The 142,712-nt window shown below is 42.1% G+C and overlaps 1 protein-coding gene across 1 annotated transcript; it reads right to left on the bottom strand.

Moving 5' to 3' along the window:
* Positions 1 to 21,801: 21,801 nt before the first annotated feature.
* LOC137341479 (mucin-2-like) lies at positions 21,802 to 134,356 on the bottom strand. Its single transcript, XM_068004584.1, has 55 exons — positions 134,308 to 134,356; positions 130,120 to 130,173; positions 128,758 to 128,832; positions 128,397 to 128,625; positions 124,913 to 125,030; positions 117,689 to 117,779; positions 114,501 to 114,592; positions 111,103 to 111,295; positions 110,816 to 110,941; positions 107,451 to 107,571; positions 107,225 to 107,363; positions 107,021 to 107,113; positions 106,857 to 106,929; positions 106,632 to 106,769; positions 104,978 to 105,136; positions 100,120 to 100,214; positions 98,532 to 98,658; positions 92,163 to 92,397; positions 92,021 to 92,079; positions 91,831 to 91,928; positions 89,797 to 89,945; positions 89,553 to 89,691; positions 87,337 to 87,441; positions 86,934 to 87,122; positions 83,061 to 83,306; positions 80,602 to 80,758; positions 79,965 to 80,090; positions 75,437 to 75,575; positions 73,711 to 73,739; positions 71,949 to 71,999; positions 70,676 to 70,726; positions 64,634 to 64,672; positions 63,359 to 63,409; positions 61,861 to 61,923; positions 60,591 to 60,641; positions 59,186 to 59,260; positions 57,926 to 57,976; positions 56,368 to 56,490; positions 55,098 to 55,148; positions 53,693 to 53,767; positions 52,423 to 52,473; positions 51,009 to 51,095; positions 45,343 to 46,715; positions 41,740 to 41,899; positions 41,385 to 41,617; positions 40,547 to 40,733; positions 40,204 to 40,417; positions 37,950 to 38,119; positions 33,199 to 33,268; positions 31,175 to 31,275; positions 31,010 to 31,041; positions 29,268 to 29,378; positions 28,207 to 28,252; positions 22,904 to 23,027; positions 21,802 to 22,237 (listed from the first exon to the last, which is right to left on the bottom strand). The coding sequence occupies exons 1-55, from the start codon at positions 134,354 to 134,356 to the stop codon at positions 22,066 to 22,068; spliced, it is 7,455 nt and encodes a 2,484-aa protein (XP_067860685.1). The 3' UTR covers positions 21,802 to 22,065.
* Positions 134,357 to 142,712: the final 8,356 nt, after the last annotated feature.

Genomic DNA, 142,712 nt, shown 5'->3' with positions numbered 1-142,712 from the left:
TGGAGTATAATGTGGGGAAATGTGAGGTTATTCACTTTGGTCGGAAGAATAGAAAAACAGAATACTTTTTTAATGGTGAGAAACTGTTAAATGTTGGTATTCAGAGACAATTGGGTGTCCTCGTACAAGAAACACAAAAAGTTAGTATGCAGGCACAGCAAGAAATTAGGAAGGCAAATGGCATGTTGGCCTTTATTGGAAGGGGGTTGGAGTACAAGAGTAAGGAAGTCTTACCATAGTTGTACAGGATATTGGTGAGACTTCACCTGGAGTACTGCGTATAGTTTTGGTCTCCTTATCTATGGAAGGATATATTTGCCTTCAAGGCAGTGCAATGAAGGTTCACTAGATTAATTTCTGGGATGAGAGGGTTGTCCTATGAGGAGAGGTTGAGTAGACTGGGCCTATACTCTCTGGCGTTTAGAAGAATGAGATTTCATTGAAACATATAGGATTGTGAGGGGGCTTGACAGGTAGATGCTGAGAGATTGTTTCCCCGGGCTAGAGAGTCTGAACTAGGGGGCATAGTAGCAGGATACGGGGTCGGCCATTCAAGACTGAGATGAGGAGGAATTTCTTCATGCAGAGGGTTGTGAATCTTTGGAATTCTTTACTCCAGAGGGCTGTAGATGCTGAGTCATTGAATATATTCAAGGCTGAGATGGATAGATTTTTGGATATGGGTATCGGGTGAGAAAGTGGAGTTGAGGTCGAAGATCAGCCAGGATCTGATTGAATGATGGAGCAGGCTTGACGAGCCATATGGCCTACTCCTGCTCCTATTTCTTATGCTCTTATGTTCTTATGTAACTCTATCCTGATTGTTTCATTAATTAGTTGGTTTCTCTATGGAGCATGTGTCAGTGCCTTGGTTAAAAAGTTTTCTCACTCTCCTGAGCCACGTTAACCATTTCATGTTGTGCTGTTGTCAAGTAACTGAGCATGTCTGAGATCCGTTCTTCAGTGCATCTTCATCGTGCATTTCCGCTTGCTGGTTGCCTCACGTGCAACATATCACATTTGCACACACACCAGTATCCCAAGATCATGCCTCATGTGACGTCAGATAAAAAGCCATACTTGGGCTTTCAGCAATCAAACAGGGTGTTGAGGTTGTGTCCCACTCCATCACTTGCCCACAGACTTTGGAAAAGATGAGAAATAAATTTTAAATAGGCTCCAATGATTTTTTTGCTCCCACACATACGGCCATTTACTTTTTAGTGGATCAATCCTTTAAATTTTAGTAAGGAGTCATACAACACCAGGTTATAGTCCAACAGCTTTATTTGAAATCACAAGCTTTCAGAGCTTTGCTCCTTCGTCAGGTGATGAAGGAGCAAAGCTCCGAAAGCTTGTGATTTCAAATAAAGCTGTTGGACTATAACCTGGTGTTGTGCGACTCCTTACATTTGTCCACCCCAGTCCATCACCGGCATCTCCACATCTTAAATTTTAGTAACAGCTCTTTAAGGATCTTTTGACAAGCAATTTCCTGCCCCACGTTTGGAAATCTCCCAGTTCCAGATGCAATGTGGACCAAGAGTTCAGCATGCATAGTAAATCAGTGCCAACTGTGGAAAATCTCAATGGGAAGTTGGCACTGATTTACTATGCATGTACTATGTAAAGCTCACCATACTCCAGTCCTCATGATTTGGTTCCAGGCTGGAAAATTTACGCTTTGGCCTTGAAGTTTCCATGCAAGCAGCTGAAAAATGGAATGTGTGATACAACATCAGCTAGGTGACAACCTTAAAGTGCACACATAGTGAAGATAGCTTACTGTATGAGTCGTCATATAAAAGTATGGAAGGAAGCTCACTTTCATATTACTGAAGTATAATGTAAGTACAACTGGATTAAAAACTTAGAACCATACCAGAGGAAATAGGTATCAGAAAGGATCCAAATACAATCAATAATTACCAAGAATAAATCAGTGCTGACAGAATTCGAAAGGTGTGGTGTGAAGTTGCCTAAAACATTTGCCAGATTTACATTTTAGTGTTCACTCCCAATAATTTCTTTACTTCAACAGGAGTGTTTAACTATAATTTAGTGACTAATAGATTGCAGAATTTAAATGCTACCATAGCACCAACGGTTTGGATATATCCCTGCGCCAATAGAATAATAATGGAAGAGCCGTAATAATGGCTCAGTGAGAAAATCACATGGTGTGAGGCTGAGCCACACAGGCCAGGAAAGTATAAGGGAGCAGAAATTCCGCTCCTGCTGCATTGGCTATGCTGGCCCATTTTCCCCAGCAGATTGGTGAACAGAGGGAATTTACCCAGGTTTTTCACTGTCTCTTCATTTAAATGCAGCTGGAGTGTTCCCAGTGAGATTCACATCATGCTGAAAGGGCAGATGATTGAGACTTCCTGGGCAGGAGCAGAAATATGCTGGTGCAGCTTCTTGAAGTGGCACCTGCGCTTCCTGTTGGCAGCAAAATTTGGAATTGGCCATTTTTTTGTGCTGGGATGAAGGCAGGAGGCAGCTAACGGCCAGGGACCAGGGAGAACGGCCTACGTCAAGCAAAATATTTTCAACAGTGGAATCTAGCAGTAAAGGTGTAACCAAACATAAAGGAACAACTAAACATCGAATAAGGACAGAGTTGGGCCTACTTTGATGACCTCTAGTATTGAACAGCTCGTTGGCATTCACACAGGAAGATTCCCCATTTGGGTAAAGCACTGAAAGGTTGCTGGTGCCCTTTGAACTGTATGCCAGCATGAGCCATTCTTTTTGATAGGGTAAAGGAAGAAAGCAGAGTTTAAACTATATTTTTATTCATTTGTTTTGGAAGTTTTCATCCTCTTCTCACGACAATGTTTTCTGCCATTTCTTTCTGAACTCCCCTCTTTGTTTGAAGGTGGTGCCCAACAGTACTTTGTCCATGTTGTCATTTTTCACATGTGAGCATCGACTTCCATCATTGGAAGGCTATTTCCCCATTGGGCGAAGGAGCATCACAGGTAGCCTGAACCTGTCCACATTTGGCATTTTGATACAGCACCAGGAACAATGCACTGGTAAGTCAACAAATAAAGAAAAATACAGAAATCTGAAGACGTTGTGGATCCCCTGAGCCCTCTAGTCAAATATAACCAAATAGTCTCTAGCTACAAGGAGACTGCTTTGCTTTGGTGTTTTTGAAAGAGTGCAAACAACTTAGTGAGGGAACGGACCCATATTATGAAGGTAGTGAGGTATATAAGTTAGCCATGATGGACATGGTTCAGTCTACCGCAGCGCCATGCAAATCTAATACTGGTGCTCTCAAAACCGTCACAGACCTCTGTGCTCCAGATTACTGGGGTGAAGAATGTAGCAACAACACACTCAGCGAGGACAAGGTTTAACTTCTCGGGTCTCTTTCATGTCAAGTCAGTTCTTCTAACTTTTAATAAATGGGCCTATCCAGAGACTGACCATATGGCAGTCTTACAAAGTAATTATGGGGATTTTGCTATTTGAGCCATGACAATAGGGCATCAATCATTATCTCAATCTTTCTCAATGGTTTCTCATAGCTAATGTACTTCCCAAGATCCAAGCAGAAGAAACCGTAATCATTATCATCCTCCCCTACTGGCTGAGGAAAGCGAGATTCTAGGACCTCCTGTTTCTCAGTATCAACCAGTTCCTTTAAGATTCTATGCAGACATGAGCTACCAATTCAAATGGATGGCCAGTTGTAACACATTGACTTGCAGAGCCTACAGTAGACAGTATGGCTTTCAAGGGAATTGGCTGAGCGAAGCAGGGCTTTTAGCAGCACTGATATCCAGAAGAACCTTACCCTTGAAAGATTATAATATTAAAATCAAGGTGTTTGTCCAGTGCTGCTGAGACCATAATGACAAGTTATCATCTGCCTTTGGCAAGAATTTCAATTGACAATTATCCTCTATTGTTCAGATCAAAGAGAGGTTCTTGAAAGGTCAATACTATTGTTCAGCTCCAGCTTTACAGTAGTTTCTTACAGTAGGGTCCTCACATTTTAGTGGACCATCATATCTCTGTAATTCATACAGGGCAGTTTTTAGATCCCATCCATCGTTTAGGCAAAAAAACTACTTGAGTTTACACTTGTCATAACAGTTCATTGCACCAACGTTTCCCCTTATGTTTCTTCACTTCTGCTCACTGTGTTCTGGTTGCAGAATTAATGGTAAAGACTGATTAAAGTGAAATGTGTTAAGAAGGGGTATTTGTGACAGAAGTAGGGATTTCTGCTTTTATTTTATGTGGTATTAGATAGGATTAATCCAAATGAGAAAATTACCTTGTGGAGGACTCTTTGTTCTGTGGCTGCGTTACAAATAATCTGACTCACAGCTAGACAACTCTCTTAGATCTAATGGGAACTCTTGCTTGCATCCTTCCTGGGCTCACGTAAAAAAGGTAATTTACACTTTGATCAGTATTAAAAACCATTACAACTATTTATTACTTCATTGACTTGCATCATGTCATTTTTTTTTAGTCTAATTGCCTCAGGTTGCTAAGGATCACAAGGATCATGTCTGTTTGCTGTTATGTCCCTTATGCCTCATTACAATCTGGTTTACTTTGCTCCTAAAAGTAGAAACAATAGTATGCAGTAATTAGTTAATTCAATTTTTAAAAATCTCTCAAGAGTAAATAGTAGGGTCCCAATCTCAAATTTGTTTTTTCCATTAAATTTTAAAACATTTTTTTCTCGGTAACAAAAGATGGAAAAATATATTTTTATTAAAAATGCTTATATAGAAAATAGGGGAGTTGAGCCTTCATTTTTGTATCCATGAATGTGTCTCTCATATTTTGTTCTCTGCTGCAAGTTTGATATGTCAAGCTGTTAAGGCTTTTTCCTCTCTCACTAACCATTCTCCCCTCGTGAAGCCATTGATCCCATACTGGGTTTCAGTTACACTTGTACTGGTTGCCCTCAGGTATTTTGTCCAAATATGAGCCTCAACAGTGAGTTTCAGCAAGATGTTTAACTGTAGGAGGCATCACAAAAAAGGTTGACGTTGCCCTCACCTCACACCAACACACACACAAACTTCCAGGAGATGCAGCCGGGTGGTATGATTAGGAGCAGGGACCCTGGGAAATGTTTCCCTCCTTAGTTTCATGGCGCTCGGGACAATTACATTGTCCCATATCACGGCAGCTTAAATCAACTAATTCAATGCAGATTGGTAATGGAACTTGGGAACTTCCTGTTCAATATTACTCAGATTCTGTAAGTAAATTCATTGAGCTGTTGAGAGAGATGTTGTCAGTGTTCTGATCTAGATCTACATTTTGACCATACAGGATAAATAAAGTGTACCATAGAGATGCTGGCCATTTATTCTGAAACAACTAAATTTACTTTGTTTATAGCTGTAATTAGGTTTGAATCCCATATTTTTGTGCTAATTCTAAACTGAAACAAACAACACAATAAAAAGCAGAATATATATTTAAAAACAAAATATTGGTATAAAGTAAAAAATTAGTCATCCGCCCATGCAAGCACTGTGATTTATTATCTGTTTTTATATTATAACCAAACAAAATCTAATGGATTGAAGAGTTAAGACTTGAAAAATTCTCACTGAATCAAGGGCTGTGTTTCTTTAAGTTGGATAAGTGAATTTGCAAGCCATATTCTTGGTTGATCTCTTTAATAAAATGCTTATTAATGATAAACAGTGATTAAAATTGTTACCTACAAAGTAACAATCTATACTGTATCTCCTTGGCCACAAGGCAGTAAGCTCTTTTGTGCATTGACATTTACTGTAAGCCCTTGTGGCAATTTGACGTTTGTCCAAAAATAAAAGGCACAATGCAAATGCGGTGCTTTCAACAGGCCCAGAGCAGTATTGAGAAATAAAATTAATTTTGCCTTCCTTACTAAACCTTTAAAACAAATAGTTACCTGTCATTATGTGGGATGGGAAACTTAGGGAAATTGTTTCCTTAAGAAATTTGCATTACGAAGGTCGAGTGACCTTTCCCTACTTTGTAACACCATTTTAAGGGAAGTGGAAAAATATCTTAGAATCATAGAATGGCTACAGCGCAGAAGAAGGTTATTCGGCCCATCAACCCCTTGCTGGCTCTTTGTAAGAGCAAGTTAGTCCCATTCCCCCGATCTTTCCCCGCAGCCCTGCAAATTTTTTCCCTTCAAGTATTTATGCAATTCCTTTTCAAAAGCCACGATTGAATCTGCTTCCCCCTTCCTTTCAGGCAGTACATTCCAGATCATAACTACTCACTGCGTAAAAACGTTTTTCCTCATGTCACCCTTGGTTCTTTTGTCAATCACCTTAAATCTGTGTCCTCTGGTTCTCAACCCTTCCGCCAATGGGAACAGTTTCTCTTTATTTACTTTATCTAAACCCTTCATGATTTTGAACACTTCAATCAAATCTCCTCTTAACCTTCTCTGCTCTAAGGAAAACAACCCCAGCTTCTCCAGTCTATTCACGTAACTAAAGTCCCTCATCCCTGGAACCATTCCATTAAATCTTTTCTGCACCCTCTCTAAGGTCTTCACATCTTTCCTAAAGTGCGGTGCCCAGAATTGGACACAACGCTCCAGTTGTGACCGAACCAATGTTTTATAAAGTTTCAACATAATTTCCTTGCTTTTGTACTCTATGCCTCTATTTATAAAACCCAGGATCCTGTATGCTTTTTTAACCGCTTTCTCAACCTGTCCTGCCACCTTCAAAGATTTGTGCACATATACCCCCAGGTCTCTCTGTTCCTGCACCCCCATTAGAATTGTGCCATTTAGTTTATATTGCCTCTCCTCATTCTTCCTGCCAAAATGTATCACTTCGCACTTCTCTGCATTAAATTTAATCTGCCATGTGTCCGCCCATTCCACCATCCTGTCTATATCCACTTGAAGTCTATAACTTGCCTCCTCACTGTTTACTACACTTCCAAGTATTGTGGCATTTGCAAATTTTGGAATTGTGCCCTGTGCACCCAAGTCCAAGTCATTAATATATATAAAAAAAAGCAGTGGTCCTAGTACCGACCCCTGGGGAACACCACTGTATACCTTCCTCCAGTCCGAAAAACAACTGTTCACCACTACTCTCTGTTTCCTGTCACTTAGCCAATTTTGTATCCATGCTGCCACTGCCCCTTTTTGGCAAAATTGAATCATGGGATTCAATTTTGCTGACAAGCCTATTATGTGGCATTTTATCAAACGCCTTTTGATACACATTATCCGCATTTCTCTCACCAACCCTCTCTGTTACCTCACCAAAAAACTCGATCAAGTTAGTTAAACACGATTTGCCTTTAACAAATCCGTGCTGGCTTTTCTTTATTAATCCACACTTGTCCAAGTGGCTGTTAATTTTGTCCCGGATTATTGTTTCTAAAAGCTTCCCTACCACCGAGGTTAAACTGACTGGCCTGTAGTTGTCTGGTTTATCCTTACACCCTTTTTTGAACAAGGGTGTAACATTTGCAATTCTCCAGTCCTCTGGCACCTCCATATCTAAGGAGGATTGGAAGATTATGGCCAGCACCTCTGCAATTTCCACCCTTACTTCTCTCAGCAATCTAGAATACATCCCATCCGGACCAGATGACTTATCTACTTTAAGTAAAGCCAGCCTTTCTAGTAGTTCCTCTTTATCAACTTTCAACCCATCCAGTATCTCAACTACCTCCTCATTTACTGTGACTTTGGCAGCATCTTCTTCCTTGGTAAAGAAAGATGCAAATTACTCACTTAGTACCTCAGCTATGCCCTCTGTCTCCATGCGTAGATCTCCTTTTTGGTCCCTAATCAGCCCCATCCCTCCTCTTACTACCCGTTTCTTATTTTATGTTGGCTGCCAGTATATTCTCACACTCTCTCTTCAACTCTCTTATTTCCTTTTTCACTTCTCTGTATTTTCTATGTTCAACCTGGTTCTCACTTTTATTAACCTGACATCTGTCATACGCCCCCTTTTTTCTGCTTCATCTTACTCTCTATCTTTTTCGTCATCCAGGGAGCTCTGGCTTTGGTTGCCCTACCTCTCCCCCTTGTGGGAATGTACGTAGACTGTACCTGAACCATCTCCTCTTTAAAGGCCACCCATTGTTCGATTACAGTTTTGCCTGCCAATCTTTGATTCCAATTTACCCGGACCAGATCAGTTCTCAACTCATTGAAATTGACCCTTCTCCAATTAAATATTTTTACTCTAGATTGTTCCTTGTCCTTTTCCATAACTAATCTAAACCTTATGATACTATGATCACTGTTCCCTAAATGTTCCCCCGCTAACACTTGCTCCACTTGACCCACCTCATTCCCCAGAACCAGATCCAGCAACGCCTCCTTCCTCATTGGGCCGGAAACATACTGGTCAAGAAAGTTCTCCTGAACACACTTCAGAAATTCTTTGCCCTTTACACTATTACAATCCCAATCTATATTAAGGTAGTTGAAGTCCCCCATTATCACTACTCTATAGTTCTTGCACCTCTCTGTAATTTCCCTGCAAATTTGCTCCTCTATATCCTTCCCACTAGTTGGTGACCTATAGAATACACCCAATAGTGTGATGGCGCCTCTATTGTTTCTTAACTCTAACCAAATAGATTCTGTCCTTGACCCTTCAAGGACATCCTCTCTCTCCAGCACTGCAATATTCTCCTTAATCAATACTGTGACCTTTCTTTCCTTCCCTATCTTTCCTGCACATCTTGTATCCAGAAATATTCAGTACTCAATCCTGCCCTTTTTTGAGCCAGATCTCTGTTATCGCCACTATATCATATTCCCATGTGGCTATTTGCGCCTGCCGCTCACCAACCTTATTTACCATGCTTCGTCCGTTTACACACATGTACTCTAAACCTACCTTAGTCCTTCTTGTAATCTCTCTTAATCTGATCCCACCTATTACCGTACTATTTCTTACTCTAGTGCTATCTGTCTCTCCCAAACCTTTATGCACCTTGTTTTTCCTTTCCAATGCTACCTCTCTTTGAGTAAAATATCGATCTCTTTGAGTAAAAAAACACATAACTAAGGATGAAATGAGGAAATTAATGTTAAAATTGGATAGCCATGTGGTGAAGGATAGAATCCTAGATCCTGGTCTTTAGTTGCTTCCAAGCCTTTATTCACAGAGATTTCCCTTACACACACGCCACACCCCAGCTAATTTATCCTATAAAAAGGATACAAGAGAGTCTCCAAATGATACCCACCCCCTGAATACAATTAACACTCATTGATATAAATTATACAACTAACAATTAATTCCCCCAAAGACTATTTGTAATTCATTCTATTTTGTATTGCACCTAGGTCACCTTTCAAGGCTAAGTTCTGCAAGGTTTTTCTCTGCTCCAGAATTAAATCAGACAATACTCGAGGATACCTGTTGGATTTATATCATGTTCTATACATCCTATACTGATTTTCTTGGCATGACACTTAAGGGTATATGAAGTGCAAAAGGGACACATAAGGGAGGTTAAGTTAATTGAGCCAGCGTGGTGCGAAATTCACTGCTTAGAGATGTTTGAGAAAAGGCCTGAGACAACTTTTGCTGTTTGCCACAGATTGGCAGGTCAATAAAAGGAAAACAACCCATCAAGTATTAGAAGGCTAAGTGAGAAAAGGAAGATTGTATTGGTGGTGAACTTGAACCAGTCAAACATAAAATAGGGATGCCCCAGTGACAAGGAGAATAATGGGTATGATAGTGTAGTGGTAATGTTACTGGACTAGCAATCCAGAGGCCTGGACTAATAATCTAAAGAACATGAGTTCATAATCCCACCTTGGCAGTTTGAGGACTTGAATTCAGTTCTGAGGGGGAGACCAGAACTAAGGGCCGTAAATATAAGATAGTCACTAATAAATCCAATAGGGAATTCAGGAGAAACTTCTTTACCCAGCAAGTGGTTAGAATGTGGAACTCACTATCACAATGAGGCAACAAGCAAAGGTGCATTGAAGGAATTGCTAGATAAACACATGAGGGAGAAAGGAATAGAAGGATATACTGATAGGGTTAGATAATGAAGGGTGGGAGGAGGCTCATGTGGAGCATAAATATCAGCATGCAGCTGTTGGGCTGACTGGCTTGTTTCTTTGCTGTAAATTCTAAGTAATTAGTAAAGAATCTGGTATCATGAAGTTGTTGGATTGTCATAAAAACCTAACTAGTTCATCAATATGCTTTAGCAAAGGAAACCTGGCATCCTTACCTAGTCTGGTCTATATGTAACACCAATATCAGGAAGGTGGATTTCAACTACCACCATTCCACTAGGCCCTGTATCAACTGGCATGATTGGTCTAGTTGGCAGCTATCAGATCCTGAAAGCTCAGAGACACTGCACTTGCCACGGTCTGGAAGCCACGATTCGTGCTGCGCTCCATTCTGTCCTCTATTGCCTCCAGAGCTGTAGTCTGTGCTTCCTTGGAGGTGGACACTCTGCTGGTCCATGGCTGCTTCTTGGCTGAGGATCTGGTGCGGATTCCAATGAAGCTTCCACATGCTTCATTGGTGCCTGCAAGGAAGAGAAAGCTTCCACGATGTTGCCACAAAGGACAACTGTAGATTCGAGAGTCACGCCTGACAGTTGATCCACATACTCAGAGATTGACCTCAGAACCTGCACGTAGGTACGATGTTCCTCAGACATCCTTCTTTTCAGTCGAGTACCCATGAGTTCTGGGTCCCATGACTCTCAAGCCCTTGGCAGCCTTCTACTTAGCCTTCAGTGGGAAGCTGGGACGTCCTCACCAACTCAGGGTTCCTTGTGCTCTGTGAATCAGCTGATGCCACTTCGTCACGACCACCACCTATTCCCCTGGGTAAAAGTCTCTGAGCTGGTGCCTGGGAGAGAGGAAACAAATGCTTCAGGTGGTGTGTTGGAAGGGATTAGGACAAAGGAAGACGGGGCAGAATCACACAGCTGTATGTGGAAGGTGTCCCGGTTCTCATACTCTTCTTCCTCTTCATCATTATTGTTATATGGTGCAAAGGAGAAATACCTCCCCAGCTCCTCCTCTTCCTCCTCCTGTGCCCTATTGCTGTGATGCATCAGCAGGAAAAGAGTGTAGAAGCTAAGGATGGGTGAACATTGCCCCAGTAAGTTTGAGACAGAGAAAGAGGATGGAAGGTTATGTCTGTGTAGTGCTACCTGGTTGTCCCCCAGTCTGCTGCTGAAGAGTGCAGACTGAACTGTCTTTTGAAAGGCTGCACAGAAGTTTCCTTGTAGTTCAGCTGCTTACACCTGATTTATACAGGCTTTATGGCCTGTGACTGCACCAACGGGTATGAAAATGAGAAGACCCAGGAAACCCGCGTGTAATGCCCTTGCAGCTACCGATGCTGCAATTTTGCTTTTAAAGAGGTAACAGCGGCGTAGCTCACTTTGAAGAAAAGCCAGGCCAGTGTGTGCCAACTTGCTCTTATACACTGTTCAGTCCCTCCCCAGGTGCGGTGGTAGATTTTGTTTATAATGAAGTAACAAGAGTGCCTACTTGAACAATGAGAATCAACTATCTGAACCTAAGGTCGTGGGAATTGCACAACTATGGCATTCTTGGAAAAGACCCCAAAAGTGGCAAAATTTGAATGACTTTGAGTTCGGTTCAGTGCATATCCCTATCAGTAGAATCCAAGAATTGGATGGCACAGGAAAGTGAAAAGCACCTAACTATGTAGAATTGTACAGTATGTTAAACTCAATCTATGTGCTTGAGTAATTTAATTACAATGGAGCTACTAATCTTTGAAGATTAAATCTAATTTGGAATTTAAAATGTTCCAAAGTATTTCCACACACATAACTATTTCTTCACACTGCAGTATTAAATGGCCTGAGAGCTCATTTAGAGAGGGTCAAATCTGATCTGAGTGACTGAAGATCCTTCTTTTACTGATTAATAGTGTTAATCATACAGTCAGTGTGAAATAGGTTTTCATTGTTCAAATAACGTCATTAATATGTTGTAAAAGTTATCATTAATAACAGAAAAAAGCATTTGGGTTGTTTTGGTTTCAATGGAAACAATGGCTAGTATTTTTTTTAAATTTAGGTTGCTTGGAACTCCTATGAATAGAATGACAACAGTTGTTACATTGCACCTACCAATCAATATACTTGGGAATATTTAGATACAGTAGATAAAATTAATGAAATTTGAAGTATGGACCATACTATGACCACAACATTAAAGGAATACTCCATGGTAAAAAGTCTGACACTGGCCATATCTGTCAGTACTGCTATAAAACACTGTGGGCACTAAATTGGGCCGGGTGGCTACACAGACTCATATATAGGACTCTCTATATGTATTATATATATATATATATGCCCCTCCTCTGTCCACCTCTTGCACCAAGGCCTCTAGTGCATCTTCAGCGAACCTTGGTGCATGCTTTCTCGCAGGCCACTGTATAAACTCAGATTTAAGCAATCTTACAACACCAGGTTATAGTCCAACAGTTTTATTTGAAAATCACAAGCTTTCGGAGCTTACCTCCTTCGTCAGGTGAATGAGGTTCTAAAATTGCATAGCATATATTAGGCTGGGAGACGGTCACAGCAATCAAAGGTGTCGTTGGTGTTCAGACAGGTTAGCCACGGAAAACATTACATCCCAGTATACTGAACACACAATGGGTCAGATTACACAGACAAAGAGAGAAAGAGACCTGAAAGGCAGAGGGAGAGAGAGAGAATGTCCAGTTGTATTAAAAACAGATAACTTTTTTTTTCCGCTGGTGGGGTTACGTGTATAAACTCAGATTGGCACATTGGTGAGGTCTGGTGTGCAGATTGGAGGATGTGGGATTTAGTAATATGCCACCTTTATTCAGTGTTTTAAAATAACTCAACAGCTTGTAAACATAGGGATGGGACCTGATCTGTGTTTTACGTGTGCGATGTCTGATCTCCGTTCAGACTCCGCGCGGACCCGTATCTTGTATTTTGCAAATGTCAGAAAACTTTGAGCAGCCCAGTTGTTGCTCATTAAAAATTCCAGAGGTCCCATCATCACTATATTGCAGCACAGATTCACTTCCCAATTGACTTCCACCACTTTCTGCAGCCACACTGCACTTCCCCTTTAAGAGGTGCAGGCTGCCTTTAAGTGGTACTAGCCACACGGGATAGCGGAGCCCCCTGCTGGTGAGCAGTCACTCAACGGCGCAGGTAGCGCTGGCTGGACGCAGCAATTAGGTAAATCACCAGGCAGCACAAATGTTACATGCTGCCTGCATCTCAACGACCGGGCGTGGGTTATTCGTGGATCCAATTGGATGCAGGTTATCCAATTTAACCCCCATTTTTTAAAGATCTTGGTTATTTTGAAGTTGAACTCTGATCTTTTTAACCTGCATCTGCATTCTTTCCTTTTTTTAGGTAAAGTGGAATAAATCCTCTTTTTCTATTATTATTTACAATCCAGAGACTTGCTATTTGCTTTTACCTGTTTAGTTCTGCCATAGAACTGCATATGTTTGCATTTATCTACGTTTTAAAAATATACTTTCTTTTCTGGACTATAAAATAATAAATTCCAAATGTCGTCATTTTACTTAGAGAGTGACTGCATGTAATGTTAAAGTACATGTGGGCTGAGTCCTCAATGTGTTTTCAATTGTGTTTTGGGTGCATTTTCACTACAATGCAGTTATAGAATAAATGCAACTTAAATCTAAAACCTAACTGGCTACCCTGATAATTCATTCCATCTAAAAATGAATTCACAGAAGTTAATGAAAAGTGCGAGAAGTAAATTAATGGAAGCAGATTTATGGATAAATTATCTGCCTCTCCACCTATTGGATTCACTGATACATGTTTCACTTTCCGTTCAAGAGCATGATGGTGCTGCCTATCCTATTGGCCTTGAAGCTGCTTGTCACTCTTTTCTTCTTTGGGCTCGATTTTGCAATGGTGGCGGGTTGGCAGTGGGGGAGGGGTGAAGGTGCGCCTGGCAAACCCGCAAGAACAAAACTTACCGTGTCCGACGTGATCGCATGTTGATTGCTGATCATTAATGTCCTCTCCAGGTTTCACACCCGGCAGCCAGCCTGATTGACAGGTTGGCAGCCGTCAGGAGCTGCAACGCGAGGGAGGGGGGTGAGAAAGAGAGAGAGCGAGACGTCATCCTGCACTGGAACGGAAGGCCGGGAGAAGGGAGAGTGGAAGATCCGGGGGGAGAATGGAAGATCGGGGGGGGAGAGGGGAAGATCCGGGGGGGAGAATGGAAGATCGGGGGGGAGAGGGGAAGATCCGGGGGGAGAATGGAAGATCGGGGGGGGAGAGGGGAAGATCCGGGGGGAGAATGGAAGATCGGGGGGGAGAATGGAAGATCGGGGGGGAGGGGAAAGAGAGGAAGATCGGGGGGGGGGGAGAATGGAAGATCGGGGGGGGGAGAATGGAAGATCGGGGGGGGAAGATCGGGGGAAGATCAGGAGGATATCGGAGGGGGGTGAAGAGGGGGACATCGGAGCGGGAGACATCGGGGCATCGGAGCAGGGTGCGAAAGCAGGTTTATTTTGTGTTTCCACTTCCATCTATGGTTTTTTATTTAATTTATTTAGTTTCTTGTTTCCTGATCCAGCCCGTCATTCCTGGTTTTATCAGGCGTGAATCAGAAGCGGTGGGCAAGCCGCCCAGGTAAGTTAAAAATCGTTCTAATCCCTTCATCTGTCACAGGTGAAGTGCCTTATGTACCTACATGAGGTACATTTGGCTCTTTAACAGTCATCCCACCGGCTTTAATTGCTAGCCGGACTTCCGTTTACGGGTCGCCCGCGCGCACACAGGTGGGTCCCTGGGAAACTCGGAAGTCGGCGGGTTGGAGCCAGCTTCCGAACCCGAACGGGATTTCCGCGATTTTCGGACCCACCTGCCCCCAACTCACTTGCAATTGCCTCCTTAAATCACCCACTTTGTGTCTCGGTGACACTAGTTCCAATTCTTGTTCTTTTGCTTTCTCTTCAGCCATTACACCAGGTAACTCTAACACTTTGTCTATCTCTTTCTGAAATCTTGTTTGAATTACTTCTCCTTTTTGTTTAGTACTGTAATATTCTGCTTGTTTCTAAATTTCGCCTTGGATTTGTGTGCGCTCAATGTATCTACCACAAGCTGGCACCACTGGTACATTTTTGGATCATTTTAACCTTCTTACTCTGGATTATTTCTGGTCTCATACCTTAGATCATTCTTATGGGCGAGTCCTCACTCCCCAAGATTTCAAGGTTGTCTATCCTAGCCTTGAGATCCAGGTAAGCTTTCAGTAATGTTCTCAGGAATTAAACAGTAAACCTTATCTGGTAATTGCTTTTAGCTAATGAGCTTATCGCACTCCTGTCTTCAAAAGTGGTACGTCATCACATAAGATCTCGTTTTAAGTTTGAAATAGTGAAGAAATTTATTTCACAAAAGATTAACAACTAAATAAGTAACAGTCATACAATCTAATTATGTATTCCATCTAACTCCTTGAGTGGACAAAATAATAAAAGATCACAATTCCAAAAACTAAGTTAGCCCTTTGTCAATAACTTATAAATAAAACAGTATGGCCTAGAAATTCGGCCACGCAGCACCCGTTTCTCCGGTGCTAAATAGCCTCCGATGTGGCGACAGGAAACGTACGCTCATTACAAACCAGAAGTGCGCCGCCTGCCATATTGGTAAAGGCCAAAAAACCAACTTGCAATGCCTACACCTGAAACAGGCGTTAGTCCCTTCGCATAGTCAAATAAGGGTCCCGATATTACCAGGGAGGTGGGATGGCAGTGGAGGGACGACTGGGCATGTGGGTAACCCGCCCAGTGAAACCCGTCCATTCCCCACCCAATCGCGGGTAAATTGAAGCCACTTAACGTGGCTTCCGGGTAGGAAACCTACACAGCGGGCGGATTGTGCACCCGCATCACAGGCTGTCAACTGGAGGAGCTCTACTTAAAGGGGCAGTCCTCCAATGGCTGCTCCTGCAGCAAAGAACCAAAATTATAGAATGGAGCAGACCAGGGGAAAGGCTGCTCCCAGATTTAGCGATGCCTCACTCCAGGTCTTACTGGATGGGGTGAGAAGGAGGAGGGATATTTTCTACCCGGCGGACGGGAGGAAGTGGCCTGTCTCTGCCACCAAGAAGGCCTGGCTCGAGGTGGCAGAGGAGGTCACCAGCAGCAGCAACAGATCCCGCACCTGGATCCAGTGCAGGAAGCACTTCAATGATCTAACTAGGTTAGCCAAACTGAGTACACTTACTCATTCTCCTACACTACGCCTTCCACATTACCGCCCCCACCCCACAACTCCTTCTGCACTGCTAACATTACTCTATCACATCACTCCTCACACCCACTCAATGCTCATCCTCAACTTACCTGCACTTACTCACCTGCCCAGTACTCATCCCACCACTACCACTCAACCCAATCCTCATACAATGTCATGGCTCTGTCTCATACTCACCCTCTGATGCATGTCTTTCATGGTCAGCCTCACTCAAACCAATGCATTCAGTGGTTGGCCATGTCACCATCGCTCACTCACACCTCTCTACTGATGTTGCGCCCCTTATAGGAGAAGAGAGCCCAGAATGCACGGGAGAGGGCGAAGACCGGAGGGGGGCCGCAACATCAGGTCATCCTCACGGACGCAGAACGGGAGGCTCTTGAAGTGAGCCACACCCTCGAGTGCCTGTCCGTCGGGGATGCCGAGACTGCCACCCGACAAATGGCTGGTGACAGAACTTTAACATTCAACACTCACAATAACAATTGATGTTAACATGCCTTGCCATCTTCAGCACCTCAACATCTGTCATCATGCTTAATATTTCTATCTGTTCTCTTACAGGGCCTTCAGCGATTGCCATGACGGCGGAGGGCAATTCCTCAGAGGACCTGCCAGCCTCTGAGGGGCACCGTCACATCTGAGCAAGCCATCCACCAGCGCAGATACACACACCTCGGTGGAACCCCGTCCTCACTTAGTTGGGGTCGCACATGATGAGTTACCACACACATGTGAGCACGAGCAGACACTGGTGGCAGGGGCAGCTGTGGAGAGTCACGAGTAAATGCGGGAATGTCTGCGATGGAGGGAAGGCTAGCCTCCATCGAGCTTCAAGCACGGCTCACCAATCAGTCCACTGAGGCCCTGACAACGGCCCTTCGGACTCAGGGTGAGCAACTTTCTGCCACCTTAAACAGGCAGGTAGATACACTAGCACTGGCCTTACAAGGCTTCACACATGCCCTCCAAACTGTCGTCCAGTAGGGTGGTAGGAGTGATGTGGGCCTGGCCCATGAGAGGGATGATGGCAAAAGGGGACATGGAAGTGGGGACGCCACTCAAAGCGCTCCCATGTCTCACCCGGTACCCCCCTCTCGACCAGTACCCGCAATGCTGCCTCATCTCCAGGTGGTCGAGTCTGGCCCTGCACAGGTGCAGGTGGAGCAGTCTTTGGAGGGGCCCTCTAGGGAACCAAAACCTGGAGGGCGTAGGACCAAAGCAGCTAAGCAGTCAGGGCATGAATATGAGCAACCTGCCACCACCTCTGCTGCAGCCACAGGGGAAGCACCACATAGGAATAGTTGGAAGCGTAAGGCAAAGATTTTGATGGTTTGTCATGTTTTTTATTTATATTTGATTTTTGTTAATGGCACATTAAATATTATATTGTCACCACTACTACCACGTCTTGGCCATTCTTGACTGGCTTGGGTAATAGGTCCCTTTCATGAGGTTCTACATGAACACCCAACACTTGATGCCACCCATTGGGTCACCCTACAGTGGGTGTATGTGTAGTTGCGCGACTGTTTTGTGCAGGTGCCTGTGGCGCAGCACTGTGTTGTGTAGCTCCACGTGGCGGAGGTGGACGGCATGCCTGGCGAGGCTGGTGATGTTGCTCGTCCTTGGATAAAGTGATGAATGCAGCCATGGCGCCCCCAATTCTGACGGTGTGAGTTTGAGGGGGTCCGCAAAGTAGGTAAATGTGTTTGCACAGCAGAGTTTAGGGTATAAGTTAATAATTTTGAGTGGAAAGACAAAGGTGTTGCAGACATAACTTTGTCTGAAGTGACAGAATGCCCTGCTGCAATAAACGAGGTTTTCCCCCCACCTGCCACATAATCCTTTGAATCTCCCACTGGCTGCTGACTGAAACACGTCTGCTCCAACAGGCAGTGTTTCCCACAGCACGAGAAACACGCTGAGGATCCTTGAAAATTGCACCCCTGCCAAAATCTCCAGTTAATGAGGTCTGTCAAGGACCTCAACTACCTAAATAACCATCTAAATGATCATCCCGCCGGCTTTAATTGCCGGTGGGAGTCCCGCATGCGGGAGCTGCGTGCACACTCGAACGCGTCACTGGGGAACCAGGAAGTGAGCGGTTTGGAGCCGGGCTCCGAACCTGCTCCAGGATTCCGCCATTTTCGGAGCCCTCCCGCCCCCAACGCACCCGCTTGGCCATCCGAAAATCGGCCTCTTTGTGTCCTCCTCACAGCTTACTTTCCCACCTAGCTTTGTATCTTCAGCAAACTTGGACACGTTATACTCAATCCCTTCATCTAAGTCATTAATATAGATTGTAAATAACTGATTTTGTGGCACCCCACTGGTTACAGCCTGCCAGCCTGAAAATGACCCGCTTATCCCTACTCTGTTTTCTGTCCGATAACCAATCCTCTATCCATGCTAATATGTTACCGCTAACCCCATGAGCAGTTGCATAACAACCTTTTGTGTGGCACCTTATCGAATGCCTTTTGAAAATTCAAATATACTACATCCACTGGTTCCCCTTTATCTACCCTGCTAGTTACATCCTCAAAAATCTCTAATAAATTTGTCAAACACGATTTCCCTTTCATAAAACCATATTGACTCTACCTAATCATATTGTGATTTGCCAAGTGCCCTGTTACCACTTCCTTAGTAATAGATTCCAGCACTTTCCAAAGACTAACTGGCCTGTAGTTCCCTATTTTCCCTCTCCCTCCTTTCTTGAATAGCAGTGTTACATTTGCTACCTTCCAATCTGCTGGGACCGTTCTAGAATCTAGGGAATTTTGGAAGATCACAACCAATGCATCCACTATCTCTACAGCCACCTCTTTTAGAACCCTAGGATGTAGACCATCAGGTCCAGGGGATTTATTTTCACCCCATTAGTTTCTTCCCATTAACTTCTCCAGTACTTTTTCTCTACTGATATTAATTACTTTAATTCCTGACTCTCATTAGACCCTTGGTTCCCCATTATTTCTGGTGTGCTTTTTGTGTCTTCTACTGTGAAAACAGATACAAAATATTTGTTTAACATCGTTGCCATTTCCTATTCCCTATTATAATTTCTCCTTTCTCAGCCTCTGGGGGACCAATGTTTACTTATGCTACTCTCTTCCTTTTTACATATAGATGCTCTTATAATCCGTTTTTATATTTCTTGCTAGTTTACTTTCATATTCTATTATTTCCCTTTTTATCAATTTTTTGGTCATCCTTTGCTGGTTTCTCAAACTTTCCCAATCCTCAGGCTTACTACTCTTCTTGGCAACATTACAGGCCTCTTCTTTTAATCTAATGCTACCCTTAACTTCTTTAGTTAGCCACGGATGGATCACTTTTCCCGTGGAGTTTTTATTTCTCAATGGAATGTATATTGATTGAGAATACTGAAATTTTTCTTTAAATGTTTGCCATTGTTTATCTACCATCATACCTTTTAATCTAATTTCCTAATCTACCTTAGCCAACTCGCCTCTCATACCTATGTAATTGGCTTTATTTAAGTTTAAGACTCTAGTTTTGGACTTAAGTATGTTACTCTCAAACTCAATGTGAAATTCTATCATATTATGATCACTCTTCCCCAGAGGATACTTTACCAGGAGACACCCACTAGGCTCACACCTAAAATTGGATACTTAGTCGAGGTACAAGAGGCTGCCAGTGCTCTTGGGACCCTTTCTCAGTTCAAGATGAGGAAAGAAAGAGAAAAACAGGAAAACAGCTGGATTCTCTTCCAACTGACGGGTTAGTGGTAGAGTGGGCCTACTGCCCGCCCACATGACTCCGCCAGTAACTTGCCAGTCTTTCCTCCCAGGGCCTTCATTAGCTACGCGAACCAGGTTTGGAGTGGCAATACCACCCCTTCATTGGTTTACTGCCACTGGGGAGGAGGCAAATTCAGTGCTTTTGCATTTAAAATGCTGTCGGCAATTAAAGAGGCACATGCGTTTTTGGAGAGCAGGAGACAAGAGTGATTAATATGTCACAGAGAGAGCAGTAGCCGTAGGTTTGTGAGCAGCTGGATGGGCCCCAGATTTTCAGATGCATCTGTGGAGCTTCTTTCACAGAAATGGGGGCCAGAAGGATAAGACTGTTAGGGACTGAGGACAGGGCACCTGATAAGAGGTGTTTCAGGCAGTAAGGAGGGAGATAGCTGAAGTAGTCAATGCAGTTTTCATCACCCCATAACTGCCCTACAGTGTCAGAAGCGGTTCAATGACCTCATGATGGTAGCCAAGGTAAGTTAAGGCACTGTTGTCAGTCCACATCCTATACCACTGGTAGAGCCTTCACTCATCTCCTTAACTATCATAACCTTCCTCTGTCAGTACCTGGGCAACAGAGATACTCACTTATGAAAAAAGGTAGCATCTCCAAACATCCAAGCACCATTTTTACTCAAAATCACTCTGTCAACTCAAATTGCCTGCCACAGGGGGCTCTGCTAGCCCTTTAGGCCACTTCATTTAAAGTGATACTGCATCTACACCTCTCATTATTATGGGATGCATGCGCTCTTGTAGGGGAAGTGTCCATGCCACTTGCATGCCTGTAACATTATGTTTGATCCTTCCTAAGGAAAAGTTCTCCTATATTCAGGTTATACTTGCTGGGAGTTTCTTTGAGGTTTCTCCTGATCAGCAGCGATAAATTTAACGGAACATCAGGGAAAACCCCGATACAAGCAGAAACAAGGTTTCCTCTGATCTTCCAACAGAGTTTCAGGATATTGCCTGGAAGAATCCAGTGGCAAATAAATTTAATGAGCGACCTTGACGAACAGGCAGTAGTATAGTTCCCCAATTGCCCCAAGGGGAAGCACAGCCTTTTTGGGCTATAAACCTTATTGAGTGGATATCTACGTGTAGGAAACAAACATCTTCTGTGATGCCTCATTCCAATCTAGCCTCTTACATATTCTCACCCTACTCTTTATAACATAGAATAGAGGATTTCCGATTGGGAAATCATGTCTCCAGTCCAAAAACTGTACTTTTTTGCAGAACTGACTAAAATGACCAGAATCTCCACAGTACCAAATCGTTTACTATGCAAGCAAAGTAACACCAACCTTCAGCTGCAGTAAACAAAATGGCCTCCTCAACTCAGCATTCGCTTCAGGAATGACTTAGTTTGGTGCTCATGCCAATACTTATATATTGGCAGTGATAATTTGGGGTGGGCACTGGGGAAAATGAGTCAAAGGGGTTAACCACACCCACATGACACTATTTAAATGCAGTCTACTGGCAGCTCTTAAAGGGGACTGGCAAATATTTCTGGTGCAATGTAAATTAGAAGTTTTGAGACAGTAGACATTTCTGCCCCATTTCAGTTCATTTATTGCCACAAAACTGGCAGAAAACAAGTGGTAATTTAGAGGAAATTTTAGGGTCTAAAGGTGAATAAACTGTTTATTTTTTGCTTCAGCATTTTACAAATTAAAAAATTCTAACAGATAGTAATGGACTGTAGAGATTTCAGTTGCTTGCAGTTATTTATTGATATTCATTTGTGATTATGAAAAAGTTGACAAGTTTATATAGCAAAGTGAAAATGTTGCAAAGATTGTTTTATCCCATTTTGAAAAGCAGTTGAAAGTAACATATTTCTAATGACATTTAGTTTGGTTTTGTATAACATTTGGCTAAAAGCAATGAATTGGAAATTACTTTTTAAAGATAATTGTAAATTGAATTTAACCTTAGGTTTCAAGATCAATTTAGATAATAGAAATTAATGTCTTAGCTAAGCAGATACATTACAGACAACACTAGTGCAAGCGCATAACTTGATGTTAGTGTAGTTGTACGATAGATCGTTTCCATCGCTACAAGTAAGGGTCTCTGTCTTAGCTTCAATCTCTTCTTCTCGGCAGCATTCACAATTATGCTCCATGGTGTTTGAGTTGGTGTTAAATCTGGAAAATAAAAGATTGCAAGTTGTAGTGGTATAAACGTAGGAACTATTTGGCAAAATTATATAGTTTTGTTAACAGGTTACAACAAAGATAGACTTTGGTTTTATACAGTGCCCGATTCTGTCTGAAATGTCTCAAAATGCTTCACATATAATTAATTGTTGTGAAATGCAATGACTGTTATGTTGGATTAAATAACATCTTACCACATTCAGAATACAGTCAGATATCAAACGACATTAGAATAACTTAGAGATACATACAGAAAGAGAAATTTTAAAGGAGATAAGATGCGGAGTGAACTACAAACACGCAAAATAAATAAACTCCATCAGTTTGGTTGTGTTAGTTATCTGGAAGCTGTCAGCATAGAAGGGACACTGAAACAATTAATGAAGATTTAGGATATAAGCAAAGCAACAGAAGTATTAGTGAGCAACTACACAAAGTCCAATGTACATTCAGCAGCAACTTTTCTCAAACACTACCACCGTAGTCACCACTTGGTTGATTGATTATTCACTCAAAAATCAATCATAAATGATTTCTAAATGTGGAAACAATTTTTCTAGTTCTAATCTCAGTAAACACTTTCTCTTCGTCATGAGACACTGTTAATGATACTTATTTTAATCACAATTAAAAACATAAAGGAAAAATACTTACTGAGTAGATCCAGGACAATTGCCTTCACACCTGTTCAATTCAATTTCTGCTGAACATGTTACATTCCCGGATACTTTTGTGACATTTTGTTTACTGGTAAGCATCTTACATGTCCTTCCTCGTGCTAAATTGAACAACACAGATTAAAATGTCAGCCACAATTGAATATAAAAAACATTTTTTAAATGTACATTATTAAGAACTTGGCTGGCTTCGGCACCAGATGGTCATAGATTTTTAGCAGATTTATCCCTACTGAGTTATTTTTAACGCATATTCAAAAGTTATTTCCCCAGAATGCTTGTTTCTGCACAATAAATAATAATACCAAACATCTCCAGATAAAACAAAAACAAAGTATTCAAAAGAACTTTACTAATTCGATGATTTGAACAAGAAAGATTCCACACATCCGCAGCTCACCACAACTTGAATTTTTAAGGTGAATTTTTGTGCTCTAAGTGAGAGTCGTTAAGGCTAGGGAACATCGAGCACACCCAGGTCAGGTATAGGATGGATAGATGCAGAGTGAAGCTGCTAATACTCTGTTCCAACAATGACCCTCAACTCCTGCTCAGAAAGCACTGCCTGCTACACAAGTGTGGTATTTTTTATTTTATCCCTTTCCCATTCCAGCATCTTAAGTAAGATTGGCAATTTAATGCCAAGTAGTGTTGAATAAGAGCAGCCCACGTTCTCAAAAACTAGGTTGAGATTGCCCAAACTCATTTCAGATTGAACTCCTACAGTCGTTAAAGTTCCCATGGCATTATTCGAAGAAGACCAGTGTCCTGGTCAATGTTTATCCTTCAACCAATATCTAAAACAGATGATCTGGTTATTTATTTCATTGCTGTTTGCAGGACCTTGCTGTGTGCAAATTGGCTGCCATGTTTCCTACATTACAACAGTGACTTCATTGGTTGTAAAGCGTCCTGAGGTTGTGAAAGGCGCTATATAAATGCAAGTTCTTTCTTCACAGTCAGATGACAGGGGAGATTTTGATTCCTTCATTCTGGTTTGGATCTGAACCCAAGTCACAGAGGTGAAAGTTCAATGTCTAATCAACTACATCACATGGTTTATCACTCACTGCACCACCCAGTGTGAAGTTTTTGTGGGGGGAGAATGAATAATTTGGATCTAGCAGTGAGTAATCCCTGAATAAAGATTGATTTAGAAATTGGAATTTCTAATAAATTGGGGTCCATGAATACTACCCCATAATAAGCAAATTGGTTAGGACAAATTGTAACACATTTTCAAAACTGGATGGCAGTTTCACATTGTAGAAATCCCTAAAACCAACACAGTGGGAAATCTGTAGATGAAAAGCAAACTAAGTGATTTGGAGAAGTAAATGCAACAGAAAATTATCTGCACAATTGGAGCACCAAAAAGGCTTAAAACCAAATTTTAACAAAAAAAAAGCATGTGGTACTGAGCCATACAGACCAGGGTGGTAGTAGAACTGCTACATAGATAAAGTTACATGGAGTCTACAGCACAGAAACAGGCCATTCGGCCCAACTTGTCTATGCCGGCGTTTATGCTCCACATGAGCCTCCTCCCACCCCTCTTCATCTAACCCTATCACTATCCCTTCTATTCCTTTCTCCCTCATGTGTTTATCTAGCTTCCCCTTAAATACATCTATGCTGTTTGCCTCAACTACTCCTTGCAGTAGCATGTTCCACATTATTACCACTCTTTGGGTAAAGAAGTTACCTCAAGGTAACTTAGAGGCTATAGCTGGCCTTGTAACATCGGAGCTAGGAAGGGGAAAAGTCAACTGTGTTTCTTGCTTCTGATTGCTATTTAGCGACCCTTAGTGGAAATGCGGATGTTAGGTAGGAACAAAATCAGGATGGACTGTGATGCACAACATGACTAAATAGCTAACTGGCACGCAGCAGGGAATGCTGTAAAGTATGGCCGGTGAATCACATGATTCATCTGTGATGCTAAATAAAGTTTAATCTTTTAACTATTGTTTACTTTCTTTTTCTAAATGCCTTCCTCTTTACTTTTTCGAAGTTTTAGTTCTCTTCACTTTCCCATTTTCCGGTCTTTCTGCAGGCTCATTTCTTTGATATACTGAACCTCTACATGACATCATTCCACTCCACCCAATGGTTGTGACGTGGCTGTCGCCAGATTGCATGAACACCTTCTCAGCTCATCTGAATGGAGAAATGCGACAGTGCCCAACTGTAATGGGCTGAACATGAAGGGTTTTCACACCTGTTGTTAGAGTGACTGTTGTCTGTATGAGTTATTTGGGACAGTCAGCAGTGTGCACAAAATATTTCTCTTTTTTTTGTATCTATATAAAAAGCGCCGCCTCCAAAATCCTGGAGATTTTTTTGGATGGAGCCAGCAATTTCCCCACCATACTGTGCACCACAGTTTGACGAGAGATAACCAGCAGGGATACAGGGAGGGAGGTAATACATAACTAACTTGGTGGAGTTTTTCCAAAGACATAACTCCCCTGGCAGACAAGTCAAAACATTAAGGGCGCTAAATTGGGCCGTGTAGCACCCGTTGTTTCAGCGCTACACGGCCTCTCCGACATCCAAGATGGCGTCTTGGATGCGCATGCACGTTTCCTGCGTGATGTGCGCCAGATGCCATCTTGGTATAGGTGTTTGCGCAGGCGCAGATAACGAACGCTGGAATCATGTAAAGTAGGGAGAAAATGGCTTCAATCAGTGTGCACCGCTGATTTAAAGTGATAGACACCATTTTGGGACTTAACGCTCGACTCAACGCACAGTCTTAACCCCAACCATCTGAGCGTGTCTTAGAATGCCTGGAGGACCCCCCACCGGTGCTATTTAAAGGGACCATGCAGGATTTACAGGTTAGTGGCTGGATTATTGCCTCTGGCTGCCGAGACATTTGTAACTGTTTTTGGAGGTCTTCTAGACTTCAATACTAGGACGCGAGGACATAGCCTAACATTTAGAGCCAGGACGTGCAGGAGTGAAGTTAGGAAATGCTTCTACACGCAAAGGGTGGGAGATGTTTGGAACGCTCTTCTGCAGACGGCAGTTGATGCTAGCTCACATGTTAAATCTGATTTCTGTGAACCAAGGGTATTAAGGGATATGGGGCTAAGGTGGGTATATGGAGTTAGGTCACAGGTCCATCATGATCACATTGAATGGTGGAACAGGCTCGAGGGGCTAAATGCCACGACCACTTGCTGCCTCTTGATATGCCTTCTCCTGCAAGAAAGCAAGGCATGTGCCTGGGTGATGTGCCTTTCATGGTTGAATAGCTGCCAGTGTGTGTGGCCTGTGAGTTGTGAGTGGGTGGCTTGAAACAGTAGTAATGTGTAAGCGTGAGAGAAAGCATGTGATTGGAAGAGTTGAGTACTGATGGAAAGAGTTTGTTGGTATGTGGGTAATGGGGGGTGTAGTGCGTGGTGCAATTGATAGGAGACGCCACTTGACTGTTGACCTCACTCACCTTGCCCACTCATGTCAAAGCATTGAACTTCTTCCTGCACTGCATCCACGTTCATGATGCTGTGCGCCTGGCATTGACTTCATCCCCTGCAGCCTCCCACTGCCTTTTGAGTATATGTCTGGAGGGCCTCTTGCTCCCCCTACGGATATAGGCTGTCTTTCCTTCTGTCCACCTCTTGCACCTAAGGTCTCTAGTGCAACAGCAGAGAACCTTGGTGCATGCACTCTCGCAGGCCTGGTACCAACTCAGATCAGCAGATTGGTGAGGTCTGGCGTGCATTGGAGGATGTGGGATTTAGTAGTGCGCAATCTTTATTCAATGTTTTAACATAACTCATCAGTGTGTAAACATAGGGATGGGACCTGCACCTGTGTTTTACGTGTGCGATGTCTGATCTCCGTTCAGACTCCATGCAGACAGTAGACTGTTATTTTCAGCAAATAACAGGAACCGGCTACCTTTAAGAGATTTCCAAGAAACATCCTCCAATTTAAGAGATGGAGCTCCCTCTGGTGGTGGAAAGTGCAAATTGCATTGATTCCACGTGCAAGGCCTGGAATGGAACACTGATTGCAGGTAAGTGCTCCCTTGGGTCCAAACTTGCGTCTTGCCTGCCCAGGGTCCGTCGGGCGCGGGGTGTTAGCGCATTGCACTACCATCACCCAGAACGGACCCTTATCCAATTTTTCCCCCTCAATTTCTACTTTCCTCAATTACACTTTGAACTGTTATGGACGTCTATTGAAAGATTGTTTTTCCCTACTTGGCTGAGACACAAGCCTCACAGCAAAAATATATCAGAATGTCATAGCAATGAGCCCTTCTATTTTTCTCCTCACTAGCCTAGAGACACTGAAACCAATTGTACCCTGCATTATCCTGACTGAGATCAGCAAGCTCCTCACAGACCAAGAATAGAACCTGGGACCTTCTTGATCTGTATAGATCAGTACCACACCACATGATGCACTTATCTCATTATTTTTATTTAAATACTAACTCAATATTGCTTTAAGGAAGAATCGCCATCTATTTACATATTACAAATAGTCGCTAGGTCACAACATTTCATTTCAAAATACATTGGAAAACCCACTGTCCATCTGGTCCAATGGAAAAGTCCATTTCTAAAAATGTCCACAGTTATCTGCAATATTTGTTACATCTGTAGGTGATGCTGTCATCAGGATTTACAGTGTTAAGGGTTACTAACATTACTAATGCCGGAATGCCTGACACCACTGCACTTTATCTCAGGAACAAACCTGGAGAAATCGATGCCTGTTCAGAAATTAAGGCTGGCATCTCTGCTTTTAAAAAAAAATCTAGGCCTTTTCAAAACTGAAGTCTAGGAATCCCTTCAATGTTTGAAAATCTAGACCTATTCATTAAAAGAAACAGTGCCTATTAAAAGCAAAAAATTGGGCCATATTGTTTTTAAAATATCAGATTCCCTTCAATGTTATAAAAAACTTGAGGCCTCCTCATTTGGTGAAAAGTCAGAAACTCGTTTACTTTTTGGAAAATCAGGGCAACCCTCTCCACTAAGGCACTTCTCCCACCCTTGAGATACTTTTCCAACACCCCTGCTGCGATATTTTTCTAACCCCCACCTCCTCTTCACTGAGGTACTTTTCATACTCGCAGTCTCCCCCCCCCACGCATTGCGGCAGTTTCTCCGAGCCCCACCCCCTCTCCTCTCCCCTCATGCCCCTCTCTTCCATCCCCTCCATCCCTACCTCCTTGGTTCAATCATCCCTGTGCCTTCCAGCCCTGCACTTGGTCTTGACAGAGATCGACTAGTATATAAATAATTAAATGGTTACCTTCACATGTATAGCAGCAATGATTATCATCCCATCTTCTTTCAGACTAAACAAAGGGAATTAACATTAAAGAGTTAATCTCGCACATGCTCTTTGAATCTATATCAATAAGAGTTTTGTGCTTGTAAGAATGTAGAGATGAAATTATGTGTTAATGGACGATTGAAAGAGAAAAGAAATTAAGACTTCTATTTATAGTCTAGTCATATCTTTCAGAAATGCCTGTGAGAGACAAACAGAAACAACAATGAAATTGTGTGACAGTCACATAGAAACAGAAAAACAGTGAAATTGTTGGGGGGGGAGGGGGAGCCATAGAAAGATGGAGACGAGGAAAAGAGAATTAGAGAAGGGGATAAGCAAAGAGGCAAATACAGGGAGAGAAAGAGATATTTTCTTTTATTTTTGTCTGTGAGTGTTGATCAACTAGTGTCAATAACCTGAAGATGTAATACATGTAATAAGTGTAACAATTCAAAGTCTGCAAACCACATGGATAATTTCGGTAATATTCATAAACCTCATGCAGGTATTTAATTTTCTACTGAAATGTACTATTACCTTGACCTGAACTACAGAATTGCATGATGAACATTTAAGTTCCGCATCATCATAAACTGAGCAGAAAAATCAATTCTGCGTCCTATAGTAATATTAATCCTGACATGGAGGCAACAGCAAAGTAACAGTTTCCTATTCTAGTTATCTAATAGATAATTAAACCATACTGACTAGGTTTAATAGTTGGTGATATAAAAAAACCTACATTTTTTAAAAACTCTATATATATATCTTTAAAATAGAGTATTGTGGTACATATTTTGTTTCAGATGTTCAAAAATAAAATAAAGTGTCTCAGTTCATGCTAGATTATCTTCTAAAGTTAAAATTCTTTTGCAATTTATATGCTCTAAAATGTCATGTTTATTCATCAAGTAATAATGTTTTTAATAATTTCATTTAAACAATGCTAGTTTTCATTCAACCATTTATCTGGACTTGATTAAGATCCCTCAAGATGAAGAAACATCTGGTAAATATAAACAATGTGCTTTACAAACCTCAGGACAACGGGGCAGAGTAGAGCATGTTGTTTGTTGTACTATAATCACGGAACCAGAACATCTGTAGGAAGTACAGTTATTGTTGGGATCAAGCCACCTTTCACCTTCCTAGGAATGAAAGATACAAAGTTATAAATAATTTAACTGATGTTTTCCAAACAAATAAAACAAACTATTTAATGTCACCAGTTCTTGTGGTATGGGACAGTTTCCACAATTAAGACAGTAAATAATCCTAATATACTTGTTAAATATAATGGTCCTGAAGATCCACAGAGAGCGTGCATCTCAGTGGGATTACGGTTGCTGACCCTATCAAAGTTTGCGAGGTTATGGATGGGTCGCCTCAGTTCCGCATCCGTGTCTCTAGAGGTGCATCGTGGACGCCCATTCACTGAAGAGGCTGGAAAGTCTTTGTAACGGAACCGTGTATAAAAACTGGACCCTTTTTAGGGTTCCAGGTCATGCTCTTGGCCCCACTTCCACCGTTTAGTGTGCCTGGTCTCACCAGGCATGTTGGCTGCCGATCCTGCCCCAAGTGAATGAGAGCTGCTGACATGGGAACTCTGATGTCCAGAGTCTCTGCCCCAGCCCTGCCTTTTCTTACATCTTGTAAAAGGTGGGCTGAGGGTCCACCCCTGTACAAGGCCCAGCGGGAATTTTCACACAAGGCCGGGAGTTGCCGTATCAGAGTGCCAGCCTAATTTCGAAACCTTCTCATGGACTCCAGCTGAAGTTACAGTGGGAGTACAGTATATTGGAAGGGCTGCGGACTTTCAGGACCAATGTCCTGGTTGCACATAAAATAAACATTAGCAACTATTTCGGAAGAATAGGAATTTATTAACCTCAAAGTTGTAAACCAGAGTTACAACTGTAGTTGCATAGAAATATCTGCCGGGAATTCCTGCGAGGGTCGTCCAGCGGGAGATCAGTGAAACCCCTGGAGAAATGATGTAAACGACCATTTACGCATTCTCTCTGGGGTTTCTGCTGAAGTTATGACAGAAGATGGGGAGAAACCCACAGAAATTCTCTTCTGTCACATTTAGGTTCTTGTTTGTTAACAGCTAGAAATTACAGCTGTTGCAGAAAACTAAGTGTATTTTTTTATTTGGTTGTACTCAAACCTGGACGCATTGAAACTTCCAGCAATGTAAAGCCTTAAAGCAGCAGCAACTGGGCAGTTGGAAGCAGCAATATCCAAGAGTTCTGACTCTTGTGCACTTCCCATCTGCTGCATGCCAGTCTTCAAATAACTGCAGGTCTTTCCACTTTCTCAACAAAACTGCGGGAATAACGTTACCAATCTGGGCAATATTGGCACTTAAAGAAGGAGCACATGTAATCACCACGTTAATGCGTTGTTTTTGCGATGCGCAAATCTCAGTCAGGTTCTTGCACTTCGGGAATCAAGGCAACTGCATTTGATTTATTGAACGTATTAGATGTACCTTATTTGGTGATGAACCATCTTACATGTTAATGGAAGGCAACACTGGTGCAATTTTATAACATGACATGATCGCAAAAGGCAGGTGATTGCTTCAAGCCTATTTTCTTTTCCAAATATACCCTCCATAACTGAACAAAGGTCCCAATGTCATTGTTCCAGTGGGAGCATTGGAATGAAGAAAAAGATTGTAACCTCTAATATCAAAAGAGTATCACAGTTAATAAAAAACTGTGTTTACAAATATATTTTGGGTAAAGGAAATAGCAAATTCTGAATCACTTACCGCTCTTCGTTTTCCTGCATCATCCAGGCAACCTGGTTTTAAAGAAAACTTCATCAGTTCTGTGATTTTAACTGATACAGTGATCAAAACTGTTCATAAGTACTTAATTTTCATTGACTAAAAAACTATCAAGAGGATTCCTTATTTCAAGGTAAATAAACTTACACGTAGAAACACACGTGGTCTTGTCTTCAGATAGCTTCATTCCACTTGGGCAATAACAGCCTTCTTCAAAAGAGTTTAACTTCGTCCCCATTATCATTGTACTGAAAATGAGAATGCAACAGTTAGTGTTTTCAAGAGTAACCGATAATGGCCCCAAATATCTGTAGGCCCTTAGCCCTGTGTAATCACATCTGCAGGGACCCTCCAGCACTGACCCTGCCAGATGTTAGAAAGAAAGAAGAAAGACTTGCATTTCTGTAGCGTCTTTCATGTCCTCAGGATGTCCCAAACCACTTCACAGCCAATGAAGTACTTTTGAAGTGTAGTCACTGTTGTAATGTAGGAAACATGGCAGCCAAATTGCGCACAGCAAGATCCCACAAACAGCAATGTGATAATGACCAGATAATCTGCTTTTACTGGTGTTGGTTGAGGGAAGAACTCTGCTGCTCTTATTCAAAGTAGTGCCATGGGATCTTTTACATCCACCTGAGAGGGCAGACAGGGCCTTGGTTTAAGGTGTCATCTGAAAGACGGCAGTGCAGCACTCCCTCAGTACTGCACTGAAGTGTCAGTCTAGATTTTGTGCTCAAGTCCCTGGAGTGGGACTTGACCCACGACCTTCTGACTCAGAGACGAGAGTGTCTAACTGAGCCACAGCTGACACGGTTGTGGGTTCAGTGGGAAAGCACGGGACTGGAGGGCCACTGCGACACATCTCTGGCACCTGCCTGCCAACGTGGGGGGGTGGGGAGGGGAACAAGATTTCACAAGCTCTGCCCACCCTCCCAAGACTCCATAATATCCCCATTCATCCCATGTACAAGGGGACCAATTGATTTTTTTTTAAAATTAGGCCTTTCCTTCAGGTGACCTGGCCACTCCCCTCATCTGGATCCCTCCAGTGGGGCCCACTTGTACTCATCTGAAAGCCAGCATGCCTCATCTCACTCAGCATGCCAGCATCCAGTAATATGCAGGATCCTTACTGAGCTGGGGTAGCAGGAATTCCCAGCATAGGGGCTCCCGGTCCCGTGGGCCACTCCTTGCTGCCTTGCTGTCATTTATCCTGTAACTAGGTGGTAGAAGTTCTGGCCTTAAAAGGTCGACCAGGAAATCTCAGGATTGGTGGGGACCCAGCGCAGCCTGGAGTTACAGCTAGAGTCCTACAGAACCCCTAGGAAATTCAAGGCTATTATAGTATTTAGTATACTAAAGATAAAATTTACAAAAGTCGATCTTAAAGCCAGTTGGGTTGCATTGTTGGTACAAGGCAATGAATGTTTGAATGTCAACCATTATTTCTAACATAACTACTTTCTAAGTTTACGCCCTAGTTATACTGCCTGCCTGATATGACTTTTTGCATTTGGAAGAATTGGCATTGTACCGATGGGTTACAGTGTAACTTCAGAGTTTTAGTCTAATCATTCAAAAGAGATAGCCAGCTTCTCAGATGTTTCTACTCAATAGATATTTTACTGGTAGTCAGTGATCACCAATCCGGATTTGATGTATGCACGCAGGGGGCTTTGCCTTCTCTACTCAAGTGATGACAGCAGACATTTTACCTGTGGCTTCACATCCACTTCACTGTTATAACATAGGACTTACAGGTGCAGTATGAGGGCATTAGCTATGCTGTCTGGGCAAGCAGCCAAGCATGAAGTCAGTGAGTCATTTTGTGAATTTGAATAACTGCAGAGCAGAGCTTCGTGAGTCAGGAGCGCAGCGGAGAATTTGGGTGCGTTAGTCAGCTCAGCATCCCCACAGGATTCTCCATTCAATGCTCTTAAAGGGCAGACAATCCTATGGATGCACTGACCTCTACATTTGAACTGAAGTGCGATTCTGGTGCACAAAGTTCTGAGGCAGGAATTGGTAAATTCCACTCCTCAGCTTCTTTGCCTGTTGTGCCCAAACTGATGAGGAGAAAAATAGTTTTTAAATGCTAATTGTTTACTATAAGCATAATTTAATATACAGGCTGAAATTGTGTAAAAAAAATACCGCACCATACTTACTTGTTTATACAATAATCATCCCTCTTTGTTTCACAAGGCTTATAAATAAAATTTTGCTCGCAGGTATAATCTTTAAGAAAATTTAAAGAATTAGTTGTTAAATACACAAAACACTGTTTTTAAGTATACAGATAAACCATTGATCGGAAACTAAAGAAATCATTGCCTAATTTGAAATGAAATGAAACTAGCAATGCCAATGTTCAGACACAATTACCAGCGTGCACTCCAACCATGACATTTTTAAACTCTGAAATTAAGATCATTAGTATTATCAGTGAATGTTCTGAAATATGTTCACAGAGTTTTCCTAGTCCTTGAATGTGATTTGTTCTCTGTGTCTGTTGTTCAACAGGAGACAAATCACGGAGAAGCATGTCCCTTTAAGAAGTTTTGATCATGGTAACCTTGTAAATGAAAACTAATATTCCACACTCTCAAAAGATGTACGAGCCATGAAGACCGATTTTGGTCACCCAGTGTAGAATGGATGGGAGGTGGACCGGGCGAATTTAACCACCACTGTTGGAGTCAGTGGGGTGGGGGGCAATAAAGAGTTCCATGCCCTTGCCCAGGGCGCATGTTTATCCATTTCTACTCTTCTTGCAGGAGGGAGGCATCCAGCACTAGGAATCACCTGCTATTCGACAGACAATATAGAAGAGGCTGCCATTGACATCTTGGGATCAGATACAACAGTCAGCACTAGAGAAGGTGAATCTTCTCTTCCTGCTCTCTCATTCACCTTCTGAACATAACAACCACCAGTGATCTGACAAGTGCTTGGCATCAATACTACATCCTAATCCTTGTCTCTCTCTCTCTCTCTCTCTAATTTAACTAGGTCCAAGATGCTGTGGTATTGGTTGCATACCAGCTGCACACTGAGTGACTGGAAGCCCTTTCTATTTAGATGATGAAGGGGATTGATAGCTCGTGCCCAGAAAGCCATGTGTGCTATCTACAAACCCCTTGCACCATGAGGAAGTCATCCACTCTGTAAAATTTGATTGTCCCATCTTTCTGATGCTGGGAGATCATTCCAAATGAAACAAGCTGGTCTGCCTTGGTGGAAAAGGCATCAGTTACTGTCGTATGCTGGTATAAGCTGCGTACTGACTAAAGTTCCCCTGTAGCACCCTGGAAAGGGCCAATCGTGAAATCCTGACTATTATGGGTACTGTCAGAGTGGAGGAGGCGGGGTGGAGGTCTGGTCACAGCAGGAAGCACAACTCATCCGAGACTTCTGTGCTGAAGCATGACATTCTCAGACAGAGCTCATGGTACCACAGAACCAAAGAAGCTTACAGCTTGGAAGGAGCCCTGAAACTGGTAAAATCTAGCAACTGGGTACCAGTGGGAGGGTCTCAGCCTCCTCCGATGACCACTGCATCATTGCATTCCTCCTCTTCCTCCACATGTATCGTAAACAAAGGGATTCACAGAGGGAAATCTATACTGCTGCCTAGTCCATAACTTTATAACAAAAACAAATCAAGTTCGAGCAGAGATAAAGAAGTTATAACCAAAAGTTCCAATACAATGATTGTCCCTTTAAGAAACCACTTCTGTCTTGATCAACTGGTAAGTACACCTGATTTATACAGGCATAATTTACACTTAGGGCAAGGCAGCTGCAAATGCTGGAATTACATCACTCTGTCATCATCCTGTCATTATTCTGTGACTGCACAGAAGGAGTATGCCCTTCTTCCATCGGCCCACGCTTTCAGCAGAAATGACCATGTACATAAAATGGGGCAGAGACCAGCCTTAATGAGGTCCCAAATTCTGCTCCCACCAGAAGAGATGATACAAATTATGCACTTCTAGGTCCAACTCCAAGTACCAAGTTAACCCAAGTGCCAAGTTAACCCAAATACCAGGTTAACCCAAGTGCCAAGTTAACCCAAGTGCCAAGTTAACCCAAATACCAGGTTAACCCAAGTGCCAAGTTAACCCAAGTGCCCAGTTAACCCAAATACCAAGTTAACTCAAGTACCAAGTTGTGGATAACTTCTAAATAATAGTGTTTCCTGTCCCTTGAATTTCTTACTACTGTGGCAGTCTAATTAATTCGAATGGTTTCTTGGAAATTAAAACCAATTTTTCTCTCTTTAAGAAGTTCCTTCTCTGAAAATTTTAAGTAGCTTCCTTGATTTGAATAGAGTAGCTTTTTTCATGTCCCAGAAAAGTTACCTGAGACTTACTGAATTTTGAATATTCCAGCAGTCAATGATACATAAACTGAAATCATCACACAGTATTGTTTAAGTTTGAATTATTCCTCTCAGCAAAACTTATAGATTGTACTGAAATAAGCTTGGGTAAGGGATCTGAACAGCAGTCTTTTTAAAAATTGCTTATATTTTATGATTGTATTTGAAAAGGCTGCCCCTAAATCAAAACCAGACAAAAATCTACATTATATTTTATTTACTATAACTTCGTAGTCAATTTTAATGTAAGGAGTCGTACAACACCAGGTTATAGTCCAACAGCTTTATTTGAAATCACAAGCTTTCGGAGCTTTGCTCTTTCGTCAGGTGCACAGACATAGGGGTCAATTTTAATCCCGCACATCTCTCCCGACTTTTATTTCCAATGGGAGAGATGTAAAACAAGCTGCCGACTCGTTATCACCTGTTTTACACTATGGCACAAAATCAAGATCTAGGCCCTCATCTAGGCAAATGTCTCCGCACTTTTAACTCTGAAACACAGCCCCTTGTGGATTTTACACACATATATATATAAAAGCAAGAAGAGAAAGAACTTGAATTTATATAGTACCTTTCACTTCCTCAGATATCCAAATTGCTTTCGAGCCAAATTGTACATTCAATGTTGTTTTGTAGACAAATACAACAGGCAATTTGCACACAGGAAGGTCTCACAAACAACAGTGAGATAAATTGTTCGATAATCTATGTGTTTGTGGTGGCATTAGTTGAGGGATGAATTTCGGCCAGATCATGACCTGAATAGTGCCTGAATCGGGATCGTTTATCTCCACTTGAACAGGCAGACGGGGCCTTGTTAGAATTTGCTTTGCGTTCCATCAAAGTTAATCACATCTCGATATGATTATCAGATAAGGATATGTGTTAATATCAGAGGTTAGCTGGAACAATGGAGGCCAGCCAGTCATCACATTATCCATCTGGGATGCTCAGGGCATCTCCTGTCCCTTTGTATTGCCAAGCAGGAGACTTCAGGTTAAACCGATTAGCAATTAAACTATCAACATGGCCATTATGTCGAGGTCTGGAGGAACCTCCCTTCAATATACATTCTGGGCATCATGTGAAGTGACTCACATTAAAGGGAAAGGTTCTGGACATGTAAGGGGAAGATATAAGAACAAGCAGCGGGCTTTTTGGAGTTAAGCTGACAGGGCGGTCGGAAGTCCAACCTACAGAAGCCGAGTCTGATCACCTTGGGTCTGCAGGAAATCAGGCTGTATGAGTTTATTGTATAACCGTAATAGTTATTATATTATTGGCGTCTGAGTAATAAACTTGCATTTGGACAATACGCTCGAGCCTGAACCACGAGGAATCATTTAATTGAGTTTAAGAGGTTTCCTTATAGGCCTCGGTTCAACACCCCAGCTGAAAGACAAAACCTCCAACAATGCAGCATTCCTGCAGTGCTACTCTGATGTCTCACCCTAAATTATGTAACAAGTCCAGTAGTGGGCCTTAAACCCAAAACCTCTGAGCTGAGCCAACACAAGAAATTGGTTAGCTTACAGTTGAGTATTGCATATAGTTCTGGTCATTCATTATGAGAAAGGAAAGGGGACAATGAAGATTCAAGAGGCTGATAGAAGGAATGAAAGCTTGTGAAAAAGGTTTGAAAAATTGGGTCTTTTTTCACTGAGAAGGTTAAGGTGGGGGTGGGGGGGTCTATTCCTAATAGACTTTGTCAAAATGATGGTGTGAATTTTAACCCAACACATCCAGCTGCAACAGAGCGGAGAAGGGACCTTTAAAATGGAGCATTCAGCTTTCCACCCCATTCCCGCTGGCCACCATTTTAACTGCTTACTGCAGTTCAGGAGCTGAGGCGCTTGCTGGAAGCAGGCAGCCGCCTCATAAATTTATGCTAATCATGGTCCCGTTACATCATTGAGACCCCAATTGGATTTTAAGTTGAGCCTGAGCGGGGAAGTCACCGCAAATTTCCTGCCAGGCTGTAGCAGCTGTCAGAAGGAGGAAGAGGCCTTTCCATGGTAAGGTGAAATCTTTCCTTTGTCAGGCCAGGAGCAGCAAGAATGCCCCTCCAGGCCCCACAAGGAAAGTTGCAGCCTCCCCTGCCCCAGACTCCAACCCCTACCCCTTCCCTCCCACGAGACCGTCCTGAAACCCCCTCCCTGCAACTTACCTGATTGTCGGCACTCTTTCCTTTGCTTTAAGACAGCTGTCTCTGGCCGCCCGAACTTCTCTCACCCGCCGGCCAGTTGCCGCTTTCCACCCATTTCAGGCTGATCGGCAATGGCATACAGTTAAGGCCCAGGAGTTAAAATATTCCCGGGCCTGAAATCTGGGCCAGCAACTTGCTCCGCCGCGCCACGCCCGAAACCTGGGCGGGATTAAAAATCGACCCCGTGTCTGTGCATATATTAAAATAATCTATAGGCTGTCACAAAATCATAGTGCAAATCAAAATAGAATATAATGTAGAGTCTTTACATGAAATATGCAATAGAGTAAGATTTGACTGTTTCCTTGATGCAGAGTACTTACTACATCCATCTACTGAAGATCTCCAGTCAACACATGTATGATCTCTACAGCTGGCAGCAGCAGCAACTATGCTGGTACAATCAAGTGATATGGAATTGGCCAGACAGTGGTCCATTACACAGCTCTTATGGTAATTATTAAGCTGAGTACTGCTACAGTTTTCAAATGGCCTGTATGGTGGGAGAAAACACCAATATCACTAAAGGAAAGCCTCACTACCTTATCCAACACCTTATTAAATTTCAAACTATATTTTTGGTAAATTATAAACATTATGTATGTGATACCTATGGCAGCAATTTATTTGGTTAATTCTAATGATAAATGAAATTACATTTGTTATAAATTATTCATGATCTAAACAGTAATAAAGTAAAAACCACCTCTATATTTTAGATAATATCAATCCATCTATATCTTATTAAACATCTTACAGATCTGTGTGCAGTTGCAAGACTTAATATATTACTAGTGAATCTCCCATTATGTTTCTCATTCTAAGGGTGGGGCAGTGGTAGATTGGCAAGGGAAGGACTTGAGATTGAGCTGGCGAAGGAAAGGGTTAGAGGCCAATAAGAGCTGTCTTTAGAACATTAGTAGATAATGTGTCCTGGCGAGCAGAGACGAGAGTTCCGGTCTCTGAATACTGGGTTGACATTCAACAGGGTACTCGCATCTGATGGAAACGGAGTTCCCCCCACCCCCATTGTACCTAGCTGGTTCTCCTGGTGGGGAGTTGTGAGTTGGACAGACGATCTGTCCAAGTTAAAAGGAACTTTGTTGCAGAAACAACCTGGAGCACGATCTCTTGGTTGTAAAGCAGTGGAAGAAATGGGTTACCTCATGTACCATTAGGCATGGAAGAGAAGAAGAGAATAGATAATGTGGCACAAGTTGTTAAGATAAGCCATAGGTATCTCTTATTTTCTCTCCAATCTTATAATTAATACTTGCATTTATATAGCGCCTTGGCGTCCTATTTGACCCTGAGATGAGCTTCCGACCATATATTCGCTCCATCTCCAAGAACGCCTACTTCCACCTCTGTAATATCACCCATCTCTGCCCCTGCCTCAGTTCACCTGCTGCTGAAACCCTCATCCATGCCTTTGTTACCTCCAGACTTGACTAATCCATGCTCTCCTGGCTGGCCTCCTAGCTTCTACCCTCCATAAACTTGAGCTCATCCAAAACTCTGCTGCCCGTATCCTAACTCGCATCAAGTCCCGTTCACCCATCACGCCTGTGCTCCCTGACCTACATTGGCTTCCGGCCCGGGAATGCCTCGATTTAAAAATTCTTATCCTTGTATTCAAATCCCTCCATGGCCTCTCCGCTCCCTATTTCTGTAACCTCCTCCAGCCTTACAAGCCTCCTAGATCTCTGCGCTCCTCTAATTCTTGCCTTTTGAGCATCCTCGATTTTAATCGTTCTACTATTGGCGGCCGTGCCTTCAGCTGCCTAGGCCCCAAGCTCTGGAATTCCCTCTCTAAACGTCTCTGCCTCGCTACCTCTCTCTCTTCCTTTAAGACGCCCCTTAAAACCCACCTCTTTGACCAAGCTTTTAGACCTGTTCTAATATCTCCTTATGTGGCTCGGCGTCAAATTTTGTTTGAAAATCGCTCCTGTGAAGCGCGTTGGGACATTTTACTATGTTAAAGGCGCTGTATAAGTGCAAGTTGCTGTTGTTGTTGATATCAAATCAAACATCTTAAAATGCTTTACACAGAGAATTTCTTTTGAAGTGCAGTGACTGTTATGAAGGCAAATGTGGTAGCTACTTTGTGTCAGCAACATCCAACAGACAGCAATGAGCTGAATGAGTGGTTAACTGTGGAAAAATGATTTACACTCAGTATTTCCCCACAATGAGCATTGTGAGATTGGAAACCACCATCTGAGGAAATATTGATCAGCATATTAGAGGCCCAATATTAAACCTAACGCACTGCCCCTCAAAATGACCTTTTAAATGTACGGGGATGACTCCACGAGTGGGCACTTGTCGTAAGAACCGGTGCTTGGAGAGAGCTCAGGTTAAATGAATGCACGGAAAATCACAGGTTGTGGGCCGCAAGGCTTCCCGCTGCACTTTCTGTGGGCACCGCTCCCCATTGAAAGTGCCCAATCACAGAATAAATCTACGTACATATGTATATGTATGTATACACAATCACATGTATATACAAGATATAGATAGACGTTTGAAACTTATTTTGAAAGAAATTAAATTACAATTTAAAACTTTACATACTTTCCAAAAATGATTTTGCATGCAGATTCTTTGGTAGGGCACTCCGGGGGAGGCTCTATAGGAGTACAAGACTGATTTTGAGGAGCTGAATTACAATACAGTTTATTGGGGTCATTAACCTTCCAATCAAATGCAGTTTTGTGGCAGCAATCAGAACGCTCTATTGTCCCATTTGGTCTCATGCAATCATCAGCAGGAATATCTGTGCAAGAGCCTAAGAGAGAGAAAAAAAACAAATTGTTGTCTTAATTGCATGGCGAACATCAAATCACCAGTGCCTTTACATTTGAAATGAAAGACAAAAGTGGCAAACAACATAATGTAAAAACATGAAACCACATACCACATTGGCCTTGGGTATTATTGAAGAAAAGACTTTTTGGCACGCTGATTTTAAAATAGTTCTGAGTAGCAGTAATTCTTGTGTTAATGTCAGTAAAATAAATAACCACAGTCCTGGAGTTCAGTTCCGTAATGTTTATATCATCTTTGATGTAGGGAACAACTTCATGACTTCCATTAACCGTTAACTGTAAGATTGAAAATACAGTTTTATTTAAACCATCAATGATTCATACCAGCAACTGCCTAATAAGTTTTGGAGGTTATTGTGCACATTATTAACTTTGAGATGTTTATCTCTGCTCAATGGACTGAGATAAAAGTGATGTAAAATGCCCCTAATGGGATATATATATGTCTCTCTCTATCAAATGTCATTTTTTTCTCTCCCCTCCCCCATCTAAAGGCAATGACACGTTTTGAGATGCAATTCCATTGGTGCCAGTACCCTCTCATACAAGTGACCATCTCTGTGTGATCTCAGTGTTATTGTCAGGAGATGATTCAATCATGGGTGAGGGAGCCATCATACTTTTCTCCCTGGATATCCACAGTGATCACTAGATAGTGAGCAGCAAATCTAGCTGATTTTTCCCCATCCCCATCCCAGAGATGTGGGATTCAACTGTGGTACTCCCATCACTCTAGCTGGCGCAACGCAGACCAGTAATTGTCTAGCCTGTACAGTTTATTATCACATTACACAAATGCATTTGGATTCAATTAATTATTGCCCTTTAAATGTTTTATTGATATTTGGAACTAATTAATCATTTGGCCAATTAGATTGAGGTAAGCAGATATTGGGCAGTAATACTAAAAAAAGACAGAATACCTACCAGATAGTTATTATTAGTTGCAATAGTGATCTTATGTCTTTTGTAATTAATAATTAGCCCCTTTGGACAAGAAAAAGGTCGCCAAGGAATGCAGAAGTAATTATCTACAAGAACTTTGAAATTGTATTTTGGATTTCGTTCTTCCACAAGAGTATATGTGCAATTCTTGAAGAAATTATATGCTAGGCCATTGAAGGTAATGTAGTGTGGGTCTCCAAATACTTCACATTCACCTAAAAAATAAGCAAAATATGGTTTGCATGTTTTTTTGTGATGAGGGAAACAAAACAAAGAATGTTAATGCTATTAATAATTTCTAATAATACAGTAATTAGAACAGGTGAAAGATACTAACATGCACATTCCCAAGCCTGGCAGCCACATTCATTTATTACTGGGACGGGCCTTAAATTATTACGACATGTAGGCTTTTCTTGTGTGCAGTTTTTCATTGTAACAATTTTTCCATTCACACATTTTTTAATAGAACAGTTTTCTGTCCATGTTTCATTGCACTAGGGTTAAAGAAAAGTCAATAGATTAGTAGTCATGTGGATTGCTTTAACAGTACTCATGTAACTAATGTCAATTTAATACAATAATGTCTCAGAAGTTAAATAACAAGAATGAAATAATTTCACAGCACTGAAGGACTACCTTTACATTGATTTTGGCATGTGGGATTTTCACCCACTTAACCTAAATCCAAGGACCGATTCCTTGGTTGTCATTAAACAATGGCAGCAAATCATAGCACTCCCTTTCAACTAGAGTGGCCTCCCAACTCAGTCAAATGTGGCAGGGTCACTTAATTTACATGATCTCAATACACTCTCTGCACATTTGCTACTGTAACGGCTACGGTATAATGGAACCTGACTGTTGTAAGTAAGGTGATAGCTGCAGAAACTGAAAGGAAGCCTGGATGTGCTGCAGCAGGAGGTGCAGCAAGGAAGCTGGACACTTTATGGGTGGCAGAGAACCCTCTTATCTAAGCCAAGGTGCAGCATACATGGTAGGAGGTAGCCAGCCAAGTAAATGCAGACTTCCATGTCCATAGGTCGTGGGAGCAAGTGGAGAAAGAGGTTCACTGGATTGAGGAAGAATACCTAACTAGGATTATCTTAAATGCGCCTGCTCAAAAGAAAGCCTGTACAATGCTTGCATAAAACACTGAGCCCATCACATCTTCCACCCCCGAACTACCATGTGCATAAAGATGCAGCTACAAGTTGGTGGCTGCCAAAGGGACAGGCTTCCTTTGTCTCAGAACAGCTGCACTTTGTGTCAGTAAATCAATATGGCTCCTCATACTACTTACATGCAATGTTCTCATCCTTTCACACCATGTGGAATATAAGCTAATCATTGAATGTGCCCCTCATGGAACATCCCAATGCTGAAAGTGTCTGTTTGGTCTCTTTCGAAAGGTAAAGGGTGCCTACAACCATTGAGAGAGAACCTGCACTGGTGGTGGACCAGCAAATCTGTGCCTTCTCACTCAGCATAAGGAATTGGACCTCCAAATTATTGGGTTGATAGCCATGGAGGCTATGGATGTGAGAGAACTTAGTAGCTTCATGGCAACCCCACTAAACAGTGAGTCATATGCAGGCATATCTGGCCATCAGTAGCATGGCCTTGCGACTGTGTGCACAGGTATTTGCCACACAGTTCATGCTAACACATGTTCCCTTTCTCTTTGTCCAGGAAGCTCCCAAGATGATGTAGCTAGCACCAGGAAAAATAAGAAGGTGGTCTTATCACAAGTACTCATGAAGTACTCTTCAGCGCATACTCTTCAGGGGGAATCAGATAGAGAGTCAGGAGCAAGCACCTGGTGAAGCACTGGAGAGGAGCAGCAAGTGGAGGTGGCAGCAAGTGAGCAGCAAGATGAAGGGAGAGATAGAACGATCTGTGCAGTCTGCCTGGTCCTTGAAATAGTGCTGGTACTATGGACTGATGCAAGATGAAGGTATTGTGAATGCTGCCAATATCACGCATTCTCCTACATTATTCTGTTTTTATGGTTTGACACTATCCACACGTTGATGGAATGAAAACTTCCAGATTCATATACACAAGGGGGTAATTGCCAACTGAATCTAATGTCAAGTTCCGACCTGACACCTCATCAAACTTTGGCGAGATGCCCCAAATAAGGGAGTCCCATTCCACCTCATTCCAGAGCTAGTTTGGACATTAACATCTGATTTATACCGTACAAGGTTAACGTCCATGTGAAGCCTTAACTGCTTTGCATCCACGCAAAATTTGCAGGCCCTGAAATTCCTGAGGGCCCTCTCCGCTGGCACAAGCGCAGCAGAATTAAACTCCTTTCCTGCCATTCCCCAAGACACGGATCCTGTCTCAAATTGCAGTAACAGGGTCAGTCACATGGTCAGGGTGAACGCACTGCATCTGCAAAAACGCCCACCTCAAACTGCCAGTCAGAATGTTGAGGCAGAACCATGCCGCTCCCTCAGCAAAGGCCCAGCAAGGATCCAGCAGAAACAGATGCTCTCAATGGAGCGAGCAGGTCTATCAAAGGTTCGGGGCTTTCTAATGGCCCTCAGCAGAACTTATGCCAAATCTCAGCTAGGGTGAGTTTCCGTGTGGCCTAATAAAGGCAGAATTGGTGAAATTTCCAGGGACAGCTCAGTAATGCTGTTGACACATCCTCTTGATGTAGGGGGGGAGGGGTGGTAGGTGGAAGGTCTGCCTATGGCCCCCCCACTGGAATTTAAAGGCACAATTTAAATGGGTTGGAACCCCAGCCTAACCAGGTTCCACCCCAAATTCCTACTAGCCCCTGGGCAGGAATCTTTCTTTCCATCCTCCTGGAGCCCCAGAATTTCGGGGCCATAGTGTAGATGCATCTTAAAATTCAATGAGAGCCTTTTTCTTAACACAATAGGCGAGCAGATAATTACGCTACCGACCCTTGGTTAACTAAGTCCAAGTTTCCTGCACAGATTTTGGAACCCTCAGAACTGTCATTTTGATGGACCATTAAGTGAAAAGCAAACAACATTAACCAGCAAACACATCACAACAAACTCAGAGGGCACTGGTTCAATAACAATATAAACTTAACGGAGATAGATGTTGAGGAAAGTATCTTTGAATGGAAACCAACAGCTGATGAAGGTTTATTGAAGATATAGCACAATAGTACTTTTTCACAAGCAGAACAACATAAAGAGTGGTATGAAAGCAATGTATGGGCAACCGCGTGCTGAATAGTGTAAATAGTGTAAGAGTTGAGCAATTCTTTAGACTAAACTTAGAGTTGTTACTAAAAGAGTAAGGAAAGAGGTTAAGAAAGATTTCTTTATGCAGTGTTGTAAGAGCATGGAATGCTTTGCACAGTTATTAGTTGAGGCAGAGACCATTGCACACTTTTAAGGGAAGAGTAGATAAACATTTAAAGCAGAGGAAGGTACAGGGCTAAGGGGAGAGCCAGCACAGACATGGTGGGCTGAACGGCCTCCTTATGTGCTATAAGCTTTTATAGTTTTAAACAGAAACAATCATGATCAGAAAGGGAACAGAAAGTGAGATGGGTCACACTGCCTCCCACGGGTTACATAAATAGCTATAGAAAAGAAATGAATGATCTTCCCTACGTTAAAGTTTTTAAATAGTGTAAGAGATGGGCAATTCATTTGAATAAACATCATGATCTCAAATATTTGTTACTGGCATCTTTGTGATTATTCCATATTGTTCCTTGGGACTTAGTTGATATCTGGAGGATAACAATTCAAGAAAAAAAAGTGAACTACTACAAACTGCTGTGAAGTAACATTTTTGTTGAGCAGGAGGAATATTTATCCCCTCGGGGAATATATTCAAGGACAAAAACTAGTCTAAGAATCAAAATTGTAAACCCCTCTTATGCAGAACACTTTGCATTCTAACCTATTACAACATGCATTTTATAGCAAAAACTTACCCATTTAGTTTCAGGCACATAGCAACGACATGGTGTAGTTGTGGGGGTAGTTGTGGAGACAGTAGTGGTTGTGGGGCTAATTGTGGGGGTGGTTGTGGGGGTAGTTGTGGAGACACTGGTGGTTGTGGGGGTAGTTGTGGAGACAGTGGTGGTTGTGGGGGTAGTTGTGGGGGTAGTTGTGGAGACAGTAGTGGTGGTGGGGGTAGTTGTGGGGCTAATTGTGGGGGTAGTTGTGGAGACAGTAGTGGTTGTGGGGGTAGTTGTGGAGACAGTAGTGGTTGTGGGGGTAGTTGTGGGGCTAATTGTGGGGGTAGTTGTGGGGCTAATTGTGGGGGTAGTTGTGGAGACAGTGGTGGTTGTGGGGGTAGTGGTGGGGCTAATTGTGGGGGTAGTTGTGGAGACAGTGGTGGTTGTGGGGGTAGTTGTAGGGCTAATTGTGGGGGTAGTTGTGGGGCTAATTGTTGGGGTAGTTGTGGAGACAGTAGTGGTGGTGGGGGTAGTTGTGGGGCTAATTGTGGGGGTAGTTGTGGAGACAGTGGTGGTTGTGGGGGTAGTGGTGGGGCTAATTGTGGGGGTAGTTGTGGAGACAGTGGTGGTTGTGGGGGTAGTTGTAGGGCTAATTGTGGGGGTAGTTGTGGGGCTAATTGTGGGGGTAGTTGTGGAGACAGTAGTGGTTGTGGGGGTAGTTGTGGGGCTAATTGTGGGGGTAGTTGTGGAGACAGTGGTGGTTGTGGGGGTAGTTGTGGGGGTAGTTGTGGAGACAGTAGTGGTTGTGGGGGTAGTTGTGGAGACAGTAGTGGTGGTGGGGGTAGTTGTGGGGCTAATTGTGGGGGTAGTTGTGGAGACAGTGGTGGTTGTGGGGGTAGTTGTAGGGCTAATTGTGGGGGTAGTTGTGGGGCTAATTGTGGGGGTAGTTGTGGAGACAGTGGTGGTTGTGGGGGTAGTGGTGGGGCTAATTGTGGGGGTAGTTGTGGAGACAGTAGTGGTTGTGGGGGTAGTTGTGGGGGTAGTTGTGGAGACAGTAGTGGTGGTGGGGGTAGTTGTGGGGGTAGTTGTGGAGACAGTAGTGGTTGTGGGGGTAGTTGTAGATGTGGTTATGATGACACAACATACTCTAATTCTGTAGTCAAGGCACATGAGGTTAATACTATAAGGTGATGGGGTACATTTCAATCCTTCTTGTAAATCACATGTCACATTGTCAGTTGTTTCTAAGAATGCCCCACTGGGGTTTTTAATGGCTTCACATTGAATTTTATTAAATGAATTATTGAAAGAGCATAGGTGCTCCGGTGACTCGTGATCTCCTCGGTTCGTTATATTTGGAGTAAATGTATTGCTCCAGTTCGACCAATAACCTTGACAAGGCTCCACTGCAAAATAAAAAGAGAAAAACTTACCAACTTATCTAAATGCTTAATAAGGAAAGAAAAATGATAGAAACACAGACTTGCATTTATATTGTGCCTTCCTTGACCTCAGCAGGTCCCAAAGCACTTTACAGCCAATGAAATACTTTTTGAAGGGTAATCATTATTGTAATGTAGGAAAGGCACCAGCCTATTTGTGCACAGCAAGCTCCTACAATCATCAATAAAATAAATGAGCAGATCATCTGTTTTAGGTGTTGGTTGAGGGATAAATATTGGCCAGAACACCAAGAGAACTCCCCTGCTCTTCTTTGAGGCCACATTGGGCCTTGATTTAACATCACATCGAAAAGACGGCACCTCCAACAGTGCAGCACTCCCTCAGTACTGCACAGAAACGCCCACCGAGATTATGTGCTCAAGTCTCAGAAGTGGGGCTAGAACTCACAACCTTCTGGTTCAGAGGTGAGAGTGCTACCACTGAGTAAAGGTTGACAGGTGAGCTTATGAAGATATTTCTAAAATTGACTGGATTTCTGAGGTAATAGTAAATTAATGTCTCATATATAAAATGTTGACAGTCTTATATTAACTGATCAGTAAAGTACTAACAAGATTTCTACTCTAAAGCACAGAATATTCCAAATAGTTTTCTTATTAGTGGAGGTATAAATTGTGAAAGTTAACATCCTCACTTGTTCTGATGTGGCAACATTTTGCTCAAAATAATTTATATGTACAGAAAGTGGTTGATTATATGAAGAGATCAGGGGGGTTGAGAAGTTCGGTGGGCTGAGAAGAAGATCACGGGGCTGAGGAAGAGATCGGGGGAGCTCAGATGATTGGGGAGCTAAGGAAGAGATCGGTGGGGGCTGAGTAGATCTGGGAAGCTGGGAAGAAGATAGGAGGGCTGGGGAAGAGATCGGGGGGCTGAGAAGACTATCGGGGAGCTGAGGACAAGATTGGGGGCTGAGGAGAAGATCGGAGAGCGGAGAAGAAGATCGGGGGGCTGAGGAGAAGATCGGGGGGCTAAGGACAAGATTGGGGCACTGAGGAGAAGATCAGGGGGCTGAGGAGAAGATCGGAGAGCTGAGGAGAAGATCAGGGGGCTGAGGAGACGATCGGGGGGCCGAGGAGACGTCGGGGGGCCGAGGAGACGATCGGGGGGCTGAGGAAGAGGTTGGGGGGTTGAGGAAGAGATTGGAGGACTGAGGAAGAGATCGGGGGGCTGAGAAAGGTTGGGGGTTGAGGAAGAGAGATTGGGGGGCTAAGAAAAGGATCGGGGGGGACTGAGGAAGGGATCGGGGGGGGCTGAGGAAGGGATCGGGGGGGCTGAGGAAGGGATCGGGGGGGCTGAGGAAGGGATCGGGGGGCTGAGGAAGGGATCGGGGGGGCTGAGGAAGGGATCGGGGGGCTGAGGAAGGGATCAGAGGGGGCTGAGGAAGGGATCGGGGGGGCTGAGGAAGGGATCGGGGGGCTGAGGAAGGGATCGGGGGGGGCTGAGGAAGGGATCGGGGGGGCTGAGGAAGGGATCGGGGGGGCTGAGGAAGGGATCGGGGGGCTGAGGAAGGGATCGGGGGGGCTGAGGAAGGGATCGGGGGGGCTGAGGAAGGGATCGGGGGGCTGAGGAAGGGATCAGAGGGGGCTGAGGAAGGGATCGGGGGGGGCTGAGGAAGGGATCGGGGGGCTGAGGAAGGGATCGGAGGGGGCTGAGGAAGGGATCGGGGGGGCTGAGGAAGGGATCGGGGGGGCTGAGGAAGGGATCGGGGGGCTGAGGAAGGGATCGGAGGGCTGAGGAAGGGATCGGGGGGGCTGAGGAAGGGATCGGGGGGCTGAGGAAGAAGATCGGGGGGGGGCTGAGGAAGGGATTGGGGGGGCTGAGGAGAAGATCGGGGGGCTGAGAAGAAGATCGGGGGCTAAGGAGAAGATTGGGGTCTGATGAAGAGGTCTGGGTGTTGAAGAAGAGAGATCGGGGGGGGTGCTGAGGAAGAAGATCGGGGAGGGCTGAGAAGAAGTTTGGGGGGCTGAGAACATCCGGGGGCTGAGAAGAAGATTGGGGGGCTGAGAAGATCCAGGGGGCGTTGACGAAGAGATTGGGGGGGCTGAGAAGGCGATTGGGGGGGGTTGGGAAGACAATCGGGGGGCTGAGGTAGAGATCAGGGTGCTGAGAAGATGACTGGAAGCTGAGAAGAAGATCGAGGGGCTGAGAAGAAGATCGGAGGTCACTGGGGGTTGGGTGAACAGTCGAAGGTAGGTGGGGGTTCACCATGGAGTGGGGGAGGGCATCATCGGTGGGGGGGGGGTCGGCCGATCACGAGGTTCCTGTCGACCAGGTGAGCTTATTGTGCCAGGACGAAGCACTCCTGCTCCTCTGGGCCCACAAGCAGTGCAATAAAGGCACCCACCTCATGGATCCAGCCCTTCCCACCTGCTTTCACCGATTTGAAAGCGATGGGAAACCCGAACAGGTAAGGTTAAATTCATTTTATTATTCCAAGACACAAAATATTAAGTACCTCAAGTATTTCAATGAGGTACACTGCCCCTTTAAGCATCAGTCCGCCAGCTTTAAGTGGGAGCAGGACTTCCTGGTGTTTGCTGTCCACAAGCAGACAAACCTGCCCGGGTTAAAACCAGAAGTGGGTGAGTTGGAGCCGGGATGCAGGAGAAAATGGAGTATTTTTACTCCACACCCGCCCACATCCCACCCGTTCCTGGGGGTTAACATTTACCCCCATCTCTTTTGCAATCTCTTTTGCATTATTTCTCGAATAATGTTCACATAAGGGGGTTCATTTTAACTTGCTTCATCTGGCCTTAATGGGGGATCATGGAAAAAGTAGGGCTGGTAGCCTTACTGCCCAGTTAAGGCCGACCAAGCAGCTAGCGCCATTTTGAAAGGGGCCTACCGCTGAGTGCCCGAAGCACTTGCCTGTTTCAGGTAGTAGGCCCATTTCAATTTGCAAATAGGACCGTGATTGCCATTGAAAAGGTCAGAGCGATCGGCAGTCGGGGCGATCGGCAGTCACGCTCTGATCATTTCCACAGGTGGCTGAGCAGAAGAAGCTCAGTCAAGGTGAGTTTGATATTATTTTTGCAGGGACACGAGGAGCAGGAGTGCTGTTCCGGGCCCCACTAGAAATTACATGTGTCGTTGCCGTCCCAGGACCCCCACCCTCCACGTTCGCGATCTCCCCTCTCCCACCCGCTTGCCCCGCATTTACCAGTCTGCCAGCCCAGGCGGCCCGATATCGATAGGCCTCAATCCAGTGAGCTGCATCAGGACAGCGGTTTAGAAGCCTCCAGCTCGCTGGCCCGAAGTTAATGAGGCCGTGTCTCAAAATCACTGCCGTTCCTTCTCTTTGAGTGCGGACCACGCTGACCAGTCACCACAATTCAAAATCAACCCCAAAGATTATACAACAACCCTTATCAAGGTTTGCTGATAGGGTTAGAAGTTTATGCTGATTTCTGGACACACCACCACTCAAACTCACCAATATGAAAAACTGGCATTACCCCAAATCTTTGCTGTCTGTTCACCAGGAATCTCTCTATTCTTGTAACGACATTCCCTTTAGTTTCAGATGCCTCGAATTTTGTAACATGTGGAACCTTATTAAATGCTTTCTGAAATTTTTTATACACACGACATTCAACACACTGGTTTCTTCAAAAAAAATCATCAAGTGTGAAATGCCCATCAAAAATCCATGCTAACTAAGTGTTAACTAATTGTCGCATGCTAACTAAATGTTCATTAATTGTCGCATGCTAACTAAATGTTCATTAATTGTCGCATGCTAACTAAATGTTCATTAATTTTATCCTGTATTATGAACTCTAGAAATGTACTTGCAATCAAGGTAAGATAACTGGCTTTCAATTTCCTGGTGCATCCCTCTCCTCTTTCTGGAATGGGGTGTAATACCTGCCACCCTCCAGTGCTCAGGCACAAATCCTGTTTCAAAACTTTTTGGAAAATTACGGGTAGTCCCTCCTCTATCATCTCCCCAACATCATTCAATATTTTGGCATGCATGTCACCTAGTCCTGGTGACCGTGCTACTTTTAGTCCCATTAATATCAATAGTTTCTTTCTGAATATTTGCTTCCAGTATTAGCTCTTCCACATCCTCCTCAAGCATTCCTAAAGTCCCACTTTCACTTCCCTTCATGATGTGGCAACAATTTACTTAAAGTTCTTGGCATGTATAGAAACCAAAATGTGAAACAGAATTATAACTTGGAACCGTTTTCACAAATCCACATATAATATCGGATATAGTTAATCACCTGTTGTAGTGGTGGTTGGAATGGTGGTTGGAGTGGTGGTTGGAGTGGTGGTTGGAGAGCTGGTTGGAGTAGTAGTTGGAGTGGTCACTGAAAATGAGGAAAAGTTATTTCAGTTCATTATCTCACAATGACATCTTTTTGACTTTTAATATTAATCACACTTGGTAACAAAGTTACAATATTAGGAATGATCCACATTTTTTAAAGCATCCATTAAGGGGGTGTTTTGGGCAGAGAAGGTGTGGCCTGAGGTCCCTTCAGCTGTTGTCACTGCTGTTTCAAAGGGTACAGTGAGTAGTTGAAGCCACTGCATCATTGCCATTTTGTGATAGGGACAAGGTCAGTACTCCAGGCTAATCTTGAGCAGGTGTTCAGCTCAAAAACACTGATTCATCAGTCATAAAGCTGTGTCCCTGTCACTTACTGAAAAAATTCCCATTGCACTCCCATGTTTTATTCTATCACCCGCCTAACCTGCTCAGCAGGAAAATGATGCCATCAGATCAACTGCCCATTTTACACACTGCCCAAATTTTACTTTGAATAGAAAATAAAAATTGGGCTGAATGTGAAATGGGCACTTAATCGGATCCTGATCCTTTCCCCCTTGGCGGGTTAGGTTAAAATTGCACCCATATTTCCTGATTGCTACATTTCCCTTTGCATCCATGAGCAACAGACAATTTACAGTGTCTTTGAAACATTTTTGAATAAAAATTTTGAATACACATACGACTTTGAATGATATTAAATATCTTCACTTGTCCTAATTTGTCATGGTTTTGCTTATATTGTTCGCCATATTTATGTGTTGGTGGAGTGGTCACATAGAATGTACAGCACAGAAACAGGCCATTTGGCCCAACAGTTATCTTTATTCCTGAACCTGGTCTGACCTCATCTCCAGTTTCTTTTATCTTCAAGCTTTTGTTATTGCTACCAAATCTTTTTATATTTCTTGATAATTTAATTTTGGAGTTCCTCTTTGCCTTCCAAATAGCTTTTTGACTTCTTTCCTAATTTTTTCATATTCCTTTTGTCATCCTCTCCTTTATTGTCTCTGTACTTAGTGTATGCCTTTTTCTTTAGTTGCAATGTTGCCATATTTCTTTATTCATCCACGATGTATCATTACTGGCTAGTTTGTTCTTGCTTTTTAGTGGGATATATTTCTCCTGGACTCTATTGATCACCATTTTAAATGTTTCCCATTGGTTGGAGTTGTTACACTTGTGGTTGTTCTTTGAAGAAAAGTAAGATCATTACAAAACTATATTTATAAGTTTGTGTGATGAGCTTGCTCCATCGGGAATTTCACTGCATACAAGTTGATACGAACAACTACCAATAACATTGACATTTTTTTCGAATCATAGTCCTAAATTATTATATCACATAAACATTTGTTATTCACCTGTCGTGGTGGAAGTTGTTGTCGTAGATATTGTAGAGGGTGTTGTACTTTCTAAAGATGAAGATAAATGAGTTACTTCAAACATCACATTATCAAATGTCCTTTTAATTTACAGCATTAATTATATTTGCAGAAAAATGTCAAAATTAGCAATGGTGATTACACTATCTATTCCTTGAAGTGGACAATGTAAGACAGGCAGTCTGTTTAGTTGTTGTACCCGCACACTTAGATCTCTCTCTTCCTCCACTCTGTTAAGAATCTTACCATTTTATACTTGCTTTCATTGTTCTTTTTCACAAAATGTACAAATTCACATGTTTCTGAATTGCATCTGCCATCTATCTATCTTCTCCATTAATCCTCCTGCAATGTCCTGCATTCTTCTTCAGCGCTTGACAGAACTACTAATATGGTATAATAAATAAACTTCAATATCATTCCCCTTGTGACTATACACAAATCATTAATATTAATTGAAAGCAAAAAGGGCCCTGTACAGTTTTCTGAGGCACGCCACCACTCAAACTCACCAATATGAAAAACTGGCATTACCCCAAATCTTTGCTGTCTGTTCACCAGGAATCTCTCTATTTTTGTGACTATATTCCCATTAGTTTCAGATGCCTCGATTTTTGTAACACGTGGAACCGTAATAAATGCTTTCTGAATTTTTTTATACACAAACATTCAACACACTGATTTCTTCAAAAAAAATCAAGTGTGAAATGCCCATCAAAAATCCATGCGAACTAAGTGTTAACTAACTGTTGCATGCTAACTAAGTGTTCATTAAACTTATCCTGTATTATGAACTCTAGAAATTTACTTGCAATCAAGGTAAGATAACTGGCTTTCAATTTCCTGGTGCATCCCTCTCCTCTTTCTGGAATGGGGTGTAATACCTGCCACCCTCCAGTGCTCAGGCACAAATCCTGTTTCAAAACTTTTTGGAAAATTACGGATAGTCCCTCCTCTATCATCTCCCCAACATCATTCAATATTTTGGGATGCATGTCACCTAGTCCTGGTGACCGTGCTACTTTTAGTCCCATTAATATCAATAGTTTCTTTCGGAATATTTGCTTCCAGTATTAGCTCTTCCACATCCTCCTTAAGCATTCCTAAAGTCCCACTTTCACTTCCCTTCATGATGTTGCAAAAATCTATTTAAAATTCTTAGCATGTATAGAAACCAAAATGTGAAACAGAATTATAACTTGGAGCTGTTTTCACAAATCCACATATAATATCAGATATAGTTATTCACCTGTTGTAGTGGTGGTTGGAGTGGTGGTTGGAGTGGTGGTTAGAGAGGTGGTGGGAGTGGTGGTTGGAGTGGTCACTGAAAATGAGGAAAAGTTATTTCAGTTCATTATCTCACAATGACATCTTTTTGACTTTTAATATTAATCACACTTGGTAACAAAGTTACAATATTAGGAATGATCCACATTTTTTAAAGCATCCATTAAGGGGGTGTTTTGGGCAGAGAAGGTGTGGCCTGAGGTCCCTTCAGCTGTTGTCACTGCTGTTTCAAAGGGTACAGTGAGTAGTTGAAGCCACTGCATCATTGCCATTTTGTGATAAGGACAAGGTCAGTACTCCAGGCTAATCTTGAGCAGGTGTTCAGCTCAAAAACACACTGATGCATCAGTCATAAAGCTGTGTTCCTGTCACATACTGAAAAAATTCCCATTGCACTCCCATGTTTTATTCTATCACCCGCCTAACCTGCTCAGCAGGAAAATGATGCCATCAGATCAACTGCCCATTTTACACACTGCCCAAATTTTACTTTGAATAGAAAATAAAAATTGGGCGGAATGTGAAATGGGCACTTAATCGGATCCTGATCCTTTCCCCCCTGGCGGGTTAGGTTAAAATTGCCCCCATATTTCCTGATTGCTACATTTCCCTTTGCATCCATGAGCAACAGACAATTTACAGTGTCTTTGAAACATTTTTGAATAAAAATTTTGAATACACATACGACTTTAAATGATATTAAATATCTTCACTTGTCCTAATTTGCCATGGTTTTGCTTATATTATTCGCCATATTTATCTGTTGGTGGAGTGGTCACATAGAATGTACAGCACAGAAACAGGCCATTTGGCCCAACAGTTATCTTTATTCCTGAACCTGGTCTGACCTCATCTCCAGTTTCTTTTATCTTCAAGCTTTTGTTACTGCTCCCAAATCTTTTTATATTTCTTGATAATTTAATTTTGGAGTTCCTCTTTGCCTTCCAAATTGTTTTTTTGACTTCTTTCCTAATTTTTTCATATTCCTTTTGTCATCCTCTCCTTTATTGTCTCTGTACTTAGTGTATGCCTTTTTCTTTAGTTGCAATGTTGCCATATTTCTTTATTCATCCACGATGTATCATTACTGGCTAGTTTGTTCTTGCTTTTTAGTGGGATATATTTCTCCTGGACTCTATTGATCACCATTTTAAATGTTTCCCATTGGTTGGAGTTGTTACACTTGTGGTTGTTCTTTGAAGAAAAGTAAGATCATTACAAAACTATATTTATAAGTTTGTGTGATGAGCTTGCTCCATCGGGAATTTCACTGCATACAAGTTGATACGAACAACTACCAATAACATTGACATTTTTTTCTAATCATAGTCCTAAATTATTATATCACATAAACATTTGTTATTCACCTGTCGTGGTGGAAGTTGTTGTCGTAGATATTGTAGAGGGTGTTGTACTTTCTAAAGATGAAGATAAATGAGTTACTTCAAACATAACATTATCAAATGTCCTTTTAATTTACAGCATTAATTATATTTGCAGAAAAATGTCAAAATTAGCAATGGTGATTACACTATCTATTCCTTGAAGTGGACAATGTAAGACAGGCAGTCTCTTTAGTTGTTGTACCCGCACACTTAGATCTCTCTCTTCCTCCACTCTGTTAAGAATCTTACCATTTTATACTTGCTTTCACTGTTCTTTTTCACAAAATGTACAAATTCACATGTTTCTGAATTGCATCTGCCATCTATCTATCTTCTCCATTAATCCTCCTGCAATGTCCTGCATTCTTCTTCAGCGCTTGACAGAACTACTAATATGGTATAATCAATAAACTTCAATATCATTCCCCTTGTGACTACACACAAATCATTAATATTAATTGAAAGCAAAAGGGGCCCTGTACAGTTTTCTGAGGCAGGCCACCACTCAAACTCACCAATATGAAAAACTGGCATTACCCCAAATCTTTGCTGTCTGTTCACCAGGAATCTCTCTATTTTTGTGACTATATTCCCATTAGTTTCAGATGCCTCGATTTTTGTAACACGTGGAACCGTAATAAATGCTTTCTGAATTTTTTTATACACAAACATTCAACACACTGATTTCTTCAAAAAAAATCAAGTGTGAAATGCCCATCAAAAATCCATGCTAACTAAGTGTTAACTAACTGTTGCATGCTAACTCAGTGTTCATTAAACTTATCCTGTATTATGAACTCTAGAAATTTACTTGCAATCAAGGTAAGATAACTGGCTTTCAATTTCCTGGTGCATCCCTCTCCTCTTTCTGGAATGGGGTGTAATACCTGCCACCCTCCAGTGCTCAGGCACAAATCCTGTTTCAAAACTTTTTGGAAATTTACGGATAGTCCCTCCTCTATCATCTCCCCAACATCATTCAATATTTTGGGATGCATGTCACCTAGTCCTGGTGACCGTGCTACTTTTAGTCCCATTAATATCAATAGTTTCTTTCGGAATATTTGCTTCCAGTATTAGCTCTTCCACATCCTCCTTAAGCATTCCTAAAGTCCCACTTTCACTTCCCTTCATGATGTAGCAAAAATTTATTTAAAATTCTTGGCATGTATAGAAACCAAAATGTGAAACAGAATTATAACTTGGAACCGTTTTCACAAATCCACATATAATATCGGATATAGTTAGTCACCTGTTGTAGTGGTGGTTGGAATGGTGGTTGGAGTGGTGGTTGGAGAGCTGGTTGGAGTGGTGGTTGGAGAGCTGGTTGGAGTGGTGGTTGGAGAGCTGGTTGGAGAGCTGGTTGGAGTGGTCACTGAAAATGAGGAAAAGTTATTTCAGTTCATTATCTCACAATGACATCTTTTTGACTTTTAATATTAATCACACTTGGTAACAAAGTTACAATATTAGGAATGATCCACATTTTTTAAAGCATCCATTAAGGGGGTGTTTTGGGCAGAGAAGGTGTGGCCTGAGGTCCCTTCAGCTGTTGTCACTGCTGTTTCAAAGGGTACAGTGAGTAGTTGAAGCCACTGCATCATTGCCATTTTGTGATAAGGACAAGGTCAGTACTCCAGGCTAATCTTGAGCAGGTGTTCAGCTCAAAAACACACTGATTCATCAGTCATAAAGCTGTGTTCCTGTCACATACTGAAAACATTCCGATTGCACTCCCATGTTTTATTCTATCACCCGCCTAACCTGCTCAGCAGGAAAATGATGCCATCAGATCAACTGCCCATTTTACACACTGCCCAAATTTTACTTTGAATAGAAAATAAAAATTGGGCTTTCCCGCCTGGCGAGCAAGGTTAAAATTGCCCCCGTATTTCCTGATTGCAACATTTCCCTTTGCATCCATGAGCAACAGACAATTTACAGTGTCTTTGAAACATTTTTGTATAAAAATTTTGAATACACATACAACTTTGAATGAGATTAAATATCTTCACTTGTCCTAACTTGCCATGATTTTGCTTATATTATTCGCCATATTAATCAGTTGGTGGAGTGGTCACATAGAATGTACAGCACAGAAACAGGCCATGAACTCTAGAAATGTACTTGCAATCGAGGTAAGATGACTGGCTTTCAATTTCCTGGTGCATCCCTCTCCTCTTTCTGGAATGGGGTGTAATACCTGCCACCCAAATTTTACTTTGAATAGCAAATAAAAATTGGGCGGAATGTGAAATGGGCATTTAATCTTTATTCCTGAACCTGGTCTGACCTCATCTCCAGTTTCTTTTATCTTCAAGCTTTTGTTATTGCTACCAAATCTTTTTATATTTCTTGATAATTTAATTTTGGAGTTCCTCTTTGCTTTCCAAATTGTTCTTTTGACTTCTTTCCTAATTTTTTCATATTCCTTTTGTCATCCTCTACTTTATTGTCTCTGTACTTAGTGTATGTCTTTTTCATTAGTTGCAATGTTGCCATATTTCTTTATTCATCCACGATGAATAAAGAAATATGTTTGTTCTTGCTTTTTAGTGGGATATATTTCTCCTGGACTCCATTGATCACCATTTTAAATGTTTCCCATTGGTTGGAGTTGTTACACGTGTGGTTGTTCTTTGAAGAAAAGTAAGATCATTACAAAACTATATTTATAAGTTTGCGTGATGAGCTTGCTCCATCGGGAATTTCACTGCATACAAGTTGATACGAACAACTACCAATAACATTGACATTTTTTTCTAATCATAGTCCTAAATTATTATATCACATAAACATTTGTTATTCACCTGTCGTGGTGGAAGTTGTTGTCGTAGATATTGTAGAGGGTGTTGTACTTTCTAAAGATGAAGATAAATGAGTTACTTCAAACATCACATTATCAAATGTCCTTTTAATTTACAGCATTAATTATATTTGCAGAAAAATGTCAAAATTAGCAATGGTGATTACACTATCTATTCCTTGAAGTGGACAATGTAAGACAGGCAGTCTCCTTAGTTGTTGTACCCGCACACTTAGATCTCTCTCTTCCTCCACTCTGTTAAGAATCTTACCATTTTATACTTGCTTTCACTGTTCTTTTTCACAAAATGTACAAATTCACATGTTTCTGAATTGCATCTGCCATCTATCTATCTTCTCCATTAATCCTCCTGCAATGTCCTGCATTCTTCTTCAGCGCTTGACAGAACTACTAATATGGTATAATCAATAAACTTCAATATCATTCCCCTTGTGACTATACACAAATCATTAATATTAATTGAAAGCAAAAGGGGCCCTGTACAGTTTTCTGAGGCACGCCACCAAACAAACTCACCAATATGAAAAACTGGCATTACCCCAAATCTTTGCTGTCTGTTCACCAGGAATCTCTCTATTTTTGTGACTATATTCCCATTGGTTTCAGATGCCTCGATTTTTGTAACACGTGGAACCGTAATAAATGCTTTCTGAATTTTTTTATACACAAACATTCAACACACTGATTTCTTCAAAAAAAATCAAGTGTGAAATGCCCATCAAAAATCCATGCTAACTAAGTGTTAACTAACTGTTGCATGCTAACTCAGTGTTCATTAAACTTATCCTGTATTATGAACTCTAGAAATTTACTTGCATTCAAGGTAAGATAACTGGCTTTCAATTTCCTGGTGCATCCCTCTCCTCTTTCTGGAATACCTGCCACCCTCCAGTGCTCAGGCACAAATCCTGTTTCAAAACTTTTTGGAAAATTACGGATAGTCCCTCCTCTATCATCTCCCCAACATCATTCAATATTTTGGGATGCATGTCACCTAGTCCTGGTGACCGTGCTACTTTTAGTCCCATTAATATCAATAGTTTCTTTCGGAATATTTGCTTCCAGTATTAGCTCTTCCACATCCTCCTTAAGCATTCCTAAAGTCCCACTTTCACTTCCCTTCATGATGTTGCAAAAATTTATTTAAAATTCTTAGCATGTATAGAAACCAAAATGTGAAACAGAATTATAACTTGGAGCTGTTTTCACAAATCCACATATAATATCAGATATAGTTATTCACCTGTTGTAGTGGTGGTTGGAGTGGTGGTTAGAGAGGTGGTGGGAGTGGTGGTTGGAGTGGTGGTTGGAGTGGTCACTGAAAATGAGGAAAAGTTATTTCAGTTCATTATCTCACAATGACATCTTTTTGACTTTTAATATTAATCACACTTGGTAACAAAGTTACAATATTAGGAATGATCCACATTTTTTAAAGCATCCATTAAGGGGGTGTTTTGGGCAGAGAAGGTGTGGCCTGAGGTCCCTTCAGCTGTTGTCACTGCTGTTTCAAAGGGTACAGTGAGTAGTTGAAGCCACTGCATCATTGCCATTTTGTGATAAGGACAAGGTCAGTACTCCAGGCTAATCTTGAGCAGGTGTTCAGCTCAAAAACACACTGATGCATCAGTCATAAAGCTGTGTTCCTGTCACATACTGAAAAAATTCCCATTGCACTCCCATGTTTTATTCTATCACCCGCCTAACCTGCTCAGCAGGAAAATGATGCCATCAGATCAACTGCCCATTTTACACACTGCCCAAATTTTACTTTGAATAGAAAATAAAAATTGGGCGGAATGTGAAATGGGCACTTAATCGGATCCTGATCCTTTCCCCCCTGGCGGGTTAGGTTAAAATTGCACCCATATTTCCTGATTGCTACATTTCCCTTTGCATCCATGAGCAACAGACAATTTACAGTGTCTTTGAAACATTTTTGAATAAAAATTTTGAATACACATACGACTTTGAATGATATTAAATATCTTCACTTGTCCTAATTTGCCATGGTTTTGCTTATATTATTCGCCATATTTATCTGTTGGTGGAGTGGTCACATAGAATGTACAGCACAGAAACAGGCCATTTGGCCCAACAGTTATCTTTATTCCTGAACCTGGTCTGACCTCATCTCCAGTTTCTTTTATCTTCAAGCTTTTGTTACTGCTCCCAAATCTTTTTATATTTCTTGATAATTTAATTTTGGAGTTCCTCTTTGCCTTCCAAATTGTTTTTTTGACTTCTTTCCTAATTTTTTCATATTCCTTTTGTCATCCTCTCCTTTATTGTCTCTGTACTTAGTGTATGCCTTTTTCTTTAGTTGCAATGTTGCCATATTTCTTTATTCATCCACGATGTATCATTACTGGCTAGTTTGTTCTTGCTTTTTAGTGGGATATATTTCTCCTGGACTCTATTGATCACCATTTTAAATGTTTCCCATTGGTTGGAGTTGTTACACTTGTGGTTGTTCTTTGAAGAAAAGTAAGATCATTACAAAACTATATTTATAAGTTTGTGTGATGAGCTTGCTCCATCGGGAATTTCACTGCATACAAGTTGATACGAACAACTACCAATAACATTGACATTTTTTTCTAGTCATAGTCCTAAATTATTATATCACATAAACATTTGTTATTCACCTGTCGTGGTGGAAGTTGTTGTCGTAGATATTGTAGAGGGTGTTGTACTTTCTAAAGATGAAGATAAATGAGTTACTTCAAACATCACATTATCAAATGTCCTTTTAATTTACAGCATTAATTATATTTGCAGAAAAATGTCAAAATTAGCAATGGTGATTACACTATCTATTCCTTGAAGTGGACAATGTAAGACAGGCAGTCTCTTTAGTTGTTGTACCCGCACACTTAGATCTCTCTCTTCCTCCACTCTGTTAAGAATCTTACCATTTTATACTTGCTTTCACTGTTCTTTTTCACAAAATGTACAAATTCACATGTTTCTGAATTGCATCTGCCATCTATCTATCTTCTCCATTAATCCTCCTGCAATGTCCAGCATTCTTCTTCAGCGCTTGACAGAACTACTAATATGGTATAATCAATAAACTTCAATATCATTCCCCTTGTGACTACACACAAATCATTAATATTAATTGAAAGCAAAAGGGGCCCTGTACAGTTTTCTGAGGCACGCCACCACTCAAACTCACCAATATGAAAAACTGGCATTACCCCAAATCTTTGCTGTCTGTTCACCAGGAATCTCTCTATTTTTGTGACTATATTCCCATTAGTTTCAGATGCCTCGATTTTTGTAACACGTGGAACCGTAATAAATGCTTTCTGAATTTTTTTATACACAAACATTCAACACACTGATTTCTTCAAAAAAAATCAAGTGTGAAATGCCCATCAAAAATCCATGCTAACTAAGTGTTAACTAACTGTTGCATGCTAACTCAGTGTTCATTAAACTTATCCTGTATTATGAACTCTAGAAATTTACTTGCAATCAAGGTAAGATAACTGGCTTTCAATTTCCTGGTGCATCCCTCTCCTCTTTCTGGAATGGGGTGTAATACCTGCCACCCTCCAGTGCTCAGGCACAAATCCTGTTTCAAAACTTTTTGGAAAATTACGGGTAGTCCCTCCTCTATCATCTCCCCAACATCATTCAATATTTTGGGATGCATGTCACCTAGTCCTGGTGACCGTGCTACTTTTAGTCCCATTAATATCAATAGTTTCTTTCGGAATATTTGCTTCCAGTATTAGCTCTTCCACATCCTCCTTAAGCATTCCTAAAGTCCCACTTTCACTTCCCTTCATGATGTAGCAAAAATTTATTTAAAATTCTTGGCATGTATAGAAACCAAAATGTGAAACAGAATTATAACTTGGAACCGTTTTCACAAATCCACATATAATATCGGATATAGTTAGTCACCTGTTGTAGTGGTGGTTGGAGTGGTGGTTGGAGAGCTGGTTGGAGAGCTGGTTGGAGTGGTCACTGAAAATGAGGAAAAGTTATTTCAGTTCATTATCTCACAATGACATCTTTTTGACTTTTAATATTAATCACACTTGGTAACAAAGTTACAATATTAGGAATGATCCACATTTTTTAAAGCATCCATTAAGGGGGTGTTTTGGGCAGAGACGGTGTGGCCTGAGGTCCCTTCAGCTTTTGTCACTGCTGTTTCAAAGGGTACAGTGAGTAGTTGAAGCCACTGCATCATTGCCATTTTGTGATAAGGACAAGGTCAGTACTCCAGGCTAATCTTGAGCAGGTGTTCAGCTCAAAAACACACTGATTCATCAGTCATAAAGCTGTGTTCCTGTCACATACTGAAAACATTCCGATTGCACTCCCATGTTTTATTCTATCACCCGCCTAACCTGCTCAGCAGGAAAATGATGCCATCAGATCAACTGCCCATTTTATACACTGCCCAAATTTTACTTTGAATAGAAAATAAAAATTGGGCTTTCCCGCCTGGCGAGCAAGGTTAAAATTGCCCCCGTATTTCCTGATTGCAACATTTCCCTTTGCATCCATGAGCAACAGACAATTTACAGTGTCTTTGAAACATTTTTGTATAAAAATTTTGAATACACATACAACTTTGAATGAGATTAAATATCTTCACTTGTCCTAACTTGCCATGATTTTGCTTATATTATTCGCCATATTAATCAGTTGGTGGAGTGGTCACATAGAATGTACAGCACAGAAACAGGCCATGAACTCTAGAAATGTACTTGCAATCGAGGTAAGATGACTGGCTTTCAATTTCCTGGTGCATCCCTCTCCTCTTTCTGGAATGGGGTGTAATACCTGCCACCCAAATTTTACTTTGAAAAGCAAATAAAAATTGGGCGGAATGTGAAATGGGCATTTAATCTTTATTCCTGAACCTGGTCTGACCTCATCTCCAGTTTCTTTTATCTTCAAGCTTTTGTTATTGCCACCAAATCTTTTTATATTTCTTGATAATTTAATTTTGGAGTTCCTCTTTGCTTTCCAAATTGTTCTTTTGACTTCTTTCCTAATTTTTTCATATTCCTTTTGTCATCCTCTACTTTATTGTCTCTGTACTTAGTGTATGTCTTTTTCATTAGTTGCAATGTTGCCATATTTCTTTATTCATCCACGATGAATAAAGAAATATGTTTGTTCTTGCTTTTTAGTGGGATATATTTCTCCTGGACTCCATTGATCACCATTTTAAATGTTTCCCATTGGTTGGAGTTGTTACACGTGTGGTTGTTCTTTGAAGAAAAGTAAGATCATTACAAAACTATATTTATAAGTTTGTGTGATGATCTTGCTCCATCGGGAATTTCACTGCATACAAGTTGATACGAACAACTACCAATAACATTGACATTTTTTTCTAATCATAGTCCTAAATTATTATATCACATAAACATTTGTTATTCACCTGTCGTGGTGGAAGTTGTTGTTGTAGATATTGTAGAGGGTGTTGTACTTTCTAAAGATGAAGATAAATGAGTTACTTCAAACATCACATTATCAAATGTCCTTTTAATTTACAGCATTAATTATATTTGCAGAAAAATGTCAAAATTAGCAATGGTGATTACACTATCTATTCCTTGAAGTGGACAATGTAAGACAGGCAGTCTCTTTAGTTGTTGTACCCGCACACTTAGATCTCTCTCTTCCTCCACTCTGTTAAGAATCTTACCATTTTATACTTGCTTTCACTGTTCTTTTTCACAAAATGTACAAATTCACATGTTTCTGAATTGCATCTGCCATCTATCTATCTTCTCCATTAATCCTCCTGCAATGTCCAGCATTCTTCTTCAGCGCTTGACAGAACTACTAATATGGTATAATCAATAAAGTTCAATATCATTCCCCTTGTGACTATACACAAATCATTAATATTAATTGAAAGCAAAATGGGCCCTGTACAGATTTTTGGGGCACGCCACCAAACAAACTCACCAATATGAAAAACGGGCATTACCCAATATCTTTGCTGTCTGTTCACCTGGAATCTCTCTATTTTTGTGACTATATTCCCATTAGTTTCAGATGCCTCGATTTTTGTAACACGTGGAACCGTAATAAATGCTTTCTGAAGTTTTTTTATACACACAACATTCAACACGCTGATTTCTACAAAAACAATCATCAAATGTGTGATGCCCATCAAAAATCTATGCTAACTAAATGTTAACTAACTGTCACATGTGAACTAAGTGTTCATTAATTTTATCCTTAATTATGAACTCTAGAAATGTACTTGCAATCAAGGTAAGATAACTGGCTTTCAATTTCCTGGTGCATCCCTCTCCTCTTTCTGGAATGGGGTGTAATACCTGCCACCCTCCAGTGCTCAGGCACAAATCCTGTTTCAAAACTTTTTGGAAAATTACGGGTAGTCCCTCCTCTATCATCTCCCCAACATCATTCAATATTTTGGGATGCATGTCACCTAGTCCTGGTGACCGTGCTACTTTTAGTCCCATTAATATCAATAGTTTCTTTCTGAATATTTGCTTCCAGTATTAGCTCTTCCACATCCTCCTTAAGCATACCTAAAGTCCCACTTTCACTTCCCTTCATGATGTGGCTAAAATGTATTTAACATTCTTGGCATGTCTAAAAACCAAAATGTGAAACAGAATTATAACTTGGAACCGTTTTCACAAATCCACATATAATATCGGATATAGTTAGTCACCTGTTGTAGTGGTGGTTGGAATGGTGGTTGGAGTGGTCACTGAAAATGAGGAAAAGTTATTTCAGTTCATTATCTCACAATGACATCTTTTTGACTTTTAATATTAATCACACTTGGTAACAAAGTTACAATATTAGGAATGATCCACATTTTTTAAAGCATCCATTAAGGGGGTGTTTTGGGCAGAGAAGGTGTGGCCTGAGGTCCCTTCAGCTGTTGTCACTGCTGTTTCAAAGGGTACAGTGAGTAGTTGAAGCCACTGCATCATTGCCATTTTGTGATAAGGACAAGGTCAGTACTCCAGGCTAATCTTGAGCAAGTGTTCAGCTCAAAAATTGTAAACAATTTTACAACACCAAGTTATAGTCCAGCAATTTTATTTTAAATTCACAAGCTTTCGGAGATTTTCTCCTTCCTCAGGTAAATGTTCAGGATCTCCTTGAAGCCTACGCATTTATACATATTGAATAATACATGGTGTTTACAGACTGCCCCTGCAACTGCCCGTTGCCAAGGCAATCACCGTGTTCAGACAGAGAGGTGTCATCTGCAGAACCCCCGAATACACATTCAACAAAAAAACAAACAGGGAAAAAAAAGAGAAAAAAAACACAGAGAGAGGCAGAAACATCCGGAAGGCAGAGAGAGCCAGCAAATGACCCATTATATTAAAAACAGATAACATTTGTTCGCTGGTGGGGTAACGTGTAGCGTGACATGAACCCAAGATCCCGGTTGAGGCCGTCCTCATGGGTGCGGAACTTGGCTATCAATTTCTGCTCGACGATTTTGCGTTGTCGTGTGTCTCGAAGGCCGCCTTGGAGTACGCTTACCCGAAGGTCGGTGGATGAATGTCCATGACTGCTGAAGTGTTCCCCGACTGGGAGGGAACCCTCCTGTTTGGCGATTGTTGCGCGGTGTCCGTTCATCCGTTGTCGCAGCGTCTGCATGGTCTCGCCAATGTACCATGCTCTGGGGCATCCTTTCCTGCAACGTATGAGGTAGACAACGTTGGCCGAGTCACAGGAGTATGAACCATGCACCTGGTGGGTGGTGTCATCTCGTGTGATGGTGGTATCTGTGTCGATGATCTGGCATGTCTTGCAGAGGTTACCGTGGCAGGGTTGTGTGGCGTCGTGGACGCTGTTCTCTTGAAAGCTGGGTAGTTTGCTGCGAACGATGGTCTGTTTGAGGTTGGGTGGCTGTTTAAAGGCGAGTAGTGGAGGTGTGGGGATGGCCATAGCGAGGTGTTTGTCCTCATTGATGACATGTTGAAGGCTGCGGAGAACATGGCGTAGTTTCTCCGCTCCGGGGAAGTACTGGACGACAAAGGGTACTCTGTTGGTTGCGTCCCGTGTTAGTCTCCTGAGGAGGTCTATGCGATTTTTTGCTGTGGCCCGTCGGAACTGTCGATCGATGAGTCGAGCGTCATATCCCGTTCTTACTAGGGCGTCTTTCAGCGTCTGTAGGTGTCCATCGCGTTCCTCCTCGTCTGAGCAGACCCTGTGTATTCGCAGGGCCTGTCCATAGGGGATGGCCTCTTTGACGTGGTTAGGGTGGAAGCTGGAAAAGTGGAGCATCGTGAGGTTGTCCGTGGGCTTGCGGTAGAGTGAGGTGCTGAGGTGCCCGTCTTTGATGGAGATTCGTGTGTCCAAGAAAGAAACCGATCCTGAGGAGTAGTCCATGGTGAGCTTGATGGTGGGATGGAACTTGTTGATGTTATCGTGTAGTCTCTTTAGTGATTCCTTGCCGTGGGTCCATAGAAAGAAAATGTCGTCGATGTATCTGGTGTATAGTGTTGGTTGGAGGTCTTGTGCAGTGAAGAAGTCCTGCTCGAACTTGTGCATGAAAATGTTGGCGTATTGGGGTGCGAATTTGGTCCCCATGGCTGTTCCGTGTGTTTGGGTAAAGAACTGGTTATCGAAGGTGAAGACATTGTGATCCAGGATGAAGCGGATGAGTTGTAGGATGGCTTCCGGAGATTGGCTGTTGTTGGTGTTGAGTATTGATGCTGTCGCAGCGATGCCGTCATCGTGGGGGATACTGGTGTATAGTGCCGAGACGTCCATCGTGGTGAGAAGTGTTCCTGGTTCAACTGGTCCGTGGGTACTGAGTTTTTGTAGGAAGTCTGTAGTGTCGCGACAGAAGCTGGGGGTTCCCTGTACGATGGGTTTCAGGATGCCCTCGATGTATCCAGAGAGGTTCTCACACAGGGTTCCGTTGCCTGATACGATGGGACGTCCGGGTGTGTTGGCTTTGTGTATCTTTGGGAGGCAGTAGAAGTCTCCCACGCGGGGATTACGTGGGATGAGAATGCGTAGGATGCTTTGAAGGTCTGGATCGAAGGTCTTGATCAGTTTGTTGAGCTGGTGGGTGTGTTCTTTGGTCGGATCTGCGGGTAACCGTCTGTAGTGTTCCTGGTTGTCCAGTTGTCGGTATGCTTCTTTGCAATAGTCTGTTCTGTTCTGTATGACTATGGCTCCTCCTTTGTCCGCTGGTTTGATGACGATGTTGCGGTTGGTCTTGAGAGCGTTGATGGCGTTGCGTTGTCCAATGAGACAATCGACGATCCGGAACAGCAGACAGAGGGATCCGCGGTACAGCAACCGAAGAGGAAAGAGTCAAACTGGACTCCTCCGGAGGGTCGCTGCCCTCAGCTGGACATGTATGCTCAAGCTGTCAGGAAATGCGTCAATGCCAGATTCATCAGCCGCACTCAGAAGACAGTCCAGAATGTCACCCGAGCACAACGCAACGCCATCAACGCTCTCAAGACCAACCGCAACATCGTCATCAAACCAGCGGACAAAGGAGGAGCCATAGTCATACAGAACAGAACAGACTATTGCAAAGAAGCATACCGACAACTGGACAACCAGGAACACTACAGACGGTTACCCGCAGATCCGACCAAAGAACACACCCACCAGCTCAACAAACTGATCAAGACCTTCGATCCAGACCTTCAAAGCATCCTACGCATTCTCATCCCACGTAATCCCCGCGTGGGAGACTTCTACTGCCTCCCAAAGATACACAAAGCCAACACACCCGGACGTCCCATCGTATCAGGCAACGGAACCCTGTGTGAGAACCTCTCTGGATACATCGAGGGCATCCTGAAACCCATCGTACAGGGAACCCCCAGCTTCTGTCGCGACACTACAGACTTCCTACAAAAACTCAGTACCCACGGACCAGTTGAACCAGGAACACTTCTCACCACGATGGACGTCTCGGCACTATACACCAGTATCCCCCACGATGACGGCATCGCTGCGACAGCATCAATACTCAACACCAACAACAGCCAATCTCCGGAAGCCATCCTACAACTCATCCGCTTCATCCTGGATCACAATGTCTTCACCTTCGATAACCAGTTCTTTACCCAAACACACGGAACAGCCATGGGGACCAAATTCGCACCCCAATACGCCAACATTTTCATGCACAAGTTCGAGCAGGACTTCTTCACTGCACAAGACCTCCAACCAACACTATACACCAGATACATCGACGACATTTTCTTTCTATGGACCCACGGCAAGGAATCACTAAAGAGACTACACGATAACATCAACAAGTTCCATCCCACCATCAAGCTCACCATGGACTACTCCTCAGAATCAGTTTCTTTCTTGGACACACGAATCTCCATCAAAGACGGGCACCTCAGCACCTCACTCTACCGCAAGCCCACGGACAACCTCACGATGCTCCACTTTTCCAGCTTCCACCCTAACCACGTCAAAGAGGCCATCCCCTATGGACAGGCCCTGCGAATACACAGGGTCTGCTCAGACGAGGAGGAACGCGATGGACACCTACAGACGCTGAAAGACGCCCTAGTAAGAACGGGATATGACGCTCGACTCATCGATCGACAGTTCCGACGGGCCACAGCAAAAAATCGCATAGACCTCCTCAGGAGACTAACACGGGACGCAACCAACAGAGTACCCTTTGTCGTCCAGTACTTCCCCGGAGCGGAGAAACTACGCCATGTTCTCCGCAGCCTTCAACATGTCATCAATGAGGACAAACACCTCGCTATGGCCATCCCCACACCTCCACTACTCGCCTTTAAACAGCCACCCAACCTCAAACAGACCATCGTTCGCAGCAAACTACCCAGCTTTCAAGAGAACAGCGTCCACGACGCCACACAACCCTGCCACGGTAACCTCTGCAAGACATGCCAGATCATCGACACAGATACCACCATCACACGAGATGACACCACCCACCAGGTGCATGGTTCATACTCCTGTGACTCGGCCAACGTTGTCTACCTCATACGTTGCAGGAAAGGATGCCCCAGAGCATGGTACATTGGCGAGACCATGCAGACGCTGCGACAACGGATGAACGGACACCGCGCAACAATCGCCAAACAGGAGGGTTCCCTCCCAGTCGGGGAACACTTCAGCAGTCATGGACATTCATCCACCGACCTTCGGGTAAGCGTACTCCAAGGCGGCCTTCGAGACACACGACAACGCAAAATCGTCGAGCAGAAATTGATAGCCAAGTTCCGCACCCATGAGGACGGCCTCAACCGGGATCTTGGGTTCATGTCACGCTACACGTTACCCCACCAGCGAACAAATGTTATCTGTTTTTAATATAATGGGTCATTTGCTGGCTCTCTCTGCCTTCCGGATGTTTCTGCCTCTCTCTGTGTTTTTTTTTTCTCTTTTTTTTCCCTGTTTGTTTTTTTGTTGAATGTGTATTCGGGGGTTCTGCAGATGACACCTCTCTGTCTGAACACGGTGATTGCCTTGGCAACGGGCAGTTGCAGGGGCAGTCTGTAAACACCATGTATTATTCAATATGTATAAATGCGTAGGCTTCAAGGAGATCCTGAACATTTACCTGAGGAAGGAGAAAATCTCCGAAAGCTTGTGAATTTAAAATAAAATTGCTGGACTATAACTTGGTGTTGTAAAATTGTTTACAATTGTCAACCCCAGTCCATCACCGGCATCTCCACATCAGCTCAAAAACACAGTGATGCATCAGTCATCAAGCTGTGTTCCTGTCACATACTGAAAAAATTCCCATTGCACTCCCATGTTTTATTCTATCACCCGCCTAACCTGCTCAGCAGGAAAATGATGCCATCAGATCAACTGCCCATTTTACACACTGCCCAAATTTTACTTTGAAAAGCAAATAAAAATTGGGCGGAATGTGAAATGGGCACTTAATCGGATCCTGATCCTTTCCCGCCTGTCGGGTTAGGTTAAAATTGCCCCCATATTTCCTGATTGCTACATTTCCCTTTGCATCCATGAGCAACAGACAATTTACAGTGTCTTTGAAACATTTTTGTACAAAAAATTTGACTACACATACGACTTTGAATGATATTAAATATCTTCACTTGTCCTAATTTGCCATGGTTTTGATATATTATTCGCCATATTTATGTGTTGGTGGAGTGGTCACATAGAATGTACAGCACAGAAACAGGCCATTTGGCCCAACAGTTATCTTTATTCCTGAACCTGGTCTGACCTCATCTCCAGTTTCTTTTATCTTCAAGCTTTTGTTACTGCTCCCAAATCTTTTTAGATTTCTTGATAATTTAATTTTGGAGTTCCTCTTTGTTTTCCAAATTGTTTTTTTGACTTCTTTACTAATTTTTTCATATTCCTTTTGTCATCCTCTCCTTTATTGTCTCTGTACTTAGTGTATGCCTTTTTCTTTAGTTGCAATGTTGCCATATTTCTTTATTCATCCACGATGTATCATTACTGGCTAGTTTGTTCTTGCTTTTTAGTGGGATATATTTCTCCTGGACTCTATTGATCACCATTTTAAATGTTTCCCATTGGTTGGAGTTGTTACACTTGCGGTTGTTCTTTGAAGAAAAGTAAGATCATTACAAAACTATATTTATAAGTTTGTGTGATGAGCTTGCTCCATCGGGAATTTCACTGCATACAAGTTGATACGAACAACTACCAATAACATTGACATTTTTTTCTAATCATAGTCCTAAATTATTATATCACATAAACATTTGTTATTCACCTGTCGTGGTGGAAGTTGTTGTCGTAGATATTGTAGAGGGTGTTGTACTTTCTAAAGATGAAGATAAATGAGTTACTTCATGCATCACCTCATCAAATGTCCTTTTAATTTACAGCATTAATTATATTTGCAGAAAAATGTCAAAATTAGCAATGGTGATTACACTATCTATTCCTTGAAGTGGACAATGTAAGACAGGCAGTCTCTTTAGTTGTTGCACCCGCACACTTAGATCTCTCTCTTCCTCCACTCTGTTAAGAATCTTACCATTTTATACTTGCTTTCACTGTTCTTTTTCACAAAATGTACAAATTCACATGTTTCTGAATTGCATCTGCCATCTATCTGTCTTCTCCATTAATCCTCCTGCAATGTCCTGCATTCTTCTTCAGCGCTTGACAGAACTACTAATATGGTATAATCAATAAACTTCAATATCATTCCCCTTGTGACTATACACAGATCATTAATATTAATTGCAAGCAAAAGGGGCCCTGTACAGATTTCTGAGGCACGCCTCCACTCAAACTCACCAATATGAAAAACTGGCATTACCCCAAATCTTTGCTGTCTTTTCCCCAGGAATCTCTCTATTCTTGTGACTATATTCCCCCTAGTTTCAGATGCCTCAATTTTTGTCACACGAGGAACCATTATAAATACTTTCTGATTTTTTTTATACACACACAACATTCAACACACTGATTTCTTCAAAAAAAATCAAGTGTGAAATGTCCATCAAAAGTCCATGCTAACTAAGTGTTAACTAACTGTCGCATGCTGACTAAGTGTTCATTAATTTTATCCTGTATTATGAACTCTAGAAATGTACTTGCAATCAAGGTAAGATAACTGGCTTTCAATTTCCTGGTGCATCCCTCTCCTCTTTCTGGAATGGGGTGTAATACCTGCCACCCTCCAGTGCTCAGGCACAAATCCTGTTTCAAAACCATTTGGAAAATTACGGATAGTCCCTCCTCTATCATCTCCCCAACATCATTCAATATTTTGGGATGCATGTCACCTAGTCCTGGTGACCGTGCTACTTTTAGTCCCATTAATATCAATAGTTTCCTTCTGAATGTTTGTTTCCAGTATTAGCTCTTCCACATCCTCCTTAAGCATTTCTAATGTCCCACTTTCACTTCCCTTCATGATGTGGCAAAAATTTTCTTGAAGTTCTTGGCATGTATAGAAACCAAAATGTGAAACAGATTTATAACTTGGAACTGTTTTCACAAATCCACATATAATATCAGATATAGTTATTCACCTGTTGGAGTGCTGGTTGGAGTGGTGGTTGGAGAGCTGGTTGGAGTGGTCACTGCAAATGAGGAAATGTTATTTCAGTTCATTACCTCACAATCACATCTTTTTGAATTTGAATATTAATCACACTTGGTAACAAAGTTGCAATATTAGGAATGATCCTCATTTTTTAAAGCATCCATTCAGGGCTTATTTTGGACAGAGAAGGTGAGGCATGTGGCCTCTTCAGCTGTTGTCACTGCTGTTTCAAAGGGTGCAGTGAGTAGTTGAAGCCACTGCATCATTGCCATTTTGTGATCAGAACAGGGTCAGTACTCCAGGCTAATCTTGAGCAGGTGTTCAGTTCAAACACTCACTGATAAATCAGTCATAAAGCTATGTTCCTGTCATTTGCTGAAAAAATTCCCATTGCACTCCCATGTTTTATTCTGTCACCCGCCTTACCTGCTTAGCAGGAAAATGATGCCATCAGATCAACTGCCCATTTACACACTGCCCAAATTTTACTTTGAATGGAAAATGAAAATTGGGCGGAATGTGAAATGGGCACTTGATCTGATCCTGTTAGTTTCCCGCCTGGCGGGTTCGGTTAAAATTGCCCCCATATTTCCTGATTGCCACATTTCCCTTTGCTTCCATGAGCAACAGACAATTTACAGTGTCTTTGAATCATTTTGGTATAAAGTTTTTGAATAAAGATAGAACTTTGAATGATATTAAATATCTTCACTTGTCCTAATTTGGCAAGGTGTTTCTTATATTATTCGGCATATATAGGAAATGATCAGAGCCAGAAATCCTCGAATCATGGTTTTTTTTAAAATATATGTACAAATTGGAACATTAATGTTTAGGAAAAGAAAAGCAATTGCCAGCTGCACTGAACAAAAGGCCTGATTCCCCAATTGGCCACTTGCAAGAGTGCTGGTTTGGAAATCACAAGCCCAGAGCCCCGACCTTTATTCCATTAATTTAAATGGATATAAAATCAGGGCTTGCTGGCTACAATTTTCCAACATTAATGTATGTTATTCATTTGTAGGTGGAATCTTGTAGTTGTGACTGTACTTTCTAAAACTGAAGAGAAGTTACTTCGTATCATTACACTGGCAACTATCTTTTAATTTTAAGCACGTGTCATATTTGTTGGCGTGTTAAAAATAGAAAGTTCTGTTAACTTGTGTAAACAGGAGCTTTAAAACATTTATATCAGCTTCTATAAATTTCCAATTTATGAAGACCCAGAATCCTGTATTGTTCTGGCAGTGTTACTGGATGTCTTGAACAGGAGATTTGCTTGGCTAATGGAATAATTAGAGGTTAATCTCCCTAGTGAGCAACCAGAGTGTATTCTTGAGCATATAAAGTGAAAACAGAGCCAGCGCTTTGAGCAGAAACTGCAATATTACACAAGGGAGAGGAACTGTTGTCAGTACATTAATGGTTGGTACCAGAATATATTTAAACCTTCAATATTACAATTGTTATGGATTTAAAATTGAGGGAGAGGGTTGTCCTTGTTTTTTTAAAAAAGTTATTCTTTGCCAAATATGCATTGAAAACAATTTTATGTTAGAATGTGGATTTATAAACTACTTGACTTATCACAAGTGCAACACTAAGCTCACATATCATATGGAGGGTTAAGTTGGTGTACATTACTTTGTAGATGTTAAAAGTCTTCACTTACAGTAACTGATACCAATATTTGCCTTTATAATGATTTGCTTAGCTGCACGCATTACTGAAAAATAAAGTTGACTTACCACAGGTGACATTTCCATTATTGCACGAACTGTAAAACATTAAATGTTCAGATGCTTCACCAATAGGTAATCAATAAAAAATTCCTTACTCTGTATATAGCTTCCATATTCTTCACAATCATCTTTACACTACATGTACCTGTTTGAGATCGATACATTTGTAGAACATGGAGAAGTAGATCAGAGTTTTTCTGCCAACTCTGTTTCACTCTTTAGCGAAGGAATTATGAGCTTTTTGCATGTCTGCTCCCTAATATGCAAAAGTCATTTACATTTTCGCATTAATAAAATTACTATCTGCTTTCAGCTGACATTGAAAGGATTAAAAATAACCTTTAAAAAATTTGCACCATTCTGACAGAACAGCATGTGACTATTTTAAATTTTGCTTTGCACCAGTTTCACTTATATTGTAGATAATGTAACATCAAAGCAACTGAGGATGCATTTATACTGCAAACACTACATTACATAATATCACTTTTGTAAATAGAGTAGCTGCACATATATTTAACTTGGATGCTAAGTGTAGATGTTTCCTTATCTTTTATTCCTTAAACTAGATTTGAGAAGAGACCCCCTGGGGAGCAGTCAGTCTTCTCCAGCAACCCTGATAATAATGACATGACATTGACATACATTGTGTGCTATTCCCTGTAATATTTTGCATCAGAGCCCTTCATTCTCTTTTGAAGTCGAGGGTATAGTAAATACACTTTAGGAAAAGATGTATGTAAAGAATATATTCAATTTAACTGGAAATATAAAGATTCAAAATTAGGAAGTTACTAATAAAGGATTTCCAAACAATAGGACAGCTGGTAGAAAAATCTAGTGTTGCCGTATATTGGTTAATGGAAGATGAGTCATCCATTTAACTCACGATAAATTGGACAGAATTTTCCCAAGCCCCATGCCAGTGGCAGAAGTTTGGACGCAGCAAATGACTTGTATTTTAAAATCACAGGTACATTGTTTGTGACTTTCTGTCAATGAATGTCACCGGAAAGAAAATCTCGAGCAAAGCCCTTGCCTCCACCCCCTCACCCCCGGTGCCTCTGAAGCCACGATTGTGGCATGGGGTCTCAAAGTTGAACTGGCTAATTTCAGCACAAGTCCTCTGTACTTCCAACCTATTTTAGTTATAAGGGTGGCAATGTGCATTCACCAAGTTACTTACTGTCTAGTAAATTAATGCAAACTTTAGAGAAAATGGTTTTCTAATTTTGAAATGGATTTCAGGTTAGATATCAAGAGAAAATGGCCCTTTAGAAACTACAGCAACTGGTATCATAATGTGAATGGGTCCAATAGCAAAAGGTCAATATTCAATGTTAATATTACATATTACACATTACAACATAGATACAGGACATTTAGCCCCAAGTCTAAGCCAGTGTCTATGCTCCACACAAGCCTCTTCCCACTCTATTTACTTCATCTCACCCTATCAACATATCCTTCTATTTCTTTCTCCCTCACTTGCTTATCTAGCTTCCCCTTAAATGTATCTATGCTATTTACCTCAACCACTCCGTGTGGTAACGAGTTCCACATTTTAACCACTTTCTGGGTAAAGAAGTTTCTCCTGAATTCCTTCTTGGTTTTATAGTGACTATCTTAGATTTATGGCCCCTAATTTTTGACTCCCCCACAAATATAATTATTTTCATTACACATTAGTAGTAATAACTAGCAATACAAATATATGTTATGAATACCTTACCAGTTTCCACAGCCAGGTACTTCTTCACCTGTGTTATATATTTGTCCGTTGTAATAGCAAGTACAATTATCTAACTTGACACATTTCATTGTATTTTCATCCAGGTAAGGAGCACTCTCTGGGCACTTTGGATAGCAGCCTGATTATTAGAAAAAAATATAAAATTAGTATGAGGCACTGATAACATAGGTATCACATTATAATTGGATTATAGCATAGTTTTAGCATAATTATATCACAGTGAATTGTATCATAGTTTATTAGCTATTAGACAGGGGTGCTTATTATGTCCATCTCCATTTTTTCTATTAATAATTAATTCTATAAAACCTGGTAAACTAAATCAAATATGTAAATACCACTGGGTAATGAACTGCTGAAAACAGAACCTGTAGCGATCTGAAGGTGATATCCCAAACTACAAATGTTAAGACACTTCAGGCAGTGGGGTGATAGCAAATGGCTTTGCTAACAGGAGCACCTCAGATTACAATACACAGCAAGTTAGGGAAGTCCCTCTGTTCAACGCATTAAGCCCCATCAGTGTCATCTCAACAAGATTCAATATGAAATACATTCATCACCCTTTGCGAAGCATCACATTTTCTGCTGCATGGATGCCAATTCTTTCCTAACTCTTTCCTACTCAGCCACACTGATGATGTAACTTTGGGGGGCAGGGGGAGGGGGGAGAGCCCCATTTATCCCACAGCATTTTCATTCACATCAATGAGAGCTGACGCATTAGACTGGCCTCTGAAGCCAATCCCAAGAGACATGACCACAGGATGTTCAATACCAACCAGGTGTGCAATGGTACCCAGTTGGCAGTGCCTTTTTCCAGGGTCAGGTAACTCCGAATTAACTCTCAGTCCATTAAACATGCCAGTTTCCACTGAAATGAATAGAGCTGCTGATGTCACTACAGCAGCTGAATGCCTGAGGAGGGGAGATTATCTAAAAAGGCAACTTATCTTTCTAACTTATCTTTTAAGGATGGAGCTGAGTCTTTACTTTGAAAAAAAAAACGACCAACACAGCAAAGTGGTGCTGTAAAAACTATCATTTGGCCTGAACATGATCACCCAGCAGTTTTTTCTGCTCTATGAGGGAGAAAATATTTCCCAAGAATCTGGGAGCTATTGAAATACACTGTACATTAAAAGTAGTTTTCAAGATTTCAATCAGATTGTCTTCAGTTTAATGGAATCATTTCATTAGTGAACACTGCATATAAATATATTGAAAATTTGCAGTATTACTGGAATTAATTGAATCCAACCTTCTGCATCTCCCAAATTTGCTGACTTAAGTCGATGTTGAAATATATGAACCACCATCATTATCCCCCAATTTTCTATATTGCTATTCACTGACAGTTGGGAAATCCTTCTCTTAGTTTCTTATAATAATTAGACAATAGCTTTTATTTTATCAATGCATAAATAAACAAAATAGTTAAAAATGACTGATGTTTAATGATAGCATTATTTGAAATTATTACTGTTTTTGGAACAAATTAAGCAGCGTTATGGTCAATATCAATAACAAGTACAAAGTAATGTATTTAAAATATTGTTCGAACTAAAATATGATAGACTTTATCTTTCATTCAGGTGGTATTCAGACATTAAGGGCGCTAAATTGGGCCGTGTAGCACCCGTTGTTTCGGCGCTACACGGCCTCTCCGACATCCAAGATGGCGTCTTGGATGCGCATGCACGTTTCTTGCGTGATGTGCGCCAGACGCCATCTTGGTATAAGAGTTTGCGCAGGCGCAGATAACGAACGCTGGAATCATGTAAAGTAGGGAGAAAATGGCTTCAATCAGTGTGCAACGCTGATTTAAAGTGATAGACACCATTTTGGGACTTTACGCTCAACTCCGCACATTCTTAACCCCGACCATCTGTGCGTGTCTTAGAATGCCTGGAGGACCCCCCACCGGTGCTATTTAAAGGGACCGTGCAGGATTTACAGGTTAGTGGCTAGATTATTGCCTCTGGCTGCCGAGACATTTGTAACTGTTTTTGGAGGTCTCCTAGACTTCAATACTAGGACGCGGGGACATAGCCTAACATATAGAGCCAGGACGTGCAGGGGTGAAGTTAGGAAATGCTTCTACACGCAAAGGGTGAGAGACATTTGGACGCTCTTCTACAGATGGCAGTTGATGCTAGCTCACATGTGAATGTTAAATCTGAGATTGACAGATTTCTGTGAACTAAGGGCATTAAGGCATATAGGGCTAAGGCGGGTATATGGAGTTAGGTCACAGGTCCACCATGATCTCACTGAATGATGGAACAGGCTCGAGGGGCTAAATGCCATTGCCACTTGCTGCCTCCTGATATGCACCACCTTCTCCTGCAAGAAAGCGAGGTGTGTGCCTGGGTGATGTGCCTGTCATGGTTGAATAGCTGCCTGTGTGTGGCCTGTGAGTTGTGGGTGGGCGGCTTGAAATAGTGGTAATGTGTAAGGGTGTGAGGAAGAGGAAGCATCTGATGAGAAGAGTTGAGTACTGATGGAAAGAGTTTATTGGTATGTGGGTGATGGTGGGGTGTAGTGCGTGGTGCAATTGGTCGGAGACGTCACTTGACAGTTGACCTCACTCACCTTGCCCACTCATGTCAAAGCATTGAACTTCTTCCTGCACTGCATCCACGTTCATGATGCTGTGCGCTTGGCATTGACTTCATCCCCCGCTGCCTCCCACTGCCTTTTGAGTATATGTCTGGAGGCCCTCTTGCAGGCAAGTGCTCCCTTGGGACCAAACTTGCGTCTTGCCTGCCCAGGGTCCGTTGGGCGTGGGGTTTTAGCGCATTGTGCCCAGAACGGGCCCTTAACCAATTTTTCCCCCTAAGTGACTACAGTAGTAATTTTTTTGTGGTATTCATCTTGTGCATATGCTTAAATCGTTCATTATAAACATAAATTTAGAGTCACCACAAACTAAATCTACTTTTCATTGGACTAATTTAATAAAAGTGCACCACCTGAAATTTCAGCGCTGTGAATACTTGTTCTAAAGATAATTAATTCCTGATGGTTATTTACTATAAAACTATGTTATACTGTGCTGCTATTACAAAATCTATAACGGCACTGGTAAAATTAGGTTGAGTTTTGAAGAGTAAAATAACAAGAAGTAATACTTGTGTAGGAAAATTTAAGATACGAGTTTATGTGAACTTCCATTGTATTTATGAAGATTTTTGACACTTTATATAAATATTTATGAAATAAATCTTTAAAAAACCTAAAGCAAACTTCAAAAAGCATGTTTAACAAGGAAAATATTGTGACAAATAGGAGAAGGTGTAATCACGTGGGATGCAATGTCTAAGAAAATAGAAAAGTATGTAATAATATAGCAGTAAAGTAATATTATGAAAACTAAGGTACAAAAATATTATCATCATCAAAACAACAAACCAATAATATCTTTGGTAAATTAATGAGAGATTAGCAACATGTTCCTTTTCTGAATCATTTATAAATAAGGATGGTTCTTATGATCATTTTAGTTGTGGTACACTGATGTGTCTTTTTTATTCTTACATGGCAATTCATAATTTATCTTTTCTGATATGTTTCATGATATTTAATATATGTGTAATTGTTGAATACCAAAGTTCACTTAGGATTTTTTTAGATTTATTGATAAATATTTACATAAATTGTCACAAATTATCATAAAAATAACAGACATTCACACAAACTCCACACTGTACTAGATTCCCAAATAAAATTTATGTCTTATTAATTAGGGCTAACATCAATTATTGTGTAAACAATCACTAAAATGTATTTTAACCCCAAATTTTTTTCTACTTTTTTTCCTATTATTTTCTTCTGTAGATAATGGCTTGTGCTGGGACACAATTCCACAAACACTGGCAACCCTTAGTTACCTCTCTCAATTAGCCATTCATCTATAATCCTAAATACTAAGTATTAGCAGGCTCTTTGACAATAAGGAGGCATCACAGTTAAGCCTGAACCTACCCTCACCTGCCGTTCACACACATGATTTTCAGCAAAACCCAACAGGTTCACTAATGTCCTTCAGGGAAGGGAACCTGCCACCCCTATCTCAGCCTGACCTACATGTGACTCTCATCCCACAGTACATGGTTAACTCTTAATGCAGTCAGGGCAAGTAGGGATTGGCAATTAATAATGTCACCCACATTCCAAGAACAAAGAAAAAGCCAGGAGGTAATGATCAGGAGTCGAAACCCTGGATGATTTTTCTACTCACTAGCCCAGGGAGATTGAGACCAATGCTGTACCCCATGCCCTCCCATTGCTGATCTGACCTAGTAACACAGTATAACAAGAAACTGAACCTGGAATCTTGTTGTGTGTGACTAAGCACTACATCAGGCAGTGCACTGAATCATTAGTGGTAACAGAAAAAAGGACTCATCACCTGCTTAATATTAAAATATATATATGAAGAAAATTAATAGAGCAATCCCTTCTGACATTGCTAAATTATAGTCGAATTATGAAATAATACCACCTTCGAGAACTGCAGAGAGCTTCTTTCCAAGTGTATGGTCAGCACATGTTCTAGCTGTTAATGTTCCACATGGCTGATAGTGCCAGCTGCATTCACCGGGGCTGTTATAATAGTCACAATATACAGCTGCAGTGTAAAATAGAAATAGTTAATGTATAATCACCAGTAATTGATTCAACGTCCAAAGGGAATAGTTCACATAAAAGTCCAAATAATGTTGAAATACATTGAAAATAATTATCACTACTCCAGAATCTTGCCAACGTTGCCAGATGGATCACATTATGGAGCATTTCATCAGGGTAGACAGATCGACTTTACAAGGTCTGTGTACCAGCTAATGTAACGCATCGATGAAGGCTACTGCCCAGAAGTCTGTGATTCAGACCATTCAGCATTCCAGGCATAAGCAAGGTAGTATAAATGTGGGAATATAGCGAAGATAGCAATTTAAAAAAAGCCATTCAGGGAATAAAGTAAAATTAAATGTCAGAAAATTGCCACTTTGCCTATTATTTTCAACCATAAACACTAATCTTTGATACATCCTCCAACTTTAATATGACCTAACAAACTCTCCTGCATTTACTAAAAAATTTCAATTAATATTTGTAAAGAAACAATAATTTAAACTTACGACATCGTTCGGGGGTTCTCCAGCGAATACAAACACCAGCTTTATTACAAGCTTCTGCATACACTGCAACAGCGGTACAGAAACCCAGATATTTTCCCTCCTTATCACAGGCACAAGCTTCTTGTAGACAAGCAGTATGGTATGGTTCTGGGTTAACCTGATAAAAGGTGTCACAACACAGTGTCAGAAAACAAATGAACACTTTGGAAGAGGCTTTATGACACTTCAAATAAACAACCAGAATGTTGATACTATGTTTTTTTTACATGTGAAAGACTCAATTTATGAGCATCGCCATTCATGTCAACAAACGATGAGGTCCTTCACACAAGTGGAATAAGTCAGTAATGCACCACTAACAGTAACATTTTCTGTCCCCCCTCCCCTCATAATGGCATTGACTCCTTGCTGAGGTATAGCTCAACATCCAAAATCACAAAACACCACGCAAACAGCACAGAGACATTTGTCTGACCTCAGTCTCAACCATACCCCCAAGTTCCCACACCCATCCTGACAACCAAACAAAGTCCTTGAGAGATAATGGCAAGTCCTTAATGAGAAATATCAGTTCAATTCAAATAGCACACCTGTTACACTAGACTCCAAGCATTAACTACCTGCAAACATTGGAGATTTATATCCCACCATCTGCCCTGCTCTTTATCCATGTTGTTGATATGGCTGGTTCACTTAAGCTACTGGTCAATTTTGATCCCCAGGCTGTTGCTGGTGGAGGATTCAGCAATGGTGGTGCTATTGAATGTCAGAGGGAGATGCGATCTTTTTTTGTTGGAGATGGTCATTGCCTAGAGTGTATGTAGCACAAATGTTACCTGCCACTGCTCAGCCCAAACCTGGATGTAGTCCAGGTCCTGCTGTAAGCTGGCATAGGCTGCTTCATTATCGGAGGACTTGTGAACGGAGATGAACACTGTCGAATCGCCAATGAACGGCCCTACGCTTGAACATAAGATGAAGAAAAGGTAATTGAGGAAACAGCAGAAGACGGCTGGGACAAGAACACTGCCCTGAGGAATTCTTAGAGATTTCTTGGGGCTTCAGTGATTGGCCTCCAACAACGACGACCACCTTACTTTGTATCAGGTATGGTTCCAGGAATTTGAGCATTTTCCACCTGACCCCCCCCCCCCCTCCCCCCCATCCCACTGATCTCAATATCCTGGGACATATTGCCATATTCAATGAAATGCTGCTTTAAGGTCGAGGGCAGTTTTTCTCACCACTCCCCTGGCATTCAGCTCTTGCATCCATGCCTGAACTGAATGTCAATGAGTAGGTTGTGGGAGGGGATGGCACTATTGGTGATTTCTTCCATCACCTTACCGATCATTGGAAGGAGACTAATAGGGCAATAACTGGCTGGATTAGATTTGTCCTGTTTTTGTGGATAAGACAAACCTGAGCAATTTTCCACATTGTTGTGTAGATGCCAGTGTCACAGCTGCCCTAGAATAGTGTGATTGAAGGGCAGCTGGTTTTGGTACGCAGGTCTTCAGCACTAAAGGATGTTGTCTCGGTCCATAGCCTTTGCTGTGTTCAGTGCACCCAGCCACTTCTTAATGTCACGTAGAGTGAACTATATTGGCCAGATAATGACATCTATAATGGTGGGAACCTTGAGGGGAGGCGGAGTAGATTCATCTACTTGGCATTTTTTGCTAAAGATGCTTGCAAATATCAGCCTCATCTTTTGCACTTGTGTTGTGCTGCACCATAGCTGAGGATAGGAATGTTCATGGAGTCTCCTCCTCCAGTTAGTAATCTGGTTTTCCACCACCATTGTCTAGTGGTTATGGTAGGGTCATAGAGCTTGGCTCCGATTTGTTGGTTGTGGAAGCACTTAGCTCGGCTAGACCCTGCTGCTTTTTTTGTTTGTGTTGTAGCTTCACTAGGTTGGTATCTCATTCTTAGTTATTTCTAGTGCTGCTCCTGCACACCCTTCTACACTCCCCATTGAACCAGGGTTATTATTGTTTTGTTTAAGCCCTTATTTTGGACATTAGAAATTTCAGTTACTGAGGGGAAAAAATGGTGGATGTAAAATGCAAATGAAAAATTTTTGAAAAACATTTTGAGTGATTTATGAAGAAAAAAGATATATAGACCTTCCTGGTGGTCAGACTGTCAAATTACATTGGCATGAATTTATAATTAATAAAGTTGACACAAAAATGTGATGAAAAGAATGACAACAAAAAATAACGTTTTGTAAACATTATAAAAGTTGTGATAAAAGTTGATTGCTACAATGATGTCATTGGGACTTTTCAGTGTTCATCCCTGCAATGTCAAGCTACGCGGGAATGCTCCACTTTGAGAATGGTTTAATATGTGGAAGTGAGACTGACGTACAACTAATTTTGTTTCCACAGCTTTAAAAATACCACTAAAGATTGTGAAAGTAGTAGCAATAGATTTGTAATAAAGTGTCTTACCTTATTGTGACATTTTTTAAACACTTCGTTTGCATCAGTAATTATGGCGCATTTTCTCTGTGCCCATGGAGAACAAAATGGGTTTCTCTCACAAGGGAATGTTTGATTTACTGAATTAGAGCAGGACTGTATAGACTTCCAACTGTTTCCAAATGCAATGGGGCTGCTCGCCACAGAGTTAAATTTTGTTGTTAGATCATCTTCAGTGTTGTCATTGAAATTTCCACAGAGACCACATACTTTGTTCTATTGTAAAAGTTACAAATAATCAAAAACTAATCTGACATTTCAAAACCAATCTTCAAAAGAAACTAATTAGGCTGATGTGATCAGCAAGTCAGAAATTTGTGCAAAAGCCTACAATTGAACACCATTTATCTGAGAAATAATTTCATTGCTATCAATTTTACGTTCTCATTGGTCTGTGCTGAGTTAGTTCATCTCAGCTGAGATGGCAGCAATTGACCTCAGCACTGCTGGACCAGGCAAGAGGAGAGGGAAGAAAATTAACTAGGATTCTCACTACTGATCATTAACTAGTGACCACTGTTGGAAATGGCATATGTGAAAGTCATGTCAGGACAGGATTGGCCTGGGCTTCAAACCTGCTGACCTCCCTGTTTAGGGTCATATTTGAAGAATTGCCTATTGGCCAAAGTATGGCCACCAGTGCCTGTGTAACCACACCCCTGCATCCGTCAACATCTTTGGGAAAAGAAGGGAGAAAATTGGTGAAAAAAATCTTTTGCTCTCTAAGTTGTTGCTGGATTGCATTCATGCCTTTTGGATGGTAGTGCAGGTAATATACTGCCTACCCATTACCATCTCCAATATTTTTTTCTAATCTGGAAGAATCGGACACCATGCAGGCCCATTTACTTGTGAGAGGGTGCTAGAAACTTGAATGAGCATTGTTATTTCTTTTGCTTCTTGAGGGCTCTACCTGCCAATTAACCTCTCAGGTATAATCTAGTCACACTGTTATTCCCCCTCCCCCAACTGGGAGGGCCACGCTATACCTAGTATGTATTAATATTACCCTATCACTGGAATCCTTCTCTAACTAATAAAAGAGGTGCACAACTTTGGGACCCAACCAAGGATCCAATTCTTCGGAACTGTGACTTTGAGGCAGGCTAAGTCCATAATAGAAAAGATTTTTGAACCTAATACACTCCGGTGTATTTTAGGACTGACAAAGGCTTTAGGCACGGGTGCAGGCCATCTTGCTGACTTCCTTCTGAATGTTTCAGGATTGCATGTACTGGTCATGTGACACCAAGCTATATGCTCTTGATGAGATTGATGTAACTCTCTGGCTAAATCAAGTGAAAAAAAGAGAGATATGGGGCAGCATTTTAGCACCCGCTATCGGGTGCGTTCCTGGCAGGGGGGCCCCGAAAATCGGGAAATCCCGGAGCGGGACCGGAGCCCGCCTCGACCCCGTGCACTTCCGGGTTCCCCACTGACGCGCCGGCGTGCGCGCGCAGCCCCCGCTGGTGGGAATCCCGCAGGCAATTAAAGCCAGCGGGATGCCACTTGACGCTGTTTATTTTGCTTGTTCAGGTCATTAACTGACCTGATTAAGGGATTATGAGAGGAGGGGTGGGATTTTAGAGCAAACTGGGACTGTTTCCCACACTGGGGGAAACACTCCCAGTTCAAATGGACCTGTTGCAGCTGTCAGCCTGTGGCAGCTGCAAAGGTCCATTTGACAGGTCGGGGTGGGGGGAGACCCTCACCCATTACAGGAGGCCACTCTGTCACTTAGGACAAAGTTTGGCCTCCACCACCCTCCTCCTGACAATCAAAGTCACCAACTTGCACACTTACCCCGGGGTCCAGACACATGTACCTACCTTGCAGACCCCCTCAGATGTACATCTTGCAGATGGGGGCCGCCGTAGCTGCAGTCATGACCTCCTCGGAGGGCGAACAGCATCACCAGCCTCGCCATCCACACCGTCCACCTCTGACACGTGGAGCTCCACAACAGAGTGCTGTGACACATCCACCTGTACAGCAGGAGGGAGGGCTACCACAGAGAGAGATGCGTCGCAGAGGGCACTACCCTCGCCACAGGGTCCACAGACCGAGGCTCAGCTTCCTGGACCTCTCTGAGCAGCAATGCACACGGAGGCTCAGAATCACTCGACATGTAGTCATGGACATCTGCAGCCTCCTTCATGCCAGCTGCTCCTGGCTGGCCCGAGCACCATCTTCTTACCTGTCGCTGTCAAAGTCACCATTGCCCTCAACAACCTCTCCCCCGCATCCTTCCAGGGTGCAACCGGGGACATCACCGACGTCTCACAGCCGTCTGCACAAAAGAGCCCTGCAAATACACCTACACCCACTCTGCAGTGACACATTGGGTGGCATCAGTTGTGGGTCTTCATAGTGATCCTCAGGAAAGGGCATTATTGCACAAACCAGACAGGATTCGCAAAGACATGGCAGTAGTGGTGCCAATATAATATGTAATGTGAGTTGGTCAGAAATTCAATATAAGTAACACCCATGACAAACCCTCAAACACCCTTGTGCATCTCCTTCATGCTCACGACACATTTGCCTTACGCTGCCTACTGCACATATGTGATGCATGCCCTGTGGCTGCAGCACAGGTAGTGGCAGGTTGAGTGAGGCTGGCCGTGAAAGAGATGCACGAGAGGGTGAGTATGAGATAGAGCCATGAGATTGTATGAGGATTGGGTTGAGTGGTAGTGGCGGGATGAGTAGTGGCGAGGTGAGTAGGTGCAGGTACGATGAGGATGAGGTTTGAGTGGGTATGAGGGGTGATGTGACAGAGTAGTGTTGGCAGTGCAGAAGGAGATGTGAGGTGGGGGCGGTGATGTGGCAGACGGAGTGTAGGGGAAAGAATAAGTGTACTCACTTTGGCTGACCTACTGAGGTCATTGGAGCGCCTCTTGCACTGTATGCAGGTGGGCGATATGTTGGTGGTGCTGGTGACCTCCTCTGCCACCTTGAGCCAGGCCTTCCTGGTGGCAGAGGCAGGCCGCTTCCTCCCGCCCGCTGGGGGGAAGATCTCTGTCCTCCCCCTCCTCCTCACCCCATGTATTGATACCTGGAGTGAGGCATCATTAAACTGGGAGCAGCCTTCCCCCGGGCTGCTCCATGCTGTGATTTTTTCTGTTCGTTGCAACATCTGTCAGTGGAGGACTGCCCCTTTAAATAGAGCTCCTCCAGCTGACAGATCTTACTGCGCATGCGCAGCCCGCCCGACGCGCAGATCAGCAGTGGGGAACCGGGAGGAGAAGGGAAGAGAATCCAATTATGCTACGATCGCGCGGGGAGCTGACTGATTTTGCCGGGCGCGTTACCCATGCGCCCGATAGCCCCCCCACCGGGAACCCGCAGCCCTGGTAACATCGGGCCCAGGATCTTCCTTGTGATGATTCACAGGATACCCATGGAAATTTTGGGAATTCACCAGTGGGAGCTGAATTGAGGGATGAAGAGGAAAATTAAGATTTGTCACCTCCTTTTAATAGTTGGATCAGTCCCCTGGAGTTATATTCACTTGATTGAGTATATACACTCCCCCTTTCTCCTGTCCTATTTGATACTGTGCCATCACTATGATAGCTTTCTTCTCTGCTTCTATGCCATTACAATGTACTTTGGGCCAAGATACAGATCTTTTATCTTGGTTTTACCCTGAGTCCTGTCTAATCAAGTACAATTATTTCTCTCATTTTTGTATCACTCAGCTAACCATCTGGCTGGTAGATCTTCATATTACACTCTTCTGTTTCATTACAACTTCCATGTGACTATTTGCTTTCAGAAAAAGTGAAGAATCAAAAATCATATGTAAGAAAGAATATTTTAACTCAAAGCCGCACTTACCTTCCATTGTTCATCCAGTGTGACTGAAAGTCTTGTGTGTTTGTCCCAAATCACAGTGATGCCATTGGAAAATGTAAGGATTAAGTAGAGCCCAACAGTGTGAAGTGAATAGGAATCATCTGTGCAATTTGTTTCAGAATTTGTAACAGAAACTGCTACTTTCCCATCTTCCATAGTTAGTTCTTTATCCTATAAGACACAAATGGATTTGAAAACAGAATGCTTTATAATGTTTACGATTGTCCCAACTGAAATTTGTATTTTGAAAACTTCTACTAAATTCGCTCCCCCCACCCTGTGACCGGCAAGTTGCTTCTGAGGCCACGAATGATGCTTGCAGCTGGCCGGCATTATACTAACAAGGCAACATAGCTACCTAATAATTGTAAATTAGCATATATACCTGAAATATAATTTTGATATTTCTTGAACACGTGACACCATCTTCACAGCAGGCAACACTTTCTATTAGTATTTGGAATGTACCAGTTTTTCCTTTGCAATGGTCCTAAAATGAAGATAACTTTAAATAAATATGTGCAATAAAGTATGGTCTGTTATGGCTCAAACATAGGAATATAGGAACAGGAGTAGGCCATTCAGTCCCTCGTGCCTGCTCCGCTATTTGATAAGATCATGGCTGATCTGTGATCTAACTCCATATACCTGCCTTTGGCCCATATCGCTTAATACCTTTGGTTGCCAAAAACCTATCTATCTCAGATTTAAATTTAGCAATTGAGCTAGTATCAATTGCCGTTTGCGGAAGAGAGTTCCAAACTTCTACCACACTTTGTGTGTAGAAATGTTTTCTAATCTCGCTCCTGAAAGGTCTGGCTCTAATTTTTAGACTGTGCCCCCTACTCCTAGAATCCCCAACCAGCGGAAATAGTTTCTCTCTATCCACCCTATCTGTTCCCCTTAATATCTTATAAACTTCGATCAGATCACCCCTTAACCTTTGAAACTCTAGAGAATACAACCCCAATTTGTGTAATCTCTCCTCGTAACTTAACCCTTGAAGTCCGGGTATCAGTTTAATTGATTAGTACCAGTGCACAGTATATCAGTATAATGAGAAAAATACTCAATAAAATTTAAACTGTAAACCATTATTACACAGTGGGGATGAAATTGAACTGCATTGTGCTAGTTTTCCAGGCAGAAAATTGAAGCAGACGTCCCATTTAAGGAGCCAAAGTCTTGCGCTCGAGCAGCATCAGTAACACGTCCGCCACTATATTGTCTCAGGCGCTGTCCCAGGCAGCAGCCTAAAACAGGCATTAAGCCCCTTGAATATGCTAAGAAGATACTAATAGGTAATACGTCATAGCTTAGCATTTATTCTGGTCTAGGATATGTTAAGGTCCTAAACAGATATTACAAGTTTCTGAAGAAACACTATTTATTAATCTTTCCTAAAACCTGAATAATAATATGGTGCAGACACAAAAATAAAAACCTTGATACCAACAGATCATCAATAAAGACGTACACAGCACTTACCATATCCACACCTTTCCTGGAATACAGGCTTTAATGATTAAAATAAAATTGAAGGTTACACACACTGATGGATGAGATTTGACTTTAATATGTGTTTGAAGTGTTAAAAGTTAAGATTTAAAAAAAATACTTACCTGAATGTGGACCTGGGAGAAAAAGGAGTGCCTCCTCCCAGCTCCACATTAAAAATGCGCCACTGCCAGCCACCTATCGCCCCCCTCCCCCCAACTCCCGAACTCACCTGAGCCCCTCGTCTGGTATCCCAGCTGGGCAAATTCGCTATCCCCGCGCCACCCCCCACCATGACCGGTGAGTTGCCTCTGAGGCCACAACTGACGCTTGCAGCTGGCGGCCGGCACTATACTAACGAGGCCAGCAGACCAATTTGCCGTGGTACTGCCACCAGCTTTAATAAATGAAATGTCAATCTGTTTAAACGGAATATCACTGATAATTTAAGATAATTGACAAAAGAAACAGATGCAACATAAGGAAACATTTTTTTACACAGCGAGTTGTTGTGATCTGGAATTCACTGCCTGAAAGGGTGAAGGAAGCAGATTCAATGGTAACTTTCAAAAGGGAATTGGAGAAATACTTGAAAAGGAAACATTTAAAGGGCTCTAGGGAAAGATCGAGGGAGTGGGACAAATCGGATAGCTCTTTCAAAGAGCTGGCACAAGCTGAAAGGCCTCCTTCTATGCGGTGTGACTCTTTGATGGATGAGATCTGCCTTTTATCCGATGTGTGCATGACTTGATAGCTCATTCATTAGTTTGTTGCTCATGAACTCTGAAACACATATTAAAGTCAAATCTCATCCATCAGTGTGTGTAACCTTCAATTTTAAAGCCTGTATTCCAAGAAAGGTGTGGATATGGTAAGTGCTGTGTAGGTCTTTATTGATGATCTGTTGGTATCAAGGTTTTTATTTTTATGTCTGCACCATATTATTATTCAGGTTTTGGGAAAGATTAATAAATAGTGTTTCTGAATCTTCAGAAACTTGTAATATCTGTTTAGGACCTTAACATATCCAAGACCAGAATAAATGCTAAGCTATGACTCATTTCCTATTAAGAGTGAGTCAAATATTTAGTCATTGTAACTTACCTGAACAAATATATATTCACAGTTACCCTCATAGGTGTATCTCTTCTCATCAAAAGTTTTGTAATGACCTTCACCATAAACCTTACAGATCTTTGAACATGGCTTCTCAGTGCAGTTCCACGATCCACCCCGGCATGTGCTACAATATAAAGAACAGTGAAATTGTGTTCTATAATGTTATACAGAAACTGATGTTGCTTTTAATATGCGAAATTTAACAATTTTGACATTTGTTGACTCTCACCACTTGTTGCAATCCTTTTCGATTACATTTCCTTCAGTGTAATTATCTCCTCCAAATAAACAAGGACATTTTTCAAGCAAAACACAGTTTCCGCTGTCATCTTCAGCAGTACCTTCAGGACAGGCACAGCCAGGTACACATGGACTCGGCTGTTATGAAAGAGAAAAACTTCAGTGATTCCTCCGATATATTTTGTATTGATGTCAAATCATATGAAAAAATATAAACTTATGCTTACCAGTATTGCCATTCTCAGGCTACATATATTATTGGATGAATAAAGAATTTAGACAGCAATTACTCAGAATGGATTGCTCTCTTTCACACACGGACACAAAATTTATTGCTCTTATGTTCAATGCTTCTTCAATTCTGTCTTCCATCAACCAAAAAGGGCAAAAACATTTGTTCCATGAGTGAAGTCAAAGGAAAATTCTTTTACTCTCTGTTTTCTGTTTTGTAGCAAGTTTGCTATCCATTCTGCTACTTGTCCACTGACTCCACATGCTCTGACCTCAGTCATGAGTCTGCTATGCGGTACTTTATCGAAGGTCTTTTGAAAATCCAAATATATTATATCTACTACATTACCCTTATCTACCTTTTCTGTTTCTTCTTCAAAGAATTCAATAAGATTGGTCAAGCATGACCTTCCCTTTTGAAATCTGTGCTGACTATTCTTTATTATATTTTCGGTTTCTAGATGTTTTTCTATTACATCTTTGAGTAAGGATTCCATTATCTTTCCTACCAGCCACCCTAAGCCAATTGGTCTATAGTTCCCTGGACTTCCCTTTTTAAACATAGGAATCACATTAGCTCTTCGCCATTCCTCTGGCACTACTCCCTTTACAAATGAACTTTTTTATATATGTAGTAGTGCCTCTGCTATCTCTTCCCTAACTTCTTTTAATATATGTGGATGCAATTTATCTGGACCAGGGATTTTATCCTCTCTTAAGTTTGATTAGTTTATCAATTATATCCCCCCTTTCTATCTTAAATGTCTTTATATCTTTTTTGATCGCTTCTTCTAATGTCATGCCTGCCATGTTAGTCATCCTGGTAAATACTGAGGCAAAGTAACTATTTAATATTTCTGCCATTTCACTGTCATTACCTGTGAGTTTATTGTGTGTTTCCCTTAGTGACCCTATCCCTATCCTGATTTTTCTTTTGTTATTTATGTGTCTGTAGAATACTTTACTATTTCTTTTTATATTACTTGATAATTTAATTTTGTAGTTTCTCTTTGCTTTCCTAATTGTTTTGTTGACTTCTTTCCTAACCTTTTCATATTCCCTTTTGTCACCACCTCTTTTGTTGCCTATGTACTTAGAGTATGCCTTTTTCTTTAGTTTGAATTTTGCTCTTAATTTCTTTATTCATCCATGGTGTGTCATCACTGGCTAGTTTGTTCTTGCTTTTTAGTGGGATATATTGATCCTGGACTCTATTGATCACCATTTTAAATGTTTCCCACTGCTGTTCTATTTCTTTGTTTGTCAGTAAATTTTGGAAGTTTATTTTCCCTAGTTCCATTCTCAGCCCCTTAACATCACTTTTTTTCCCAATTTATTACATTGATCTTTGTCTTACTTACATCTGCTCAATCTTTATCTTAAACCTTGTTATGTTGTGATCACTATTGTCTAGATGTTCCCCTAAACTTACTTTTCTTATCATAGCTGTACATGCAGTTTAATTAATCTTTAACAGTTCTACCTTTTACTGTATTTTTAATAGTCCTTTTATACTTCTGCTTTATAACTGTATTTGTTCCCTGACCATTTATGTTATCTTTATTCCTAACCCCGGTCTGACCTTTACACTCATCTCCTGTTTCTTTTATCTTTAGGTTTTTGTAATTGCTACCAAATCCCTCCCTCCCCCCACCCCCCCTCCAACATCTTGCTAGTTTAAAGCCTATTTATCCTTTCTGCTAGGACTTAAAACAGACTATTTTGTGTGACTGCTCAATCTTCTATGTTGTATGTACAATTCCGACAAGTTGTAGTGTTCAATAACACTTACGCATGGTAAATTGATGTTACTGCATTTCTTTCCGCAGTGATTCTGATTTAAGTTTCCAGTTAGGGAACAATTAAAATGTTTCTTTTTCCCAAGGCACTCTAATGGACAAAAAAATACAGAAGGTTATTTCATACAGATGCCAATAGTTGTTTCAGGTACTGACAGCTTTAAAAGACACATAATAATTTACCTGGGGGTTTTGTAGGGCTAGGCGTATTCTCGCACAAAAGTGATCCATCTCTACAAATGCTGAAGAGAGAAAAGAAAAGCTAAGGGTGTATTTTCATATGTTTAATGATTCAACTTTGATAGATTGTAATCAGTATGCTTACCAATTATCATTGCTCTGTCCAGGTTGAATATACATGCCCTTGTGGTAGCATGAGCAGTCTCCTTTATTAACACAGACTCCATTTTCATTCATGTACTTTCCAATAGGACAGCCACAGCCATAAACTGGAACATCTTTAACTGCACAGGTGAAATCAGCTTTTGACAGTGATCTGCAGGTACGGTTACAAGCTCTCATGTCATTGTCAAATACTCGGCTCTTCGCACAGGTTGTATCTAGAAACAAAAACCACTGGCATCAGAATACAAATGAAGACTGATGAAAGCACAAATAAGCAGTCAAAATACTTGAGTGCTAAATAAAAATGTCTATGTATTGTGACTGAAAGAGAACTATGCTTTCAATTGGCAGTTTAAATGTAGGCTACATTTGCTAATGTCTGCATTATCCAGGCTCCATTTTAGATAAGGATTTCCAAAATAGTTAAATTCAATTTTTTTGCCCTAAATCCTAATTTTCTTCTATTTATAAGAGAGCTTTTCATTTTTGCTGTTTATATCAATTCTGTCAAGCCATTGGTTAGTTTTCTTCTTAACTGGTTCAGTGTGCAAGTGAACAAAGTTTTCAAAATGTATTATTTTCTGCTTTTGTTACTCATCAATCGTACTGCATAAAAACTTTCTCTCCAATTTCAATCTCTTCCCAATCACCCTACCAAAAATTATAGCGAAATCGCATTCAACCAAATAAGAAATCTCCAACATTTCCTTTTCCACCCCACTAGATGTTCTTAAAAATAAAATTCAAAACATAATAAACAAAAAAATAAATTTATTAATTCAGGGAAAAAAAATCAACAACTTTCCCATCCCATTTTCTAGTTGCTCTTACTCACTCCACAGGCACATAACCTAATGCACCACATCAGGGCTCATGAACACCCTTGACCTCAAGTACACCCTCCCCTAAAACTTCATGGCCTAATTGAGGCTAGAAGTTCTTAACAAAACAACCGCAATACAATTCACAATGCATGCACATGGAGTGCAGTTGTGTTGTAACTGATGCAACCTAACAAAGCATAACTACAATTCCCAGAAGTGACTGCAGTCCCAGGCATCAGACTTTCCCATTTCCTCCACTTTCCAACCCTCAGGTGTCCGTAAACTCACTCTCCTGATGTAATCCCTCTTGCTCCCATATAAACTCAATCGCATTGTTCTTGCTCCAATTTAAGCTTGACCCCATTGCTTTTTCTCCAAATATATGACCCCTCTTTCTGCTCTTCCCACCCTAACTCCAGGACTGCAGCCTTAATACTTTGTTCATGCTTCTCCCTGCTGTAGCACTGGCCAAATCCAGTCCCAGCCTTCACTGCTAGCTCAGTTCCCTCTCTTCGAACCTCCACAAAAAGGAGGACAAATCCAATCCGGCCAATTACCACCTCATCAGTCTATGTCCAATCATCAGCAAAGTGATGGAAGATGTCGTCAACAGTGCTATCAAGTGGCACTTACTCACCAATAACCTGCTCACTTATGCTCAGTTTGGGTTCCGCCAGGACCACTCGGCTCCAGACCTCATTACTGCCTTGGTCCAAACATGGACAAAAGAGCTGAATTCCAGAGGTGAGGTGAGAGTGACTGCCCTTGACATCAAGGCAGCATTTGACTGAGTGTGGCACCAAGGAGCCCTAGTAAAATTGAAGTCAATGGGAATCAAGGGGAAAACTCTCCCTTCGCTGGAGTCATACCTAGCACAAAGGAAGATGGTAGTGGTTGTTGGAGGCCAATCATCTCAGCCCCAGGACATCACTGCAGGAGTTCCTCAGTGCAGTGTCCTAGGCCCAACCATCTTCAGCTGCTTCATCAATGACCTTCCTTCCATCATAAGGTCAGAAATGGGGATGTTTGCTGATGATTGCACAGTATTCAGTTCCATTCGCAACCCCTCAGATATTGAAGCAGTATGTGCCCACATGCAGCAAGACCTGGACAACATCCAGGCTTGGGCTGATAAGTGGCAAGTAACATTTGCAACAGACAAGTGCCAGGCAATGATCATCTCCAACAAGAGAGAGTCTAACCGCCTCCCCTTGACATTCAACGACATTACCATCGCTGAATCCCCCACCATCAACATCCTGGGGGTCACCATTGACCAGAAATTTAACTGGACCAGCCACATAAATACTGTGGCTACAAGAGCAGGTCAGAGGCTGGGTATTCTGCGGTGAGTGACTCACCTCCTGACTCCCCAAAGCCTTTCCACTATCTACAAGGCACAAGTCAGGAGTGTGATGGAATACTCTCCACTTGCCTGGATGAGTGCAGCTCCAACAACACTCCAGGACAAAGCAGCCTGCTTGATTGGCACCTCATCCACCACCCTAAACATTCACTCCCTTCACCACCGGCGCACCGTGACTGCTGTGTGTACCATCTACAGGATGCACAAGGCTTCTTTGACAGCACCTCCCAAACCCGCGACCACTACCACCTAGAAGGACAAGGGCAGCAGACACATGGGAACAACACCGCCTGCACGTTCCCCTCCAAATCACACACCATCCCAACTTGGAAATATATCCCCGTTCCCTCATCGTCGCTGGGTCAAAATCCTGGAACTCCCTGCCTATCAGCACTGTGGGAGAACCTTCGCCACATGGACTGCAGCGGTTCAAGAAGGCGGCTCACCACCACCTTCTCAAGGGCAATTAGGGATGGACAATAAATGCTGGTCTTGCCAGCGACGCCCACATCCCATGAATGAATTTTAAAAAAAACAGACTTCCTTGCTTACCCCTTTTCCTTCCTTCTTTATATAAATTCAACGGACATATTTGGTTCGATTTTGGAATGAAGTACTGGGGGCAGATGGGCTCCGAAAATCGGGGAATCCTGAGCGGGTTCGGAACCTGGCTCTAAACCGCAGACTTTCAGGTTCCCCACTGACGTGTCTGGGTGCGCGTGTGTCTCACAAATGCGGAAGTCCCACCGGCAATTAAAACCGGTGGGATGACAGTTAAGAAAATTATTTAGATACTTGAAGTACTTAATTTTGTGCACATTGAAGCAGGGGTCCAATTTTCAAACATCTTCAGCATTTTTCCCGTGCTGTGGGAAACGCTCCATGTTCTACCAGACGTGTTTCAGCCAGCAGCCAGTTGGACATTCAAATGCTTGTTTGGCAGATAGAGATAAAAGGTGAGTTCTTGCTGCAGGGCACTCAGTTCTTTCAGACAAACTTTTGGCTGCGAGATTTTTGTGTTTTCACTGAAAATTCTTACTTTCCACTCACAATTCTTCTATTCACACATATTTACCAACTTTACGGACCCCCTCAAACTGATACCATCAGGATGGGGAGGTGCCATGGCTGCATTCACCACTACATCCGAGGACGAGTAACATCACCAGCCTCACCACCCTTCCCTGCAGAAAACAGTCCTGCAACTACAAATACACCCACTATAAAGTGACCCAATGGGTGGCATCAAGTGTCACCGTTCATGGTGAAGCTCATGAAAAGGCCCTATCACAAAAGCCAGTCAAGAATGGGCAAGATGTGGTAGTAGTGGTGACAATCATAATGTTTAATGTGAGTTTAACAAAAAGCAAATATAAATGAAAAACATGACAGTCTGCCAGACACCCTTGTGCATATCCTTTGTGATCATAAGACCTTAGCCTTTCTCTTCCTACTACTTCTACGTGATCCATCCCCTGTGGCAGCAGCAGAGGTAGTGGCAGGTTGCTCATATTCATGCCCTGACTGCTTAGATGCTTTGGGCTTATGCCCTCTGGATTTTCGAGCCTGTGAGGGCCCCTCCAAAGAATGCTCCACCTGCACCTGTGCAGGGGCAGACTCGGCCACCTGGAGAGGAGGCAGCATTGTGGGTACTGGTTGAGAGGGGGGCAACGGGTGAGACGTGGGAGCGCTTTAAGTGGCGTCCCCACTTCAAAGTCCTCTTTCGCCATCATCCCTCCCCTGAACCAGGCCCACATCACTCCTACCACCCTGCTGGAAAACAGTTTGGAGGACATGTATGAGGCCTTGGAAGCCCAGTTGTTAAGTATCTGTCTGCCCGTTTAAGGAGGCAGAATGTTGTTCACCCTGAGTCCTAACGGCCGTTGTCAGGGCCTGAATGGACTCATTTGTGGTCCTCTGAGGAATCGCCCTCTGCTGTCACTGTGGTCGTTGAAGGGCCTGTAAGAGAACAGAAGGTAATATTAAGCATCATCATAGATGTGTCATGTTGCGATGAGCATACTGAGGTGTTGAACATGGCAAGCATTGTTAACATCAATTCATATTGTGTGTGATGAATGTTAAGGTTGTGTCACCAGACGTTTGTGGGGTGCCAGTCTCGGCATCCCCTACGGACAGGCACTCGAGGGTGCGGCTGATCTCCAGCACCTCCTGCTCTGCCTCTGTGAGGACCACTACTTGTTGTGGCCCCCCTCCGGTCCTCGCCCTCTCCCGTGCATTCTGAGCTCTCTTCTAGAAGAGGAGAAAGAACAGATGTGTGAGTGAGTGATGGTGAAGTGGTCAACCAATGAATGCATTGCTTTGGTAGAGGCTGACCGTGAAAGAGATGCTTCAGAGGCTGAGTATCAGACAGAGACATCACATTGGATGAGGATTGGGGTGAGTGGTAGTGGTGGGGTGACTAATGGGGAGGTGAGGAAGTGCAGTAAGTTGCGGATGAGCCTTGAGTGAGTGTGAGGAGTGATGTGATGGAGTAGTCTTGGCAGTGCAGAATGAGTTGGGGGGAGCGGTGATGTGGAATACGGAATGTAGGAGAATCAATAAATGTACTCACTTTTGCTGACCTAGTTAGGTCATTGAAACGCATCCTGCACTGGATCCAGGAGATTTGGAGATGTTGTTGCTGCTGGTGACCTCATCTGTCACCTCGAGCCAGGCCTTCTTGGTGGCAGAGGCAGGGCACTTCCTCCCGTCCGCAGGGTAAAAGAATTCCCTCCTCCCCCTCACCCCGTCCAGTAGCTGCTGCTGTGAGGCATCGCTAAACCATGGAGCAGCCTTGCACCTGTGCTGCTCCATTGTGATTTCTGGGTCTTTGCTCCAGCAAAAGCCTTTGGAGCAATGGCCCTTTTAATAGAGCTCCTCCAGCTGACAGCCTGTGATGCGGGTGTGCAGTCTGCCCGCTGCGCAGCTTTCGGACAGCAAACCCGGAAGCCACATTAAGTGGCACCAATTCGCTAGCGATCATGTGCGAAACGGACATATTTTATTGGTCAGGTTACCCACGCGCCCATTCACCCCTCCCCCCCCTTTTGCCATCCCACTGCCATTCTAAAATCGGGGCCATTGAGTTAAAATCAGTTGTGATATACCAGTGGCACAGGTCTCTGCCTCTTTTTCCTCTGCTTTGCACCCAGGAAATAAGTGTCCCCAAGCACAGTGTCGAGAAAAATTGGTGCCTTTTAAGCTCCAGATAGGCAATCTTAAGTGGTTTTCCACCTCCCTCCACCTTCATAATGTTAAAATCATGACTTGTTGCACAGACTCTTACTTGAAAGACTTAATATGGGTAGAAGTACTCCTTCTGTCTTTCCTTCCTCTTACAATCTACAGGCGTCTAAAACCCAAGCTTTGCACCACCTAATCGCTACTATTTGATTTACCATTCCTTTTCATCTGCTCTTTTCAGCCTTGAAGATGTCGTACATTAGAGCCTCGATTTTAAGTCTCTGCACCTGGTGGAAACTGAGCAGTGGGGCAGTTACAATAAGGGTTAACTTACCCCCAAGGATCCCACTGCTTTCCCGGGGGATTGGATTTTAACTTGCTGTTTTCAGCAAGCATGCAGGACACCCAACGGAAGGCAGCGTGGTCCTGCTTTACATATGCAGATCGGGTCCCAGTGATGTTATTGGGACTCGACTGCAATTTCAGCCTGAAGCCTGAGCTGGGGAGCAGGGGTGGCTTCCCCACCGGGAACTAGATCGAGGGCTAGAAGAGGCCCAGCGAGGTTTAATTTTTTTTAAAGTTTCCTCGTGAGCCCGAAGGAGCAGGATTATTCCTCCGGGCCGCACAAGGAAACCTTGGGCCTCCCTTGCCCCGGGCTCCAACTGCCACCACTGCCCCCCACCTCACTTAAAATCAAGACCTATGGGTCTTTGCCCATGCTCTAGGTTTCTCAAAGCAGAGGAAAATCCTGACAAACATCTCATTCTTTGTTTCTCAGCACAGGTGATCAGACAGTCTAGAAGAGCATGGGCCTGATCTCTAGGCATCAATAAATTAATTTCAGTTAGATCAAAGCAAAACTCATGATTTACTTCCATTCATTTGTAAATTTTATAAACTGTTTTCAAGCAACTGATTCTGACCCTGCAGAAAACGGTGTGAAATTCTATGAAAGGTAAAGATCTCAACTTACTGCAAACACTTCCAGTCCATTTCCTCAATATGACACCTCTTGCAGCACATGCATGAACGTATGCCCCCAAAGCAGCACAGATACAGTGATCAATATTCTGACAGTTGCATATGGAATCCTTACACAGCTTTAAAACAAGTACAATTAAAACAATCATTTTCTTCATTAATCTTTGGTAAATTCATGTATATTTTGCAATCTAAAATCTAGAAATAACAACGCCAGAACATACTAGAGGTCAAATGATCACAGCTTTTTAAAACACAAAGGGGTTGAATTCGACTACTGGGTGACCGACAGGCGGAGTGGGCTGGTCGGCCGCCCGTTCCGACGATGAACGATTTTGAGGCCCCAGCCCCAATTAAATTTCGCAGGCGAGCTGCTGGGCATCGGATTGCCAGATTGAGGCCTCAAGATCAGGCTGGGTTGGCTGCCCGCAAGGTAAGTTGTGGGAGGGCAGGGCGGGGGGAAGGGGGGATCGAGAACATGGAGGGTGAGGGTCCCGAGACAGCAGCGGCCCATGTTATTTATGTGGGCACTCCTACTCCTCTGGGGCCCACAAAAATAATATAACAATTACGGCGCAGGCACCGACCAGTTCCGACTTAAAATTGCAATCAGGGTCTTATTTACATCATTGGACCCCGATTTCCATATTAAACAGGCGAGTCCTTTGGACACCCGGCGGTAGACCCCGTTTATTTTCTACCAGGTTTTTTGATGACTTCCATTCCATTTTGTTCCACATTATTTCATGGTATTGTGGGTTAACATGCGACATTGCCTTTTGTACCAGAATAATTAGATTTACGGCAAATGTAACATTGTGATATGACGAATGAAGCAGGCCTAATTAGTTTGTAGTAGGTTTATAGTAAAAGTGAGTGATTTATTTTAGCTTCCTCGAGTTCTTAGGAGTTTTACGACTATTGCAGCTTTAGCTGGGACATAAATAATTTTCAAAATAGTGTCCTCAGTTTTTAGTTCAGTAAATTATCTTCCCTTATAGGTTCCCCTGTATGAGTTATCCTAATATTTGAACCTATTGTTTCTACGTGATATTTTCTGCATAAAAACAATAGGAGTCGTGGTTAAATGCCTTTTTCTCTTGACTTGCAGGATCCCTTAGTTTATTAAATAACACTCTCATTGCGTTTTAAGCAAATGTAACTTTTATATTTACATCCATTAGTAATAACATAGGTGTGTACAATCAAATATTTTATTGATCCTGACTAAAATCTTAATAATCATCCCATGAAGCATTTTTGATAATTGTATGACCAGATGATTTAATAGTGATCCTGGCTCTTAATAGACCAATAACTATAATAATGTGACTGAAGAAATATTGCCCCTTATACAATGAATGCCTGATTTTTTTTCGCATATGTATATATCTTACTGCAAGTGATTTATCAAAAGATTATCAGACAGATTTTACCTTTAGTTTAATTCATCAGACAGATTACACCTTGGTTCTATTAAGTGTTCCACAGATGTTAAATATAGACTGTGTAACTTTACATTTTACTTTGATTATGAAAGGTTTTCATTTTGCAAATGTTTGCAAAATATTCGTACTTACCTCATAGTATTTGATGTAATCTACTATAGAATGACAATCCCCAAAATCACTATTGCGATTTATCAGCTGAGAGCAATGTTCTTTTGCATAGTAATCTGTAATAGAATTTGATGATGTGATTGCTTATATTCTACAATGGAGTACATTGAATTCAGATATTACAAGCAACTTATTTTAATACAGATATAGTGAGAATAAATCATGCCTTGAGTCAATAATATTTTTGAGAAGTTCAGCTGATATCATGAACCATGACACTGTAGCTGAAGTTTTTTGGGCTGAAACTCTTGACAACAATTGGGGGAAAAAAGCATGTTTTCTCCAATGTTATTGAACTGATAATGGCAGTTCTGGAATGTGTTGCTTTCAAACATGCGTTGTGTGAGAAAACAATTTCATTAGTGCAATTAAAACTTAGCAGTCAATCACAATAGAAAAATTCAATCATCCAGCTTCAGGGTGCACAATTGTCAGAGAAAATATCTGAATGCCAGCTGAGAAAAATCTATCAATGCTGTTAAGCACAATAATGGAGCAGCCTCAGGCACTGCGCCTCACCTATGCTAGTGTAGTTGGCTCTATTGCACTACGTCTGCTGCCTGGAGCAGTACCTGCTGTGAGTTATGTGCCTGCTTAGATCCTCTGCGCTCCTAGGTCCCCCTCTCTTGCTACAATGCGATATAGCCCCCAATGACTGCTACACCTAAGGTCCTGGACAGAAACCTTCCCTCAATGTTGTAGTAATACTTTTACAACTTCCCCTAAGTTAAACTCACTAGTTGAGTCTGACCTAAAGTGAAGTTATTCAGCAAAGCCAAATTGGCCATTTTGTCTCGCTCTTCACTTGTGTGTTTTTTAAAAACTTTTGTTCAGGGTTCGGAATGCTCAGAGCAGTGCAAAATATGGATGCATTGTCCTTCCAAGGTTAGCACATTATAATTATGCACAGCTTCAGATACATTTTTGGATATGTGCAGAGAGTGCACCAAAAGGTGGGAATGGAAAATTGCATGTTGGTGAAATTTAAAGCGATACAGACACTTAAAGGGAAGGGACAGAATAAGGTGACAAAGATCCTTACAGTCATGGGAAAGGCACACAAGGTACTTCATACCATTGGCAGCCTTTGCCAAACCTGAAAGAAAAAAGGGCAAAGACGCATGACAGGCAAAAAATGAAAGGGAAAGAAACCCAAGATGTAGGCTTGAGTCTGCAGGAAAGAACAGAGCAGCCCAGCATCCGACTCTTGGTTTGGAGGGTGTAGAAGTGGAGGTGGTACTGCATGAGATGGTTACAAAGAGGTTACAGCACCCTCTGCGCTGCTCTGCTGCATCATCTCAACAGGTCAGCCTTGCAGTATGCCTTGCAAGAGCATGGAATCAAATATCAGGCCACAGCTGACTGTTACTGTCATTGGATGTGCCTGTCCTTTGCTGCATGGTGACTGCAGGTATACATGCAGCAGATGGTGAACACGCTACATTAGGCCCCCCAATAACCTGTGAAGATTTCTGCCACCATGACATACTGCAAAGTGGGTGCTTCTGAGGAAATCAGGAATTCATATATCTTATATAATACATCTGACGAGGGGTCTTCGACCTGAAACATTAACTCTGTTTCTTTCTCCGCAGATGCTGCCTGACTTGCTGAGCTTCTCCAGCATTTTCTGTTTTTATTATTCATATATCTTAGTGGTGCCAGAGGTAATTGGCTCAGTTTTCTTTAGAAATAGGAGCCTCTACATGCGCAAATCATCTTCCAAAGTGAAATAAGCTCGCCTGTCTACAATGGGTACTAGCCAATAGACACAGAACACCTTACATGCAGACTGATCTATTTGGCACACCTTATTTGGTCCTCCCCTACTTCCAAACATCTTAAGCAAGGGAATTCCTATTGGGAACTGCATTAGTGCCAGTCATAGTGCTGAATGACGGCTCTCTCTTTCTCTCCACCAGCCCCCCCCCCGACCACCTCAGCGTTGCAGCACCTGTCGGCAGCCAGCCTGTCAATCAGGCTGGCTGTGGGCACGAAACCCGGAAACAACTTTAATCACCATCAATTACATCACGATCGTGTCGGAAAAGGTAAGATTTTATTTGGGTTTGCTGTACGCACCTTCACTCCCCCCCCCCACCACACCCCCCCCCCCCCCAACCCGCTGCCATCCTGCCACTCTTTTAAAATTGAGGCTTTTGTGTCCTCCGCACAGCTTATTTTCCCACCTAGCTTTGTATCATCAGCAAACCCAGATACATTACACTCAGTCCCTCCATCCAAGTCACTATTATAGATTGTAAATAGCTGAGGCCCAAGCACCGATCCTTGAGGTACCCCACTAGTTACAGCCTGCCAACCTGAAAATGACCCGTTTATCCCTACTCTCTGTTTTCTGTCCGTTAACCAATCCCCTCTCCATGCTAATATGTTACCCTGAACCCCATGAGCCCTTATCTTCCATAACAACCTTTTAGGTGGCACCTTATCAAATGCCTTTTGAAAATCCAAATATACTACATCCACTGGTTCCCCTTTATCTACCCTGCCAGTTACATCCTTAAAAAGCTCTAATAAATTTGTCAAACACAATTTCCCTTTCATAACACCATGTTGACTCTGCCTAATCATATTATGATTTTCTAAGTGCCCTGTTACCACTTCCTTAATAATGGATTCTAGCATTTTCCCGATGACTGATGTCAGGCTAACTGGTCTGTAGTTCCTTGATTTCTCTCTCCCTCATTTCTTGAATAGTGGGGTTACGTTTGCTACCTTCCAATCCTCTGGGACCGATCTAGACTCTAGGGAATTTTGGAAGTTCATAACCAATGCATCCACTATCTCTGCAGCCACCTCTTTTAGAACCTTCAGATGTAGGCCATCAGGTCCAGGGGATTTATCAGTTTTTAGTCCCATTAGTTTCACAAGTATTTTTTCTCTACTGGTAATAATTACTTTAAGTTCCTCACTCTCATTAGCCCCTTGGTTCCCCACTATTTTTGATATGCTTTTTGTGTCTTCTACTGTGAAGACAGATACAAAATATTTGTTTAATATATCTGCCATTTCCTGATCCCCCATTATAATTTCTCCTGCCTCAGCCTCTAAGGGACCAACATTTATTTTTGCTACTCTTCCTTTTTACATACCTGTAGAAGCTCTTACAATCTGTTTTTATATTTCTTGCTAGTTTACTTTCATATTCTATTTTCTCCCTTTTTATCAATTTTTTGGTCATCCTTTGCTGGTTTCTAAAACTCTCCCAATCCTCGGGCTTACTACTCTATTTGGCAATATTATAGGCCTCTTCTTTTAATCTAATACTATTCTTAACTTCTTTAGTTAGCCATGGATGGATCACTTTTCCCGTGGAGTTTTTTATTTCTCAGTGGAATGTATATTTGCTGAGAATATTGAAATATTTCTTTAAATGATTTTCAACCATCATATCCTTTAATTTCCCCAATCTACCTCAGCCATCTTGCCCCTCATACCTATGTAATTGGCTTTATTTAAGTTTAATACTCTAATTTCAGACTTAAATATGTCACTCTCAAATGCAATGTGAAATTCTATCATATTATGATCACTCTTCCCCAGAGGATCCTTTACTGTGAGATTACTAATTAACCCTGTCTCATTACACAATACAAGATCTAAAAGAGCCTGTTCCCCGGTTGGTTCCATGACATATTTCTCTAGGAAACCGTCCTGAATTTAAAGCTGCACAATCAATTACTGTGCCCTTGAAATCAACAATCACTCACAACTGAATCTCTTGCATCCCTGGATGTCTATTTCACATGGGTGTCATTTGGAACAAAAGTCCTGTGTGTATAATATCCCCACCAGATCTTTTTTTTTATAAAACCCTCTCTTGTTAAACATGGGAGTCCCATTTTTAATAAAGCATGCTAGAGAGCTGGTAACAATAATCTTTTATGTGTTGCCTTGACCCATCTTTCCCTAATGGCCATTCTGCCACATTTACCACCACAGTTGGCCCTAAAATATTTCTACCACAATGTGAAAAGACAGCTTGATGGAAATTAAATTTACAGTTAAATTTACAGATCAGCCATAATCTAATTGAATGGCAGAACAGGCTCGACGGGCTGAATGGCCTACTCCTGTTCCTATCTTCACGGCTGGCTAGTAATAAAACCGTTGAAAATAGGCAGCGATGCATTTACCACAGATGGCAATCCATTACTTCCAACCCAGAGTGAAATCCAAGCCACATACACACAATTTGTTGATCTTTTCCTCCAATAAAGGACTGATTGAGAATAAGGTGTTCTGTTTCATAGTTAGGAGACATTTGAATGTTCTCAAACAGTATCTGAACATGATGTGGAGATGCCGGTGATGGACTGGGGTTGACAATTGTAAACAATTTTACAACACCAAGTTATAGTCCAGCAATTTTATTTTAAATTCACAAGCTTTCGGAGGCTTCCTCCTTCCTCAGGTGAACGGTGAATCGTTCACCTGACGAAGGAGGTAGCCTCCGAAAGCTTGTGAATTTAAAATAAAATTGCTGGACTATAACTTGGTGTTGTAAAATTGTTTACAAGTATCTGAACAGTTTCACATAAACAATGCATACAGACATTTCTCATGATTTCTTCAGTCAGACTTGTTATTTAAATAGAAATGTATACAATTCTGCCCCAATAGAAAATTCTTGCCAGAGCTTAATCCTGTAGATGAAACACTGCGTGACAGCAGAATGATCCAAGTCAACGAGGAAGGGATGTTAGGATAATGTTCTGTGACACAACCATACACGTGCAAAAACAAAATGAAGCTATTACTGTTGCAGCAAAAGACCGGGTCTGAAACAGACTATTACCTTTTTCTGAACTAATGCAAGTGGGATTTTCCTTTTCAGGAGGCTTGCAGTCAGTGTTAGCACGCCAGGAGTGAGCAAAATCGACATATGATTCTTCCACCATGTTCTGCGCAGACAGGAAGTCATCAGCGGCATTGTCGTTAAAGTTGCCGCATAAGCCTGGGAAATAAACAATTACAAAATATCACAAAAATGCAATAATCTGATTTGATTGAGCAGCTGTTTTAACTGGGCCACATCATCAACTCATAGTCCAGTTTCTTTGAACAATTTTACAGAGTTTATTCCTCAGTCATTTACAAAATATGATATTGATTTTAATATTTGGCTTTAACTCATGACAACACCATCCCAGTTATAGCCAATACTCTGACGTACAATTGCCTTCAATTTCATTTCTATTATTAGCCTCCTTCTAAAACCGTCGGCCCATCTCCAAACTCCCTTTCCTCTTCAAAGTCCTTGAACCATTGCCATCGCCCAAATTCATGTCCACCTTTCCTACAATTCCATGGTTAAATTAGGCTTCTGTCCCTGCCACAGTACTGAATTGACCCTAACCAGATTCACAAGTCACACTCCTTGTGACTGTGATGCATTTTCCTTCCTTGTCCTCCTCAACCTCTCTGCAACCTTTGACATAGTCAACCACATCATCCTCTTCCAACACCTCTGCTCCGTTCTCCAGCTCAGTGGGATTGCTCTCTCTTGGTTCCACTTTCACCTACCCGATCATAGCTAGAGCATCCCGAGCAATTGATTCACTTCCTGCCCCATTTCCTCCAGAGTCCCCCAGGGATCTATCCTTGGCCCCCCTCCTCACCTACATGCTGCCCCTTGGCCACATCATCCACAGACATGGGGTCAGCTTCCAAATGAACGCCCAGCTTTACCTCTCCACCACCTCTCTTCACTCCTCCACTGCCTCTGTATTATAAGACTGCTTGTCCAACATCCAGTCTTGGAAGACCAAAGCCTGCCACCTGTGGCCCTTCACAAACCCTTGCCGGCAATTTTGCGCCCGTCTATGGCCATTGCATCAGGCTGCACCAGACTGTTCACAACCTCGGCATCTTCTTTGACCCTGAGCTGAGTTTCCAACCACTTACTTGCACCTCCATAATATCTCCCTCTCCACTTCTCCCTCAACCCATCTTATGCTGAAAACCTCCAGACTTGACTATTCCACCTCTGTAAACTTCAGCTCATTCAAAACACTGCTGCCCGTTTCCTATCCTGGATGGGTTTAGTCCCACTCACCCATTACCCCTGTTCTTGGTGACCTTAAAAGGAGCAAAGCTGTCTAAGCTAAGGTTGTCCTGAATAGATTGTGACATTGACTAATTGCCCAGTAATATGTGTTAAGAGTTTCTTGCACCTGGGTCATTGATTTTCCCCAGATGCTACGTCTATTCGCAACCAACAGCTTGACTGGCTTTTTTTGATACGCTTCAGGCAGGGTCACAGAGACATAACTGATGTCCCAGAATGTAGTGGCAGAAGGGTTTCTTTAACTATGTTACATAATGCATAAAGACCTGTGGACAATATCACTCCATTTTTGTCACAATAACTTACCTTGAAACTGTTATTGTAGGCGATACAGTCAATGAGTTTAAATGTTGTCTGCACCTAAATAATTATTGAGCCATACCTTTTACACTTCCTTTTTTATCTTCCTGCAGCGAAATGTAAAGCTGCATAATGGGAGATATCTGCACCTGCATTTTCAGCCCAAATGTTGTTCCAAATTGAATGAACTGTGAAGACTGTTTAAATATTATTATTCCAGCTGTGGAAAAAAAAACTCTAGTTTAATTTAAGATGGAACATTTTTTTCTTAAAGAGGAGAACTTAATTTTCGTCAATTCTTTCTTACCCTGGTTGAGAGGAAGTGTAATTTCTTCTTTGCCATATTTAATGTTACCATTGTTATTGAATTCATATGTGGTCTACAAGAAAAAGATTAAATTTCCTAGTATCATTCAAACATGTAAAATACAGCACTAAAAATATAAATAAATATATATCACAAATTCTTACCTCACTCTGAGAAAATATAACACGCTGTAAGCATATCTGTTTAATTGCTGTTTGACACATATGCATCTCGACCTTTACTGACCAGTCTGTTCCCTGTGGGGTTTTAAAAATTGGACTGTAAAATATAAAGCTTAAAATCCTGACCAACAAGGATGGATATCATAGATACTGTCTACCACAAATGTAGCAAAAAATCTCACATACACGAACTGCAAAGAATGAGCAATCTCCCCTCAAATTATAATATTTCCCATCAAATGTTGTAATATGTGTTCCTTCTTCTATTTTGCATCTCCTCGAACAGTTAAGATGAGAGCACTCCCATAGTGCACCATTACAAACACTAAAAAAGAAAAGAGACCAATGTTTTTAGTGAAATATTTGATAACACAGTTGATGTCCCAGTGTGAGCTGAATTAGGATACATTACCATGTCTGGCAGGCAGTGTTTCTTCTCTTTCCAACTTCATAAATCTTTCCACCGTATTCACAAGGACAATTTTTTTTGTTGATGCATTGGTTGGTGTGTCTTATGTTATCAAGAACAGTGTCTGAAGTAGAATAGAATAAATGTGAAAGTACATTGATTCCTAACCAAGGCAAAGTACAAGGTTTTCATTTATAATAGCAGTACCAATGGTGATATTTTTGTTCTGGCACAATCTCCTGTCTAGAACTGGGATTTTGGTGTTGGGTTTAGATTGGGACTTTCATACCTATCTGATGAAGGATATTTCCAGTTATAGAAGGTAAGTTGTTACTTAGCTGGGATGACGATGAGTAATGGACTATTGTAGTCTCCTGGAGCCATGCTTGATTGCCTTAGGGATTCGGAGAGGAATTTCCCAAAGGTTTTCCTAAATTGGCCACAGGTTGTTTCTCTGGTTTTTTGCCTCCCCCATGATAGTGCATGGTTGAAGGCTGGGTAAAGGGTGCATTTCACTCCATAGCTGGTAATGTTCACAAGCAGAATTACTGTTCGCAAAATAATTAATTTACAATGAGGCAGCCCCATGTTTCCCAAACTTTTCCTCTCTGGTCAAACATGTGGACAATATCTGGGTAATGGCAAGACTTAACTTAAATGTGGAAATGGCTCTATCCCAACACAAACAGCAAATTACATTTTCAGCAGTATCCCCAGCACCTTCAGCACAGGAGGGGAGCAAATGTAGGGAGAGTGAAAAAGTGTGCTACATATTTCCACAAATATTTCGATGGGGTAGAAAATGGTATGCGTTGCGCCGTTTTTAGGCGTAAAGCGGGCCAAAGCATAACGATTTGGCAATGGGACAGCTTGCACCAATCTGCGCAGGCGTTGGCCACACTGCCAAATTTATGGGGCCTATTTTTAAGGCATCCCAGGCTGACCAGTGCCAGTATCTTGCCTCAATTATTCAGATGAGGCCCGAGGAACGATTTCTATCAATCCTCAGGACTCTTGTTTCGGGCACGCGCTGTCTCCACAGCACCAAGTCTGGGCATGAAAACGGGCCCGGATTAATTTCTACCCATTTATTTGTGCTGGGATGACTAACACTCTGACAAATCCAGGCTCTGTGCATTAAAGAGCAGCCATGAGATGCTTCTTTTATACTTATTTTCCTTTACCTATGACAGTGATTATACAAATTGCACCTTGTGGGAAATTTATGTTTTATTGGAGGCTTTTCTTTTATTCACCATCGAGTCTCTAATAGGGTGTTTGCCTAATTTTATATTTTGTTTGACCTACAAGCCAACAAAATTCATGGTGGTCCTCAAAGTTTAAGCACCAAGACATAGCCCAGTGGAATGGAAGAAGGCAAATTCCTGGGGCATAATTTTAGCCTGGGTGGGGGGGGGGGTGGAATTCCTGTCGGGAAACCCGATTAAGATTTTGACGTAAGGACGTCGTTTTTTTCTTTTTTGTCAGTTTCCAGCCTAACAGGCTGCCCTGATTGACAGGCTGGCTCTCAGTCGGATGGGAGAAGAGCCAGGAAGAGCACGTGTTCAGGTAAGTGTTAGATTGTGGGGGGGAGGGGTCATCGTGGGGGGTCGGGGGTCATCGGGGTGGGGCCAAGGATCATCGGGGGGTCAGTTATCGCCCGCCCCTCGTCCCACCCCCATGTAAACCGGAAATGGGTGGGTTTTAGATTTTTGCAACTTTTACTGCCTCCCCAACCCACTTATTTTTCCAGGCTAAAATCATGCCCCTGGTGTCAGCCATACTATTATGCAGAAGTCCCTAACAAAGTCCAATGCAGTCCCTCGAAGAGAGGAAAAGTAACAAAATGGGAAGTTTCACCTGCTGCTCTCATGTGCCTCCAGACTGCCAACCAGAACAAACTAAAGGCCCCTACTGAGAAAGTTATTGGCAGTCAACCACACCTCCCAGCAAAGATGAGTTTGGTCCTCAACCCCCTTTCCCGTGGTGTGTGATTGTGGCAATGACCCTTACCCCCACCCCAAGTGAGATTTAAGTTCTCAACACCCCTCACCCCACATGGAGCAACATTTCAGCTCTGAACCCCCCCACACCCCAACACAGAGAAAGATCTCTGCACCCTTAGTGAGTAATGGGCACCACTTCCTCCTGGTGAAGAAGATTTTACCCCCCTTTCCCCCATTGGCTGCCAATCCAATCCTACCCTCAACTCCCTACTGACTCAGTTGCCCATTACAGGCTTCCCCTACCCCATTTCCTTTCTACTTTTACATGAACCTCCCCTCCCCGATTGCATTTCCCATCCACAGTACCCCCACCGCCCCATCCGGTTCTATTTTTTCTTCCTCGGTGGCTGGTTATCGCATGCTTCATTCCTTCTTTCTTCTACCTCTTTCCTCCCTGATCCCCTTTCCCTTTCCCTTCCCTCTCCTTGCACCTCCTCCATCCCATCCCCACTCCCCCACATTGATGACATTATCACCCATCCTCTAACCCTGCTTGAATTGAAAAATTCAAATTGGTCTTGGCTCCACATCATGTGCAACGCCACAGGAAGCTGCCTTGATATAATATTAAATGCAACATAATGGGCTCAATTTTAAAAGGGCGGTGGGATGGCAGCGGTGGGGGGTGATTTGCGAGCGCCAAACCTGGAAGGGAAGTAGGCAGGTTGCAATCACAACCCTAATGAGGCCAATCAAAGACTCTTCCAGGTTTCACGCCCGGCAGCCAGCCTGATTGACAGGCTAGCTGCCGACAGGAGCTGCACATCTGAGTTGGGGGTGGGGGGAGAAAGAGAGAGAGAGAGAGAGACCTCATCGGCAGTTGCGAGAGAGATTGGGGGGGGGGTGGGGGGGGAGACAAAGATCGGAATGGGGTGTGGGGAGAAGACATCGGAGAGACATCGGATATCGGAGCAGGGGGGTGCAGGTGACATCGTTTGTAAGGTATGTTTATTTATTAGGAAATGTAATTATAATTCATTTCTTTAGTTTATTTATGACTGATCCAGCCCGTTATGCCTGGTTTCACCAGGTGTGAATTGGAAGCCTTGGGAAAGCCGCCCAAGTAAGGTCAAAATCGTTTTAACAGCCCAAAAGGCAAAAAATAAACTACCTTAAGGTACATTTGCTTGTTTAAATATCGTCCCGCCGGCTTTAAATTGCCGACGGGACTTCCGGGTTCGGGAACAGCGCGCGCATCCAAATGACTCCGGGTCGTGCGCATTCTTCAGCGGGTCAGAGCCGGGAATCCTGCCCGCTCCGGATTTCTCCGATTTTCTTTGCCCCCCCCGCCCCCAGCGTACCCGGACTTTGAAGTTAAAATTGAGCCCAACGAATCTGTCTCAATGAAAAAAATATTGTTACCTTTTGGACATTCACAAGTATTTACACAAATGCCTTTCGGTTGCTGAGGCTCTGGATCAGTACATGTTGGAATATATGCCTGACCACAGTCCACGTAAATCTGATTCTCAGGACATTCAGGCGTACCTAGAAAGGAAGATTAGTGCATTTAACATTTTGAGTTCTAATAATACTGTTCAAGTACAAATACACAAATATCTTTGTTCTATTTAAGAGTGAAAATATTTAGGAGCTTTAGCCTTTAACAATGTTTTAGATTTATTTTCTAGATATGCAGGAAAACATACCACATTTTGAGGTGTCCCTCCAATTCTTCCAAGTGTTTGATGGTGGGCACAGGCGTGCAATTTCTGTTAAAGTGGGACACTGCTTACTGAGTTCGTTAGATGGAGAATCACAAACCTCCAATTGGCATATTTTATAATATTGAGAAAAATGAGGACAGGAAAGAAAATGTTCCGATATGGTTGTTTCACAGCGCTGATGAAAATAAACACAACAATGAAAACTACATATACAGAGACATACTGCAGAATCTTGAAGCTGTGAAATCTACTTCTATGGAATGTCTCTAGTTAAACTCAAATGCTTTTTGCATCAGTTTTAAAACAATTATATTTAGCAAGTGATTCCCAGTTTTCCAAAGAGAGGCGTATACATTTAGTCAGGATTTAAAAGCACTTTTATTCATTGTTAGATCCAGGAGGCTGACTGTTTATAGAAAGAGATCAAACAGCACAGAACAAAACTTTAACATTTTCCAATTAAACTTTCGATGGGTGGTCACAAATCAGAAAGAACTATAGTGGTGGCAGAAAATTTGGAGGTAGATTTTCAGCTTGCTGCCTTGACATAAAAGTGACATTACGGATCGGCTGCCCATGCTAGATATTGACAAATTTTCATTTCCATTGATTTCATCTATTATCAAATAATTAGAAACATTTGCTAATATTTTCTGTAAACAGATGAGATTTTAGTAAATGGACAAGTATAATATTGTGCCGATATAAACGTCTGCCTAAGATGGAGTCCACCGAATTTTGAATCAGCTATTGAACTTTTCAACTGAAGTTGTCCTCTATAACACTGGCCACTTTAATTGGGTTGCTTGTGTAAACTAATCACCTAATTGAGGGTGTGCCCTAGTGATGTCGGTACTAGGATTCTTAGTTGAGTTGTATCTGCATAAAACTAATTGTCTAGTTTAGATTAGAACAAATGTACTAAAATACAGAATTAAAAACAGACTTGTGGTCAGCAGATTCACTTGATTGAACAACAATTAATTGCAGGAAAAAAGTAGCTGTGCTATAGAATTACAGAGAATTTATAGCACAGAAACAGGCCATTCGGCCCAACTGGTCTATGCTGGTGTTTATGCTCCACACGAGCCTCCTCCCTCCCTACTTTGAGAAACTTCTTTACCAGAGAGTGGTTAGAATGTGGAACTTGCTACCACATGGAGCAGTTGAGGCAAATAGCATAGATGCATTTAGGGCGAAACTCGGTAAGTCCATGAGGGAGAAAGGAACAGCAGGATATGCTTTTTGTCTCAACCACTCCGTGTGTTAGCAAGTTCCACATTCTAACCACTCTCTGAGTAAAGAAGTTTCCCCTGAATTCCTTATTGGATTTATTAGTGACTGTCTTATATTTATGAGCGTAATCATGAATCCCGCCGGCTTTAATTGCCGGTGGGATTTCCATATTTGGGAGACGCGCGCACACCCAGACACGTCAGTGGGGAATCCGAACTTCTGCGGCTTGGAGCCAGGTTCCAAACCCGCTCGGGATTTCCCCGATTTTCAGAGCCCCCCGCCCCCAACGCACCCACTACTTCACTTGACAACCAAGCCCAAAGAGTCTGCAAAGGGATATAGAAGGTTAAGTAAGTGGGCAAGAAGGTGGCAGACAGAGTATAATGTGGAGAAATGTGAGGTTATTCACTTTGGTAGGAAGAATAGAAAAACAGAATATTTTTTAAGTAGTGAGAAACTATTAAATGTTGGTGTTCAGAGGGATTTGGGTGTCCTTGTACACAAAACACAGAAAGCTAACATGCAGGTACAGCAAGCTATTAGGAAGGCAAATGATATGTTAGCCTTTATTGCAAGTGGGTTGGAGCATAAGAGTAAGGAAGTCTTGCTACAATTGCACAGAGCTTTGGTGAGACCGCACCTGGAGTACTGTGTACAGTTTTGGTCTCCTTACCTAAGGAAGGATATACTTGCCTTAGAGGCGTTGCAACGAAGGTTCACTAGATTGATTCCTGGGATGAGAGGGTTGTCCTATGAGGAGAGACTGAGTAGAATGTGCCTATACTTTCTGGAGTTTAGAAGAATGAGAGGTGATCTCATTGAAACATATAAGATTCTGAAAGGGCTTGACAGGGTAGATGCTGAGAGGTTGTTTCCCCTGGCTGGAGAGTCTGGAACTGGGGGGCATAGTCGCAGGATAAAGTGGTCAGCCATTTAGGAATGAGATGAGGAGAAATTTCTTCACTCAAAAGATTGTGAATCTTTGGAATTCACTACCCTAGAGGGCTGTGGATGCTCAGTCGTTGAGTATATTCAAGACTGAGATCGATAGATTTTTGGACTCTAAGGGAATCCCGGGATATGGGAATTGGGCAGGAAAGTGGAGTTGAGGTCGAAGATCAGCCATGATCTTATTGAACGGCAGAGCAGGCTCGAGGGGCCGTATGGTCTACTCCTGCTCCTATTTCTTATGTTCTTATTTAGTTTTGGACTCACCCATAAGTGGAAACATCTTCTCTACATCTGCGCTATCGAACTCCTTCATAATTTAAAAAAACTCTATTAGGCCACCCCTCAGCCTTCTCCCAGCCTGTTCAGTTTTTCCTGATAGTTGTATCCTCTCAATTCTGGTATCATCTTTGTAAATCTTTTTTGCACCTTTTCCAGTGCCTCTATACCAGAACTGTGCACAGTCCTCTAAGTGTGGTCTAACCAAGGTTCTGTATAAGTTTAACTTCTCTGCTTTTAAAATGTATTCCTCGAGAAATGTACATAATGTACTATAAAGTAACAGAAATAAGAAATTGTACTGATATCATTATCTCAACTGTAGGAAGATATTTGTTTTTTTATTGGGAAGGAATTCATCTCATTAAATGAACTGTGAGCAGAAACATATTTGCTCATTAGTTAGGAATTCACCTTATTAACTGAGTTATCGATAAGAGATAGGTTTGCTTACATATATCTTTATATAGTTTGTCCTTATATGGAATTGCATTTAACTCTTTTAGTATAACCATATCATGGGCAGACATGTACACCTTGCACCTTTAGAGTTTAAAAAGGGAAACTTTGAGTAGCTTCTTGAAAACACCCTGGGAGCACGCAAGGTAGAATTGGCCCAGCTAGCAAAACATCTCATAGATCTATCGCATAAAGCTTACAGAAATATTTTTGGTGGTGGAACGTCTCATTGCAGGGTCTTGAGCCTAAATCATGGTCATAACCCTCGTATTTGAAAAAATCTAACAAATCATAACCAACAGCCTATGCCCCACCATTCCATCACATTGCTCAATGCCCTGCACAATCACCTTACCCAATTTATAAATATTTGTTACTAGATTTCAAGTCAGGTCAAAGTTGTACCAAATTGAATTGTAAATGCAGCAATAAGTACTCTCTGGAAATAAATCACTTACACTTAAATCGGCTGATTGACATCTTTTGTCTGTAGGCAGTTTGATAGGGCAGTTACTGGATGTAACATGCTTACGGATCGTCAATTCACTCACTAAAACAAAGAAAGTGACACTCCATGATTTTGTAATGTGGTTAATATCATGTATGCAGCAAATCCTTCAGTGAGTTTGGATTGTTTGAATACAAAAATAGAGGTAAAGTTCAATGTGACGACAACAAACTATGCGCAGAGTTTTTGAACGTGCTTAAGCCACGAAGTTACTTTGCAGCAAAACGTGACTATTTTCTCACTGGTTCATGTGCACAAATGTCATTTTCACCAGACTCTATAAGATCCGGTAATTTCCTTAACTTTCTTTATTCTGCTCCTGTGGCAATGCCTTCGTTACTTTGCCAATGGAAAGGAGGGAATGCATCAAGAGGATGCAGCACTTCTACCGGGTTGCTGGGTTCCTAAGAATGCAGAACCTGACTGATGGCACCTATGTAACCATCAAGGCACCAAACAACTGTATGGCATACATGAGTCACAAAGAATTTTATTCCATCAATGTATGAGTCTTGTGGACCACCGCAACAGCAGAAGACTAAGGCACCTCAGCAGCAGCAGCAGCCACAACGCGTTTATCTTGTGACAGTCCATGGTGCCACAACTATATAAAGGAGCACACAGATGGACAGATGCTTGCTGTGTGACCAAGGCTACACTTTGCTGTCCCATTTACTAACACCAGTCAGGGACTTCCATACCGATGCCGTACAACAATAAGAGGTTCATGCCTCCAACTGCGTTCTGGCAGAATGTACAATCAGCATGTCAATGCAGCACTTCTGATGTCTGGACAGATTAGGTGGTACAGCCTGGAGAAAGCGTTAAATATAACTCTGCATCTGCTGTGTGCTGCACAATTTCATTATATGCAGCCAGAGGACAAGCCTGAATCCTTGGCTACAGAGAAGGAGGAAGAGGAGGAGGAGGAAGGAGAAGTAACTGAGGCTGAGGCACAGCCAGGCAGTCTGCTGCATCAGGGACTGATTGACAGGACTTTGTCTTAAAGGCAACACTTGTGCCCTTACATGAATAGTGCTATGGTCCACTCTATAGTACTCAGACTGTCAACAACATGATGCCAGGTCTATATGCCCTATTAGGTAGATTCCCTGCTGCCCCAAAAATGGCCACTTTCCTGATTGCCACCTACTCCCGCATCACCTCAAGGTTCTCTTCAATGAAGGAATAGTTCTAGCAGCTCCTCCAGCCATCTTCTTTACCCAACTGTCAGTCTCCACAAAGAACTGTGCAATGGGCCCTTTAACAGCTACTGCACTTTATATTCACAGCCCCCCCACCCCCCTCAGTTAGTTCAGCACTCCTTGCACATGATAAAAAAACATGCTGGAAGCATCAAACATTACTTAAATGAGCAAACACTGCAGAAACTGGCAGGGTTAGCTCACCACATAATCTCACAACCAATACCCAGGAACCCAGGCCATTTTTTGATCTGACCTTAAATTTCTGGTCAAGAAATCATAGGCCACATCCTTTAAATTAAATGGATGGATAGTCAGAGGCTGTGGGGATGGAATTTCCTGACCAGCATTTCCTGTGAGCACTGTTCCTCGTTAGGATCACCCGAATGGGGAATCAACCCTAAGACCTTTGGCATGGAATTGGTTTTCTAAGGATCCAATTGACTATAACAATGTCAAACTAAAAGTGGTTTGATTGAATTAAAATCTCTTAGCCCAATAGAACTTAACATAGAGCTCTCGTATGGTACAAATACTATCCTCAGACATTTTCCTATCAACTCCAATCTTCACACGTTCTTGTAGGATAACAATGGGCATAGTTTGATACCATTGTGATTGCCTCTCCTTTCACATGAGGAAATCTTTTGTATGGTTAGAAATAATCAGGCACTTTGGTCTGTTTGAAGATTCAGTGGAAGTTCCGTGGGTATACCAAAAATGCAGCTACGATAACTGGGATTTGTGTCGTACTATAATTCATTCCTTAAGGGAAATGCCAGGGCCAGTGATGTGTTCCCTTTCCACAGGTACTGTCCCCCTCCCTTTCAAAACCACAGTCATCAACCCCCTCCTCCTCAAAAAAACCTTTATCCTCTGTCCTTGCAAACTACCACTCCATCTCAAACCTCCCATTCCTCTCCAAAGTCCTTGAACATATTGTTGCCACCCACATCTATGCCCATCTTTCCCACAACTCCATGTTTGAATCTGTCCAACCAGGGTTCGGCCCTGCCACAGCACTAAAACAGTCCTAACCAAAGTCACAAAAGATATCATCTCTGACTGTAACCATGCTGCATTTTACCTCCCTGCAGCCTTTGGTATGGTCAACCACACCATCCTCCTCTAACGCCTCGACTCCATTGTCCAGTTCAGTGGGACTGACTTCACATGGTTCCACTCTTACCTATCGAATCATAACTAGAGCATCTCCAGCAATGGCTTCTCTTCCTGCCCCTGCACGATTACCTTTGAAGACCGATATGATCCATCCTTGGCCCCCCTCCTCTTCCTTACCTACATGCTTCCCTTGGTGACATTATCCAACGATATGGGGTCAACTTCCACAGATACTTTGACGACACCCAGCTCTACTCTCCACCACCTCCCTTGACCCCTCCACTGCCTCTGTGCTGTCAGACTGCAATCTGATATCCAGTCTTGGATGAGCCGCAATTTCCTCCAGTTCACCATTGGGAAGACTGAAGCCATCATTTTCAGTCCCTGCCACAAACTCCATACCATTGCCACTGATTCCATCTTCCACTCCCTGGCCAGTGTCTCAGAATGAAGCAGATTGTTAGTAACCTGAGCATTCTATTCCACCCCTGGCTGAGTTTCTAACCCCATATCCTATTTATCACTAAGATCGCCTATTTCCACTTAGTTATTTTATCCTTTAATTCACCATGTCTCATCATGGGATTGCAACGTGGAATAAGGAAATCTTAATACTGTGCTGAAACACCGAGCTAGTCCAAAAGAGAAAATAGTTCAAATCCAATCCAAAGACAACACAGTTTGGATTATATTTGCACCATGATTTCAATTACCATGAAAAATTACATGTGCTGCAACTTAGATATGAGAAGAATAGTTAAACGTAATAGGAAAATGGATGTTCACTTAAAATTTGTGTGTTTATTCTTACCTTGTATTACTTTCGCATTTGCTTGCCCTTTGTTTTCAAAGTCTCCACAAAGTCCACAAATATGTTTACTGTATCTAGGGTGAAGTGTTAGCTTTAAAAACAAAACGGATGCAATGTTTAAAGTATGTACATAAACATTTACATGGTTTGGTAATTTTAAGTCTTGTGCTAACAAATACAAAATGACTGTTAAAAATAAAGGGAGGGGAACAATTATTAAAAACAAATTAAATTGCCTGTACAGCAATGTGCACATCATCTCAAACAAAATGGGGGCACTGGAGGCAATAATTCACAGCGAGGAGCCAGATGTAATAGGGATAACTGAAACATGGCTACATAAAGAACAGGACTGGCAGTTAAATATTGCAGGATATAACGTTTTTAGAAAGGATAGGGAAGGAAGAAGGGGGATGGAGTAGCTGTACTAATTGGAGACAACATAATGGCAATAGAAAAAAGGGACATATGTAATATTAAGATAGAAACACAATCCATATGGATTGAGACAAAGGATAAGAAGGGATCGATCACATTAATAAGGATATTCTACAGACCACTTAATAGTGGAAGGGAAGTGAATGATGAAATATGTAGACAAATCTATGACATGAGTAAAAAACATTGAATAATAATCACGGGAGATTTCAACTGGCCCCAAATAAACTGGCTAGAAGGGGTAGGGAAAGGAGAAAAGGGAATGGAGTTTTTACAGTGTGTACAGGACTCCTTTCTTACTCAGTATGTGAGTAGCCCAACAAGAGAGGAATCACTGCTGGATCTAATAATGGGAAATGAGCCAGAGCAAATAAGAGAAGTAAGCATAGGGGAACATCTAGGCAATAGCGATCATAACATAATAAGGTTTAAAATAATGATTGAGAAAGACATAAGACAAAGACCTAAGTAATAGACTGAAAAAAAAGATAATTTTGAGGGAGTGGGAATGGAACTAGGGCAGGTACACTGGAAAAAAAATGACAAAGAAATAGAACGGCGGTGGTTAATATTTAAAACGGTGATCAATAGGGTTCAGGAGAAATATATTCCTCTAAAAAGCAAGAACAAACTAGCCAATAATGAAACACCATTAATAAATGAAAAAAAAGATAAGGGTAAAATTGAAACTAAAGAAAAAGGCATACTCTAAGTATATGGACGATAAAGGAGAAGATGACAAAGGGGAATACAAAGAGGTTAGGAAAGACATCAAAAAAACAATTAGGAAAGCAAAGAGGAACTACAAGATTAAATTATCAAGGAATATAAAAATAAATAAAGTATTCTACAGACACCTAAATAACAAAAAAAAATCAGAATAGGGATAGGGCCATTAAGGGAAACACACAATAAGCTCACTGGTAATGACAGCGAAATGGCAGAAATATTGAATAATTACTTTGCCTCCTTATTTACCAGGGAGACTGACAAGGTGGCAGGACATTAGAAGAAGAGATCGAAAAAGATATTAAAACATTTAAGATAGAATGGAGGAGATAATGGAGGAGAGGATAAGACCTCTGGTCTGGATGGATTGCATCCGCGAATATTAAAAGAAGTTAGGGAGGTGATAGCAGAGGCACTATTACATATATATATAAAAATCATTAGAAAAGGAATTGTGCCGGAGGACTGATGGACAGCTAATGTTAGTCCTATATTTAAAAAGGGAGATAGAACAAGGCCACGGAACAATAGACCAGTTAGCTAAATGTCAGTGGTAGGAAAGATAATGGGATCTTTACTCAAAGATGTAATAGAAAAACATCTAGAGAACGGAAATATAATAAAGAATAGTCAGCATGGATTTCAGATGGGAAAGTCATGCTTGACCAACCTTATTGAATTCTTTGTAGAAATAACAGAAAGAGCAGACAAGGGTAATGCAGTAGATATAATATATTTTCAAAAGGATATCAATAAAGAACTGCATGGTAGACTCATGACTAAGATCAGACCATATGGAATCAGAGGACTGGTAGCAGAATGGATAGCAAGTTGGCTAATGAATTTCAATATAGATAAGTGTGAGGTGGTGCATTTTGGTAGGAAGAATAAGGAGCCACATACTGCTTGGATAATAAGAGTCTAAATGGTGTAGAGGAGCAAAGGGATCTAGGGGTACACATACACAAATCACTAACAGGTTAATAAGGCCATAAAAAAGGCAAATCAAGCAGTAGGATTCATTTCTAGGGGGATAGAATTGAAAAGCAAATAAGTTTTGTTAAACTTGTATAGAACCTTGGTTAGACCACACTTGGAGTAGTGTGCACAGTTCTGGTCACCATCTTATAGAAAGGATACAGATGCATTGGAGAGTGTGCAAAAAAGATTCACAAGGATGATACCAGAACTGAGAGGATATCCATATCAGGAAAGGCTGAACAGGCTGGGGCTTTTTTCTCTAGAAAAGAGAAGGCTGAGAGGTGACCTGTTTGAGGTCTTTAAGATAATGATAGGGTTTGATAGGCATAGGAAAAATGTTTCCACATGTGAAGGATTCTAAAACTCGAGGTCATAAATATCAAATAGTCACTAATAAATCCAATACGGAATTCGGGAGAAACTTCTTTACCCAAAGAGTGGTAAGAATGTGGAACGTGCTACCACAAGGAGAAGTTGAGGCAAATAGCATAGATTCATTTAAGGGAAAGCTGGATAAGCACATGAGGAAGAAAGGAATAGGAAGTTATCCTGATAGGGTTAGATGAAGTAGGGTGGGAGGAGGCTCGTGTGGAGCATAAACGCCAGCATAGACCAGTTGAGCCGAATGATCTGTTTCTGTTCTGCAGTTTCAATGTATCCTGTATCACCCTCAAACCACATCACCAATAATTAATCTAAAATTAAATTTATTCTTTCTTGGCAATTTACACAGTTTTCCATTAAACAAAAATCTGATTTGTAAATATGAACTGTTTAGGACAAACCCATAGAACCATATCAAATTGACAGTGGCCATTATTTCAGATTATTCCTCAGAGGCAAACAGAACAGCCATCAGAAAAAAAATGAAAATGTCCGAGGCCTGTGTGAACCATTAGGATAACAATATGCATGTAGAAGATAGAACAAGAAGAACAAGGTAAACAGAAAATGGTTTGAATGAGTAGGCACTGTGCTTCAAAGATGAGTTATAGAATAGAAAATACTGAACAGACAGCAATGAGATAACAACAACAACTTGCATTTAAATAACACCCTTACATAGAAAAACGTCCCAAGACACTTCACAGAGCTATAGTCCAAAATAAATGGATGCCAAAGCAAAGAAGGAGATTTTACAAGGAGTGACCAAAGAATTAGGAACATAGGAACAGGAGCTGGCCATTCAGCCCCTTGAGCCTGATTGCCATCCAATTAGGTCATGACTGATCTGTACCATTTACCCGCCTTTGCTCCATATTCTTACCTAACAATAATTTATCGATCTTAGTCTTGAACATTTTAATTGACTCAGCATCCACAGACTTTGGGGGAAAGAGTTCCAGATTTCCACTACCCATTGTGTGAAAAATTGCTTCCTGATTTCAGTCCTAAATGGCCTAACTCTAATTATATTATGCCCGTTGTTCTGGATTCTTCTACCAGAGGAAATACTTTATCAGTATCATTTTAAAGACCTCGATTAGATCACCTCTCAATCTTCTAAATGCAAGGAAATAGAAACCATGTTTATGCAACCTGTCCTAATAATTTAAACCTTTAGGCCCTGATATCATTCTGGTGAATCTACACTGTTTCCCCTCCAAGACCAATAAATGCAAGTTATTGTTGTTTGGAGCCCAAAACTGAAGACAGTACTCCAGATGAGTTCTGACCAAAGCTCTGTACAACTGAAGCATCACTTCTCACTGTTGCATTTCAAAACCTTTTAGACAAAGGCCAACATGCCATTAGCCTTTTTGTTTACTTTTTGTACCGGCTTTCGTGATTTGTGTACATGGACACCTACGTCCCTTTGCTTTTCCACAGCTCCTAACTCTCACCATTAAGAAAATATTCTGATTTGTCTTCTCAAATCCTAAATGGATCACTTCCTCACACTAAACTCCAACTGCCAAAATTTTGCCCACTCACTTAGTCCATCTGAAACTCCTGTTCCCATCTGCACAACTTACTGGTTTTAGCATGGGGGAGATGGAGGGCAGGAATTTGCGGCAGGATCCACAATTCAACATTAAATTGTAAGTGTAAAACTATAACAGTTTGGTCACCTGTCCTAATATTTCCTTATGTGGCTCGGTGTCAAATTTTGTTTTATAACACTCCTATGAAGCACCTTGGGATGTAATAAGATTTCCTTTTAATTTAGTATCATCTGAAAATTTGGATATACAAGTCTCTATTCCTTTACAAGGAGAGTATTAAAGGAGGAGAGAGAGATGGAGGAGCTTAGGCGGGGAATTACAGAGTGTGGGGCCTAGGTGGCTGAACGCACAGGCAGTGATGGTGGAACAAAGGGAGGGGAGATGCAAAAAAGACCGGGTTTGGAGGAACAGAGAATTCTGGAGGGGGCGGGTGTTGTAGTGCTGGAGGAGGTCACAGAGATAGGGAGGGGAAAGACTATGAAGGGGCTTAAACACAAAGATGAGAATTATCAATTGGAGGTGTTGGGGAACTGGGAGCCAATGTGTGTCGGCAAGGACAGGAGTGATGGGGAGCGGGACTTGGTTCGGGTTCGGATACCGGCAGCAGAGTTTTGGATGAGCTAGAGTTTATGGAGAGTGGAGGATGGGAGGCTGGCGAGGAGAACATTAGAATCGTCAAGTCTGGAGATGACAAAGGCATGGATGGGGGTTATGGCAGCAGATGGATTAAGGTAGGGGAAGGGACAGACAATGTTGTGGAGGTCAAAATAATTTTTTTTTGTGATGGACAGGATATTGGGTTGGTAGCTTGCTTGGGGTCAAATAGAATGCCGGAGTTCTGAACAGTCTGGTTCAACCTGAGACAGTGGCTGGGGGAACAGGATGGAATCATTGGCAAGGGAGTTTGTGGCACAGACCAAAGTCAATGGTTTGGTCTTCCTAATGTTAAACTGGGGGAAATTATGTCTCATCCAAGACGGGATGTCAGACAAACAGTCTGACAGCACAGAAGCAGTGGAGGAGTCAAGAGAATTGGTGGAAAGGTAGATCTGGGTGTTGCCAGCATACATGTGGATGCTGACCTCTTGTCCGTGGATGTTGTCACCAATGGACAGCATGTAGATAAGGAAGAGAAGGCGAGCAAGCATAAAGCCTTCGGGGACTCCAGAAGTCACAGTGCAGGGCGGGGAGAGAAGATGTCCTGCCTACGATTGGATAGGTAAAAGTGGAATCAAGCTAGAGCACTCCCACTGAGCTGGACAATGGAGAAGAGGCATTGAAAGGGAATGGTGTGGTTGACCATGTCAAAGGCTTCAGGGAGAATGAGGAAGGATAATGCACCACCGTCACAGACACAAAATATGTCATTTGTGACTTTGGTTAAGGCTGTTTCAGTGCTGTGGCAGGAACAAGAACCTCTTTGGAGAGATTTTCGCAACATGGAGGATGGGTTTTTAAGGCGGGGGTTGATGACAGCGGTTTTGAAAGGGAAGGGGACGGAACCTGAGCAAAGCAAATCACTTACAATGTCAGCTAGCATGGGCACTGAAAGGGAAGTTGGATGGTCATCAGTTTAATGGGTATGGGGTCAAGGGAGCAAGAGGTGGGTCTCTATAAAACTACCCTGCAGCCCAAAATGCCAAAGGTCATAAAGGTGATTAATTTAATGGCACACACAATCATTGCCTTCTATTTATTTCTCACCTGTGAGTCAACCCATTGTGTCTTTCCTGTAAGAAGGTTTCCTAACTCTATCACGAGGTTCTCCACTAGTAGTCTCAGCAGAGTGATGGAAGGCTGCTGTCGCTCATGTTGAGACCCTTGAGAAGCTTGTGGCTGATGACGTCTGGGTGTTTGAGCCTGTAAGGGCCTGACTACCGACTGCTGCAGCTTGGCTGCTGATGAGGCAGACTGGCCCATCTGACTTGCTGGTACCATTGTGGGTCCTGCCCCAAATCCCTGCCCTCCTTCTCCCTACCCCCATGCTAAAACCATCACCATATAAAAATCTATTCCCATTGTTTTGAACATAAATTCAGCATTAAATTGTAAGTGTAAAACTATAACAGTTTGGGCACCTGTCCTAATATCTCCTTATGTGGCTTGGTGTCAAATTTTGTTTGATAACGCTCCTATGAAGAGCATTGGGATGTTTTACTATGTTAAAGGCATTATATAAATGCAAGTTGTTGTTGTTGAACTTGATTTATGAAACACTATTCATAAAAGAATGTTTATCTGACTTCCACATTTGCACCATCTTCACTGAAAATATTTTTGTTGCATTATAATCTACCATTCTTTGAGAAGACAGTTTATAGAGAATGTTCATTATCAAAAGATTAGAGAAAATAGGTTCGATAGTCAAAATGTGTAGTGATTTGCAAAGCATACAGTTTCTAAAATAGCTATTGTTACTGGTCAAAATAGACCTCAATGCTAATCCCAAAAAGACAAGCTGCAACAACAGGGAGAAAGGCTCACACATGTCCTTTTTTGCCACTGGAACTCTCTTCTGGACAATTTCAATGAATAATCTTTGTCTTTTATATACAGAAATTCAAACACAGAGTTAACTATCAATTACTATATCAGGGTTGTAGAAGCACCCATTATGTCACTGAAAAGTTGTGTTGCCCATCGGAATTCCAGCATGAGCTTGCCATATCTTTCAATTCTCTCAGCATCAACTGCAGTGAATTTTGTGAAACTTATATTTTTGTTATAGATAAACCCTGTTTAGTTACCAAGAATATAAATAAGTGAAATTAAGCTAGATATTATTTCTGAAATTCTCCACCTTTACATCGTGCCTATATATAAAATATTATGTCCTATAATATCATTATTTGTGCTCAGATGTAAGAAAATTCAGTTCTCAAAATGTTTCTTAGAGCAGTAAAATCTCCATAACACTGATTAATAAAATGTTAATTTCTCTGATATACCACAGAGCCATTCTTGAGAAGCATGATTTCACCTCCATGCCCAAAATTCTCATCGAAAGAACACACATCACCCTTCCACTAAAGAAAGTCAATAAATAAAATGTGTCATCATTACTTACTTCATTTGCAAAGTGAAGACAAATTAAAACAAAAAGGAATACTGCACTTAAAAAATATCTCACCGACAGTGCATCTTTACGGTTCCAGATCAGGGATACGGAATGCTTCTTGTTTGAAAACCTGATGTTAATTCCATTGCTACGAATATTGACCACCTTGTCATCATATGGCAGATTCACTCTATAAAATAAAAGTGATATTGGGAATTAAGTTGAAAAAATGTGACCGTGTGCAATATTTCTTAAAATCTTTGATCCATACTGATTTAATATCTTTTCTTTCTGTGCCTGATTAACTGGTGGTACAGTGGTTATGTATTTGGACTAATAATCCAGTAGAACGTGAGTTCAAATCCCACCATAACAGTTTGAAAATTTGAATTCAGTTTAAATAAAAGTGGCAAGGAGACCTGCTATCCTTACCTGGTCTGGTTTATATGTGATTCAAGTCCCACACCACACCATGGTTGATATTTAACTGCCTGATGTGGCTTAGCAAACTACTCAGTTGTATAAAACCACTGAGCACATTCACCACATGGACTCAGCCTTGCTAATGACGTCCGCAACCCAAGAATGGGGGTGGGGGGGATACACCTTGGAGTGTGGTCAGAAATGGATATTAATAATAAAATGCCAAACAATTTAGATTTGTGTTGTTTGTTTTCACAGAGGTTACTCTATGGTGCTAAACTATCATCTTAAATAGGATTTTATTTAAACAAAGAAAAAATATTTAATTTTTTTTTCACAGCAACAAGATTTAATATTCCTTTGATCCTACTTAGATTATTCTCAACAAGCTTCCTCTATTCTACTTGAATGTGGATAGCTACTGTATCTATTATACAATACATGTTTCCATTTATATCATTGCCTGCAATGTATATTTATCACAAATCTAAACTGACTTTCCTTCAACTTAATTTAAATGCATCTGAAAAGTCGAAAATGTGGATGCTGATGAAAACAAATCTAAATTCACTGCAAGACCAACACAAAAATGGTGGTGGATGTTACTATCAGTATAGATAAAATGATTCGTACAGCTGTGATAAGAAAGGCACACTCATTTTGGTCATGTCCCAACATTTAACCTTTCTGGACAGTATTAAGGTAGGCCACAGGGAACAAAGCAGGACTTATTCCTCTCCCCCTTCCTATGGTGGACTGTAACCCTTCCCACAATAAAACCTGTGGAACACAGGCCAGTTAGAACATTTAAGGTATGGACTCTGCCTGACAGTATCAGGCAGTCTGAAGTCCTTTTGCTAGAAGCCAACATGACTCAGACATCTCCCAAGCAGATAACAATGGAGCAATTCAGAACATGGCCAAATCTAACAAATATTTTCTTCTATTTGGAAGAAAACACCATGCATACGATAAGGATCCAACCCTGAGAGACCCCTTTCAATGTAGGCATGAGCCTCGATATACTCATGAATTAAGCCAAATACCAGCAATACCACCAAATTTATCCTGGGCCCCAAAAGTGTCTTACTCCCAGTGTATACTCAACTGTACCAACAACCCCAAAATGACAATTTATTCTCTTGTAAGTAGTATATGAAAAAACTGTACCACTTCACAAAACATTAATATGCAATCTTTTCTCTGATATTTTTACAACTGCTTTACAATCTTAAAGTGTTTCCACCTATGCTAATGATAATAATTAACCATTTAACATTGTATTGCTTCAATCAGACAACTGTATCACCACCTACCTAATATCAAATATCAGATAGATGTCCAATACAAACCACACAATTCCCTCTCCCTTACTTGACCCAACGGATCAAGTCTGAAGTCGTCAAATTGGAACAGTCTTGCTCACAATTTTTTTTCAAAAGCTCTACAAAGTGTTAAGTTAAAAATAATCCAACAAGTGATGACCTACAAATATCCAATATAATGGAAGTGACCCAGTATTAATGTCTTCATGACTGGAACAGCCTCAAGGAAAAGGGGAGGGGAGGTGAAAGCAAAAAAAAATGAATAGTGGAAATGATGTAGGTAAAGTCAAGATGATGACTACATGGCTGCCTGGTCCACCCAGATACACGCTAGTAAATCTTCAAAAGGGCAGTACTTGGAGAGTTCATTTTTCTACTGAAATGCCCTAATGTCAATAACACTTCAGTCAGGGCAATAGGGCCTTGAATACTGATAATAGGCAGAGATGTATACCCACATAATCAAAGACAAGTAGACTACAGCTAAATATGAATCTGAAGTATTAAGACTGACCTAACCAAAGTCACCAGTGACAAAGTGCGATTGTCACCACTATGTACTATCCATCCTCATCTACTCTGTATGGCCATAAAATAGGGGAATAGGTGAAAAATTGACAGATGGAATTCAATGCCAGTAAGTGTGAGGTGATACATTTTGGTAAAAAAAGTAATAGCAGTAATTAAACTGAATGGAAGTAGGCTTAATACTATGGAAGAGCAGAGGGATTTGGGGTTACAGGTTTGTGTGTGTGTGTGCATAAGTGTGGAATTAGCATGGGTAATTAGAGATTGCAGTAACCCAAGAACTGTATTTGCTACATGAATTTAAGGATTATTAAAGTAAGTTTTCTTGCCAATGTAAAAGCTGTTTTGTTTTTCAGGTTCCCTTTCCAGTGTCAGAAATTAGCAATAAATCAGTAAAAAAATTAGGACCCCAAAAAACCTGGGTAAATTCAGAGAAAATCAGTAAAACCAAAATCCGTTTTTATTTGAACATAAGGACGAAGGAGAAAGCCTCCGAAAGCTTGTGATTTTCAAATAAGACTGTTGGACTATAACCTGGTGTTGTAAGATTCCTTACATTTGTCCACCCCAGTCCATCACCGGCATCTCCACATCATGTCTAGTCACCTGACGAAGGAGGTAAGCTCCGAAAGCTTGTGATTTAAAATAATGTGGAGATGCCGGTGATGGACTGGGGTGGACAAATGTAAGGAATCTTACAACACCAGGTTATAGTCCAACAGTTTTATTTGTTGGACTATAACCTGGTGTTGTAAGATTCCTTAGATTTAAAATAAAACTGTTGGACTATAACCTGGTGTTGTGCAAGTCCTTGCCTTTGGCAGTGCTGCACTGCCATCCTGTGGTATACTAAATAGTGAGTCTGTGGGCCACCTTGTGGGGAAGGTTTGTCCACATAAAATGTGTAACCAATTCGCAAATCAATTTATAGCTTGTTATTAGTCTGTTTTAATATTCTAGCACAACTTTAGAAAGCAATATTTTGTAATACTACATTAAGTAGTTATCACAAAGTTACCCCACTTTATAGCAACTTGCTTTACTTTTTCTAAAGAATTCCCAAACCAGTCAATGTATCATCTGATACAGGAAGTATTATATCATTCCCTGTTTTAAAAAGATTTCCAGTTTTCCCACTACAGCATTAGAGTCGTTTTAAAGTTAAATATATTAAAAAGTTAGGTATTAGGTGAGTGGGAGCTGAAAGTATACAACATGTAGATGGTTACCTAGAAGTCTTATAATTAATATCAAAAGCAATCCTGCAGAATTTAACTTACATCTGGTCTTTAACCCTAATTGTCCCATTCGTCACAACAATCTCGGTGCTTTCGATTTTTATGAATATGTGTTCCAGAATCCCATCTGACCCGCGGCGGATTTTCACCTCATAATCTTCATCCCCACGTACGCATAGCCTGCTCATCATAAGGTCACAGGTTGATGTAAAATGGTAAAACACATTGTCAAACTGCTTGAATGTTCCCAGTCCCCACGTGTTGCAGGTGTCTGAAAGAAAAGGACAATTGACTCTGTTACAACTGAAGATTACTATTTTGATAGCACTGGTCTCATCTTACAACCTGCCTAAATGTATTTGGACAGTCAAATATAATCATTATAAGGCAGATATGTACTCACAATAGTTTTCCTTTTGACTAGGGGAAACATCCAATGTACGTTTGAAGACTTGGGTAAGAGCAGCCTGGTTCAGGTCTAGTGCAAAATGATAGGTAGAAATCCAAGTTAACTGTTTATGGAATATATGGTACTAACATATGGTTTATTTTCAAAATTTTATTTTTATGCTTATACAATCCTCTTGCGTTAAAAAAACTAATTGTAATGAAAGAACTTGTGACCATTATATTAACAAAAATGTTGCATTTATCAGTTTAGTTCAATTTTTTCTTGGTTTCTTTCGGATACTTTCAGACCTAAAAATTTACATACAAATAAATAACATTTCAAGCAGATATAAAAGTTTTTAAAATTATGAATGGGATTCATGAAGTTGATCCAGACAAATTGGACATGCTGATTATTTGTCCATGGATTAGGAGAACGGTCATATTTTGGAGCATTTCTGCTAGATATTTTATGGTGTTCAGTGTCACCTATCATTTCCGTAAGTGGACTTTGCATCCCCTATGATCCGGAGCATACCTCTTCCTGTCCAGAACTGAGAGTAACGACAGGATAAATGTCTAATTGTTTAATATTAATGTCATTTTCAACTACATTGTTTCAGTGACACTGCACATTTTCTGTTGGTTTTCAGTGTACGCTGTTTCCATCTTTCACAAGGGAGGTATGGACTGGATACAGACTGTGACTTTCTAACGCCCTCTTATGGAAAGACAAAGGATTGGAATTTCCATGGGGGTTCTCCTGACAGATGGCTGTAAGTTTAGTGGAAGATCCACAGTAACTCTGGAAAAAGGGCGTAAAGGGTGACCAAAAGTTTAATCAAAGAGATGGGTTTTAAGGGGCGCCTTAAAGGAGGAGAGGAAGGTGGAAATAGAAATGTTTAGGGAGGGAATTCCAGAGGGTGTGGCATAAGTGGCTGAAAGAATGGTTGCCAGTGGGGGAGGGGGTGAAGCAGAAAAGGCCAGAGTCAGAGGAATGGAGAATTCAGGGGAGGGGGTTGGGCTGGAGAAGGTTACAGAGATAGGAAGGGGCAAGGACATGAAGGGATTTTAACATGAGAATGAAAATTTTAAATTGTAAATCAAACCCATAAATGGAACAGAGCTAAGAACAGAACCCTGGATCATTATAATTGTGATTTTTTTTTAAAAAAAGCAAATTAAGGCTCAATTTGACTTTATAGACAGATGCCCACAAACAAATTTAAGCCAAGAGAAAACTAGGAAACTAGGAATGACTATTCCTCTCTAGCCATTTAGAATTCCTTTAATAAATTTTATGCCGAACCTTTTGAGTTTAGTTGTATTGCCTATATTATAGAAATGGTTGTGCTGCTTTTCGATGTCAACTTACCAAAAGTGGAATCTGCATAGTCATGGTAAGCCCATGAGTTGTCAGAAACATGACCTGTGATAGAAAAAGATCAATTTTACTCGATAAAACAAACATGAGAAATCAACACATTTAAAAGATAATCATAGCCTTTGTTTTACTTTTCTACAACCTTTATGGAGGATTCACTGTTATTGGCACTCAACAGCAAATTTAAAAAGACCTATGAAGTGAGGCAGGGCAGATCTTTCACTGTGGCTGTGAATTGTGGGGTTAAATCATTTAAATAGTGAGAGGCATGCAGGCTGTGTAAACTCAGTCTGCAAAGCCTCAGACACACCCTGGATTGGGGCGAAAAAAAAGGTGAAGAAACAGGAGGTGAGTCTATACTGCACGCTGGATGGTGGCCAGATTGGGTGAGGGCAGAAAATAGGTAGAGGAGGGACAGAGGCCTGGTGCAACAAAATGTAAAACCCGCTGTGGCTTAAAGGGGCATTGGGGTGAAATTCGTCTTGAAGTCAATGGAAAAGAAAATCAAGCAGACTGCAAAGCGGGCTGCCCCTGCGCTTTGGCCCTTCTTGCGCTACTGTACAAAAAGATGAATTTCACCCCCATTGGCTGCAGTGGAGGAAACAGGCAACCTGAGTGAGAAGGATGACTGCCAGCTCTAAGAGAAGAGCAGCAAACTTCAGAAAGCCAGTCCTGAATGTCCCCCTCATGGAATAGGAGGGACAGGCTGTTTGGGGTTTTGAGCCAAAGACCTGCCAAGACTTTGGTACACACTTTGCGGAAGGAGCTGGCTGTGACAGTGAGTGCCAACTCCCTGAGCCCCAGGACTCCTTTGCGGTACAGGAAATAATTTAACAACCTCACCAAATCAGCCAAGGTAAGCTACCTATTCTCCCTGACCCTTCCTTGCAGTCTCTTCATATGTGTGGCATTCCTTCATTCATTGCCTTCACAGTATTCCAGGACTGTACTCTGAACCTCTGATTTCTTCTCCCATCCTGATTCACCTGCAACCTAAAATACACCTTCTCTCACAGTGTGCTTTGAATGAGAAAGCCTCCTTAACACACCACAACTGTCCTTTCTTGCTTTCTGACCATCTTATAACCTTATGTGTCAAACTGTTGTAACTAAAGATTCTGCCTAGCCTTCACTGTAATACTCATGTCTTTTCTCTTATCTCTTACAGGAGAAAGTGGACCATAACCATTGGGAAACTCAAGCCAGGTGGCGGTCCACGAACAATACACCTCTGAGCCCTTATGAGGAAAAAAGCCTTTGAAATACTGGTGCAGCCATGATGACAAACCTTTTGGGGTGAAGATGTAGAAGGGGCCGTGGCATCTCCATGAAAGACATGAAATACGTCACGCTAAATTACTCTTAATGCAGACTGGTAGCACAAGCACTAGAATTCCCGACTCCTAATGAGTTAGTCATGGGGTTGAAATTTCCTGTTGACTAGCTACAGTGGCACTGAACGTCATCATAGAATAGGTCATGAGTTTACAAATCTCAGTACTGTTAGTTCCGAATCTCAAATGATTTATTAGCTGATGGTGCCAATTGGTATCTATACATTTCACCATTTGGAGAAAAGGAAAAATTAGCATAGGCATCCCAGCTCTTTCTCTTGGACCTCTAAATGCCAGTTAAATCAGGGGGGAAGAGGGAAGATCGGGGGGGGAGAGGGGAAGATCGGAGGGGGGAGAGGGGAAGATCGGAGGGGGAGAGGGGAAAATCAGGGGGGAGAGGGGAAGATCAGGGGGGAGAGGGGAAGATCTGGGGGGGGAGAGGGGAAGATCAGGGGGGAGAGGGGAAGATCTGGGGGGGAGAGGGGAAGATCAGGGGACATCGGGGGAAGATCAGGGGGGAGAGGGGGAGATCGGGAGAGAGAGGGGGAAGATCGGGGGAGGGGGAGATCAGAGGGGAGAGGGGATGATCGGGGGGGGGAGAGGGGAAGATCAGGGAACATCGGGGGGGTGAAGAGGGGGACATCGGAGCAGGTTTCAAAAGTAGGTTCATTTAGTGTTTTCACTTCCTTTCATGGTTTTTTATTTAATTTATTTTGTTTCTTCTTCCTTGATCCGACCCTTCATGGCTGGTTTCACCAGGCGTGAATCAGAAGCGGTTGGCAAGCCGCCCAGGTATGTTAAAAATCTTTCAAATCCCTTCATCTGTCTCAGGTAAAGTGCCTTCAGTGCCTCAATGAGGTACGTTTGGCTCTTTAACTGTCATCCCACCGGCTTTAATTGCCGGCAGGATTTCCATTTTCGGGTCGCCTGCACACACACAGGTTGGCCCGTGGGAAACTCAGAAGTCAGCGGGTTGGAGCCAGCTTCCAAACCCGAACAGGATTTCCACGATTTTTGGAGACCCCCCTGCCCCCAATGCACCCGCTATTGCCTCCTAAAATCACCCTCGTGATGTTTTCTGCTTCTGAAATCTTGCCTTTCCATCAGCTGTCTCAGTATTTTTGTCCTTGTTTGCTGTTGTCCAGTTCTGCCAACAGCTCGGAAGTTTAGCAGCTGGTCCACCCCGCTGTCTGAGCTAGAGGAGGCTCTTTACAACTGGGCTGCACTCATAGTGAAACAGAGTTAAATCCACCAATAATTAAAGTTACAGACGAACATTACTCGACAATTTAAATGTCCTCAAAGGGTTAAAATAAAATAAAATCCATAATGTAAAAAACGAAATTAGAAAATACAAAACTTCCTATTCTAAAATGAAAAACAAAATTATGCTCTAAGCACCATTCCATAAAATTGTTCAAACCAATAAAAAAATCAGTGAATTCATCTTTTTTTTATATGGGAAGAGATTTTATTATTGATTTTGCATAAAAGTCTAAGCACCAACATGATCCAGCTTTTCTAAAATCCCTTGCATTTCACCTAGAACTCCATTCTGCTCACTAAAATGTAACTTATAAAACATTACGGCTAAAAGAAAATCAAAGAGTGAGAATGAGAAACTCTTTAATAAAAGCCTATGTGATTTTCCGCTATCAAAGTGTATTGACAGCCATTCCAACTGGGAAAATAGTTTTAAGTTATTTCAAACTTCTGACTCATAATTTAGAAAAGGAAAATTACTATTCACCTTGAGGACATAATAGCTTTGTATTATAATATCAGTGTAATTCACATTAACTTAAATCTATGTTTTATTGATTGCAAAAGTAAACTGTTTACTACCACAAAAAGTGCAAAACTGTATATAGTCCCCAATACTTATAACGAACGTGTTGGTGTCAACGTGATTTTCCCGTTATATGCGGTGGACGGTGTAACCAAAAAATATTAAAAGAGTAGTTTTTTTACACTAGTTGTCAGAATAACACTAGTTTTGGCTGAATCCCTTGCTGGCTGCTTTATCTTAATGTATATACTGTGGTGCAAAAGAGCACACGTCTCCTTCCAAAGGTAAAGCCTGTATGGAAGCTTCAGGACTAGGGTCCTCGAGTACCTGACAGCTATGATCGTGGATCTGGCGGGCAACCACAGTCGCGCATGATCCCCCGCCAGGTGCAGCTTGCTATCCGCAATGATGAGGAGCAAGAACTGCCGTTGCAGGAGTTGGAGAGACCCCGAGGGTACTGGAGGTGGTGGAGCTGCTTCATCTCTGGTATAGACAAACAACAATGACAGACACATCACTAAGGTAATCGCACTTTAACGAGGTGCGAAGAGCTGTTTGAAGCAGCTTGAATTGCCTGAAATCGTTGGCACGCTGAATACATTTTAAGCGGCACATTTGTAATTTACGCCTATGGTAGTGGCAAATGGTCAGCACCATATCCCTGATATAGGTGTCTGTCTGGGATGAACAGGGACCGTTTTGGTGCTTGGACTTTTATGCAAAATCAATAATAAAATCTCTTCCCATATAAAAAAAAAGATGAATTCACTGATTTTTTTTATTGCATATTATTGATATATTATTTCTTATCCATCTGGAATTTGGCTGTACGTTTTGCACAGAATAAAAGGATAAGTTATCAGCTAAGCTACTTCAGTAACTTGCACTATAAAAGGAAAATATAATCAAGACTTAATTATTAGTTTACATTAACTAACCTCAAATTCTTCATAAATTGTTTTTAATGCTCATACACAACGATTTAATGAGTATATGTTAAATATATACATACAAGCGAAATGTGCAAACTTACAAAAAGACCAAGAAAAGTCTTACCTTTAAAGAGGGTAAGAATCCAGATCACTGCTAATACAGCGTAATTCATTGTATTAGTTTGAGGCTAAACTAGAAAATCAATATCATTCTAGCTGGTGCTGCTGGCTGCCTAAGGTTTCTATGAATGGCCTTGGTTTTATAAGGCAGACCAATTCAAAGCTATTTAAATGGAATGAGGAAATAAAAGTAAAGAAAGTTGGTTTCCATTTTACAGTAATTAAACTTCTGATAATTGTAACAGACACATAGCTCCATACAGCATGAGTAAAAATAATTTTCAGTAAACTTCTAAAGTCAACGGTTGCAATTTAAAGAACAGCACTGAACCGACGATTATGGTTTTTATTTTTTATGCATTCACTCTCAATTAATCTTTCTATAATTGCGACTACGGTGCAAAAATCCTATTGCAACCATCCTGAAGCATCTACCTGAAACAGCACATTTTATGTTCATAATCCAAAACCTTAAAGGCAATATAGGATTTCTCTGTTTAAGTGAAAAAACACAAGGTAAGGAAGATTATTTCACCATCAGCCATAAACGAGATAAGTGCCAAAATTAAGGATTGCATCACTGTGGCTATACCTTTTATCTAACTTAAAGGGAACTGTTGAAAAAGCTGACTGAACTACCTGGAAAGAAAGAAATTTGCCTTCTCTGAACTAACAAAATTTCATGTCATTAAGTTATCAAAATATTTTTCTCATTTTTGATTATAGGAAAAGACTACATAAAATGGCATTAACAAAGTATGAATGATCAAAACAGCACTACTCAAATAAAGACAAATAGTATTTTTTGGGAATGGTGTATTAACACTGCCAGGAGTGAGGACTGAGCAGGAATATCAATTAGTCTCAATGCTACACATGATGGAGAGAAACAGAAGTAAACTGATCCATCCTGAAAGACTGAGCTTAAAATGGGAGCAAGGTATTATTCATGCATTTAGGATTATTACACTGCTGCACTTTAGAGTGTTTTTGATCAGATAAGATTCTGCTTCAAGACTCTGTATCATCTGTAGACCATTTCAGGCAATTTAAGGTATTTATATTGCATTGGTAAAGCCTGAAATGACAAATTAACAAGCATGAGAATAATAAATGGTATTAACGGGACCCTACTGATATTTATATTCTCCTGAGACATTCCACACAGTGAGTAGGACAGGCTGTATTATAACATGGGGCCATTAAGCCTGGACATTAACTACTATTCATAGTCCCAGCAGATCCAGAGATACCCTTCTCTTGTAACAGAGTCTCTCTCTTCCTTCCACTGCCCAACAAATTCTCTCAGTTCTCCTCCACTGCCGCCTATACTTCAACTAGGAACATAGGAACATAGGAACAGGAGTAGGCCATTCAGCCCCTCGTGCCTACTCCGCCATTTGATAAGATCATGGCTGATCTGTGATCTAACGCCATATACCTGCCTTTGGCCCATATCCCTTAATACCTTTGGTTGCCAAAATGCTATCTATCTCAGATTTAAATTTAGCAATTGAGCTAGTATCAATTGCCGTTTGCGGAAGAGAGTTCCAAACTTCTACCACCCTTTGTGTGTAGAAATGTTTTCTAATCTCGCTCCTGAAAGGTCTGGCTCTAATTTTCAGACTGTGCCCCCTACTCCTAAAATCCCCAACCAGCGGAAATAGTTTCTCTCTATCCACCCTATCTGTTCCCCTTAATATCTTATAAACTTCGATCAGATAACCCCTTCACCTTCGAAACTCGAGAGAATACAACCCCAATTTGTGTAATCTCACCTCGTAACTTAATCCTTGAAGTCCGGGGATCATTCTAGTAAACCTACGCTGCACTCCCTCCAAGGCCAATATGTCCTTCCGAAGGTGCGGTGCCCAGAACTGCTCACAGTACTCCAGGTGCGGTCTAACCAAGGTTTTGTATAGCTGCAGCATAACTTCTGCCCCCTTGTACTCTAGTCCTCTAGATATAAAGGCCAGCATTCCATTTGCCTTCTTGATTATTTTCTGCACCTGTTCATGACACTTCAATGATCCATGTACCTGAACCCCTCAGTCCCTTTGGACATCCACTGTTTTTAACTTTTTACCATTTAGAAATTACCCTGTTCTATCCTTTTTTGATCCAAAGTGGATGACGTCACATTTGTCTACATTGAATTCCATTTGCCACAGTTCTGCCCATTCACCTAATCTATCAATAATGCTTTGTAATTTTCATCTACACTGCTTACAATGCCACCAATCTTTGTGTCATCGGCAAACTTAGATATGAGACTTTCTATGCCTTCATCTAAGTCGTTAATAAATATTGTGAATAATTGAGGCCCCAAGACAGATCCCTGCGGGACTCCACTAGTCACTTCCTGCCAATGTGAGTACCTTCCCATTATCCCTACTCTCTGTCGCCTTTCGCTCAGCCAACTTCCTAACCAAGTCCGTACTTTTCCCTCGATTCCATGGGCTTCTATCTTAGCTAACAGTCTCTTATGTGGGACCTTATCAAATGCCTTCTGGAAGTCCATATAAATAACATCCATTGACATTCCCCTGTCCACTACTTTAGTCACCTCTTCAAAAAATTCAATCAGTTTTGTCAGGCACGACCTACCTTTCACAAATCCATGCTGGCTCTCTCTGATTAACTGAAAATTCTCGAGGTGTTCAGTCACCCTATCCTTAATTATAGACTCCAGCATTTTCCCCACAACAGATGTCAGGCTAACTGGTTTATAATTCCCCGGTTTCCCTCTCTCTCCTGACGAAGGAGGAAGCCTCCGAAAGCTTGTGAATTTAAAATAAAATTGCTGGACTATAACTTGGTGTTGTAAAATTGTTTACAATTTCTTAAACTGGGGCCTGTTACATGCCTAAGCTGATTGATGTTTGGGTTCTGTCACTTCTTTGCAGCTCATCAGTTGTCAATTTTGTCAATAAAAAATATCAGATCAATGAAATTCAATAAAATGGATAGACGGACATAACATGACATGACAAATAGAGATAAAGATTTAGTATACATCTCACTTCTGGAATTGGTACACTAGGGTGCACTAAAGTAAAATTATACATATCATTCACTAATACTTCTTATGCTTAAAAATCTATAAAAAGACTTTTAGGGTGATGAAATGTCTTTCCTATGTGTGCCAACCTGAAAAATTTGCAAAACCTGACCAACAGCTTTACAAAAGCCGATAGAATCTGTGCAGTGAGGCTATAGGAAAAGCAAATGGGGTGTTAGAGTTTTCTGCTAGAACAGTACAATATAAAACTAAGAATGCTACACTCAGATGATACAAGGCTTTGGCAGCGCCGCATTTTGAGTGCTGTGCACCGTTTTGGTCCCCACACATTGCAAGGGATATCGAGACCCTGGAAAAGGTTGACCAAAATGGTACCCAATCTCACGGTCTTAGCTATCAGGATAGGCTCAAAGAATTGGGGCTTTCATTGAAGAAACATAGGGGGAAAAATTCGATAAGGGCCGTTTTTGGGCGCGTGTAGCGTGATGCGCTAGTACACCGCGCCCAATGGCCCCTATGCAGGCAGCACGTAAACTTCATGCTGCCTGCTTATTATGATGATATCTCCGTGCAGCCAGCACTACCCGCGTTACTGAGAGGCTGCACGGAGAATGAGGAAGTTGGAAATGGGGCGTGCACAGCGCACATCATCAGCAGCCTGCACCTCTTAAAGATGCAGGTGCACATTTCAAATGGCAGTTACACAGCTTAATAGGAGAAGGGAAAAATGGCCACGAGAATAGTAGGACCGGCACGAGAGAGGGCTCCTCACTTCTCCGATAATGCACTGGAGGGCCTGGTGGAAGGGGAGGATGAAAGGATGGCCAACATGTAAACGCAGGGTGACAGGAGACCTTCCAGACTGCAGCTCTGCAGGCATTGGCAGGCTGTGGCCCAGGAAGTCAATGCTAGGGACATTGCATCACGCACGTGGGTGCAGTGCCGAAAGAAGTTCAATGATTTGACACGAGTGGTCAAGGTGAGTGAATGCAAGTGTCATGTGGCACATCCTGCCAACTGCACCACTGCTCCACGCATCACAACCCCGTCACCCACCCACCAATAAACACTGCCCATCCATACACAATGCTGCACTCAGCAGGCTGCATCTCACCCGCACATAGTACCACACCTGCAGGCCACACAACCACCACTCACAGGTCACACACACTGGAAGCTATTCGACCATGACAGGCACATCACCCACACACCTTGCAGGTGACTCAGTGACACACTGTTCTCTGTCTTGCAGGAGAAGGTGGCGCATAACAGCCGGCAGCAGGAGGGACCTGAGGGTGGACGGGCACGTTTACACGTCCTCACACCCCCCCCCACCATTACAGGAGTCAGTGCTTCGGATCATTGGGTGGGCCGTCGCTGCAGCCATGACAACATGCCGCGCTGGAGGTCCCGATAAAGGGGGCTCTGCATATATAATGCTCCTTCTCCTTTTCCACATCTCCCTCCTCCCATAATCTTTTCTGACTCACGTGCTGCACATGCTGTCAGCACGCACCTCTTACTTGCTCCTCTTCCCTCTCCACAACTCAACCTGTTTCCCTTTGTCATTGCAGATACCCAAGAACAGGTGGCGGCACTGTCCGAGGAGGAGGAGGAGGAGGAGGAGGACACTGAAGCCACACCATCACTCAATCGACACTTGCTTCCACCAGCTCAGAGACTGACACTGTGCGTCCTTTAGAGGCTCGGATAGAGGAGGGATCTGCACATGGTGAGACACTGAGCACAAGTGCGCAGGAGCCGGGGCGGGGGGAACAGATACCACAGGTGCCAGTTCGCCAGAGGGCGAGGTTGTTCACTAGTTCTGCTGCAGAGGAGTCAGATGAGGACTTCGATGGGCCAGGGTACAGAAGAAGTGATGGGCGTACACCACCAAATGCTTGGGGCACTGGAAAACCTGCCAGAAAGCCTGCGCACAATGAGAAGGGGCATGGAGGAGTCCAACTCCAACTTGGCACAGGGCTTTGGGAAGAGCTTGGAGCACATCCTTACTCACATGGAACAGATGGTCACCTCCATCAGCGCACCTGTGAACCCACCATGATACAGCGTCTGATGAATGATGTGACAGCTTCCATTGCAGCACAAATATCTGCCATCCAAGGTCTGACTGCTGCATTTGCAGCTCAGACTGCTGCTATCGTGGGTCTGGGGACCACTGTGGCCCCTGGGCTTCCAGGGCTTCACAGCAGTCCAGCAATCCGTTCTCCAGCTGATCACCAGGATTGCTGAGGCGCAGCCCCAGGAGAGTGGCAGTGGCGCCATGGTAGTCAGACCTGCTGTCCTCTCTCAGGACGACAGCCTTCCTGCTCCCACCCCTGCCACTCCGCCAGTGCCCCTGTTGTTGTCTATTGGCCAGCCAGGCCAGACTGCTGCAGCCCATGCTGCGATGGTGCAGTCTGAAGCCGGACCCTCCCGGCCCAGAGCTGCTCGAGGTCGTCCTCCAAGGCCATCTGCATGCTCCTCCATTGAAGGTCAGCAGCCTCCCACCACCCATGCTCCAGCCACTGGGGAAGCACCTCGTAGGAGCACTAGGCTAGGTAAAGGCATACGAACAAAAAGCACTAAAGGAATGCACAAGGGTGAATAGTTCTGTTATGTTTGCATAATTTCATTTATACATTGATAAAAGAGACCTTGATTTTGCATTTGGTGGTGGTTTTTATTTATGCAATGAGCTGAGAGGGAAATCAATGTGATATCAGATGGAGGGCGATTTGATTGTCTTGTGGGAGCAGAAAGGTAAAGAGTGTAGGACTGTTGGTGAGTTGGGGGATCTAGTACAAATTATTGATAGCGGGCACGGATCAGGCGAGCACGCAGAGCCCTCGCAGACAAGGCGTGTGGTTCCTGTTGCACCCTTGTGTCTGCCTTCACTTCCACTTCCGGCTGCACCCCCTCCTCCTCCTGCTCTTCCTCAGCCTCTTCCCCCTCCTCCTCTTCCTCCTCCTCTTCCCCCTCCTCCTCTTCCTCCTCCTCCACCTCTGGCTCAGGGTCTTCTCCAATCATTGGTGACAAAGGCTGGTCCCTCATGATGGCGAGGTTGTGCAGCATGCAGCAGAACACCACGAATCTGCCCACCCGCTCAGGGGAGTACTGCAGGGCTCCCCCACACCGGTCCAGGCAGTGGAAACGTTGTTTGGGGAGGCCTATGGTGTGCTCCACGATGTTGCGTGTGGCAGCATAGCTCTCATTATAAGCCTGCTGTGCATGTGTGCATGGGTTCCTGACCGATGTCATGAGCCACGGTGTGAGGGGATAGCCCTTGTCGCCCAGTAGCTTTGACTTGTCGAGTCGGGTGAGAGATAGCTGGCAGGATGGATTGCCACATGACAAAGGCATCGTGACTGCTCCCAGGGTAGTGGGCATCGACCTCCATGATTCAATGCGTGTGGTCGCACGCCAGCCGCACATTCATGGAGTGGAGGCCCTATCAGTTGACGAAGATGGCTGAGTTGATATGTGGGGCACGCAGGGCAATGTGCATGCAGTCAATGGCACCCTGCACCATGGGGAAGCCAGCAATGTGAGCTTGTCTCTGTGGAGAGGGAAGGTGATGAACCTGTTCCTCATCTGGTACAGTGCGTCTGTGACCTCCCTTATGCAGCAGTGCACTGCATACCGCGAGATGTTGCATGTGTTGCCAGCAGAGGCCTGAAATGCTCCTAAGTCGTAGAAATTCAACGCTACGGTGACCTTCACAGCCACAGGCAATGTCGTCCTTGCCCTGCTCTGAGGCTGCAGTTGTGGCTGCACCAGTTGACAGATTTCGGTGACGGCTTCCTTGGTGAACCTCAGGCGTCGGATGCAATCCTCCTCGGTCATGTTGAGGTAAGAGAATTGGTCCCGGAAGGCCCTCATTGGATAGAGCCTCCTGCTCAGTGCCCTGCACCTCCTCGTCCTCCGTCTCCTCGCAGCTTGACCTGCTGTGAGTGGCCTCTCTGCACGCTCCCAGTCATGCTCAGTGTCCAGCGGGAACCCTAGCAGACCTCCCGTAGTTGCCATGAATGTTGTTTAACCAGGGTTGTAACTTTCCAACTCTTAAGGCAGTACCTGCCAAACCACTCTCAAATGTAGTCTAGGAACTCTCAGTAAGAATATGGAGCTTCAAAAAACACTTCCTACTCCTCCAGCCCCCAGAAGCAATAATCCAGCAACTAACCTGCAACACCTGCATGGCCCCTTTAAATAGCGCTGGTGGGGGGTCCTTCAGGCACTTTAAGACACGTTCAGGTGGTCGGGGTTAAGACTGTGCGTTGAGTTGAGCGTTAAGGTCCAAAATGCTGTCTATCACTTTAAATCAGCGTTGCACACAGATTGCACGCATTTTCTCCCTACTTTATATGCTTCCAGCCTTCGGTATTTGCGCATGCGCTAACTCCTATACTAACATGGCGTCCAGCGCTCATCACACTGGAAACGTGCGTGCGCATCCAAGATGCCATCTTGGATGTCAAAGAGGCCGTGTAGCTGAAACAACGGGTGCTACACGGCCCAATTTAGCGCCCATAGACTTAAAAGAGATATGTTTGAGGTTTTTTAATTGATGAAGGGGATATACTTCTGACTAGTTAGAAAGACTATTTGGGCTCCAAAGGGATGGGAGAACTAGTGGGCATCCGTGTAAAATAGCCAAGAGTTAGATGTCAAGAAGTCTTTTTTCCCTCCAGAGAGTCATCAACCTCTGGAACAGATTACCAAAGCATGGGTTCCCTGTAGCCATCAAAAGGGAGTTCGACAACTTCCTATAAGAGAAGGGCATCTCAAATTGTAGAAGATAGGTGCAGGGTAGCTTAGACTATTGATACTCACGAAGTTACTGTGGTCTCCTGGAGCTTGCTTAACTGCCTTCAGGAGTTGGAGAGCAATTTTCTTGAATTGACAAATTTTTCTCTCTGCTTTTTCTGCCTCTCCCAGAAAATGTTGTGACTGGGGTTGGTTGGGTTGCTGGTGCACATAGGCTGCACCATATCTGGAGGGATTGAGCTTAATGGATCTGATGGTTTATATAGCTGTCACAGTGACATGGAGGCATTCTTCACTCTCCTCTTCCAAATTCAGAGGCATTTTCATTCTCCCTTCAATTCAAACTAGCAGTCCCCTCAGTTCATGCTGACACTCTCCTTAGCTCCCACCCAGCACCACGCCCAACATCATCAACAATTTGCATTTATATAGCGCCTTTACATAGTAAAATGTCCCAAGGCGCTTCACATCAGCGTAATAAGACAAAAATTGACACCGAGCCAAAAGCTTGGACAAAAAGGTAGGTTTTAAGGAGTCTCTTAAAGCAGGAGAGGTGGAGGCAGAGAGGTTCAGGAAGAAAATTCCAGAGCTTAGGGCATAGACGGCAAAAGGCATGGCCG

This window comes from Heptranchias perlo, chromosome 24 (assembly GCF_035084215.1).
Source record: "Heptranchias perlo isolate sHepPer1 chromosome 24, sHepPer1.hap1, whole genome shotgun sequence".
In the NCBI taxonomy this organism is placed as follows: Eukaryota; Metazoa; Chordata; class Chondrichthyes; order Hexanchiformes; family Hexanchidae; genus Heptranchias; species Heptranchias perlo.
This window is presented reverse-complemented; position numbering and strand designations above follow the sequence as displayed.

Coding starts and splice junctions, on each gene's coding strand:
- LOC137341479 (XM_068004584.1), bottom strand. CDS start 134,356: ATGAATTACGCTGTATTAGCAGTGATCTGGATTCTTACCCTCTTTAAA. Junction 92,080..92,162: donor GGACAGAGCAATGATAATTG/GTAAGCATACTG, acceptor TTCTCTCTTCAG/CATTTGTAGAGATGGATCAC. Junction 23,028..28,206: donor TTGCTGCTATACATGTGAAG/GTAACCATTTAA, acceptor TGTTCAATTTAG/CACGAGGAAGGACATGTAAG.